We start from the raw sequence: 129,284 nt of genomic DNA on the forward strand, positions 1-129,284 counted from the left end.
GTCTGTAGGGAAACGAGCGTCCGATGAACAGAGTGCATCCGTGGACAGTTGGTCGATTAATTGTTGGGGTAACGCAGAGCGCAAACTGGACTCGGCACTGCACCACTAAAGGTTGTATCCTCCAATTCTTATTTTCAGCGGACTTTTAGAGTGCGGACTGTGTGCTTTCTTCTTTAAAAAAGGAATTTTGTTCCTGATATTGTTACATTTTTTTATGTTCATTTAACTTTTTAATGTACTTTATACTGTCTTGTGTAATAGAATCTTACTGTTACTTTTCCTGAAATTACTGTTGTGTCTTTCATTGTGTGTTTGTTTACTCACCGCCCAGTTTAAAGAAACCAGTGCACTATTATTGGCAAATTTCAAGAGTTCCTAGTCTCTTAATACAACTGGGTGGCGTAGTCGGACATTTTAATGGTGTCTAAGTCAGATTACCTGTAAGTGTTGTGGCAGGAGGCTGGGGGCCAGACCCTGCCGCGACGCCTGGAAGGACCGGGAGGGTGGTCTATATGTCCCCCAGAGCCACGATGGGGCAACCACCCTGGATAGTGAGGGGACTACAGGGACGAAGTGAGGAGGCTCAAACCCATTGGGGCCCGTGGCCACCACCAGGGGGCACCCCAAGCATCGTGAAGCCCGGGAGATCTGCACTTCCGCCACACCTGGGAAGGTAGAGGAAGGACCTTCCAGGGACGCCTGGAGTGCTTCCGGGTGCTCATGTGGCACTTCCGCCACACCTGGAAGTGCCGGTGGAAGGACATCAACGAGCACCTGGAGCACATCCAGGTGACTATAAAAGGGGCCGCCTACCTACAGTTGGGGAGCGAGAGTCAGGTGCTGGAGGAGGACGAAGTTCCAGCGTGAGCAAGAGAGGCGGCCCACGGACATTAAAAGGCCCGTGATTTGGGGTGATTGGTGCGGGAGCACTGTGTGTTGTGCGGGACTCTGTGAGGGACATTGTGTTTCATAATAATACTGGTCTTTGTCTGATGGTGTTCGAGCTAGCTCTCACAGTGTGACCAGACACCTGTCACAGAATATATGATGGTAACAAGAAGAGAGGTGCCGGTGGGTATTTTTCTGTAAAGTAATTGTGGTGGTAGCTGCATATTGATACATTCTAGCTCACATTCAGCATATAAAGTGTTCGTTTACGGCCCACAGTTGAGTTACGGCCCACAGTTGAGTTGGACGCCCCTGCTGCAGTGGCTAAGACTCTGGACTTAAAAGTTCAATTTCTGATCTCTGACCACTGAGCTCCAACTATAAAAAAAAAAAGGAAATAGAAGTTGTACCGTATCCTGATCATGTAAGCCATCTTAGTTAAAGGCGTCGGCCAAATGCAAAATAATAAATAATTGGGGGTTTGGGGGGGTCATGTACTCCACTGTGCTCAGAAAAATTCACTCTAGGATTTCTGTTCTAAGTGTGCCAAACTCCTCTAGCAAGTAAACGTGTCGTCAAGGCCCTGCTGCCACCTTCAAACAATGGGGCTCATTTTCGGAAGTCCCTTGAAGTCGACTAAAGCGGGGATTCGAGATCCTTGATCAGATGTCTGCTCATTGGCACCTGGAGGCTGCTTACACCGAACCGGTGAGTTGATGTTCATCTGGTTTCTGGTCCTCCGGAGTATCCTCCTGACGTTTCTGGTGTCGGTGCTGCTGCTGCCGCCTTCATCCGAGTCACTTGTGTCAGGACCGTTGGGAGTGCAGCCAGCAGCTGCTAGCGGTTTACAAGACTGAAAAGAGAGGAAGGAGAACAGAAATGTAACCAGCATGCCGTGGTGAGAAAGTGTCGTCCTTGCTGTGACCCGAGCTTTTCCCAAGTCTGACTGGACGTCCACTGATTTTCCACCCGTTATGACAGCTGATATTTTATATCAGGACGTTCCGCTCAACAAGCTCAATATTCCTGTTCACCTCATTTCTCCAAAATAACAAATCAAGTTTTGAAGTTCCTCAAAGTCCTACTGTCCACTCGGTCACTTATTCCATGTTTCTGCGGTTCTCAATGTGAAGAAAAACTTCCTAATGTTTGTGCGAAGTTTACCCTTAACAAGTTTCCAACTGTGCCCCCGTGTTCTTAATGACAATTTTATTTTAAAGTAAGAGCTGGGATCCACTGCATTAATAATTAAATAATAGTAAATGCTGGATGTCATGGCCTAGACAATGTCAGATTTCACAACCACAAATTAATACTAGAATCCCTGAAGCCTACGAAAAAACTCGTAATCCCGGCCTGTACCATACATTTACACTGGCTGTTACAGACTCAAATCAAATGTATGTTTTTATTGTATAATAGTAACAATAAGAGCAGCTCACTACTCAAAATGTTAATTCTGGGAAGCAGCCAGGATCGAACCCGCGACCTCTTGATTATGAGTCTGCAGTTCTTACTGCTGTACTACCCAAGCGGTTGTGTCAGCATTGTACTCTAACCCGATTTCTTTTTCTTCTGTCATATTTTTGAATAAAAGCGCACTTGTTCTGTTATGGCAGAATAATAGAAAGTGGCCATGATAACACAAAGGTTTTGTTCTCTGTAGTTAATAAACTACTCGAACCCGCATCTGGCCCAACTACCTCTTCTACTGAAGTCTGTGAGGAATTCCTCCACTTTTTCCGTAACAAAATTAAAGATCTAAATAATTCGACTAACATAAATACATCATCTGTTTATATCTCTCCCTGTTTTCCCGCTCCATCCAGCTCCTTCTCTAAGTTCTCACCAATCACATCGGCATTTGTTAATGACCTGCTTTGTAAGATGAGGCCGACTACTTGTGTACTGGACCCCATCCCCAGCACACTTCTTAAATCCTGCCTTCATGCCATAATCCCGACTGTTACAACAATAATAAACTCATCCCTTGACACTGGCTCTGTGCCGCTCACTTTTAAAATCGCTTCTGTAACCCTCATGTTAAAAAAGTCTGGTCTTGATGGTGATGATCTTAACAATTTCCGGCCTATTTCCCACTTACCTTTTCTGTCAAAAGTTCTTGAGCGTGTTGTAGCTTCCCAGCTCACCAATTACTTAACCTCTAATAATTTGATGGAACCCTTTCAGTCTGGTTTCACGGCACAACGCCGATGTGAAAACTGCTCTTCTTCAGGTAACCAATGATTTTCTTATGGCAGACTCTGGACAAACCAGCATATTAATTCTGTTAGCCATCAGTGCAGCATTTGACACTCAGGTCAGACATGACATTCTACTGTCCAGAATGGAGAACATGCTGGGTGTCTCTGGCACTGCCCTCCAGTGGTTCAAGTCCTATCTGACTGATAGGCAAGAGTTTGTTAGTCTTGGCAACAGCAGATCCAGCTCAGCGCCAGTCACATAAGGAGTCCCTCAAGGCTCTGTCCTCGGCCCTCTTCTCTTCTGTATTTATATGCTTCCCCTTGGCCATATTATCCGTAGCTATGGACTGGGTTATCATTTTTATGCAGATGATACTCAACTCTACTTCAATGTCAAAAGTGCAACTTCATCAGAGCTTTCTCAGCTCACAACCTGCCTTAGTGAAACTAATACCTGGATGGAGCAGAACTCTTTAAAATTAAATTGCAACAAAACTGAACTCCTGCAAATTGGGACTAAAATGCAACTTAATAAAATGAGCTCCTTCCCAGTCTATCTTGGCGGTGATCTCATCAGACCTGCCTCTACTGTAAAAAATCTTGGTGTCATTTTTGATTCCTCCCTCTCTTATTCCGCTCACATAAATCACATTAAGAAACTTTCTTACTTTCACCTCCGTAACATATCCCGTGTTCGCTCCTTCCTCTTCTTCTCTAATGCTGAGAAACTTGTCCATGCTTTTATCACATCCCACATCGATTATTGTAACATGCTGCTGGCAGGTGCCCCTTCTAATCTTATATCACAGCTCCAGTTGATTCAAAACTCGGCTGCAAGAGTCCTTACACGGACCAGCAACAGTGAGCACATCACACCCATCCTGCTTCGTCTTCACTGGCTCCCTGTGTCTTACAGAATCGAATATAAAATCCTACTAATAACATACAAAGTCTTAAACGACCTCGCGCCAAACTACATCAGTGACCTTCTCTATCACTATGTGCCTGTCCGCCCACTAAGGTCCTCTGATTCTGGTAATCTTGTTGTGCCCCTCACTAATCTACACTCCATGGGTGACAGCAGGGCCTTCAGCTGCATAGCGCCCAGACTCTGGAATGACCTACCAAAATTAATCAGGTCAGCTGACTCCATGAATTCTTTTAAAAAACAACTCAAAACTCATCTGTTCAGGAAGGCTTTTAGCTCTACTTGACTTTATTGCCCTTCTCTCAGTTTACTTCTCTGTCAAGATGTTCATGTAACCTGTGTGTGTGTGCGAGAACATCAGTTATGTTGTCTGTTAGGCTTTTTCTCTGAATTCACTGTCGTAATCTTCTTTATTTATCTGGTTTGTACAACGCTATATACTGTATACGCTGCCGTTCTTTCTTAAACTCTGTGAAGTGCCTTGAGCATGGGAAAGGCGCTATATAAATAAAATGTATTATTATTATTATTATTATTATATCTGTACCTTTTGTGAAAGTGCTTATTTGATATTTGGACTTCAGTCTTCACTCATTATACACTTCATGTCAAAATTTTGTTGTTAGTACTAAAACATGAAAAAACTTTGTTTTTTAGGCATTTCTTGTGTCATCTCACACTTACATAGATCTTTGTAGACACGGAACACACAATGAAATGCATGTATGTACCCAATACAACTCCAGGTACCTCACTACCAGATAAACAAGGCTTGAGCTGGGAGAGCTTTTTGCCCGAGTTGAGTTGCGGCGGTGGGGAGGGGATAGCAGGCTGCTTGCTGCTTGTGCTGATCGACACATTTACAAAACAAGAGACACCGACGGAGAGGTGCAAACAAATTTAAGGTGGGCTGGGATTACAAATTTTTTTCTTAGACTTCAGGGATTCTAGTGTTAAAGAGAAGGCAAGTTACATGAGTTTGCACCGATTTTTCAGCACGATTTCACACTTCCAAAGTATCGTGAGCCTGCCACATTGCTGCCCGGCAGTGCAATGGCCCGCATGAAGGCTTTCCAGGTCAAGTTCATTTAAAGTCTCTTCCATTTTTATTTTCCTTCCTCAGTTCTGCTGTAGTACAACAAACATGAGACATCAGACAGATGAGCCTCTCCTTAGTTTCAATGGGCCAAGACCCCAGCATTTCTTCTTTCCTCTGGACCATGCTGTTAGTGTTGTATCTGCAGGTGAGCACTCGTTGTTTGTCAGTATAGAGGATGTAATAATCTTTAATATTATAATCTCCATCCAAATTCAAATGGAACAAACTGTATTAGAGTGGTGGCCCTGAAGCTAAGGAACTGTGCTGGCAATCGGAAACCCGATCCCATAAATGCCAGAAGTTATTCAACTCCTTGGGGCCCTCAAGCAAGGCCTTTAACCTGCAATTGCTCCAGCCTGGGTATGACGTTAATCTGCAAGTAGGCCCCTCCAATGTACAAGGGGAAATTTGGGGAGCTGGTGGCAGGATTGGCCCTCTAGTCCCTGTTAAAAAACCCCATGCTGCTGCATTGCATTCCATTTGAACTTGTGTGGTGCTGAGGTATCACCTGTGGCACAGCTGCTCTCTGAGGTGGGAACAGCAACACGCTGTATCAGTGCATGCAGCCCACCACTCTCTATTGAATTAGATGGCTTTAGGTTATGAAAGAGTTAGACCATTGAAGGCTCATGTCTGTATTTTTTGTACTTCTCTTAATGCATGAAGAGTCGCACCCTTATCTACCAGCCCCCTAGGTCAGCAGTGTGAGAAGTGATTTAGTGGGCATTGCGGGAAGGTCACCTTTAGGGGTGGGTGGTAACGGTGTTTTGGTTTGAAGAATTGCTGTGGTGTGAAATTTTGCATACAAGTTGATAAATATTTTGTATGTCTTTATTTGTAACTTAGACAAAGCAATGTAATATTAGTGTTATATCATTGATAAGAACAGCAATGGTTTGATGGTTTAAGAAGCGAATCCCCAAATCCCCCCCCCCCCCTCCAGTCTCTATGACTGAATATCTTTATAATTTTACGACAGGGTCGGGGTGAAGTGTCTAAAACCAGGGCTCTCTCAATCAATCCCTGCATGGAGGCCAACTACCTCGCTGGCAAGCATCAACTCAACAAGGGGTATTGGGGGCAGGTGTGAAACCATTGTGTCCCACCAGAAGTCTGTTGGTCTAAAGTTGCCTGTTTGGTGTTAAATCAGAAGCCATTAAGTACCATGATGCCTTATTGGCTGTAGGGTTTGGACAGAGAGAGTCTATAAATTTGCTTGCTTTACCCCCCTCCCTCCCTCTCTCTCTCTCTCTCTCTCTCTCTCTCTCACACCATCACCAAGAAAAAGACAACACAATGAAGATCACAGCTCGGCAGCCATATTGAGACAGGCATGCGGCCTGTTCTGAAGAAAGCTGACCAGAAATGATGCCTTAACTAGAGACATTTTAAATAACTACAAGTCTGTGTGGCGCCTGAAACTACACATCACCATTTATCAGGTGGTATGGTTGCCAATATTCACTTGTACTTTGCTTATTGTTATCATTTGTGAATATTATCAATAATACATTATTGAAATTGTAATTTAACTCCTGCTTGTCTTTTATTACACCTAAGTGCCTGAGGTTATAGATGTAGAAGGAAAGGGGGGAGAAGTTACGAGGGCAATCCCAAAAGTAAGTCTCCAAAGCGGTGGGGACGTAGAGAAACTGTTCGTACGGCTGTTGGCCACACTGTTGTGATTGGTGTTTCCTCCACTCCCAAACAAGCATGTGCGGCTTCGCTGGGATGCTCAATCTTGGCCCTTAACCTTTTAACCGCCAACTCCCTAAATATTCCCCATGCCAGGAGAAATCTGAACAATTTTCGTTTTTTTACTTTACATTTATTCAAGCAGTATTTACCTGCTGAAATACCTGCTGAAATGTTTCAAATAAATGGTCAATCAAAGGACGTAGCTTGAACAAGCGGTCACGGTTTGGATCTTTCGTATCTGGCTCAGATAACGGGCAGCAGTCCAGCTGAGATGCTGGGGATACACCCACTCATCGCCATCATCCGATGCGCCGTCATTCACAGTATCATGCAGCGCACGTTGCTGATCATCATTGTCGCTAAAATCTTCTTCAGAACTGCTACAATCATGATCAGAATTATTGTCCAAAATCGCCTGCAAAACCTCACTTGAAGTCAGTTTACGTTTCGCCATATTCACAGCTTTCACTTTCGAATCACATCACGTGATCGGCCAATACAAGCGCAGAGTTGTCGAAATACAACGTAGTAATAATACCCACGCCAAACTGTCAGTTATACTACGCGCCAGGCATTCACATAACCACAGGCAAATGTGCCGGATAATTCCGGCAGTAAGGCGTTAGCAATAAAGCTACGATGCCGGATATATCCGGCAGAGGGTGGTTAAGGGGTTAAAAATGGAGCTCTCGTTGAACGCTTCCGCCAAGTGCGAAGTTCGCACAGGAGATCGTCAGTTTCTGACGAGACAGTCATGAAGGTTGAGGAAAACATGCGTAAAGATCGGCGGTTGGAACTTCATCACCCACCCACCTTATAGTCCGGACGTGGCACCCAGTGACTACCACCTGTTCCCTAAGTTGAAAGAACATTTATCCGGAAGAGGATTCTGCTCCAACGAAGAGGTGAAAGATGAGGTTCAACACTTCCTGAAGGACATGGCGGCGAGCTGGTATGACATGGGTATTCTAAAACTACCACAGCGTCTACAAAAATGCATCGACCGAAATGGCGATTATGTAGAAAAATAAATAAGTCTTTAACCTTTAAAATGATGTAAATATTATAGAAAATAAACGGTTGATTGTATTTCTAAAAAAATAGGAGACTTTACTTTTGGGATTGCCCTCGTATATAGTACAATACCTTATAAAGAGTGCTAAGTCGATGGGATTTGAGGCAAAGGCTACACATTTACAATACAAAAGGCGAAAGCAGAGTCATAGAGAACACTCATAGAGAACAAGACAAGAATAAAGGTGGCAGAAAAGCAATTATTTCTGAAAAAGCATGAGAAAATATTGGTGGTAGGGATAAATGTTAGAATTTCTAGGGATTTTTAAGATGTTTATGGTTTCTAAAAAGATCCGTGAAAATAAATTAATCAAACTCTTTATTACTAAGGAAAACAAAACCGTTTGCCTGATTTTTCCATTTGTACCGAAGGTAGTGTTTGATCTGCGCTAAAAACTCCACCGCCTTGTGCTAAAGAAGACCCCACTTTGACGACGAGATGTTTGCTTTGCTTTTCTTCTTTCTCTGCTCCCTGCTAACAGCATTTTAAAGGAAGTCATCCATTTTTTTCTCCAAGTGAGCCTCTTTCAACCGATTTTGAGCAATCAGCGTTAAAACGAAATTAAGCTAAGTTCAATCCTTCATTTTTGTTTCGTGGTTGTACTCCTTTATTTTACTGCTTAGTACTGTTTTACAAGGTTGAATTTGGAGAGAGCTAGCGCCCCCTACAGGGCTGCTACTGTATTCTGGTTACCTCTCCCCAATCGTCTTTGTCTCGGCTCCAAACGTTTCTGTCAAAGTCTTCACGTATTGTTCACGGCTGAAGAGATTTTACTAAAATGACCCAGCATGCACTGCCCTAGTCACTCCAAAAGTGAATCTTTTTGGGGAAAATGTAAATTAGACAGGTAAATATTTTTAAACTTGTTATCGTTACAAAATTTTAAGAATATATGTAGAAATCTTGACAAATGATGTGACCAGTGTTCTTATTCTGCACCGTGATATCAAGCAGCTTGCGCTGGGGTCGATGATTCTGGTCGATTTTGGCCTTTGTTCGTCTCTTATGTCCGTGCGGTTCATTTCTGCTCGGGCAGGAGTTGCTGTGCACTGACTAAGAACGGCCGAAGTCAACATGACTGAGCATCACAACTAAAACAAGAACCAAAAATCGCAGTCAAGAAACACAAGCAGAGATTCCATAACCGAGAAATGCAAAAATGAATATCACAGCAAAGCGAGGGCTTAGCCGTCAAAACTGGATAACCTGTCACTGATGAGGGCGACCTTTAAACTGTTGCTGTGATCACATTGCAGTGTATTCTGGGAAATGTTGCCAAGGTAACGGCAAATACAAAAGGCTCCAAAATAGCGGCACCCATCGGAAAAACAAAATGTACACAAAATACATGCTTCTAAGAGAAGTCAGCGACACCATTTTGGAAATCCTTGCACATGCAAACGCCGGATTCCATTTCGAGATTACTAGGAATATAATTAGAAAAGACGTAGGAAATTTATGAAAATTGGAGATCACAACAAGCTGGAGTTTTAGAGTGGTTTTCAACCCCTACCAAGGATGCATTTATCAGAGAATGAGAAACATTTATTGGATAAAAAAACGGGTATTTGGTGTATTTTACTTGCGCTGTCTGATAGGATCAGTAGTTAACAGCGATAACTTTAATAAAAGAAAGGTGGTTACCTTGACGGCTGACATTTGAGCGAAGGTGCCATGGTAAGGCCGGCACGTGAAATATCTTTTCCCCTTTGTCTTTCCATCATTTTCACCACCTGCATGGTTAAAAAAAAATAAATAAAATAAGAAACATAAAAGGCCATACACGTCCCTTCAGGTTTTTAAGGGAAACCCTTTTCTGACAAATTTGTAAAAGTATCCATTCTCAAATGCACTTATTCTGGTTTTAGCTTGAATTCAGTGCAATATCGTTTATTAAAGGTGTCACAGGTGGCTTACGCCTTCCCCAGACCATGTGGGGGCGACCGTCCTGGTGGCTATGGGGACCATGGGTACAGAGCTTTGAAGCTCAACCCTGTAGGGGCCCGTGGTCACCGCCAGGGGGCACCCCAATGCCTTGGGAGCCCTGGACCTCAGCACTTCCGCCACACCCGGAAGTGCTGGGGGGAAGAGGATCAGGGACACCCGGAGTGTTTCCGTGTGCACAGCCAGCACTTCCACCACACTGGGGAGTGCCGGCGGAAGATTGTCGGGAGGCACCCTGGAGCACATCCACGTGATTATAAAAGGGGCCGCCTCCCTCCATTCGATGGCTGGAGTCGGGAGTGAAGGATGGACGAAGTCTTGGAGGAGGCAAGGAGGCGGCCTGAAGAAGGAAAGGCATTTGAATTGTTGGCCTGGACTTTTGGGGACTTTGGGGTTTGTGCTGCACCTTGTATATAGTAAGAGTATGGAGAATAAACGTGTGTTGGGTGATGTAAACGTGTCCACCTGTCTGTGTCCGGGTCATCTTCCACAAAGGAAGATGACAGCACAATGCAAAGATCAGAAAAGTCAGAACCAACATTTTTAATAAATATACAAAAACACTACAATAACATCAAATGTAAATGCAGTTTATATGCAACGCTAACATCCAGTATTTGAATGTGCTGTTGATGTGATCATACCGACTACGCTGCTTTTCAAAATCTTTACCAGTATGTCCTCATGTAGAGTTAAGGTAAAGGATCGTGTGAGACCTTCGAGGACACCTTAGTGATAAGTAGGGGCCAAAGCCCCTCGGAGTCGCAGAAGAATTTTGGCAGAATTTGGAAATAGAGCAGCAGTGAAGGAAAGGCATACAGATAGACAGGACCATTTAGGGCAGGGGTCCTCAATCCCAGTCCTGGAGGGCCGCAGTGGCTGCAGGTTTTTGTTCTAACTCGGATTCTTAATTAGAAAGTAATTCTTGCCAATAATTTAACACTTTGAGGGCTGAATATTTTTTCCAGTTTTTTTTGAAAGGCACACAAAGCAATAGTAACACATAAATCAGCTTAAAAGGTCTTTTGCCGCATGCTGTGGCTGCTGTCGGCCCCCGTTGAGTGTCTATGGTGGCAGCGGCAGCGTGGGGGCAGCTCGACAACCAGCAGGAATATGCACAGCAATAGCAGTCGCAGTGTGACGCAATCTGGTTTGTACCTCTTGTCATCGTAAGTGGTGGTCCTCCCAGGTGAACGCTGGCGTAGGTGCTTTAGCTACATGGACATGTTCAGCACCACGATCAGCTGACACTGGCCACTCACTTTCGTTTTCGATCTCCAGATTATTATTTCATCAAAATCCGACAACTCAGAGTCCGATTCAACGACACGATGCACAAAACGTTGTCCACAGAGCATTTCGCTTTGCGCATTCGCTTTGGTATTTCACCAGGTGTTGATGCCATTTGAGGGGTCATTTGCTCTTCGCTACTCCTCCATGCGCAGGAAATCTCAGTCAAATCCACAAAGCTAACTTTAAAGAGAGTCGAGCTAAAATGTAACGGTGAGTTTTGTCACAGCTTACAGCTGATTACCATCCTCTACCCGTGAATTTTGACAGAAGTCGACATCCGCCCTGAAAGAGTTAATTTCATGGCTTGTTATCGCTTTAACTCTGTCATGTCAGGTTCCTCTCATATCCAAGATTTTCTTCCCCGTTCTAAGGATATCATCCAAATGACTTGAAGGCTAAAATGGAGGAGTAATTCTCAGTCCTTCACTTTTTTCTCTTCACTTTCCTTCCAAATATTTAATTACACCCAATAGTGCATGATGGTAGTGAGGCCAGCTATGTTATATGGGTTGGAGACGGTGGCACAGGAGACAGAGCTGGAGGTGGCAGAGTTAAAGATGCTAAGATTTGCATTGGGTGTGACGAGGATGGACAGGATTAGAAATGAGGACATTAGAGGGTCAGCTCAGGTTGGACGGTTGGGAGACAAAGTCAGAGAGGCGAGATTGTGTTGGTTTGGACATGTGCAGAGGAGAGATGAGGGGTATATTGGGAAAAGGATGTTAAAGATAGAGCTGCCAGGGAAGAGGAAAAGAGGAAGGCCTAAGAGAAGGTTTATGGATGTGGTGAGAGAGGACATGCAGGTGTTAGGTGTAACAGAACAAGATGGAGAGGACAGGAAGATATGGAAGAAGATGATCTGCCGTGGCGACCCCTAATGGGAGCAGCTGAAAGAAGAAGAAGAAGAAGAAGAAGTGCATGATGAATACACAGAGGTGTAAATGGTACCAAGCTAAATGCAGAAATGCTGGTCTCTTTTGTCATTTGCATGTTATTGCTAATTAGGAGCATTTAAAAAACCAAGAATACAGCTGTGTAAGACTAAAATAAGCAATAAGGGTTCAAAATCTTAACGAGTAAGACCACTAAAATGAAGCAGAAATGTTACTCGAACAATAAGTGCTTCTTATTAAGCAACTGGGTTGGAACAAAAACTTGTAGCCACTGCCGCCCTCCAGGACTGTGATTGAGGACCCCTGACTTAAGGGGGTGCCTGACTGACTAAGGCCATTTCAATATTAAATATCAAAATCAAAGCGAACTTCATTGTCATCTCAACCATATTCAAGTATACAGATAGACACAATTGTGAAGCTCAGGGTCCACAGTGTAACAACATGAAGTGCAAATAAAAGTTGAATTAAAATAAGAATTAGAATTAAAATTAAAAATTAAAATTAAAACACAAACAAGACAAGACATTATGCAAAGACAAGCAAAGAAGTTGCAGCAATACGACGTGTAGTAAGCATTAAGGACATTGATGCAATGTATGGTATAGTGCAATCTATCTACTGTACATAAATATAGTCAATAAATACATATGTCTCTCTTTAATAAAAACAAATCTTGGTGGAAGGGAGACCAGGGAGACGAGACGAGATCTTCTCAGAAGACACTTTAAAGACCTGCGAGATGAAAGAGATTGGCCCCAGAGCGTCTCGCGGGGACCTTAAACATAAGACTTGGTGCCAAGTGATTGCAATTTGACGCCCTGCGAGAGACACTTTAATGTCCCGTGACAGAAGGCAGTGAGACAACATTTAAAACAAGTTCATGTTCTTCTTCCATCTAACCAAGCAGTTGTTGGAATGCTTTTGGCAGACAGACATCATATGCTCCCAGCTCTTAAAACAACGACAAGCAGAACACATAACTTTGCCAGCAGCAGAAAGCCAGCAGATGATCCAACCGCATCTCCTTAGCGTGCATTCAGCAACCCCCCTCCATTCACAATGCGAGCAGCGTTATACGTCCTGCGAGAAAGAGATTTAACAACGCCTGGGGCCGGAAATAAAGGACAAGTATTGTTTTTACAAAAGTTTTAAAGTAAAAGTGAAAATAATGCATATGTAACAATTCCCATGAAAATAACAATCTCTTTAAATTGTACAGTGCATGCATAAAGTATTCACAGCGCATCACTTTTTCCACATTTTGTTATGTCACAGCCTTATTCCAAAATGGATTAAATTCATTTTTTCCCTCAGAATTCTACACACAACACCCCATAATGACAACGTGAAAAAAGTTTACTTGAGATTTTTGCAAATTTATTAAAAATAAAAAAACTGAGAAAGCACATGTACATAAGTATTCACAGCCTTTGCCATGAAGCTCAAAATTGAGCTCAGGTGTATCCTGTTTCCCCTGATCATCCTTGAGATGTTTCTGCAGCTTAATTGGAGTCCACCTGTGGTAAATTCAGTTGACTGGACATGATTTGGAAAGGCACACACCTGTCTATATAAGGTCCCACAGTTGGCAGTTCATGTCAGAGCACAAACCAAGCATGAAGTCAAAGGAATTGTCTGTAGACCTCCGAGACAGGATTGTCTCGAGGCACAAATCTGGGGAAGGTTACAGAAACATTTCTGCTGCTTTGAAGGTCCCAATCAGCACAGTGGCCTCCATCATCCGTAAGTGGAAGAAGTTCAAAACCACCAGGACTCTTCCTAGAGCTGGCCGGCCATCTAAACTGAGCGATCAGGGGAGAAGGGCCTTAGTCAGGGAGGTGACCAAGAACCCGATGGTCACTCTGTCAGAGCTCCAGAGGTCCTCTGTGGAGAGAGGAGAACCTTCCAGAAGGACAACCATCTCTGCAGCAATACACCAATCAGGCCTGTATGGTAGAGTGGCCAGACGGAAGCCACTCCTTAGTAAAAGGCACATGGCAGCCTGCCTGGAGTTTGCCAAAAGGCACCTGAAGGACTCTCAGACCATGAGAAAGAAAATTCTCTGGTCTGATGAGACAAAGATTGAACTCTTTGGTGTGAATGCCAGGCGTCACGTTTGGAGGAAACCAGGCACCGCTCATCACCAGGCCAATACCATCCCTACAGTGAAGCATGGTGGTGGCAGCATCATGCTGTGGGGATGGTTTTCAGCGGCAGGAACTGGGAGACTAGTCAGGATAAAGGGAAAGATGACTGCAGAAATGTACAGAGACATCCTGGATGAAAACCTGCTCCAGAGCGCTCTTGACCTCAGACTGGGGCGACGGTTCATCTTTCAGCAGGACAACGACCCTAAGCACACAGCCAAGATATCAAAGGAGTGGCTTCAGGACAACTCTGTGAATGTCCTTGAGTGGCCCAGCCAGAGCCCAGACTTGAATCCGATTGAACATCTCTGGAGAGATCTTAAAATGGCTGTGCACCGACGCTTCCCATCCAACCTGATGGAGCTTGAGAGGTGCTGCAAAGAGGAATGGGCGAAACTGGCCAAGGATAGGTGTGCCAAGCTTGTGGCATCATATTCAAAAAGACTTGAGGCTGGAATTGCTGCCAAAGGTGCATCGACAAAGTATTGAGCAAAGGCAGTGAATACTTATGTACATGGGATTTCTCAGTTTTTTTATTTTTAATAAATTTGCAAAAATCTCAAGTAAACTTTTTTCACATTGTCATTATGGGGTGTTGTGTGTAGAATTCTGAGGAAAGAAATGAAAATAATCCATTTTAGAATAAAGCTGTAACATAACAAAATGTGGAAAAAGTGATGTGCTGTGAATACTTTCTGGATGCACTGTATAAGACATTTAGAAATATTTCTGCTTTTGCTACAGATTTAAATGCTTAATTCTCTTTTGTTGATTTCATCATATTTTGCCCTTTCTCTGTGTAGTTTTTACCCTTTGTTATATCTTATTAATGAGAATTAAAAATGAGCAGAGCAGACACCCCGGCAAACAACACTTTATAAGCAAAGGCTGCAAGTACTTTAGCATCAGATTCACTAATTAGTAAATAATGGATTAATTAAACAATTAGAACACCTAGAAAAGTAGAATGAAAATCAAGATGAAAATATTGTTAAAAAGAAAAAAATACATTATTTCCACTGCGGTGGGTTGGCACCCTGCCCAGGATTGGTTCCTGCCTTGTGCCCTGTGTTGGCTGGGATTGGCTCCAGCAGACCCCCGTGACCGTGTGTTCGGATTCAGCGGGTTGGAAAATGGATGGATGGATGGACATTATTCCCATATAACGTCTTGGTACATTTAACCAAATTTAGTTTTCTAATTTCTATATTGTTCCCAAAACACAGAACTTGGGAAATAGAAGTTCACTTAATTAGCCCAGGAGTCCAATTTAAAACAGAAGATGATTGGAACAAAAACCTGCAGCCACAGTGGGCTACCAGGACCGAAGTTGAGAAACACTGATTTGAACCATCTTTCAAGTATACGGGGTGGCCACCCCAAACCTTTTCCGAGGTATCTGTGTAATTATTTCACACTTTGTTACTGTTAGATCAAGACATAGCGCGCCATTCCAGCTGGCGTTGTTCCCCTGCCTTACCGGCCATTTCTGAAGTCTCTGGGGATTTCCCAGTTTCTAGTGGTTTATGCTCTGCTCCCCACACAACCCGGAACTGCTGCCCAAGGTCGGCTTGGCTACTCACAGGGGATGTCTAGTTCCACGCCGACATAAATCTCCTTGCTGTTTATGCTCTCCAGCTGTCCTATGAAGCGCACCACTCCTTTCCGTCCTCTTCCCAGCACCACACGCTCGCCCAGCTTTAGCAAAGGCTTCTTTCTTTAAATAAATTAATAAAAAAAGAGAAAATCTGCGAAGGAGTGCCACAATTTCAAAATAAATGGACATTTCACTTGAAAAAAGAAAACCACACAATACACCTAAACCAAAGAGAAAATCCATTGATATTTCTTGATGGTTTCGTTACAGCGCCCTCTAGGGGGTAACTAGGGCTGCTTCTGTCTCTTTGCCAGGCTGTTGGATCCTTAAACACCAGAAAAGGCCATTCAGCTCGTCGTCTGTCAGGCCCTGCTTGCCTAATGTACTTAGAACATCGTCACTTTGATGCCAAAGTGGCGCTTTTTGGAGGTGTTAGTGCCACCCTGTCCACATCTCAGGCCCTGTACTGACCAGTGTAGGCTGTTAAAGTTATAAAGATAATTTAAAGATGAAGATTTTGTGTTTTCTCCACTCACCAATGTATACTGCTCAAAAAAAATTAAAAGAACACTTATTAATGAGAGTATAGCATCAAGTCAATGAAACTTCTGGGCTATTAATGTGGTCAGTTAAGTAGCAGAGGGGCTTGTTCATCAGTTTCAGCTGCTTTGGTGCACTAGAGGGGCAACAATGAGACGACCCCCCCCCAAACAGGAATGAATGGTTTAACAGCTGGAGGCCTCATCCTCATCTGTTTTGTCACTCAGTTTGCATTTGGCTACGGTCAGGGTCACTACTGGTAGCATGAGGCCATACCTGGACCCTACAGAGCTGGCACAGGTAGTCCAACTTCTCCGGGATGGCACATCAATACGTGCCATTGCCAGAAGGTTTGCTGTGTCTCCCAGCACATTCTCAAGGGCATGGAGGAGATTCCAGGAGACAGGCAGTTACTCTAGGAGAGCTGGACAGGGCCCCTCGTAGAAGGTCTTTAACCCATCAGCAGGACCCACCGGTATGTGCTTCTTTGGGCAAGGAGGAACAGGATGAGCACTTGCAGAGCCTACAAAATGACCTCCAGCAGGCAGGCCACTGGTATGAATGTCTCTGACCAAACAATCAGAAACAGACTTCATGAGGGTGGCCTGAGGACCCGACGTCCTCTAGTGGGCCCTGTGTTCACTGCCCGTCCGGCACCGTGGAGCTCGATTGGCATTTGCCATAGGATACCAGAATTGACAGGTCCACCACTGGCGCCCTGTGCTTTCCACATATGAGAGCAGGTTGATGGTGGGTCAGTGATGGTCTGGGGAGGTATATCCATGGAGCGATGCACAGACCTCTACAGGCTAAACAATGGCACCTTGACTGCCATTAGGTTTCGTGATTTAATCCTTGGACCCACTGTCAGACCCTATGCTGGTGCAGTGGCTCCTGGGTTCCTCCTGGTGCACGACAATGCCCAGGCTTATGTGGCGAGAGGATGAAGGAATTGATACCATTGACTGGCCCCCACACTTACTCGCCTGACCTCAATCCAATAGAACACCTCTTAGTGGGACATTATGTTTTGGTCCATCCGACAACGCCAGGTGGTACCTCAGCCTGTCCAGGAGCTCAGTGATGCTCTGGTCCAGATCTGGGAGGAGATCTCCCAGGACACCATCCGTCGTCTCATTAGGAACATGCCCCCTGATGTTGTCAGGCATGCATACAAGCACGTGGGGGCCATACAAACTACGATTTGGAGTTGCTGCAATGAAATTTTAGCCAAATGGACTCGCCTGCCTGACGCATCATTTTTTTCCCTTTGATTTTCAGGGTGTCTTTGAATTCAGCCCTCTGTAGGTTGATCATTTTCATTTCCATCACACGATGTGCCATCCTTTTGTTCCTAACACATTACCTAGTCCATAGTAGTAGAGATATCCGTTGAGATCTGATGTGTTTTCAAAATGTTCCTTTCATTTTTTTTGAGCAGTTTATTTGTTATACAGAATTTCTACTCTATTTGAGGTGACCTTTTGTGGATAACGTGACTTCATCAGGCTGTGACCCTTAGACACTCACTGGGGTGGTTTGCAGTCGAGTGTGAGGTGGCTGGAATAAAGATCAGCATCTTCAAGTCCGAGGTCATGGTTTCCAGCCAGAAAAGGGTAGAGTGCCTTCTCCGGGTTGGGGATGAGGAGCCACCTCAGGTGGAAGAATCCTGTTCATGAGTGAGGGGAGTGGGAGATCAACAGGAGGATAAGGGCAGCATTGGCAGTCATGTATACGTTGTATCGGTCAGTCGTGGTGAAGAGAGAGCTGAGCCACAAGACAAAGCTCTTAATTTACTGGTTGATCTACCTTTCTGCCCTCACGTGTTCTAATGATCTCGGGGGAGTAACCAAAAGAACTCGATCACAGATACAAATGGCGGAAATGAGATTCATTTGCAGGGCTCAGCCTTAGAGATGGTGTGAGGAGTGTAGACTTTCAGGAGGAGCTCAATGTACAGTGAAGCACCTGCTCATTTGCATCAAAAGGGGGCAGTTGAGGTGGCTCAGGTTCCTGGTTAGACGCCTCCTTGGGGAGATGTTTCCGGCATGTCCAACCAGGAGGGGATCCTTGGAGAAGGCCCAGGACATGCAGAAATTTCCTTTGTCTCAACTGGAAACTTTGGGCTTCATGGTCCACTTCTCTATGTTAGGACACAGGACATGAGGCGCTGGGAGGGCCAGTGATGTGCCCCAGGAGGAGGCATTCAGTTCTTCACAAATGGAGGAAGTGGTGATCATGAGATTGAACAATGATTTAGTGTAGTGGCAGCATGCGGTACAGTGAGGTCCATGGCTGACCGGCATCTTTTTAAATAAATGATCACCGCACTTGCGTCTTGCTAGGAGGAGGCATGGTAGTATGGCGAGAGCGGTTCCCAGGTAGCAATGCGGGAGTAGATGGCTCCACACTAAGAGCACAGGTGTGGGATCATCCGAGACCCTAATTGGCACAGGGGGGCTGCTGATTGACACAGCTGTGCCACGTCCCCATTTTGAAAGGGGAAGCACGAGTGTGAGGATGAGGAGAAAGGATCGAAAAGAAAAGATAGAATGGAGGTTACTGAGAGAAGAAGGCAGGCGTGAACGAGTGAGCAAAACAGAGCAGGCTTGTGAAAGAGAAGGCAGGCCGCTGGGAGGAGAGCCCCTGGGAAGGAGTGTGTGGCCAACACTCGGGGGGCAGTTGGAAGTGGTCACTTCAGCTCAGCTGTTACAAGGAGCGGGAGTGACCGGGAGTTTGCGTGGCCCGCTGTGGAAGACCAGGAAGGCAGCATTGGTTGAGGAGTCCTGGAAGGAGAGCCCTAGTGTGAGCACCATGGCCGTTGGGGACCCGAGTGTCAGTCCGGTGAGGGAGCCTGTCTGTAGCCATGGGATGGCTGGCAACCGGCCCTGCAGAAGGTCAGCTGAGACTGTCAGTAGGCGACTCCCCTGCTGCAAGGCCCATATGGAAGAAGAAAGAAGAAGGCACTGGGCTTTCAGAAAGGACTCTTCCTGCCAGTGGATTTTAACTTCATTTTAAAGAAGATTTGTTTATTGTGATTTTAACCTCCACCTTTTCACCTGTTTTATGGATTATTTATTTATGAATTTTGAAGCACTGCATTTTCTTTTTTGGACACTAATTTGTTTTTGCAACCTTCCCCTTGCTTTATGTGGTGTCCACATTTGCTCAGCTCATCCCGGTCACAACTATCGATGGTGTCGGGTTCAAGAGGCTCCCAAATGAGAAGAGGGAACCTGGAGCATCACACTGCGACATTGTGAACAAACTGTGATAGTGAGGCTGGACTGAAGTCCATGGAAGAAGCTTCTGATTTACCAGTCGGTCTGCAGTTGATTTTCCTCTCCATGTGGTCACAAGACATACGCAAGTACAAATGGCTGACATTAGGTTTCTGTGTAGAGTTTCAAGGTTCACTCTCTGTGATGGAGTGAGGAGCTCAGCAACAGAGAAGGACTGATGCTACTCTGGGAACAGCTGATGAGGTCTGGATGTGTAGTCGGCATTTCCCTTTGGTGTCTCCTACTGAAGGTACTCAAGATATGGTGCACTGGACACACTGGAAGATTAGACTGGGAGTGTCTGGGAATTCTCTAGGAGGGGATCAATGAAGTTCCTGGAATTCGGTCACTAGTTGTCAAGGCAGCTTAGGGCATTGCTACCTCAACCATCCTCAGGAGAAACATGGTGGATGGGATGATGTTTAATTAAGTATGTCAATGTCAACACATGAATCAGGACAAGATTAATGGGCATCACAGGTAAATTAATGGAATTCATTGTTAAGGAGAAGATTGAGCAGCACAGGGCAAGAGCGGGCAACTGCACAGTCAGCATGGGGTCAGAAGAGGGAGGCCATGTTTTACTAACATGTGGGAATTTCTATGAGGAGGCAACAAAAGGATACGATCAGAGTGGAGCACATGATGTTATTGATCTGGACTTTCAGAAAGCGTTTCAGGGTGATGTGTGCAGATGGCGGAGTGGTGGCTCTGAGGCTAGGGATCTGCACTGGCAATCGGAAGGTTGCCGATTCGAATCCCGTAAATGCCAATAGGGACTCTGCTCTGTTGGGCCCTTGAGCAAGGCGCTTAACCTGCAATTGCTGAGCGCTTTGAGTAGTGAGAAAAGCGCTATATATATGCAAAGAAAAAGGAGTATGGATGCAAAATCGGCTCAGACACAGGAAGCAGAGGGCGATAGTGAGAGGAACCTCATCAGAATTGGGTGATGTTAACAGTGGTGACCAGCAGGGGCCGCTGCTATTTTAAAATATATAGAAATGATTTAGATAGGAATATAAGTAACAAGCTGGTTAAGTTTGAAGACAATATAATAATATCAGATCCATTGAATCATCACAGAGGGACTTGGACAACACACAGGATCAGGCAGATTTGTGGCAGATGACATTTAATGTCAGTAAATGTAAAGAATTACACATAGGAAGTAAAAATGTGAGGTTAGAATACACAATGGGAGGTCTGAAAATCGAGAGTCCACCTCATGAGAAGGATTTTGGAGTCGTAGTGGACTCTAAGCTATCGACTTCCAGACAGTGTCAGAAGCCATTAAGAAGGCTAACAGAGTGTCAGGATATATAGCGCCTTGATTTATGGAGTACAAGTCACAGGAGGTTCTGCTCAAGCTTTATAACACACTGGTGAGGCCTCATCTGGAGTCCTGAGTGCAGTTTTGGTCTCCAGGCTACAAAAAGGACATAGCAGCACAAGAGAAGGTCCAGAGAAGAGCGACTAGGCTGATTCAGGGGCTACAGGGGACGAGTTAGGGGGGAAAGATTAAAAGAGCTGAGCCTTTACAGTTTAAACAAAAGAAGATGAAGAGGAGACCTGACTGAAGTGTTTAAAATTAGGAAGGGAATTAGTCCAGTGGATCGAGACTGTGACTTTAAAATGAGTTCATCAAGGACATGGGGACACAGTTGGAAACTTGTGAAGGGGAAATTTCACACAAACATTAGGAAGTTTTTCTTCATATAGAGAAACACAGACTCATGGAATAAGTGACCAACTAGTGTGGCAGACTGTAAGACTTCAGGGGCTTTCAAAATTCAACTTGATATCATTTTGCAGGAATTAAGTATGTGGGACTGGCGAGTTTTGTTGGCCTGAACTGCCTGCTCTCGTCCCGATTATCCTAATGTTCTAAACGCTCATCCCACTCATTTGTTGAAAGACTGGAATCAACCCTAAGACAAAATGCTGTTCTGTCACAGGTCACATTCACAATCAGCCAGTCCTAGGCTGTTGTTTATTCCACTACAATGTGGAGTCCCCCATTTATAAGAAGTAAGACATGTTAAGAAACTGGAGTTCCTAGAGAAGCCAACCCACACATGGAGAGAATGTGCCATCTCCTCACAGCGCTTAGACTCCCAATTTGAACCCCGGTCTCTGAACAGGAGTGTGGCATGAGTAGTAAGCACTAAAGGGGTCTACTGGCTGATAAAGCTTACAGAAAGTCTGCAGACCCCTTCACTTTCTTCACATTTTGTTTTGCTGTCTTGTGCTAAACTCATTTGAATTATTTTTTTTCCTCCATCAAATGACAATCAGTACCTCAGAATAACAAAGAGAAGAAAACAGGATTTAGCAAATTTGTGTAAATTTATTAAAACGAACAAACTGAAATATCCCAGTGACATAAGCAGTCAGACCCTTTACTTGACACTTCGCTGAAGCTCCACTGGCAGCCATTCCAGCCTGCAGTCTTCTTCGGTTTGACGTGATAAGCTTCACTCACCTGGATTTGGAGATTTTCCACCATCCTTCTCTGCAGATCCTCTCAAGCTCCGTCAGGCTGGATGGAGACTTTCGGTGGGCAGTCGTTTTCAGGTCTCTCCGGGGATGTTTGAGTAAGTAATATGATCGTTATAATTTGTTCCTAACCCTCACCTATTCGGTTTCTCTTCTTGGTACTCAAATGTGGCACTTGATGCCACTGCCCACCTGCCAAGTTGTTTTGCCTGCCAAAGGTAAAGTCATCCCTGATGGAGGATCACAGGAATCATCAGAGGTCCTTTCATCGGATTGGCTGGCCCAGCTGTGGAATGGCCAATAGGGGGAGGTTGCTTGATGCCCAATGTCTCCAGGACTCTGAACAAATCCAAATCATACTATAGGATATCATGTACTGTTAAATTCTGCTCCGTACTTGTACTATTTCTATTATATTGTATTGAGGATTACTTGTGTTCTGTTCTGTGTATTGTATTGTATTGACCCCCTTCTTTTGACACCCACTGCACGCCCAACCTACCTGGAAAGGGGTCTCTCTTTGAACTGCCTTTCCCAAGGTTTCTTCCATTTTTTTTCCTTCTAGGGTTTTTTTTGGGGGGGAGTTTTTCCTCATCTTCTTAGAGAGTCAAGGCTGGGGGGGCTGTCAAGAGGCAGGGCCTGTTAAAGCCCATTGCGGCACTTGTTGTGTGATTTGGGGCCATACAAAAATAAATTGTATTGTATTGTATTGTATTGTATGTTTGATTGGGTTCAAGTCTGGACTCTGGGTGGGCCACTCAAAGACATTGACAGAGCTGTCCCTTAGTCACTCCTGCCTTGTCCTACTTGTTGAAGTTGAGCATTTGGCCCAGTCTGAGGTCTAGAGATCTCCGGTGCAGGTTTTCATTAAGGATGTCTCTGAACTTTGAACTTTGCTCAATTCAGCTTTTTCCGGACCTCATCTACACTCTCAGTCCCTGCTGTGGACTCATGTTGTACCCGCCATGCTTCACTGTCGACTGGTATTACACAGGTGATGAGCGCTGCCCAGTTTCCTCCAGACAGGACACTAATCCTGGGTTCATCAGAACAGAAAGTCTTATCTTCCCAGTTTGTGAGTCCTTAACTCTTTGAAGGCTGAATATTTTTTTCCAAAAAATGCAGTTTTCTGAAAAGCACTCAAAGCAAGAGTCTCACACATAAATCAACATAAAATATCAGTTGCTGGGTGCGGTAGTCTCCAGTTCACAGTCTTGTGGCGCAATCCACTCACGGGCAGCATGACGGCTGGCAGCCAGGCTGTCTTTGCATAATGGGGGGGTCGCAGTGCAGTGCAATCTGGTTTGTACCTCATCTCATTATGAGTGCCGGACTTCATCAACACAAAACGTGTATTTAGCTGGAGATTAATCAGCTGATGCCGGTACCTCGCTTTCGTTTTCGATATCGATCTCCAGATCACTTGTATGAAAATTGGAGTCCGACAAGTCACAGTCCAATTCAGTGATAATGTGCAAAACATCATCCATGGAGTATTTTGTTTTGTGCATTCTGTTCAATCTCTTGCTAGATGTCATTCTTGTCGTTGTTTGCACTTTACTACTCCCGCAAGTGCAGAGAATCTCGGTCAAACCAACGAAGCTAACGTTCCTTCTAGCAAAGACAGTCAAACTAAAACATTGTGTCAAATTTTGTCACCATTTGCAGTTGCTTACTGCTCTCAACCCCTCCTTGCTGACAAAAGTCGACATCCGCCCTGAAAGAGTTAAAATACCTCATTTGCCAACTCCAAGTAGGCTTCTATGACTCTTTTACTGAGGAGAGGCTTCTATCAGGCCACTCTGTCATGAAGCCCAGATCAATGGAGTGTTACAGTGGGAGTCGTCCTTCTGGAAGTTCACACAGGTTCTCTGGAGCTCAAAGTGGCCATCAGGCTCTTGGTCAGACCTCTAATCAAGGCCTTTCTCCCACAATTGCTCAGTTTGGATGGTCAGCTCCAGGAAGAGTTGTGGTTGTTCCATTTAAGAATTATTGAGGTCACTGTACACTCTTCAGTGCTGCCAGGTATTTTTTGTAGCCTTCCCCAGATGTGTGGCTCATCATAATCCCATCTCTCAACTCTGTCGGCAGCTCCTTCAACCTCATGACTTGGTGTTTGCCCAACTGTGGGGACCCCTTATAGTCAGCAGTGTGCCTTTCCTAATCAGTCCAATCAATCGACTTGACCACAAGGGGGACTCCAAACGAGGTGTAGAAACATCTCCATCATGCACAATAGAGTGGGACACAACTGAGTCAAAATTCAGTTCTCATCGCTAAGGGTATGAAGACTTGTTCTGATGTCATATTTCAGTTTAGATTTTTAATACATTTACACACATTTCAAAAATGCTGTTTTTTCTTTAATATTCTGAGGTATTGAGCGTTGCTTGATGAAGAAAAATTGAATGTGAAAAAGATGGAGGAGTCTGAATATTTCCTGAAGGCGCTGTGAATAAATCAAACTTGAATGAATGCTAACTTTTCACCTGGCATGTGCCAATGCCTCTCCTCGTAACCCAAAGAACTACAAAATGCAAACGTTGTGAAGAAAGTGAAATCCCTTGTGACACTGAAGACGATCTGGGGGCCCTGATGGAGACTCGTTGGAAGTGTTGCTAGAATGGAGCTTACCTTTCTGCATATTGCCCACCGATGTCCTTCAGCGGACCCTCTGCCCTGCCAGGAGCCTCTACGCCAGCCTGCTCTGCTTCACTCCCAAGGCCCATTTCTTCTGCCACCTCTTCTGTAGTGAAGTCCTCCGCACCACTCGGGCCCTTCGGCAAACAAAGCAAGTTAGAAAAGGCTGGCGTGGCGTAACATTCTGGGGCGTAGTTAGTTGCTTAGAAAGTTGGCACATTTTCATTTCTTTTTAACTTTATCAAAGAGACGGGTATCACGTTGCAACATTTTTCAAAACAAAAGTGATAAGAAAATGTAAGATGTTGTAATGGAAGGCTGGGATGGACTGGCTTCCTACAATGAGGATGGCTGGTGGTCCCTTTCCTGGCCATGACAGGAAGTGCAGGGAAAATGCATTTACTCAATCAAAGCACTAGGTGGCAGTGTCTCCTTACTGGATCACCCATGTACACACCCCTGTGGGGCAACCTGGGAACTGTAATGCTGGGTGCCATGGTTGCCGCCAGAGCGAGTTGCCAAGACTAGATGTTCATATCTAGAGGGGCTTCAACCTGACCCAGAAGTGCTTCCCCTGTGCAATGTCATGGCACCAGAAGGATTCCCAGCTTGAGGAGCCATCTCACCTCACTCATGGAGTTGGAGTCGGCAGAGGAGGAGGAGGAGGGCAAAGCTGATCTGGGTGGTAACTTTAATTCTTTTAGGGTTGATTATTTTTTTAATTTTCTCCCAGGGCTGAATATTTTTCCCATAAACACAGTCTTTTGAAATGCATACAAAGCAATACAGTAGTTTCTCAGATAGATCAACATGAAATGTCCATTGCTGTGTGCAGTGCACTGTCACAACATGTTAGCCGTCTCTGGCAGCAGCGGCGGATGGGCAGCGGCGGCGGTCGCAGTGCGACACAACAACAAGCACCTGAACTAGTGACACCAGTCTAACACATACTGCATAAGGGCAGCTTGGCGGCGACAATACAATGCAATCTTGCCTCTTGTCATTGTAAGTGGTGGTCCTCCCAGGCAAACGTTACCATAGGTGTATCTCCTACACAAACATGTTCAGCACCACGATCAGGTGATGCTTGATCACTAGATGAAAATCGGAGTCCGACAACTCAGAGTCCAATTTGAAATAATAAAACATACGCAAAACATCATCCACTGAGTTTTTGCTTTGTGCATTCGCTTTGCTCTCTTGCCACGCGTCGATGCCTTTTTTGCCGTTGTTTGCTCGTCGCCACTCACACTCACGCAGGGATTCGATGTCAAGTCAATGAGTCTAAAATTCCTCCAAGCAAAGAGAGTCTACCCTTACCATAACGCAGAGTGTTTTTGGATGTTTACTGCTGATTATTGCCCATACCCACCTTGTCGACATCTGCCCTAAAAGAGTTAAAATGAGTTTAATACCAACATGGGGCAAAGGTGGAAGCTTGTTTAATGGAAATTTCACACAAATGTTAGGAAGTTGCAGTCAATTCTTGTTATCCGCCAGAGTTACGCTCCTGAAAACCCCTGTGGACACAGAAAATGTGGGTACTGAAGCATTGATCCTATGGGAAAAATGGGGTTAGGTTCCTGTAGGATGCCAGCTTTGGGGTGAGATGGGGTCGGGCAGATGTGTTGGCCCTCCTTCTGCAGGTTCATCTATGGAAACCTTGTTATGACTTTCTTTTCCTCTATAGTCAGTGGAGGTGATTGCTGGGAGGAGAGTGGGAGGGAATTGTGCTCACTCGATTCTGTTTGTTCCTTTTTGGTTTCTATCTGAAATCACTTCCTGGACTTTTGGTATTCTTTTGGGATCAAAGGAGACCTTTTCATTCCCTTTTGTAACATTGCATATCTACTGGAACGTTTAAAAAAGTGTAAACAGTTCCTTTGTCATCTTTGTGTATCATTGCTGTTTGAATGCAGCTGTCTGATTTAAACGTATGACGCTCATTTTGGATTATTGTTTTACTGCCACTTTTGTTTTTCCACCTCAAGACATGGCTGTGTTCCTCACTGACTTCTAGTTTCTGACTGGTCATAAACCACAAGATGCCAGAAATTTAATCCATGCAGGGTTTCCATATAAACAAACTATTATTTATCTCCATGAGGTTTGTCCTACATGATACTTTGTATTGTTACAGGCAGCCTCCTGCGCCAGCAGGCCACCTAAATACAAGTGTGGGTTTACTTACTTTGTCTCATAGCTCTCTACTCCATCTTGCAAGGGAAGCTAAGGAAAGTGAGCCCACCATTACGGTGTGCTATTTGACTTGAGCTCATCATGCAAGCTCAGCAATTGTCATGAACCGAGAGACGAAAGGCGCAGCTGACTTGTACATTAATGGAAGGGGTGACTACTTACAGTTAACAAAAGCAGCTTCATTCTTGCTTGGTGACCTTATTGCAATATGAGGACAGTAAATTGCTCAGATTACATTAGGAGATCCGGACATTGCTGCAAGTTGACTTTCATATTGGTAAAAACAGGTTATGTTTCATGCATGTGCACCAACCCCATACCGAAAATGGATGCAGTGCCTTGCCGTTTGGTTAACGGCTTCCCGCACTTAAGGCATGATGGAGTGAAGCTTGGCTGAGATATTCCTAACTTGTCGGCCTGCTCTCTGAGAAGTGACAACAGGCAGCCTAAACTGACAAAAAAAAAGTTCTTCACTGTAAATACGTAGCATCGGTCCTCTTAAAAATGAAACTAAAATACAGTCCGTCCATCATATTCATCTCTTTTGCGATGTCACAGGTTTCTCACGTTATAATAATGGCACAGTGTTATCCTTATATTTTTTTGCTTGTGTCCATCTGTGCTCGACATGAACAACGGTTGCCACAACAATAGTGAGAAATCAGAGTTCCTGGCAGAGTTTTGGTCTTAGGCTTATCCTCAAGTTTTCAGTATGACCAGTTATTGACTGTGGTATCTGACCTCCAAATCTGAGACCATGGTCCTCAGCCGGAAAAGGGTGGAGTGCCCTCTCAGGGTTGGTAGCGAGATCCTGCCCCAAGTGGAGGAGTTCAAGTATCTCGGGGTCTTGTTCACGAGTGAGGGAAGAATGGAGCGTGAGATCGACAGGCGGATCGGTGCGGCGTCCGCAGTGATGCAGGCTCTGCATTGGTCTGTCGTGGTGAAAAAGGAGCTGAGCCGCAAGGCGAAGCTCTCAATTTACCAGTCGATCTATGTTCCTACCCTCACCTATGGTCATGAGCTATGGGTAGTGACCGAAAGAACAAGATCATGAATACAAGCGGCTGAAATGAGTTTCCTCCGCAGGGTGTCTGGGCTTTCCCTTAAAGATAGGGTGAGAAGCTCAGTCATCCGGGAGGGGCTCAGAGTAGAGCCGCTGCTCCTCCGCATTGAGAGCAGTCAGATGAGGTGGCTCGGGCATCTGATCAGGATGCCTCCTGGATGCCTCCCTGGTGAGGTGTTCCAGGCACGTCTAACCGGGAGGAGGCCCCGGGGAAGACCCAGGACACGCTGGAGGGACTATGTCTCTCGGCTGGCCTGGGAACGCCTTGGGACTCTCCCGGAAGAGCTAGAAGAAGTGGCCGGGGAGAGGGAAGTCTGGGCATCTCTGCTCAAGCTGCTGCCCCCGCGACCCGACCTCGGATAAGCGAAAGAGGATGGATGGATGGATGGATGGATGGTATCTGACTGTTTATTCGGTGCATACTTTGTTACTGACTGAAACTGCATTATGACACTACTATTTTACACCTCCTTTTTCCTTCTCATCAACATAAGCCTCCTATTAAAATGAAAAGGCACATACAGCCTAGAGGCGATCAACAGAAATGGTCTCGCTGGCCTACATACTCACACCAATCCACAGAAGCAGAAACATCAACATCACCCCAGACCAACCAGCACAGGCAAGATGCCTTAGAACAACAAACCACAGATTGACATTATCCGAAGATCAGCAGCAGCAAGTCTCACACCTAGACAGTGAATGGAAAACGAATTACACACCCAACCTTTCTGAAGAGCAGCGGCAAACTGCCAGACAACAAGAAATATTACGATGGAAAAACTACAGGGATTCCATAAAACTGACAACTCGAAACAAGATAACTGTCATCAAGTCACAGCAGCAAACGTTTAATAACGTCAGAGTTTATTTGCCAGGCCCTGTTTTTATCCATGGCTGGTTGTACACTATATTTTTCAGAGTTACAACGAAAACCTGGGTTAAACGCACAGGTACTTGCAGGTTACATACACGGGAATATTTTCTCTGACAATAATGTTTATGCAATACAAATTGCGTTTTCGACAATTATTATAGACGTCGGTATGCTACATTACCTGACGGACACACTTCACACATACTGACTTACTGTACATGTGCCCCGAATTTCCCTTTTTATCCAATAAGTTCTGTTAACCTGTTCATGTTACATTTTCTATTGTAAATAGTCACGCTGATGTAAGTGACTATAAAACAACATCCCATACTAATCATCTGACTATTCTAATACCGAGTCCTCTCACAAGTCACGTCTTAGTAATCTGCTTTGTTAGTGTAACGAGTGATGTTCTTCTCTCCCTCATCATTATTTCATTAACACTTTTAATGTGAATTAACACTGTTAGTGAATTATTATTCATGCAAATTGCCCTTTAGCTGGTTTGGCTGCATTTCCCTACTCAATGAAGAGTGTGCAGATTTCCCAGTTTCTTCAAAATGTTGCGTACGCATGGGTCAGAATTGCTGTAAATATACTCGCGTTCTTCTGTCAAGTTTTTTTTTTTTATAAATCCCAATGTTTGCGTGGGAAGTTGCGGACGCACATATCAAGCCTCTTTTGGTGCGTTTGCAAGCTTTATAAATGAGGAACCCTGGCTGAGATGTGCCAGTAATTATGCAAATCTCTGCACATTGTTGACGTGTGAAAATAAACTGGGGAGCACCTCAAGAGTGCACAGATAAGCTGCAAACGGCACACAGACGGTAGGGAATCCATTCCCGGGCTCCCGATATACCAGAAATGAATCTGCTGGAATTCCCGGCTGAACGGGAACAGCCAAGCTCGCATATATAGTGTGTAAAAGTGTAAAAATCGATCAAGAAATAACAGAGGTATACTTGAAAATAATGAAGGTGGCGCCATTGCTGCAGCTTGCACTTCATCAGACAACAGCTTTGAACAGCAACTTGAAATTGCAATGCGTCAGTCTGTTGCATCCACAAGTGCGGGCGTTGTTTAGAACAAGTGTATCAGTATCTGATGATTGTGCCACCTACTTCAGTGAAGGCAGAGCGTGCTTTCTTAGCAGCTGGCATACTCTACATGAAGGTGCGCTCTCGCCTGGATGACCACACGCTTGACACGTTGTGCTTTCTACGCTCTTATTACGGCAACTAACTAGATACATGTACTTATATGACAGCATGAACTGCTTGGAGTTAAGGTTAGTCTTTTATTGGTGTCAACATATTGCAGTAGTTTTATTAAAAATAAGTGTTGCTCACTCTAAAACCGTTCACATGTGAGATGCCCGTGCACTGTGTCATTCCTGGGAGCCCAGGATTCCCAGTAATGACATGCGCGATTCCCAAATTCCTGGGAATGGATAAACCCGTCTGGAAATGGGTTCCCTAATTGGAACGGTCAGACGGAAGTGCCCCCCATTCACAGATCCATTTTTAAAAATCCTTTAGACCTTTATGGATGTTTTGGTGGGGCATAGCATTGGCGCATGGCAATACCCAACCCCACCCAGATAGCCAGTCCACCACAGGGCACACTCCTACACATGGCCAGACTCTCACACACTCAGTCAATTCCACCTTGAGATCTGAGTGGAAATTCAATGTATCCTCCCATCTCAAACAAACCTTCACGATGTGTTGCCAGATTCGGTTTTCATTTTAAACCCCATACCCTATCAGGCCCCCCTTTTGAGAGACCAACAGACATTTTATAAGAAGAAGAATAAAATTTACAGCTTATGCATGCTACCTCTTCCAGCTTTAAATTCTTTCCAGAGACACTTTCATCAGTCAAAGGAGGTCTTGGCGCTCCCATCTGGCACATCCTCAGACCTGCGCAAAAGAAGACAAGAAGACAAGGAGCCTATGAGAAATCTCGTGACACCCGAGGGTGATGGTTGTGTTTTGATTTTGCCCTTCGTCTCCACAAAACAAAACCCACAAAGAGAAACCCCTTCACAACAGCCAACCAAGTGAACAACACTCTCCAGGGGGTAGGCGTATCGCTATCCAAGTCTACCATAAAGAGAAGACTGCATGAAAGTAAATACAGAGGGTGCACTGCAAGGTGCAAGCCACTCATAAGCCACAAGAATAGAAAGGCTAGATTGGACTTTGCTAAAGAACATCTAAAAAAGCCAGCACAGTTCTGGAAAAACATTCTTTGGACAGATGAAACCAAGATCAACCTCTACCAGAATGATGGTAAGAAAAAAGTATGGAGAAGGCGTGGAACAGCTCATTATCCAAAGCAGACCACATCATCTGTAAAACACGGTGGAGGCAGTGTGATGGCTTGGGCGTGCATGGCTGCCAGTGGCACTGGGACACAAGTGTTTATTGATGATGTGACACAGGACAGAAGCAGCCGAATGAATTCTGAGGTGTTCAGAGACATACTGTCTGCTCAAATCCACCTAAATGACGTCAAATTGATTCATGATACAGATGGACAATGACCCAAAACATACAGCCAAAGCAACCCAGGAGTTTATTAAAGCAAAGAAGTGGAAAATTCTTGAATGGCCAAGTCAGTCACCCTGATCTTAAACCCAATTGAGCAGACATTTCACTTGTTGAAGACTAAACTTCAGACAGAAAGGCCCACAAACAAACAGCAACTGAAAGCCGCTGCAGTAAAGGCCTGGCAGAGCATTAAAAAGGAGGAAACCCAACATCTGGTGATGTCCATGAGTTCAAGACTTCAGGCTGTCATTGCCAGCAAAGGGTTTTCAACCAAGTATTAGAAATGAACATTTTATTTCCAGTTCTTTAATTTGTCCAATTACTTTTGAGCCCCTGAAATGAAGGGATTGTGTTAATAAAATGACTTTAGTTGCCTCACATTTTTATGCAATCGTTTTGTTCACCTCACTGAATTAAAGCTGAAAGTCTGCACTTCAACTGCATCGGAGTTGTTTCATTTAAAATTTATTGTGGTAATGTACAGAACCAAAATTAGAAAAAAGTTGTCTCTGTCCAAATATTTATGGACCTAACTGTATGCCTCCCCAGACCATCACTGACCCACCACCACACTGGTCATGCTGAACGATGTTCCAGGCAGCATAACATTCTCCACGACTTCTCCAGACCTTTTCACGTCTGTCACATGTGCTCAGGGTAAACCTGCTCTCATCTGTGAAAAGCACAGGGCGCCAGTGGTGGACCTGCCAATTTTGGTATTCTATGGTAAATTACAATCAAGCCCCACGGTGCCGGGCGGGCAGTGAGCACAGGGCCCACTAGAGGACGTCGGACCCTCAAGCCCCCCTCATGAAGTCCGTTTCTGATTGTTTGGTCAGAGACATTCACACCAGTGGCCTGCTGGAGGTCATTTTGTAGGGCTCTGGCAGTGCTCATCCTGTGCCTTCTTGCCCAAAGGAGCAGATACCAGTGGGTCCTGCTGGTGGGTTAAGGACCTTCTCTGGCCCTGTCCAGCTCTCCTAGAGTAACTGCCTGTCTCCTGGAATCTCCTCAATGCCCGTGAGGCTGTGCTGGGAGACATAGTAAACCTTCTGGCAATGGCACATATTGATGTGCCTGCCCTCCTGGAGAAGTTGGACTAACTGTGCCACCTCTGTAGGGTTCAGGTATGGCTTCATGCTACCAGTAGTGACACTAACCGCAGCCAAATGCCAAACAAGTGACAACACAGTCAGAAAAGATGAGGAGGGTAAAATGTCAGTGGCCTCCACCTGTTAAACCATTCATTCCTGTTTTGGGGGTCCTCTCATTGTTGCCCCTCAAGTGCACCAAAGCAGCTGAAACTGATTAACCATTTATGCCTCGTGTTCCATTATTGGAACGACAGTCACGTTGGAGTAACGTATCCATTCATTTTCCAACCCGCTGAATCCGAACACAGGGTCACGGGGGTCTACTGGAGCCAATCCCAGCCAACACAGGGCACAAGGCAGGAACCAATCCCAGGCAGGGTGCCAACCCACCGCAGGGGAGTAACATATGTTATGTATAATGTAAGAAGTGGAGTTGCCTAGTGTTCCAATTTTGGAACGCCACATAACTCAACAATGGAATGTAATACAATTTTTTTTCTCTTCAAATTCTTGTTCCTTATATTTTTCTATGCAACATATGTGAATTTCATGCACAAACTCAAAAATTTCAACCTTCGGCATAAATGGGTTAACAAGCCCCTCTGCTACTTACAGTAAGTGACCAGATCAATAGCCCAGAAGTTTCATTGACATGATGCTATACTCGGATTAAAAAGTGTGCCTTTAATTTTTTTGAGCAGTTTATACTTGTGTCCTGCCATGCTGAAGGCACACGGCTGAACACTAGTTGGCGGAGTTAGACTCTGTGCTTCACATGTTGTGCCAGTCAGAGGAGAAAAACATAAAATTCCGGGAGTCTCTGCCCTCCGGGATCTCCACTCCTCTTGCTAAACATCTTCTTCCGTAGGCGAACACACAGTATTTGGCCCTCACACTTTTCATCTTTTTCATGCCTCCAAACCGATGTTAGCTGATATTTCGTGCCATGAAGTGGCTGCCATCTGATTGTCTTTGTACAGTTGTGATGAGGTATCATATAAATGTGAATATTTTTTAACATCTTAGACAAGTCTTTTCTTGATCTGCTCCACAAGACGATGAATGAAAAGGCGTTTCAGGAAATACGTAGTTAGCAAACTGGCCAGTCAGAGTTGTAGGGGTCTGCGTGGGGTCCACATGGACGTGACACACAGTCACATTTTTGAGGAGGTGTGTGTATAAGGCTACACCATAGATATGCTGTAGGTGATGTGGACTACGAAGGAAACCAGCCTTTACTTTCCTGGAGGGAGGTTAATCACAAAAAGACATGAAATGAAAACTAATCTGAAAAAGAAAGTTTAAATAAACAGGACTGACTTACATCTAATAAAAGAACTGATCCTAACAACACTGAGATACTCAAACACTGAGTCTCTCCTCATATCAATAGAAAAACGCAAACAACGCCCTGTTCTCGAAATTCAGCATTTCCACATGAATGCTGTGGCACCCTTGAACTTCAGAGATGGTCTTATAAGCACCTAAACAACGTATGGTGGTGGGCTGAAGAGGAAAATGAGTAGTGATGGGTAGATGAAGCCCCATGATGTTTCTTAAGCTTCTTCCGGATGGTGCTGGAAAAAGATCTGCAGCTTTGAAAATAGTGACATCTGGTGGACTTCTGAAGTTATAGCAGCTGTGAGCTCAACGCAGCCCAAGTACTCCTGCTGACCAGATAGTTACAATCAGACATGGGCACTAAAAATGCTAAAAGCCCAAGAACAGCCTGTGTGCACATTAACAGTGTAGTCATTAGTCCTAAAGATGTCGGTTATTGCCATTATGAATATTGTACTTGTCTCACCTGCACTGAGCGCCAGTGGTCTCTCGCTCTTTTCGCCGTCCTGTTTGGTAGCTCACTATCCTTAGAAAGACCACTTGCTATTGCTGCCACACGAGTTGGAACTTATTTTGAGACTTTGGCAGGCTTGCCATTTTCTAGGCTCCCCTCAAGCTGGCTCTGAAGCTACTTGTTGTCATGCTGGTGGTGACCCATCCCAACAATAGAAACGTAAGCAACACAAAAATCGATCGCCGCTTTGAGTTGGTGAGCAGGGGTGCAATGAACACAATACTTGATAAGCCACCATTGATTCATGTGTGACAACTTAATTACATCAGGGAGTCAACGTGAAAGATTCTTATTTTTCCCATCGGTGTTTGGGGAATAATTGCCTTAAGGAGCAAAGAGTATCATGACAGGGTTAAGGGGATGTGCTTATGAAACTGGGCACACATAAGGAGTGTTTAGGGAATATGTCTACAGTGGACTAGAGCATTAGTGATACATTGTAAGTTGCAGTACAGAAAGGCAGTAGAGCACAGTTATTTATTTTATTGTCTGATAACAAGTTCCACACTTCTGGACTCCACAACCAATTCAATATCTACTCTGTTTGAGATGCGGCCTTTATTTTCACACCCTACTCTCACATTATGTGGGAATCAGTCAGACCACCCCTGGTACCTCAGAGACATGAAAAGCTGCAGACGTCATCGGCAACTTGGTTGTGAAGCTCAATTCTTCTACTTGATCTTCCCCCAGTTCTGTGTAAGGTTAATGTGCTTGATGAACCTTCTCCAAACAGCTTGATCCTGCACCTCCTTGCCAGACGGACCCTTTTCCTTTAGATCTTCTTCTTCTTCACCTCCGCTAATGCCTCCTTCACTTTCTCTTCCCCCTGTACTGCCATTCCCATCACCCCTTTGCCCACATAATCATCGTCCCTCTTCATCACATTTCTATACAACTTTAATCTAATTTATTGCACTTTCTTAGATATCTTCTCCCACTTTTGTTGTATCTCTGATTGTCTCATTTCTTATTCTGTCCTTTTTTGTAACTCCACACATCTATCTCAGCATCTATTTCTGCCACATCCAAATTCTCCTGCCCAGGTCTCAGCTCCATACATCACTGCTGGTCTTGCAAACCTCACCTTTAACCTTCACCTTAATTTTTTGATCACACAATACTCCTGATACTTTCTTCCAACTGTTCCATCCACCCTGCACTCTATGGGTTATCTCTGCATCTAGTTCTTCATCCTGGGCTACCACTGATCCTCGATTTTCAAACTTCTCCACTCTTTTCTGTAGTTCTCCCTGCAGACTAACTTCTAAATCCTGATCATCATCAAACCTCAGACTTTCTGTCTTCTTCTTCCTATTTATCTTCAACCCTCTATCTTCTCCATTCTTCCAACTTCCTCTCTATTTCCTCTTTTCTGGTGCTACACAACACAAAGTCATCAGCAAAAAGCCTGCATTAGGGAGATTGGTATTTAATCTCATGAGTCAACACATCCATAACCAACACATCCATAACCAGAGGTAAGGACTTGAAGAAGACCCCTTGTGCAGACCTCCTCTGAGTGGCATCTTGTCTGTTACCCCAACAACTGCTTTTAACCCGAGTCCTCACTCCCTCATAGATGTCCTGGTCAATCCTCACACACTTCCCTGCTCCCCCTTTCTCTCTCCTGCACCTCCAGACCTCTTGACATGACACTCTGTGCTTCATTAAAGTAATACATGATTCAAAGCCTCGGTGTCAAAAGGGGGAACTGCAGGGAACGCCAACCTACGAGTTATGGTGGGTCTTTACAGCGTCTCTTGCAGCCTCACCATGTTCTGTTATGTATCAGCTGAAGATGTATAACAAAACTTTGACTGCAAAAGACGAGAAAGTAACAAGAAGTCTGTCTGAAGAAGACTGGAGCCCCCCACATCTTGTCAAACTTTTATGTACTGTACCTTCCTGCTCGGCAGTCTGGCAGTCCCTTCTCCTCTGCTGGCTCTGAGATCTCGATGGACACTTGAAGCTGGCGCCGGCAACTTCTGAAATACTGGCAACTGCTGCTGGATGTGCTGGCTTCTCAAGCTACAAGCAAGCAGATTAATAAGACAAAGTCCCATCAAATGGACGCATTGTCTGTAGTTAGCAATAGGAGCATTGCGGCCTTTGAGGTTTGAAACACAAGCACAATCAGAAAACAGGAACTTACTTGTAAAATGTGACAATACTAATGTCTGAACTAAAACAACATACATGAATGGTCAGGTTCAAGTACACATAGGCTGGAACATTTCTATCACATCCTACTTGGTTCAACTTTACATCTTCTGATGCACTTGAACACATCATCAGTGATGTTACATGAGATCATCAGGCCTTCTCACATCAGACACTCTTGGCCAGGCGACTCTACTGAGGCTGATCAGACACAATGACTCTCACGCTCCACAACTCGCTTCTCCACATCCATCTAGATGAGTGTCGTGCCACCTCTAAAATGCTTTTGACGGCCCTGCTGTTGTTCGCCCTCACCATACCCAGTAGACTCTGCTAAGGGAATTGCCTACAAAGCCCCATCAGCCCACTTCTACTGGCTCACCCTTGGACCCCTGGCTGTGACACTGCACCTCAAAGTCCTCACACTTAACCCATTTTATTTTCCCTTTATTTGCCTCCTCCATTCTGTCTTTCCAGCATGAACACCATTTGAACAGCGGGACAATATCAGACCTCAAGGGGGTCATGAAGACAAGTCTCTGAAAATCTCAATTGCCTCTCTAGGTCAACCATCTGCTGCCATTGTTAGGCGAACACAAGAATCCCAGCTGCTGCCCTCTTCTGGAGTTGTGGTGGCTCTCCTTGCCTAACAAATCTCTTAAAGACCCTGGAAGGTTGGAGGTGCCCGATATTACGAGTGGCACAGAAGATGGTTCTCACTAACTCCATGTACACCTGGTCATGGAGGCTCTGCGGCAGCTGCTAAGGATATTCTCCGTTGCTCCTTTCCTTTGGCACAGTTGGCATGCTGGTGTTTCATCCCAACTTCTCATGCAGAGGTTGGGTGGGCTAAGCAGATCATCATAGATAGTTCACATCACGAAGGTAATATGTTGGGGTGTTGTTTTCCAGATCTTTAGTGATGAAATTATTCCTGGAGTCTCATACAATTTTTTCCCTATCATTGACAGTTAGGACAGTCCATTTGTGTAACGAATGTTATGGTTGACATCTTCTTCCCTCAGTATCTCATGTGTGCTACTGAAAGACGATCAGAACGCAGCTGTCAGAAAAGGATGGACGAGTCCATCCCTCATTGTTCTTTCAAGACACTTCCGTGCAGAAGGTGGCCCACATCATCAAATGCAACATGAAGTGCCTCATGCAGAGACTGACCTGTCAGAATTGAAGATGCCACTCGTGTGTGGTGCCCATATGTAGTGATGAGCCCTCTGAGGTATTAAAACCTCCTAATTCTCAATTATGCCTGTTTGATCTGATTAAGCGTATGTCTACGCTACTAACGATCTCCGGCTGTATAGGCGTCTTCACGTCACTTACAGAGGTATCTTCATCCATAATAAAACCAGCAGAAGTGCATTTGACGCAGACGGTCACCTACACTGGGCAGACACACATTGGTGGAAACAGGAAGAGTAAGTGTCCTCCATGCTCAATTTGCAGCTTGTGTTTACACATGAAGAACAACAATATCCTGCATTTTTCGTCTCACAATTCTCCACACATTCTCTATTAGGGACAGGTGAGGACAGCAGGCAGGGAGGCCAGGCCAGTACCAGGACCTTCTTCTTCGATAGTCTTGCCTTTGTAATTTGTGCAGAATGTGGTTTTGCATCGTCTTCATGACAAATGCCTGAACGTCCCTGGAGAAGACATTGCCTTGATGGCAGCTCATGTTGTTCTAAAATCTCATTGTACTTTTCTACATTAATGATGCCTTCATGGAATTATAAATGACCTTTGCCAAGGGCACTGACGCAACCCCATACCAGGACAGACCCTGCAGGCTTTTGGACTTGTTGCTGATAACAGTCTGGATGGTCCTTATTGTCTTTGGTCCAGAGCACACGGCGTCCATTTCTTCCAAAAAAGATCTGGAATACGGATTCGTCTGACCACGGTATGATGGTCCACCCCTGATGCCTCCAAGCCCAGAGAAGTTGACGCCACTCCTCAACATCGTTAACATAAGACTTCTTTGTTGCACAGTCAAGTTTGAAATGACATTTGTGAACGCAACTGCATGTTGCAGTTCTTGGCAAAGGTTTGACATAATGATCAGGCCTCACCCGTGTGGTCCTATCAGCCATTGATGAGTGACGCTTCTTGATGCAGTGCCTGCCATCTGAGGGATTGGAGATCATGGTGGTTCAACTTAGGCTTGTGCCATTGGCCTTTACACCCTGAGATTCCTTAAATTGTTTTAATGATATTCTGCACTGTAGAGGGAGAAACATGAAACAGGTCCATCATTTTCTCATGCATTTATGATCAAAGTGTAGCACATGATATTATTGATCTGGATTTTCAGAAAGCATTTGATAAGGTGCCACATGAGAGGTTGGGCATCAAACTTAAAGAAGTGGCAGTTCAGGGTGATGTTTTAGATGAGTGCAGAACTGGCTCAGACACAGGAAGCAGAGGGTGATGGTGAGAGGAACCTTATCAGAATTGGCCGATGTTAAGAGTGGTGACCAGCAGGGGGCAGTGCTAGGGCCGCTGCTATTTTTAATAAATATATAAATGATTTGGATAGGAATATAAGGAACAAGCTGGTTAAGTTTGCAGATGATACCAAGATAGGTGGATTAGCAGATTATTTGGATTCTGTTACATCATTACAGAAGGACTTGGACAGTATACAGGTTTGGGCAGATTGTGGCAGATGAAATTTAATGTCAGTAAACGTAAAGTATAAAACATAGAAAGTGAAAATGTGAGATTTGATTACACAATTGGAGGTCTGAAAATCGAGAGTACACCTGATGAGAAGAATTTAGGAGTCGTAGTGAACTCGACTCAATCAACTTCCTAACAGTGTTCAGAGGGCATTAAGAAGGCTAACAAAATGTCTGGTTATATAGCGCCTTGATGTGTGGAGTACAAGTCACAGGAGGTTCTGCTCAAGCTTTGTAACACACTGGTGAGGCCTCATCTGGAGTTCTGTGTGCAGTTTTGGTCTTCAGGCTACAAAAGGGACATAGCAGCACAAGAAAAGGTCCAGAGAAGAGCAACTAGGCTGATCCCAGGGCTACAGGGGATGAGTTATGAGGAAAGACTAAAAGAGCTGAGCCTTTACAGTATAAACAAAAGAAATTGAAGAGAAGATCTGACTGAAGTGTTTAAAATTAGGAAGGGAATTAGTCCAGTGGATCAAGATGGTGACTTTAAAATGAGCTCATCAAGAACACGGGGACACAGTTGGAAACTTGTTAAGGGGAAATTTCACACAAACATTAGGAAGTTTTTCTTTACACAAAGAATGATAGACACCTGGAATAAGAGACCAAGAAGTTTGGCAGATAGTAAGACTTTAGGGACTTTCAAAACTCGACTTGATGTTTTTTTAGAAGAATTAAGTGGACAGGACTGGTGAGCTTTGTTGAATGGTCTGTTTTAATGTCTACAGAGAGTTTTTTGGACTTCTTGATTGGTTTTTCTCCTGACACACAGTGTGAATTGTTGGCCTTTCCACACACAGCCACATGTGTTTCTTTTTAAACGGCGTCCAATCGATTCAGTTTACCTCAGGTGAGTTCCAATCAGGTTCTAGAAACATCTCAAGGAGAACTAAAGCAAACAGGGTGGACTTGAGCAGAACTTTGAGTGACACAGCAAAGGGTCTAAGTACTTCTAGGAATGACAGAGTTCAGTTTGTGATTTTTAATACATTTGCGGACCTTTCTAAACACAGGTCTTCACTTTGTCATCATGGGTCGCTGAGTGCAGATTGATGGATATACACGGAAAATGTGAACATTTAAAATGAAATGTACAACATAATAAAGTGTCCAGAAAGTGAAGGGGTCTCAATCCTTTATGAGCTTCCAGTAAATTACAAACATTTTGAGCACTGACTTTCCACCTGGAATGTAAAACATAAAAGTAAAAACTTGTGGGCAAGTGAGGCCAAACCGTATGGCCTGTGTGCAGGCAGTGAACTCACAGCATGGGCATCCAAAGGGGCATCAAGTCTGCCCACCTGCTCAAGAGTCCTTTTTGAAAATGTCCACAATGAAGCAGCCATAACGAAGACTCACCGGTTTACTTGAAGGGGAACATCTGGCCAAGGAGTCCACCAAGCGCTGCTCACCAGCAAGGGGTGGAAGTGTGATGGAGCCGGGGCTGCGCCTCTCGCCTTGTGCTGATCCAGATGAGGAAGACCACAGGTCCTGAAGAAGAGCGAGTAAGAGGAGAAGGCAGTTAGAGGCGAGCAAACATGGGGATTTCTCTTAAAGGACACTCGTAAACCACCGAGCAGGCAGTGTGACAAGGACACTGGGGGTTGGCAGGTGACAATGCCAAACGCTTAACCTGTCCATCAATTGGGAAACATGTAAGGAGCTATATAAAAAATTATATCTTGTCACACTCGTGCACATGGGGGGCAGTGGCACGGTCTGGGTAATGCTGAAAGCTGGTAAGCAGGGCTAGTCATGTGCACTAATGCCTTTCTCCTTTCTTGCAGGAATAAAGAAGATCAATTGCACTTCCCCTTCTGGCCACAGACCACATCCCTGGATGACTTCACTTCCTCTCCTTGTACTGACGACCCGCCTCTTCCTTCCTCTCAGCTCCGTAAAACCCACCAGCCCTCCTTTGCAGCAGTCTGTTGTATGACTCAGTCTGAAGAGACTACTCACTGTTCTAACGACCAGCAATCCTCACAATATAGGAGGTGAATGCCCCCCAAACCTTTATCATTTGTGTCTTCACAATCTCCAGGACCTTCAGAATTAAGTAGAAAATCCTGACCTGGTTGTGATCTTGATGTTTGTATTGTCACTGCCCTCTTTGACATCTCAAACACACCAGGCGTTCAGGAACAAACATTACAAGAGGGAAGGAAGGAAGATTTAAAAAAAGTACTTGATGTGGCTGACAAAATTCAAAACAACTTTGGTGTGTTACCATCTTTCATTTTTATACTTTGTCACAAAAACTACAATGAGACATTAAGAAGGTTTGGAGCAGCCACTCGTATAATATGTCCTGGCTGCAACTGGATTTAACAATTGATATACACAACTGAACTGCCAGTACAGAGACAAGATGGCCGCTTTAAAGGCCAGAATAGGAAGTGACGTCATCAAAGGCTGGACCAGAAGTGACTTCCTCAGAGGCGGGACCAGGAAGTGACATAATCAAAGGCTGGCCCGGAAGTGACGTCATCATAGGCGGGACCAGGAAGTTACTTCCTCAGAGGCGGGACCGGAAGTGGTGTCATCATAAGCCAGGGGGTGAGGAGATCGGAAGTGATGTTATCGAATATGCCAGAACCGGAAGTGATGTCATCATAGGCGGGGACCTGAAATGTGTCATCATCATAGGCTGGACTGGAGGTGACATCATCATGGGTGTAAACGGAAAGTGATGTCATCGAAGGAGCCGGAACTAGAAGTGATGTCATCACAGGCACCAAGAACCCTGCGGGATTTCCCAAGAATGGTCTACATGGGATTGAGAAAGACAGTTGGCACACTCTGTCACCCCCTGGTCGGTTGTGGAATTACCATTATTCAGGCCCTTTAGTTGACTCCTACTTGCATGTGTGTGACAACTTTTATTTATTGTTTTCCAATTATATTCCTGGCAACAGTGATATGGAATCTGGGCTTTTTCACATGCAAGGGCTTTAACTATTCGGTCAGAAATGGAGTATCTGGCTTAATTAAGATGCATATCATTTGGTTACACTTTGCCGCAACGCCATTTTGTTTTCCCTGTTAGCCCCACTACGCTACAGCCTTTTGTATTTGCCATTTCCTTGGTAACAGTTCCCAGAATTAATTTCTGCCTGCTCGTTGCAGACGTCATCAAAGTGACGGCTGTACGGTTGCCCTTGGCAACGCCGGAGTATCCGGGTTTGATGGATGTTAGAACTGTTATTGTAACTCATCTCTGTTACTGATTCTCTGCTCTTGTGTGTCTGACTGCGACTTTTGGATCTCAACTGACGCTCAGTCGATTTGACTCTCGGTGTTCACCTGTCGATGATTCTCCTGGTCGTTTCTCATTTCTCTTTTACTGTTTCTTGGCAGATATTCAAAGTGTATTGGTGTGAGTACTCATCATATAGAATGGAGGCAGGAGAAAAGTGACTGTGGGGGATCACGGAGGTCTTCTGTTCTGGAGAGAAGTGAGCTTTTAAAACATTAGGACAATCAGCCCAACACCAGGTGTGTCCACTGAATTCTTCTAAAATGACATCAAGTCGAGTTTTGAAAGTCCCTGAAGTCCTCCTGTCTACCACACTACTTGGTCACTTATTCCATGAGTCTGTGTTTTCTCAGTTTGAAGAAAAACCTCCTAATGTTTGTGTGAAATTTCCTCTTCACAAGTTTCCAACTGTGTCCCCGTGTTCTTGATGAACTCATTTTAAAGTCGATCCACTGGACTAATTCCCTTCATCATTTTAAACACTTCAGTCAGGTCTCCTCTTCATCTTCTTTTGCTTAAACTGTAAAGGCTCAGCTCTTTTAATCTTTCCTCATAACTCATCCCCTGTAGCCCTGAATCAGCCTAGTCGCTCTTCTCTGGACTTTCTCTTGTGCTGCTATGTCCTTTTTGTAGCCTGGAGACCAAAACTACACACAGGACTCCAGATGAGGCCTCACCAGTGTGTTATAAAGCTTGAGCAGAACCTCCTGTGACTTGTACTCCACACACATCAAGGCGCTATATAACCTGACATTCTGTTAGCCTTCTTAATGGCTTCTGAACACTGTAGGGAAGCCGATAACTTAGACTCCACTACGACTCCTAAATCCTCCTCATGAGGTGGACTCTTGATTTTCAGACCTCCCATTGTGCATTCAAACCTCCCATTTTTACTTGCTATGTGTAATACTTTACATTTACTGACATTAAATGTCATTTGCCACAAATCTGCCTGATCCTGTATGCTGTCCAAGTCCCTCTGTGATGATTCAATGGATTCCAGATTATCTGCCAATCCACCTATCTTGGTATCATCTGTAGTGGCGTAGCTGGGCGGGGGGGTGCAAGGGGGGACATCTGTCCCCGGGCGCAGCATCCAGGGGGCGCCAAATTTCCCTTCCCCATTGCATTTTGGCATACAGGAGGGGGCGCGAAATCTTCAGTTGTCCCCGGGCGCTGAAAACCTTAGCTATGCCTCTGATCATCTGCAATCTTAACCAGCTTGTTTTTTGTATTCCTATCTAAATAATTTCTATATATTAAAAATAGCAGCGACCACAGCACTGCCCCCTGCTGGTCACCACTCGTAACATCGGCCAATTCTGATGAGTGTCTGAGTCAATTCTGCCCCCATCTACACACCACACCCTGAACTGCTACTTCTTTTAGGTTGATGCCCACCCTCTCACGTGGCACCTTATCAAATGCTTTCTGAAAGTCAAGATCAATAACATCATCTGCTCCACTCTGATCGTGTCCTTTTGTTTCCTCATAGAATTCCAGCATGTCAGTAAAACACGACCTCCCTCTTCTGAGCCCATGCTGACTGGTCAGTTAAACTCCTGTCCTTGCCATGTGCTGCTCAATCTTAACCTTATTAATTCCTTCCATTAATTATCCTGCGATGCACGTTAAGCTTACAGGCCTATAGTTGCTTGGATCTGCCCTGTCACCCTTTTTATAGACAGTAATGCGATGATATTTGCCATTTTGCAATCCTTCAGAATCTCTGCACAGTGACTTTCTAAAAATATGTGCCAATTGTAAAGTCGGTACTTGCTAACCTCCTTGAGAGCTCAACAGGAGTCATCAGCCGGCTGTTTGTGCCAGCAGTATTCCAATCCGACTTTACCACACTCTGTAGGGGCCCAGCAGCCAAGACAACACTGGAGTGGTCTCCGAGTGTCCTTGAGTGGCCCAGAACTTAAACATCCGTGGAGGGCCCTGAAGATGGCGGATCACAGACGCAGAGGATCTGTGAGGAAGAATGAGATAAACTGCCCGACTTCAGGTGTGCAAAGCTTGCAGAGACTTCACCAAGAAGACAGAACGCTCCAATTGCTGCTAAAGGGGCTTCAACACAGCATGTAATTAAGGGTCTCAATGCTTCTATGAATGACAGACTTCAGTTTTTGATTTTTATTAAATCTGCAAACCGTTCTGTAGACATTATGGGTTATCGAGTGTAGACTGATAGGCAAAAATAGCAAATGCGTCCATTTAAAATGAACTTGACCACCAGAAAGTGAAAGGGTCCCAATACGTCCTGAATTCTGAGTATGAATGATTTTCTCTTTGATTCGTCGCCTTTTCCAGCACAATACCAGGCAAAAAAAACGAGACACCATCTGTGCACTTAGTAAAGCAAAACCTCCAACATAAAAGGAGAAGAGCTGCCGGCCCCTCAAGAGTGTGCAGTGCCCTGTGTTCCCAGCCAGCGGCCAGCAGAGGGTGCTGTGGTATCACTTTTGTGGAGCACTGCCTGGCTGCCATCGCCTTTCTGCCCATCAGACCCCCCGACGCTACCCTCCGGTCCTGGTAAGCTCTTTATATTTCTTCCTTAGGGTTGTCTCATTTGAGAATGGGGCTACAGTTTCAGGTGGAATGTACCCCCTGGGAAATCTGCACGGTGAGTTGGAAGTGGAAAGACAGAGGGTGTAATTTAATTAAAGAAAGCATGATTCTAAAAAAACGCAACCATTCCTTCCATGTCGACTGCTGTTGCAGCTCCTTTAATTCTGGCTGCAGAACTGATGATGAGTGGCAGGATGGCGCAGTGTGTGACCCCACTCTTTCACTGCCCCAGAGAGCCCCCTGATCTGATTGACTACTCAGTTACACTTTGCTCGTCCAGTTAACCCACTTTCTCTGAATGTCCCAAAGATGTGCCGGTTAAATAAATGGGTCACTCTAACTGGTTCTGTTCGGTGGGAAGCCCCCCGGCCTCAGATGGTGACTCTCTTACCTTTAATTGGCATTACCCGGTTTACAAAACTGATGGAAGGGTTAAAGGATGAGATGGTGGTGTGGTGGCACCGCTTCAGGCCTCCTCTTTGATTTTTCGGTGACATCTGTCTTTCGGTTCTGCTTGTTCTTCAGGTGGGTTTTCTCCCATGTCTAAAGACCACGTGGGTTAAGTTAACTGGCACGGGTGTGAATGAGCATGCCATGTAATAATACACTGGCATCCAGGCATTTGGTTCCTGCCTTGTTCTCGGTGCTTTTTGGCTTCTGCAAAGATTAAAAAAGAAACAAAGGACCCACTCTGTCGACAAGCAAAAACCGTGGATAAAGTCATCCGAAAAAGTAAGACCACCATATGGAATGGTTTTAACATGTGTGGACATATCAAGATTTGATCTTCATTGAAGTCAGTGGTCCTCTAGATTAATGTCTGATTTACGTTCTGCGTACTTACTAGTAGTTACTGCGGGCGAACAAACTAAACTCCAAATTGAATTATAAATTGATAAGTCTCAGTAATCTTATAAAGGTGCCCACTGTGAAGCTTAGACACCCGATTGATGATCTGGGGGTCGGTGGTATCCCAGGAAGCACTAAGCACCACAAGGAAATGACACACAACCAACGATTGAGGGGTTTGGAGGCCCCCAGTGAAGCAACGGGTGCCAATGTGGCGCTAAGCACACAGTCAATGGCCTTTGTCCCCCAGATAACACCTGCACTGCAGTTCAAAAACATTCAGCGGCCGCACAGTTAAAATGGCTGCACCAATGCCAGGACCACCAGCAGGAGAGACGGGCCGAGTGTAAGCAGCAGGTGTCGCATCCAATTCAGTCCCCCTTGTCACCCAATGGCAAAAATGTCAATGAAACCTCAAAATTAGTAACTTTACATGATCAGGGCTTGCACAGAAATCGATACTCGACCTCGGCCTTCTCTAAGGCTTCCTTCTGCCACACCTGCCACCAGGGCCGTCTTAACAGCATTACAGGCCCCCGGGAAAAGCAGTGCACTGGGGGTCCTACATACACAACCACTCAGCAAGTCACAACATACATAGATTAGCATGGGACCCCTATGCATGTGAGGCCCCCGGGTAACTGCCCAGCGTACCCATGCGTTAAGATGGCCCTGCCTGCCACATAGATCTAATTAGTGCCACCATGTTCTTATGGCAGACTTCTGCACTTTGACATCAAAGACATGCCTGAGCTGCCAGCAGTAACAGCAGACAGAAACTGTCAAAATGGATGACTGATCACCTTAATCCCCGCACCCAAATTATGATTTATGAAATGCGATGTATGAAAATAAGTCGCATCCCAAAAATATGAATTATGAAATGTATACCCTCACCCCCGAATTATGAATTGGGATACTTATTCCCCCCGTCCTGATAAATAACATCATTGTAAAAGATTCAAAACTAATAATAGGAGCCTCATTTAAAAATTACATTTCTCTTGCTTGTAATACATAGCCAAGTGAGTGTGTACCTTTATATTCCTTATGACCTTTGTACATTTTCATATGAACGATGGGCACCATTCAGATTATTTTAATAAGTGCTCAAAGGCACACCCTGCTCGTTACCAAGAATGCCAGGGGATCTTCTATGACCACAGAGAGTCAGGCCCTCAGTTTTACGCCTCATCCAAAGGATGGCACCATTTTCACAGCACAGTGTCCTCGTCACTGCACTTTGACATTGGGATCCACACTCAGACCACAGGGTTAGCGCCCCCTGCTGGCCTCCCCAGCACTTCTTCCAGCAGCGACCCAAGCTTTTCCAGGTTGGTCTCCCATCCAAGTACTGAACAGGCCTAGCTTCACGTGGACGACCTCTTCCAAAGTTTACGACTTGCTTGATTTGGAGTACACAGGGCCGGATTTTCCTATAGGCTAACTAGGCTTCAGCCTAGGGCCTCAAGATCAAGAGGGGCCTACATTCAAATTGTTAGCAAAATTAAAATTACACTATTCTAAAAACAGTGAACACTAAAACACTGAACCGAAAATAAGGAGAAATTCTACGCATATGACTAATAAACAAACATAAAAATGTATTGGTTAATCACGGTAATGATGTATTTTATTATCTCTCATGTAATTTACAAACTTAAAAATGGAAGGTGAAAGGGCCTCATAAGTGGAATAGCCTAGGGCCTCTTTTCATATAAATCCGGCCCTGGGATTACATTCCTGTTTTAAGCAGTTCCATTTTGCCTTTGTGATCCACAGAGCTTCATTGTGATTGGTACACGTTTTTATGAAAAATAAATCTATTTTTTTTTAATAAAGATTCGGTGCTTGCCTTTACTACTAGCCAGGGTCAGTCAGTCAGTCATTTTCCAACCCGCTATATCCTAACACAGGGTCACGGGGGTCTGCTGGAGCCAATCCCAGCCAGAACAGGGCGCAAGGCAGGAAAAAATCCCGGGCAGGGCGCCAGCCCACCGCAACTAGCCAGGGTTTGATGGTGATATCTCCCTCTAGTGGGCATTACTGGAAGTGCTTGGAAACTCTTTAGTGCTTGGGACTCCTACTCCCCGGCAGCATACATTGGTTAAAAAAGAAAAAAACACTTCATGGATTGCACTTATTTTTTTGCCTAACAGTAGAACACAATACATTTGAAAAATAACTGTCAAGGAATAAAATGGCACATGGAAAAAAATGTGAGGAAATGTGGAAAAGTGAAAGTCAAGGTGAAAAAGTAAAGACAGCAGGCATGGCACAACAAAAACAGAAAAGACTCCATGTAGTATGGCACTGTGAGGGTTAATCAAAGGAGAAAACGACAAATAGCTTCCCACCCTGAGGCGGCGTCTGAGCAGCACGGAGACGTGAGTGTCTTTTTTTTTTTTAAGAGAACCCCCCCCAACCCCTGAGGTGTGAGACCTCCAAAGCCCTCATTTCCACTTTTCTTCAGATGCCTCTGCTTGTGGGCCTTTACATCAATCTCTACAGACGTCATTTCATTTGAACGCAATTTCTGCCTGGAGCAACATCCTTCACGTCAAAGAAGATGGGCTCGGGTCAACTGTGGGACTGAGAGCTGACGCATATGAGAAACTAAAAAAAATAAAAAGAAAGCCGAGAGCTGACCTCCTGATTTAAACATGTGACGTGTGGCGCATTCTGACATGATGGTCACGAAGGACAACAAACAGGCACATGGGGGCCTAATGCTCACTTGCTCACTCTCTTTCTTTCTTTCTTTCTTTCTTTCTTTCTTTCTTTCTTTCTTTCTTTCTTTCTTTCTTTCTTTCTTTCTTGCGTGAGTACCTTTCACATCTATCTATCTATCTACAGTATATGGTACCTTTCACATCTATCTATCTATCTATCTATCTATCTATCTATCTATCTATCTATCTATATGGTACCTTTCACATCTGTCTATCTATCTATCTATCTGGTACATTTCACATCTATCTATCTAGTACCTTTCACATCTGTCTATCCATCTATCTATCTATATGGTACCATTCACATCTGTCTATCTATCTATATGGTACCTTTCACATCTGTCTATCTATCAATCTATCTACTGTATCGATCTATATGGTACCATTCACATCTGTCTGTCTATCTATCTATCTATATAGTACCTCTCACATCTATCTATCTATTTATATAGTACCTTTCATATCTATCTATCTATCTATCTAGTACATTTCACATCTATCTATCTATCTATCTAGTACTGTCCACATCTGTCTGTCTATCTATCCCAGGTACATTTATTTGATTAATGGGTTAAAGTATGATTGAAAATATTTCTGTATGTCTTAAATGTGTGCCATTGCTGGCTGAAAGGCAAGTGGCCTATCTATCCATTATCTACACCAGATGTTTTTGTGTAGTGGACTGTTTTTAATATGTAACTGTCAGAGGACCCTAATTTGCATGTGTATGTGTGTGTGTGTGTGTGTGTGTGTGTGTGTGTGTGTGCATGTGCGCGTGAGTGTATTGTTATACACGTGTGTATCTAGATCACCTAGCTGGCTCTGGTAAGTCGACACACACCACTTCAGCAGTTTATGAGGCAGCAGGGGGCGCTGTCGCTAACAGTATCTCCGTTGCAGGAGGCTTAGCCCCGCCCCCAAGAGGGATACATCGGTCCCGCCCTTCCTTCCTCCCATAAAGGCAGAAGAATAAAGCCAACAGACGTCAGAGAAGACAGAGAGATGGAGTTCTTGACACCCAAAACCAGCGTTGAAATTACAAGATGCGAGCTAATTTTTACCAATTAAAAGGGGGTCCTACTGGCTTGGGGTCCCAAGTATTGCACCCGTTTCCAGCAAGTCTGTCAAAGTATATATCTCGGATAAACTGGCATCCCACCCAAGGTGAGTTCTTGCTAGGGTAGGCTTCAGCTCTTCATTATTTTTTATCACGTAATTGTCTTACCAATTAGCCACCAGTACCCTGTCATGCAGAAAGTGCCCACTGGGGATGAGGTGACTATCTTAAGACATGTTATTTGGTTGCTATGGAAACTGGGTGATGTGCTAAGCAAGCAGTGAAATGCCAAATAGGAGGCCTTCACCTTTAACTCTTTCATCACCAAGAAACAGCAATCTGTAAAGACTGATCAGAGGGTCCCGACTGCCACCCATTTTAAAACTCAGTCCACATGGCACTGCTGGAAGGACCAGCTGTCAGAGTTTATTTGAGATTTAAAAGATCTGGGATTATTACAACATTAGAAAAACTACAAGAATTAAAACACAAGAGCATCTATCCTGTACACCTAGACGGTCCAAAATAACATGAGGTTGAGATTTGATATTTGATACACAGTCTCATGGTGCCAGATGTGGTTCTTAAACAAGAAGACACGTCTGTGGACGACCTTTTAAAAAGTGTGTAGTGAATGGCCGTGAAATCCTGCACTGCAATGACTAAACCCACAGGGCTTCATCTTAAAACACCCAATCCCAATTCTTCCAATCCGTGCATTTTAAACCACTGTTGGGGTTTCAGGGAGAGAGCAAAAAATACTGAATAAAAGACTTGATGCCAAGGTTTCAGGACAGGTCAGGTTAGGGGAGTATGCACTGGTACAACGTGTTGCCGCATCCCACCACATGACGAAACAACATGATGAAATGACCCTCTATCTGTCGCAACCAGGTGTTACGTGGGAGTTCCCTTGGCCTGGTCCAGCCACTCAAGTCCTCAACAATGAGCCAGATCAGCCTCGGGGAATCTTGATGCCAAGAAAAAATAAAAAGCTAAAATTGCTGTTATCCATTCTGCAGCTCCGTGGCACAAGGTAATTGAAGCGTAAATAATTAATTTGCACATTGTAATGAGTGCTGTGACAGTTGAGACAGACGCACACACACATAGACCACCACAGATACTGCTTCTTGTCTTTTACGATATTTTGCTGTCATTTTAACTATTACATCACCATATGGCATAACAACAGCAATTGGAGTGTAGATAAGCACGGTGGATAAACGACATGTTAAAACACAGTGGTGGTTTTGTCACGTATGTCTACATTTCCAATTAGCCAGTAATGTTCAATCACTTTAATTACTCGTTTAGATGGGCAGTCAGAAGGTTGCGCAGCTTCGTCCGCACTTTCATTGGTGTCGTTAGGCAGGTGTGCTGAGTACTGAGTTCTGCGTCTCCTGTGGCTCTTTGATATCCGCTCTCTTAACGCCAGTCCTTTTGATGAAGTGCGACATGTCGTTTACTTCAAATGCATATTTTGCAGTTCTTTTTTTCACAATTCTTTCAAGCCTATGTTGATTCCTACTACACTATCGTCATACCGTTGAACAGCAAAGAGCACACACAGCATCTGTGACATCATATCATTCACAATTAACGATCCTCCATTGATGCTGTTGATCGCCAATGTAAAATCTGATGTTACAGAAACACTTTTTCCCTTGCCTCGGGTTATGTTTATTTTTAAAACGTGTAATGTGCCAGGCGGCACGGTGGCGCAGTGGTAGCGCTGCTGCCTCGCAGTTAGGAGACCTGGGTTCGCTTCCCGGGTCTTCCCTGCGTGGAGTTTGCATGTTCTCCCCGTGTCTGCGTGGGTTTCCTCCGGGCGCTCCGGTTTCCTCCCACAGTCCAAAGACATGCAGGTTAGGTGGATTGGCGATTCTAAATTGGCCCTAGTGTGTGCTTGGTGTGTGGGTGTGTTTGTGTGTGTCCTGCGGTGGGTTGGCACCCTGACCAGGATTGGTTACCTGCCTTGTGCCCTGTGTTGGCTGGGATTGGCTCCAGCAGACCCCCGTGACCCTGTGTTCGGATTCAGCGGGTTGGAAAATGGATGGATGTAATGTGCCTCTGCACATGCGACACACAGGAGACGTTTCAATGGTTCATCATCATCAGAAGCTTGCTTGTCTATCAGGTTAACGAGAGCACCTCTGATCCCTCACTCAGAATATGGAACCAATGTAGGAAGCATTTTAAGATGGAGAATCTTTTATCGGTGGCACCACTGCATGAGAACCACCTTTTTCAAACCTCGCAAACATATGCAGTTTTTAATGTCTGGAAAACATTTAGGATTAAATCACTTTGAGATCTGTACATAGACAACGTCTTTGCATCCTGCAAATAATTACATTCTAAATTTAATTTTCCAGCAACACATTTCTTTCACTATCTTCAAATTAGAATCTTTGTTAAACAGAACACCCCCCTCTATGCTGGAAAATATATTGATCAGTTTCAAGGACTTAGACAGCATCTCTGTAATATATAAAACTATTCCCTCCCTTTCAAAGATCCAAGAGGACAATGGGAAAAGGATCTCTCACTCAACATCTCAGAAAAGGTAGCAATGCAGAGAATTCACTCGAACTCCATATGCACAAAGCATACAATTATTCAACTCAAAATTATATATCGAGCACATCTGTCTCGTTTAAAATTGTCCAAGATGTTTCCAGGTAAGAGATCCAACCTGCGAATGCTACAATCGAGCTCCAGCCTCACTGGGCCACATGTTTTGGGCCTGCACCAAATTAACTTCATTCTGGACCAAAAATCTTTAAATGCCTTCCAGACAGCCTTGGTGTCACAATCCCTCCTAATCCACTAACAGCTGTGTTTGGTGGGCTCACAGAGGGGCTTAAGGTGGAGAAGGACAAACAGACTGTGATTGCCTTTACTGCACTATTGGCACGTAGACTTGTCTCGCTCAACTGGAAGAATCCTAACTCTCCCCTTTTAAGTCAGTGGGTAACTGATGTTTTATATTATTTGAAATTGGAAAAAATCAAATTCTCACTTAGAGGATCTGTGCAGAATTTTTTCCAAACCTGGCAGGATCAAATCAATAACATTTTAGAACAAGCTTTTAAAGCACTGAGGAAGAAGATTCTCTCCCCATTCTCTTTTTTTTTTCTTTTTCTTCTCCATTTATCTATATTCACTTATTAATTTATCTATTTACATATTTTTACTAGGTTTAAGTTTTATTCTGCTGCCCATGCTCTCTTTCTCAGGGGTGAGGGTTGATTTATTCTCAATCCTATTCTTGTAAAATTGATGTATTTGTATGGAATGTTGTGTGATTTCAATAAAATCAATAAAATTATAAAAAAAAATAAAATAAATAAAAATCTCCGCCCCTACTTTGAGCTCCGCCTTCACGAGACGTTGGATTGGTTTAGAAGTGTGTGCTACGCTGAGCTTAAACATTGTTATTTAACACGTTTAAAAAAAAAGAATAAAAAAGACAAAAGACAGCCGATCTTGTGGATGTTTATTTAAATAAAGATTGTGTGAAGAGGGTTAGAGACTGCTTCTGGAAATCAGGGTCAGCGTACTGCTGCACGGAAGAGACGTTCAGTTGGTAAAAGAAGGCAATTGTGAACAAAAAAAAGGGTGTCATGGAGGAATTGGAAAGCGTTAATCGTGTTAGCTGATTTTGGAGATGTCACTGGTATGTTAAAAAATTCCCTTTCTTAATGTGAAACGTTTCTGAGTAGTCATGGCTGTTATTTATGTAAAAGACTAGGGGGCTTCACCCCCTGCTCACTTTGCTCGCCCATCCCAGCCTGCATTCGCGTCTCTGCCGCTTGCTTTGTGAAGAGGGGGGGCTGAACGCACCCCAAGGAGACCTCCGACACCCCGTCTTACACGGTGAAACAATGGGAAACACATAGAGTTGTTTATTTTACCTCTTCTTTGCTCGATCAGCTGCTGGCTTGCTGCTGCTGCTGCCGTGTCATGTGATCTACATTTCACACAGTGCACTTCTGTCATATCACCTATGTCCATATATTCGATCTCTCGTTTCACTTTTACCTTTTCGTTAATATCGCATTGAATTTTGATTCCCTGTTTGGAGTTACAGCGTGACAACGCAATGTATAAACTCCCAGTGAGTGAATATCGTTTCTTTCTCTCTACAAGAAATGTGTCGGACATAGCCATGCAGGACTTTTCCAAATCTCTTTGCATAAGTTCTTGTCTCATGGGGCTTGTAAGAGCCATTTTCCTTGTTCTATAAGATTCATGAATGTTTATTAGATGACAATGCATAAACTATGGAAGGTTCCTATAACCCCCGTGAATAGAATCGTTTTGGTATGTTCTTGCCATTTCTAATAGCTTGGAGTAAACATTATTCTTCAGTTAGTGTCAGCCTTGCCTTCTATAAGGTGTGGAGGCATACGGTTTTTAACCGTGACCGCACGTTATCGTGCCTAGGCACTTGCCTATGTGCCAACCGGCTTACGAGCCTTTAAGAAGAAAAGAACAAATTAAGAACCTTTAAGTAGGAAAGACGAAATTAAGAACCTTTAAGTAAGAAAGAAGAAATTAAGAACCTTTAAGTAGGAAAGAAGAAATTAAGAACTTTTAAGTATAAAAATACTAAAGTCTTTCAAGAAAAGCTAAGTTTATAGAAGATCCATTTTTTTTTCCTTTTTTTGCCTTTTATTCTACGTGTGTAACTATTTTTTCTTTTATTCTTGTGTGGACTATTTACTTTTACCTTTCACTAAATACCTTTAAAACGAACTCTTGGACTCTGAGAATTCTTTTGACACGCGTCTTACCCGTGCCTGATGACACCTTATATATTTTAGCAGCTACAGGGCTTCAGGCCCCGGGTGTGGTTACATCGCTTGGCATGAAGACTCATCTCGCGGAACATGAAAGTGTCTCTGAGGCAATCACGTCTAGTCTCCTTCCAAGATTTTTTTTTATAATAGAGAGACTACATAAGTTAAGTTAATGTACGATATTGCACAAATGTGTTTATTTTTAGTAACTAGCGCATGTTCGAAATAATGAAGGAGTGTTTGTGTATACAAAATTATTACAGTATGAGCGAATATATGAGTTTTCTTGTGTTTTCTCTGTTTATTTTAGGTTATCAACCTACTCCTAATTCTACTCCTGTTCCTGTTGTTACTAGTGCTGTTGCAAGCTGTTTATCAAATAACGAAAAGGAAGAGTACTTCCATGTGTCCTCTTTAATCAGCTAAAGGCCTTTCTCAAGTTTGGGCAGACATCGATGCACTAAACCTAAATAACTTGACAGTGTGACACTCGGTGAGCCATCTAATTGTTCCCACCCAGTTTTAGTCACAATTCACTCCTGGTTGTCCCCAGACGTCTGTCTTACACGTCTGGCTTCAGTGAGACTATTCAATAGATGAAGTAAACCAGCACAGTTTCCTACACCTTTAGGCCCGTCTCATGGTTATAGATCACTAATGGCCGCCCTCTTGCCCCAGCCCACCCCATCCCACACCCATCTGTCCCTCTGGCCATAACCAACCTCAGTGGTGGAGAACACAATGGAGGAAGAGGAGCTGGAAGAAGGTGCAGTCTGAGAGCTGGGGGAAACGTGGCTCCGTAAAGCAGGCGGCGTCTTCTTCAACAACTTGATTAATCGCCTCTGGGCCTCGACCGTCTTCTGTAAACTGACAAGAGAAAGCAGCACATCAACGTGAAGGATAGCCGACTGATTGACAAGCCTGTGAAAAATGCACCTGCTTAATTAGCGCCCTAATTATTCACATATTTATATTGCAGTACAATATCAGCAGACTTTAATCACCCAATTATCAGCCTGAAAGGAAGATTAATTCCATCAGAGGCTGCTGTGCTTTGAGGAGGTTTGGGGACGAATTAGAAAAAGATGACGTCTTGTACTTCTGCAGTTTTTCTACTCATCGTTTCTTGACCCCTCCATTATTACCCCATTTTTTCGGGTTCAAGGTGGGGAGAGGTGGGAACAGACCCTGGACCTGGACAGGAGGTCAGTCCATCACAGAGCACACTTGCACTCCTTGTGTTTGTGCTGTTTTGTCATGGCAGAGGCTGAGAGAGTAACTTACTTTGTACTTCCAAAATGAGTTATGGGGTGGGCCTACTGTTGGACCCTAAATTAACACACACACACACACACACATACAGACGCTGTCCACTTCAGCAGTTTATGAATGAGGCCTACAATGGCTGCCCCTCCTCAGTACTTCACACAGGAACTCACTAACGTCAGCATGAACATCACACAGGTATTCCCATTTACAGTATTTGGACGCGATTTTCAGAATTTTGGCTCTGTGCACCACCACAGTGGATTTGAAATGAAGTGATCATTATGTGATTGAAGTGTAGACTTTCAGCTTTAATTTAAGGGGTTTAACAAAAAGTCGTTTAGGAATGACAGCCATTTTTACACATGGTCCCCACTATACTAACATAATCATAAATCTAATGATCAGTTTCAAATTCTTTCTAGTCAATCATGGCCTGAAGTCTGAACCCATGGCCATCTCCAAGTGCTGCATTTCCACCCCAGTGATGCTTTGCCAGGCCTTTACTGCAGTGGTCTTCAGGTGCTGCTTGTTCGTTGAACTTTCTGCCATCAGTTTTGTCCTCAGCAAGTGAAATGCGTGTCCAGTTGGGTTGAGGTCAGTTGATTGACTTGGCCATTGAAGAATATTCCACTTCTTTGCTTTGAGAAGCACTTGGTTTGCTCTAACACTATGTTTTAGCTTGTTGTCCATCTGTACTGTGACTTGTCGCCCTATCAGTTTTGCAGTACTTGTGTGAATCTGAGCAGACAGCATAGCCCCCCCTGGACACTTCAGAATCCATCTGCTACTTCTGTCAGCAGTCACATCATCAATGAACACTAGTGACTGACATCCATTGGCAGCCATGTATGATCAGGCTGTAACACGGCCTTCCCATGTTTCACAGATGATGTGGTATTCATCAGATCATGAACCGTTTCTTCTCTTCTCCATATTCTTCTCTTTCCATCATTACTGTACATATTGATCTTAATTTAATTTGTCCAACGAAAATTGTTCCAGAACAAAAAAATATTTTCTGGCAAAGTCTAATCTGTCCTTCCTATGCTTGAGGCTTACCAGTGGTTTGCACTTTGTGGTAAACTCTGTCTTTACTTTCATGAAGTCTTCTCTTGACTGTCGATTTTGGCAAAGACAGGTCGACCTCTCAGAGAGTGGTCTTGGTTTGGCTTAATATCGCGAAGAGTGCCTTCATCACCAAGGAAATATTTTTTTTGATTTTATTGAAATCACAGAACATTCCATACAAATAAATCCATTTTTACAAAAATAGGATCGAAAACAAATCAACCTCCAACCAAGGCAAGATTTCTTCAGTCATCCTGCGCAGTTGTCTTCTGTGGTTTTCCAGACCTTCAGATGTTACTGAGCTCATCAGTGTGTTCCTTCTCTTTAAGAATGGACCAAATGGTTGATATGGCCACTCCTGGTGTTTCTGTTGTCTCTTTGAAAGGTTTATTTTTTCTCTGCCTAATGACGGCCTGTTTTTCTTTGCATGGACAGCTCTTTGGACCACATCTTGAGAGTCCACAGTGACATTCCAAATACAAACTGCACACCTGGAATCAACTCCAGACCTTCTACCTGCTTAATACTTAATGAAATAATGAGGGACCTGCTCACACCTGACTATGGAACAGCTTGTCACTCAAATATCCAAATGCTCTTGAGACCCTGGAAATGGGGCGGCTATGCAGAAAAATGGCTGTCATTCCTAAATGGCTCATATGATATTTTTGGTAAACCCATTAAATTAAAGATGAAAGTCTACACTTTAATCACATATGATTATTTTATTTCAAATCCATTGTGGTGCTGTACAGAGCAAAAATGATCAAAATTGTGTCACTGTCCAAAGACTTATGGACCTGACTGAACAACATAGACCTAAGACTACATTGGTACTTGAGAATAACCAGGACACATGAAGGTTGACGCATCTTTACTGTGCACCCCAGATATAATGTAGACCTAAGACTGACACACCTTGAGAATAACCAAGACACATGGAGGCCAATACACCTTGGATAAAGCCACTTTCCAACCAACAATGAGTGACTCTCAATGTGCTGTCCACCATTTTGGGACTTGCCTCTCAACCTGTTAACCTTCTGAGAAAGAGAACTGGCAATCTCCCCACCCTAGGTACCCTGTTATCACACTCTCTGTATCTTCATGGGACTCGAGGTGAAGCAAATTGAGTGGGCTTTGCTCATTTCTATTGACCTGCAGGTACGACTTCCTGGTAGCATTGCTTGTTGGAACCTTTAACAGATCAGCTGTAACAATCCCCTAAACTCAAAGGAGATAAGCTGCACTGTCAATTTGAGCTTAAATTAAATTCTTGTTATAACACTGGACCTGGTTGTTCTGCAGTTCTCCTCCCTAAGCTTGTGGTTAAATAAAGACAGAAAACAAAAGAAAATAATTTCACTATGATACACGAAAAAAAAATAAACTGCTCAAAATAATTAAAGGAACACTATGAAAACACATCAGATCTCAATGGGGAAAAACATCCTGCTATGGACTAGGGTAATGTGTTAGGAACGAAAGCATGGCACATCGTTTAATGGAAATGAAAATGATCAACGGACAGAGGGCTGAATTCAAAGACGCCTCAAAAATCAAAGGGAAAAAATGATGCGGCAGGCAGGCAGGCGAGTCCTTTTGGCTAAAATTTCATTGCAGCAACTCCAAATCGTACTCAGTAGTTTGTATGGCCCCCACGTGCTTGTATGCATGCCTGACAACGTATGGGGGATGCTCCTAATGAGACGACGGATGGTGTCCTGGGAGATCTCCTCTCAGATCTGGACCAGGGCATCACTGAGCTCCTGGACAGTCCGAGGCGTTGGATGGGCCGAAACATAATGTCCCACCCAAGAGGTGTTCTATTGGATTGAGGTCAGGCGAGCAGAGCGTGGGGGTCAGTCAATGGTATCAATTCCTCCACATGAGGCCGGGCATTAGTCGTGCACCAGGAGGAACCCAGGACCCGCTGCACCATCATAGGGTCTGACAGTGGGTCCAAGGATTTCATCCTGATACCTAATGGGAGTCAAGGTGCCGTTACCTAGCCTGTAGAGGTCCTCCATGGATATGCCTCCCCAGACCATCACTGGCCCACCACCAAACCGGTCATGCTGAATGATGTTACAGACAGCATATCGTTCTCCACGGCTTCTCTAGACCCTTTCATGTCTGTCACATGTACACGGGGTGAACCTGCTCTCATTTGTGAAAAGCACAGGGCGCCAGTGGTGTACCTGCCAATTCTGGTATTCTGCCAATCGAGCTCCAAGGTGCCAGGTGGGCAGAGAGCAAAGGGCCATTAGAGGATGTCGGGCCCTCAGACCACCCTCTTGAAGTTTGTTTCTGATTGTTTCGTCAGAGACATTCACACCAGTGGCCTGCAGGAGGTCATGCTGTAGGGCTCTGGCAGTGCTCATCCTTTTCATCCTTGCCCAAAGGAGAAGATACCGATCCTGCTGATGGGTTAAGGACCTTCACTGGCCCTGTCCAGCTCTCCTAGAGTAACTGCCTGTCTCCTAGTATCTCCTCCATGCCCTTGAAACTGTGCTGGGAGACACAGCACACCTTCTGGCAATGGCACATATTGATGTGCCATCCTGGAGAAGTTGGACTACCTGTGCCACCTCTGTAGGGTCCAGGTATGGCCTCATGCTACCAGTAGTGACACTGACCTTAGCCAAATGCAAAACGAGTGACAAAACAGTGAGAAAAGATGAGGAGGGAAAAATGTCAGTGTCCTCCACCTGTTAAACCATTCATTCCTGTTTTGAGGGTCCTCTCATTGTTGCCCCTCTAGTGCACCAAAGCAGCTGAAACTGACTAACAAGCCCCTCTGCTCCTTAACTGACCAGATTAATAGCCCAGAAGTTTCATTGACATGATGCTATACTCGGATTAAAAAGTGTTCCTTTAATTTTTTTGAGAAGTATATATAGGTTTTACCTGCACATTTACATACCTTTTTCTTTACCCAAAGCACCGACTAAATAAAGCCACATTTAATTGTCCCTCAATCATTTTCCCCACACATAAATACCCATAAACCCACTCAATCCCACTTTTAACTATTAAAGATGCCTCGTACAGATACTCCACTTATACATACGTAAATATACATAAAAAACTCCTGATACAAACTTACAGCACAAAAGACTCTCCCAATCAGATGATCCACATATACAGCATATTCATAAATATACACACGTGCTCTGCTGCCTTCAGGTTAGGAGATGAAGGGGCTCTCAGATCAGCATGGGCAGAACTGTCCAAGTCCAACAGGAAAGCTAAAAGTCAGTACGCACAGAAAATAAACAACAACGTCTGTGACTCGAAAGATCCTGGATGCATGTGGAAGGACATCCGGGCCTTAACGGATAATAAAATCTCACACAGGCCTACAGCACTGATCCTTGCCTCCCTGACATGCTCAATAACTTCTGCACACATTCTGAGACTCAAAACAACACTCAGGCATATAAGTCCATACCCTACCCTGAGGAATAAGCATTCCGTCTGGACCCTGCCGATGTGAGGCGCATGCTTTCCAGAGTGAATCCACAGAAAGCTGCAGGACCAGACAACATTCCTGGGAGTGTGCTTAGAGACTGTGCTGACCAACCGATTTGATGTTCTCACAGACATCTCTTCGAGCCGGGCTGTGGTCCACTATCATTCCACCGCCAAAGAAGTCAACGGTGATGTGCCTTAATGACTACTGCCCTGTAGCACTGACTCCCATCGTGATGAAGTGCGTCAAGCAGTTGGTCAAATGACACATCAACCACTCTGGACCCACTCCTGTTTACTTTCCATCCAAATTGCTCCATTGATGATGCCATCTCCTATACTTTGCACCCTATACTGTCTCACCTGAACACCAGAATGTTGTTTGTTGATTTCAGCTCAGCATTCAACACGATCATTCCTCAGCAGTTGGAGAGAAAACTCTCTCTGCTGGGTCTTGGCATTCCTCTGTGTAACTGGATTTTGGACTTTTTGATAGAGAGGCACAGTCAGTGCGCATTGACAGCAGAACATCTAATAGCATCAGGATAAACATAAGTGCTCCCCAAGGCTGTGTGCTGAGTCCACTATTGTTCACTCTGCTCACCCATGACTGCAATGCCAAGTCTGAGTCCAACGTCATTGTCAAGTTGATACAACCAAAGTGGAACTCATCAGTAAGAGAAGAGGTTGAACATCTGATGAGGTGGTATGGTGAAAATAATATATCTCTAAATGTTCATAAGACAGAAGAAATGACTGATCAATTTCAGAAGAACATCTGTTGACTATTCACCACTGCTTATCAATGGCTCTGCTGTGGAGAGAGTCAGTAGCAACAAGTTTCTTTGGGGTATAAATTTCTGATGACCTCTCTTGGACAATCAACGCCATCTCTGTTGTGAAGAAGGAACAATGATGCCTTCCTTTTTCTGCAGAGAAGGAAGCAAATCGGTTTGCCACAACCCATTCTTACCACCTTTTACAGAGGAACTATGGAGAATGTCCTGACAAACAGTATCACTGTGTTGTTACAGAACAGCAAAGTCCATGAGCGCAAGACTCTGCGGTGTGTAGTGAGGACCACTGAGAGGATCATATAGGTCTCCTTCTCCTCAGTCCAAGACATCTTTCAGACACATTGTCTGCATAGAGCCATTGTGGAAGACACATCTCACCTTTAACATGCATTGTTTGGCCTCCAGCAGTCAGGTAGAAGATACCACAGCGCACATCTCCTTATCTGCCCTCAGAGCCCTCGCAGCTGTCCTTCTCAGTTCCCGGTACACACCAGAGCTGCCATTGAGCTGTGCGCTGCGACTCCTCTCGATGATATCCAGGATGCTCTGCAAAATGAAACACCTCCTTCTGGGAACACCGGTAACACCAACACAACCCTCAACGACCTTCAGGGTCTTGTCATGGAAGGTCTTCCATATTATATTAGGATCGGCAGTCGCACCCAAATCCACAAGTTCCTCACACAAACTGAGTGCAAACTCATTAGAAACAGCCTGATCTTGGAGTCTGGCCAAGTCCAGCCTCATTTTCCTAGTAGGTGGTAGCCTACTGGACCTAAGCTGGATCTTCAGAGTAGCAACAAGCAGTTGTGGTATACCGGGTCCGAGGCTTCAAAAGAAAAGGGGCCAGGTTTTAAATTCATAAAGCCGTGTTACTCTCGCTGGGCACGATTACACGGCCGCGGGGAGTTAATTGGAGAAGTTGGAGTGAGTTGCACCTGCACGTGTGGGTGTGATCGTTCTCAATTGCTTCATTGGCTTCCTGCGGCATGTGATTAAGGCACTGCGCCCATGGAGGTGTGTGTGTGTGTGTATATATATATATATATATATATATATATATATATATATATATACAGGCCAGCACAAAGGAAAGGGGGGATGAATCAAGAAATCGGGATGGATAGAGGAAAAAGAGGTTAAAGGACGTGTAAAGGCAGGTTTGGAAAGAGGATCTGGCCACCTGACGGTTTTGAAGCAGAACAAGCTGGGGCCCCACAAAGGAGCGTTTGACTGTGGCACTCTAGGGGCTAGTCCACCCCACTGAATGTTCGAGGGATCTGAGGAGCGACTACATGAGCGCGAAGGAAGAAGGGAGGAGAGCTGACCTCGGACGGTCTGGCCATGAAGTCCTTAAGGCAGCCAAGATGGAGGTCGGCTGAAAGGAGGTTGTTGCTGTTGAGTCTTCGTTGGCTACGGGAGTTATGGGTGAGCCGGGGAGAATGAGAGAAGGAGGTGTGCTGAGATTGTGAAGAGTGAGACTGCATTTTTAACCTCGGATTTTAAAGAATTTATATATTGTTTTTATCCCCACTTTGCACTGTTTTTATGGATTATTTATTGAAACTGTGATGCACTGCACTTTTTGTTTGGACATTGTGTTGATTTTTGTGTAATAAAAGCACTTTGGCACTTTTTGCACTATTCCGTGGCTTCATTAGCAAATTGTCCTCATTTGTCAGCTCATCTCGGCGACATTATCGATGGTGTCGGGTTCAAGAGCTCCCAGAAGTCGGATGGGAGCCTGGAGCGAACCCACATCGTCACAGTAGTCTGTGGTCAGAATTCGCAAACTGGGCACTTCTGTAGACCCTGCAGTTTTGCAAGAGCCACCAGCGTCTGCCAAGAGGATGTGATCAACCTCCTTCACCACATCACCAGTATTGGAGTCCAACAATGCGCCTCAGGGTGTTGGAACCAGGATCCAGCGATTCACAACCCCTGACCTTTTGCAAGGTCAAGGAACATGGAGTCACTTTCACCACGGTCACCTGACCCATGGGGACTGAGACAATCCTCATAGTCAGCCCTGTCAGTGCCAGTGGTTGCACTGAAGTCACCCATGCACCAGAGGAGCATCACCTTGTGGGCACTACTGAGCGAAGTTGTGAGTAAAATGTCCCCCTCACCGAAATATCACTCACTGCGGTCAGTGCATACACCGAGACAACAGACAAGGCACCCAGAGAGTGCCACAATCCGAGTCTCATAATACACTTGTTGAAAGGAGTGACATCGGACACCATTGGAAGATGCCAATCCGGTACAGCAACAGCTACTCCCAGAGTATGACAGCCATCAGAGCGACCAGACCAATAAAAGGCATATCCACCTACAGAGATCTGGCCAGTCCCCGGTCTGTGCACCTCAGACAGTGCCGCCACTGAAATGCAGAGTTTACACAGCTCCTCCGACAGCAGAGGAAAATGATCATCATGCCAGAGAAACAAGACATTGCACGCGTCTACCTGGATGGGCCGACGCCTCAGCAGCACACAACAGGCCTGACCCCATTGGCTCTCCGACTGTTTCAACTCTTCCAGGGATCTTGGTGTGCTTCACTACACTACATCACTACCAGTAAGTCACAACTCGTTCAAAAGACTTTCAGCTTTAATTCAGTGGAGTGAACAAAACGATTGCATAAAAATGTGAGGCAACTAAAGCATTTTTTTTTAACACAATCCCTTCATTTCAGGGGCTCAAAAGTTAAAGAACTGGAAATAAAATGTTCATTTCTAATACTTGGTTGAAAACCCTTTGCTGGCAATGACAGCCTGAAGTCTTGAACTCCTGGACATCACCAGATGCTGGGTTTCCTCCTTTTTAATGCTCTGCCAGGCCTTTACTGCAGCGGCTTTCAGTTGCTGTTTGTTTGTGGGCCTTTCTGTCTGAAGTTTAGTCTTCAACAAGTGAAATGCCTGCTCAGTTGGGTTAAGATCAGGGGACTGACTTGGCCATTCAAGAATTTTCCACTTCTTTGCTTTAATAAACTCCTGGGTTGCTTTGGCTGTATGTTTTGGGTCATTGTCCATCTGTATCATGAAACGCCACCCAATCAATTTGACGTCATTTAGGTGGATTTGAGCAGACAGTATGTCTCTGAACACCTCAGAATTCATTCGGCTGCTTCTGTCCTGTGTCACATCATCAATAAACACTAGTGTCCCAGTACCACTGGCAGCCATGCACGCCCAAGCCATCACACTGCCTCCACCGTGTTTTACAGATGATGTGCTATGCTTTGGATAATGAGCTGTTCCACGCCTTCTCCATACTTGTTTCTTGCCATCATTCTGGTAGAGGTTGATCTTGGTTTCATCTGTCCAAAGAATGTTTTTCCAGAACTGTGCTGGCTTTTTTAGATGTTCTTTAGCAAAGTCCAATCTAGCCTTTCTATTCTTGAGGCTTATGAGTGGCTTGCACCTTGCAGTGCACCCTCTGTATTTACTTTCATGCCATCTTCTCTTTATGGTAGACTTGGATATCGATACGCCTACACCCTGGAGAGTGATGTTCACTTGGTTGGCTGTTGTGAAGGGGTTTCTCTTCACCATGGAAATGATTCTGCGATCATCCACCACTGTTGTCTTCCGTGGACGTCCAGGTCTTTTTGTGTTGCTGAGTTCACCAGTGCTTGCTTTGTCTCTCAGGATGTACCAAACTGTAGATTTTGCCAGTCGTAATATTGTAGCAATTTCTAAAATGGGTTTTTTCTGTTTTCGCAGCTTAAGGATGGCTTCTTTCACCTGCATGGAGAGCTCCTTTGACCGCATGTTGTCTCTTCACAGCAAAATCTTCCACATGCAAGCACCACACCTCAAATCAACTCCAGGCCTTTTATCTGCTTAATTGATAATGACATAACGACAGACTTGGCCACACCTGCCCATGAAATAGCCTTTGAGTCAATTGTCCAATTATTTTTGAGCCCCTGAAATGAAGGGATTGTGTTAACAAAATGCTTTAGTTGCCTCACATTTTTATGCAATCGTTTTGTTCACCCCACTGAATTAAAGCTGAAAGTCTGCACTTCAACTGCATCTGAGTTGTCTCATTTAAAATTCATTGTGGTAATGTACAGAACCAAAATGAGAAAAAAGTGGTCTCTGTCCAAATATATGGACCTAACTGTATTTATATTGTACTAGCTGCTGGACAAAAAAATAACCCGAAGACTCCCTGGCAGTTTTACTATATTGGTGAACTTACAGAGGCATCTGCTAAGTGGGCCCCGACAGGTCGTATCTTGTCTGAGATGGACGTGTAGTCAAGTGCAGCACAAATTGAGCGGAACAGGCTAGAACTGGTCTCAGGCAAACGTATGTTAGATCGTTATGTGAATGCACATCATGTGTGTATCACAAAGCTGAGTTTGTCTGCTTGGGTTGAATGAGAAGTGAGGTGCCTGCAAGCGTCGAAAAAATGTAAAAGTGCATGCATGCGCCAACTCACCACATGCAAGTCACGCTTGTATAAGCTTCTGTATCTTCAGTAGACTTCACACCAACTCCCATGGCTGTGGTTGAGCGTGAGCAGAGTGGACCGCTCCACACACACACACACACACACACACACACACACATGCAAGCGCTGAAAAAATGAAAAGTGCATGCATGCGCCATCTAGAGGCTGTGGTTGAGTGTGACCAGAAAAAGACTGCTCAACACAGACCCACACACACAGGGCTTTGGTTTATATATGTTGTCACAGATGGCCGGGATTCTTACCCGACCGAGACACCTCTTCGCTGGAAGGATTGGGGGACCAAGCTTGGTCACAGCGTTACCTCCCCTGGGACGCTAGATGGCAGCCCCCATGGGTTGCAGGTTGCAGCGGTGCCCCGGACTCCTGCAGGGCTTCATGGGAAATGGAGTTGGATACAGCCCTGTTGGGATCCGGGGGCACTGCCAGGGGGGCACTGCAGCTGTTCCTGAACTCGTGTGGGTGGTTCTTCTGCCACACCTGGAAGTGCAGTCAGAAGTAGGGCAACGAACACCTGAAGCACTTCCGGGTGCCTTATATAAGGGACCAGCAGACAGTACTCAGGGAGCCAGAGTTGGGTGGAGGGAGACGAAACTTGCCGAGGAGGAGTGGAGGAGAAAAGAGAGAAAGAGAAGGAAAAGAGGCATATTGTGCTTGTGCACTGGGACTGTGTTGTGGGCTCGTGGGAACGGGGAAGACGTTCTCCATGAGCGAAGAAAAATAAAAGCACTCGTGTTTTTTATGAATGTGCCTCCCGTGTCTATCTGGCAAGCCCCCTAGTGGTTCTGTCACAATGTCTAATTAGTTCCTTCCATCCATCCATTATCCAACCCGATATATCCTAACTACTGGGTCACGGGGGTCTGCTGGAGCCAATCCCAGCCAACACAGGGCACAAGGCAGGAAACAAACCCCGGGCAGGGCACACACACACACCCACGCCAAGCATACACTAGGGACAATTTAGAATCGCCAATACACCTAACCTGCATGTCTTTGGACTATGGGAGGAAACCCATGTAGACACGGGGAGAACATGGAAACTCCACGCAGGGAGGACCTGTGAAACGTACCCGGGTCGTCTAATTAGTTTCCATATGTATATCATTTACTTTTAAATAATTTACGCTTACATTTACATTTATTTGCTAAACAAAAGCTTTTTTCCAAAGCAACTTACAAAAGAGCTTGACATAATCAAGTAACATCTGTCTGGAGAATGTTTGGGACAAGTGTGACGGGACAAGGTAAGAAAACTTCACATCACAAGTGAAGAGTTCGGAACAAAATGAAATCGTGTTACACTTCCTAGGTTAAAAAAAACAAAAGGCAAAAATTCACCAAACAAACGCTTCTTGAACACATTGAGGGGCTCAGAATTTCATATGGAGGTGGGCAGCTTGTTCCACCAGCCAGAAGCTACATGTGAAAAGAGTGTGGAATGAGATCTGATACCACGCAGAGGAGGAATCACCAGACGTCTTTCAATGACAGACCTGAGTGGCTGAGAAGGAGCAGAAGACCTCAACAAGTGTCTCCATATGCAGTGCCCTCCATAATGTTTGGGACAAAGAGGCATTTTTCCTTGATTTTCCCCCTCTGCTAAACAGCTGAAAATTACAAATCCAGCAATTCAGATGTGATTAAAGTGCACGAAGCGTGCTTTCATTGAAGGGGATTTGCAGACATTTCAGTCACCGCATGTAGAAATGGCAACACTTGATGTACCTGATCAGAGTGATGGCGAGTGTGGGGACAAAGAGGAACTGCCCGAGATCCAAAGCAGATCACCTCATCTGTTAAACGTGGAGATGGGGGTGTTATGGCTTAGGCATGTATGGCTGCCACAGGTCACATTGATGACCGAACTGCTGACGGCACAATGAATTCTGAGGTGTGTACAAACATCTGATCTGCTCAAGTTCAGTAAAGGCCTCCAAACTTCATCCTACACCAAGATAATGAGCCAAACAGACTGCTGAGGCCACACAAGAGCTTCTCAAAGCTAAAAAATGGAAAATTCTTGAATGGCCAAGCCAGTCACTTGATTTATATCTAACTAAGCAGGACTTCCATATATTGAAGGGAAAACTTAAGGGGACAAGCCCCCTGAAACAAGCAGGAGCTGAAGATGGCTACATTAGAGGATCAGAGAAGATCCTCGGCACCTAATGAGGCCTGTGAATTACATTGCATGTGAGGGATAAATGACAATGGCTTTAATAGACCTGCCATCGCTGTGTCCAAAACATTATGGCGCCCTGAAATGAGGGGTTTTGCTGGTTATGTAGAAAAAAAAGTTGTCATTTCTACATGGTGTGATCAAAATGTATGCAGACCCCCTTGAAAGAAAGTCTGCAGTGTGCAGTTTAATAATGTCTGAAATTGTCTGATTTATAATTTTTAACTCTGGAACATCCTGCCTTGTGCCCTGTGTTGGCTGGGATTGGCTCCAGCAGAAACCCCATGACAGCAGGTTGGAAGATGGATGGATGGATGGATGGATGAACTCTGGAACAGAGGGGGAAATCAAGGAAAAAATGGGTCTTCATCCCAAACAATATGGAGGGCACTGTTTATAAGTGCTGACCCATTGATTACTCTGCTGGCAAACATCAAGGATTTGAACTTAATACGTGCAGCTACAGTGAGCCAGTGGAGTAATCTGAAGAGAGGAGTGACACATACCTGCCTTGGCTGGTTGAACACCAGATGTGCCGCTGCATTTTGAATCATCTTGCAGCGACCTGCAGACAGTTGCAGTAGTCTAGACATGACACGACCAAAGCCTGGAACAGGAGTTGTGCTGCATATTCGGCCTGCTTCAGTTTACTCCCAGTCGTTGCCATTTTGTGTTATGGTAGCCATTTATGTTGAGATCGGTTTCTTCATGAGTTTTCCTGTGCCATTTCCTGTGATCTGACACTCTTTTTGTTTGAATTTTTTTTTTGTCTTGAGTCATAGAGTTTTATTTTGACTCATAGAGTTTTATTTTGACTTCCATTTATGGCGATTCCCTTTTGTTTTGATAGCTAATCATTTTTTTTGGACTGTTTTGTTCATTTTGAGCTCTGGTCACTTGAGCAGTCTTGTTAGGGGCGTGTCATCTGGGGTCATGACCTCTGATTACAATGCAACTGGTTAAAAGGTCCCCTATGAAATCACTTCCTCATCCAAGCCGCATCCAAACCATAATATCAAACTCCTTTTGCTGACGTTTATCCAGTAATCTACTTTGCTGCTCTTGTTTTTTTTTGACCACGACTTTTGCTGTCTCTTAGGCCAGTGGCCAAACTAAACTACTAAACTACTAAATTACTAAACATTATCTGTCCGGAACTGTGATTTCTATACTGTAGTCCTATATAATATACCGTATTACGTCATCAAGTTGTTTTAGCTGTCAGTACACAACGTTGCAGCGGAAAATTTGGTCAAAACTGCCTTTTGCCGATTTCTGTTTCGATACCGCTACATTTTGGTTAGCATATACATTATTGCAATTTATTTCATCTCATATCCATCCATCCATTTTCCAACCCGCTGAATCCGAACACAGGGTCACGGGGGGTCTGCTGGAGCCAATCCCAGCCAACACAGGGCACAAGGCAGGAACCAATCCTGGGCAGGGTGCCAGCCCACCGCAGGGCACACACCACACACACCAAACACACACTAGGGACAATTTAGGATCGCCAATCCACCTAACCTGCATGTCTTTGGATTGTGGGAGGAAACCAACGCAGACACGGGAAGAACATGCAAACTCCACACAGGGAGGACCCAGGAAGCAAACCCGGGTCTCCTAACTGTGAGGCAGGAGCGCTACCACTGAGCCACCGTGCCGCCCGTTTAGATTATGTATTATGCATTTTATTATTCTAAAGTTATAAAGCACAGGATAGGAATTTTTCATATTAGGACGGAACATTTATAGCTTATCATTAAGTTAATGGAACATTTCAATCATGTGAGGTTTTCGTTATAACCTCAGTTATAATTTACTCCATTGTAAATGAGCAGTTTGATTATCGAGTTGAAAATAATTGTTTCATACCTGAAATCACTTACTTTTGTCAGCAGGATTGAGAGACGATTTGACACATCAACAACATCTGCGTTCTATGCCGATTTGTCGGTTCTTCGCCCGAGGAACTTTGGTGAAGTTCCATTGGGAGCTATGGAAGAGCTGCATAGATATTTGCTCAGATTTGATGATGGCGTCACTGCTGAACAACTATGAACAGAACTGCAAAACTTTGGACAGCAGTGGTCAACACTTAAACAATCAGTAGCAGATGCTTATACTGTGGAGGATGACAATGACAGTGATCGTGAACAAGATGGGACAACTGTGTCAACTTGCAAGTCTTGTAAAGGCTGTCCTCTCTGCTGCTACAAGGTGCTACTCCGTTCAAACCTCTGATGCCCACAAGAGCACTGGGCTTGCCTACAAGCACCTGCTAATGCTGCCTGTGTTACAAGTGCAGTTTGAAAGATCATTCTGCGTTGAAGAGAATCAAAACCCGCCTGAGACGCACAATATCATAAGAACATCTTGAGGCGGTCATGTTGATGTCAGTAGAGAAAAGTATCTTAGCCAAACTTGACACTAACAGTATTGTTGATGATGTGGCTGCTAAAATCAGCAAACTGCGTAAGCTACTAGCCAACTAGGGTACTGGCACTTGGACATGACATTGACATTTGACATGTACTCCATGTGTGGAGACTGGCCCGAACACACAGTATGACACCGCAGGTTTGCACCCAAACACACATTTATTCATTCTGTACAATATTTACAGTGTCCCGCACAACCCAGTACCCCATACCAAACACCCTCAGTCCAGGCCTCTCTCAATGCCTTTCTCTCTCTTCCTGACCACCTCCACTCCTCTCCTCTCCTCCCGAGCTCTGTCCTCTTCCACCCGAATCCAGCCATCGAATGGAGGGAGACGGCCCCTTTTATCTTCACCCAGACATGCTCCAGGTGCCTCCCAATGATTTCCTGCAGGCACTCCCTGGTGTGGCGGAAGTACAGGCCGTGCACCCGGAAGCACTCTGGGTGTCCCTGGTCTTTGTCCCCCCCAGCACTTCCGGGTGTGACCAGGGCTCTCCTATAGGGTTGAGCTTCTAAGCACTGTTCCCGTGTTCCCCAAAGCCACCAGGGCGGTCGCCTCCTCGTGGTCTGGAGGAGGCGTAATCCATCATCCGGTCCTTCTGGGCGTCCCAGCCGCTTGCCACATCGCGTTACTAAATTTTTATTTGTCATTAAATTTTATTTCTAAGCATATCGTCAAATTTTAAGTTGTGTCTAAACCACAGTGTACAGATTAAGTTTGGCAACAGATTAGACAGAGTTCATATCATAGGCTCATAGCAAGTAGCGAGCCGTGAACTCATCACAAATTTTAAGAAAATTACAATGAATAATGGGCCGAGTGGGTCGACCTCATCACCTCACTCGTTGAAGGATGGATGGGATGGTTTTGAGACCCAGTCCTCTCCTGTCTTAGGCCCTGTCCACGCGGACATCTGACTTGAGTATTTTTCTGCCGTCTGTAGCGTCAGGTGAGCACGGATTGAACGCTGAGTGTTTTTCTGCTCATTGCAGCGAATCAGTCCGTCCACACGGGCTTTCAACACGTGTGTTTGGTTGGATGCGCATTCAGATGGCATATAAAAAAATGTTGCGTGCGGCTTTTTCTTGGCATCAATTTCTGCCAAAATCCCAATGAACCTGAAGAAAATGTCTGTATTGTGTTTACATGTCGTTCATTTAACGTTCTGGAGGACCTGATATGTCCCACGATATGCTCATGTTCCACAGTGCCTGTGATATGAAGTTCGTGGAGAAATGCAGTTTTAAAGTAAATAATCAATTTCTGGAGGGTGCAGGTTCCGATCATGTGTCGGTGTGAGCGAGCGCATTTTGCCCCGGGAGGGTGACTGGGGTGCTTGGCTGATTGTGCACTCGTATGCAGATGCAAACGGATCAGTCAAGTGCATCATTCACACCTCGGAGTAGACAGAGTGCCACACCTTGGGGGAGATGATGACCAATGGAGAGCAAATCTCACAAACCGTGAGAATGCCGAAGCAAGTCAGTCAGCAGATGAGCAAGAGGAGAGCAGTCGTTAGTCCCATGGAGGAGCAATGGATTGGTGCTCTAGGGGCTGATCGACCCTGCTGATTATTCTAAGAGAAGCGGGTGCGATGGCGGTGGAGTCCTCCTTAGGGTTCCTAGGTACACCAGGGGAGGAGAAGGAAGACAGGAGGACAACCAACCTTGAGTGGTCTGGCAGACACCGAAAGAGGCAGCCAAGATGGGGGTCAGTGTAGAGGAGTCTCTGCCGGCTAAGTGTGTGAGCCGGTGAGATGGAGAGAGGGTCGAGCTGGGCTTGGGACATAATAGTGGAGGAACATCAAGGACCCAATGACTGTGTTTTATTATGGTTTTATCCTGGGATTATTTATTTGATTTTTAACTCACAGACATCACTGTTTTTACTGGACTATTAATTTATTATGGAAGATATGTTTGTACTGCACTGCTTGCACTTTTGTTAGATCTTAAATGTACATTTATTTATTTGGCCTACGCTTTTATCCAAGGGTAGGTGAAGTGACTTGCTCAGGGCCACACAGTGTCACTGGTGGGATTTGAACCCACAACCTCAGGGTTTGAAGTCCAAAGCCTTTACCAAAGCGCCACACTGTCTGAATAAAAACACTTTTTTGCACCAACCTCTTGCTGAATGTCTGTCCTAATCGCAGTACGTGACTAATGATGGTTACGGGTGCAAGAGGATCCTGCAAGGACCAGGGAGCTTCAAGCCACTCATGACCGTCACAATGCCATAGAAAGTATCTCCTCAATGTCTGCAATGGTGGAATGTGGTTTTCTTTCATGAAGGCTCACCAATCATTTAAATAAGGCAGGATCCAATCAGGGAAGGGCCATGTGATAAGCACAAACCAATCAGAGTGCACTCACAGTCTGCATTATCATCCACACTGCAATGCTGAGTCTGTGTTTTCAGAAATGGACGGCGCTGAAGAACGCCTTCAAAAAAGTCTCTGTCTGACCTGAAGTCTTCGGGCCCGGCCAGTACTTGGATGGAAGACCATCTAGGAAAAGCCTGGATTACCCTGTGGCCTGTGTATGGATCCTAATGCCCCAGTGCAGTGATGGGGACACTGTGCTGTAAAAATGGTGCTGTCCTTCAGATAGAGATGTAAAACCGAGGTCCTGACTCTCTTTGGTCATAAAAGATCCCTGGGTATCCTTCGAAAACAGTAGGGTTTACTCCAATGCCTTGGCTAAATTGCCCACCGTGGCCCCCTAATCATCCCCTGTGTCTAATTGTCTCTTTCTCTCTGCCCCCACTTCACCACCTAACAGCTAATTTGTGTGGTGAGTGTACTGGCACAAGATGGCTGCCGTCGCATCATCCCGGTGGGTGCTGTGCATTGGTGGTGGATGAAGTGGCTCCCCACTCACTGAAGCACTACTGAAGTCGTGAGGAAAGCGTTCTATCAGGGGTCGGCAACCTACGACACACGCGTGCCACGATTTTCAATGGCACTCTGATTGAATTGAAATATAGTAAAAAAAATATATATATTTTAATTACAGCGAACGTGTTTGTGCCCTCACTTACGTTTTGCATATGCGACTCACATGGAAATGGAAATCATGTGTTGTGGTGGATGGCCGGGGATCGTGCCCTGTCGGGAAGCCTGGAAGAGCAGGGGACAGAGAAAAGGGCAAGCCATTCCCTGGGACATGAAGGAACAGACATCCTGGGTTGCATCGGTACCACGGCCATGGGATTTTGGAACTCAAGCCTGTTGGGGTCCGTGGCCACCACCAGGGGGCGTCTGGACAATTCCGTAGCCAGGGTCTGCAGCACTTCTGCCAGAAACTTGATTGAGGAAGCACCTGGAGCTCTTCCGAGTGCAATATAAAGGAGGCCGCCTCGCACCACTTGGGGAGCCGGAGTCGGGTGGAAGAGGACGGAGCTTACAGGACAGGAGTGGAGGCGGTGAAGAAAAGACATAGAATTAAGGACTGAGTTATTGGGAGTCTTTGAGCACAGTGTTTGTGCTGTGCGCACAAAGGAAAATAAAAATGTGTATTTTGGACATCTGGCTGTTTCGGTGTCTGTCTGTGTCCGGGGATTCTTTCACAGTGTTCAGTGCCGGCCGTGATACGTTAAAACCAACTACTTGTTATTAGATTTTAATTACAGCGCATGCATTTGCGCTTCGCGTCCCCCATCCACGTTTTGCACATGTGACTCACAGCAAAAGGAAATCATGCGTTCAGTGCAGACCGTGGTACGTTAAAACAAACCTCCTGTTATTATTGAGTAATATACGGCCTAAAATGACTCATAAAAGAGCAAAACTTGATGTTCGCTCTTTTCAAGACTCTTGGACGAATGAATATGGATTTGTGTACGACAAAAGGATCGTGCTGTGTGTGCGTTATGTCGTGTCGTACGTCAAGTGTACAAAGACTTCATTATCAAACTAAACATCAGCCCACGTTTAAAAACTCTGATGAGAAAAGTGAAGCCGTTTCTGGCTTTAAGAAACAAATTACATATTTTAGTCAAATAATTGGAACCAAAAATAAAGCCAGTGAAGGCACTTATAAAAGAATTTGACAAAACATTCTTTTCACATATGGAAAATATGTGTATTTTAAAATATTGAATGACCAATAATATAAGATCCGGTTATAATGGGCTTCAAGAGTAACCAGACCAATTTTGATACTATATATAACAAAACTGGTAGAATTATGTCGAATATGTGGAATATCATTGTGACATAGGGTCGGCACAACAGCACTATAAGGTTGCTGTACCTTTTGCTATATAAAATGGAATTTTATATAAGGAATTATTATTATTATTATGGGTGGCGCAGTGGGTACCGCTGTTGCCTCACAGTTAGGAGACCTGGGTTCGCTTCCCGGGTCCTCCCTGCGTGGAGTTTACATGTTCTCTCTGTGTCTGCGTGGGTTTCCTCCCACAGTCCAAAGACATGCAGGTTAGGTGGATTGGCGATTCTAAATTGTCCCTAATGTGTGCTTGGTGTGTGTGTGTGTTTTGGACATCTGGCTGTCTCGGTGTCTGTCTGTGTCCGGGGCTTCTTTCACAGTGTTCAGTGCTGGCCGTGGTACGTTAAAACCAACTACTTGTTATTAGATTTTAATTACAGCGCATGCATTTGTGCTCCGCGTCCCCCATCCACGTTTTGCACATGTGACTCACAGCAAAAGGAAATGATGCGTTCAGTGCAGACCGTGGTACGTTAAAACAAACCTCCTGTTATTATTGAGTAATATACGGCCTAAAATGACTCATAAAAGAGCAAAACTTGATGTTCGCTCTTTTCAAGACTCTTGGACGAATGAATATGGATTTGTGTACGACAAAAGGATCGTGCTGTGTGTGCGTTATGCCGTGTCGTACGTCAAGGGTACAAAGACTTCATTATCAAACTAAACATCAGCCCACGTTTAAAAACTCTATGAGAAAAGTGAAGCCGTTTCTGGCTTTAAGAAATAAATTACTTATTTTAGTCAAATAATTGGAACCAAAAATAAAGCCACTTAAGGCACTTATAAAAGAATTTGAAAAAACATTCTTTTCACATATGGAAAATATGTGTATTTTAAAATATTGAATGACCAATAATATAAGATCCGGTTATAATGGGCTTCATGAGTACTTGATACTATAAGAAAACTGGTAGAATTATGTCGAATATGTGGAATAACATTGTGACATAGGGTCAGCACGACAGCGCTATAACGTTGCTGTACCTTTTGCTATATAAAATGGAATTTTATATAAGGAATTATTATTATTATTATGGGTGGCGCAGTGGGTACCGCTGTTGCCTCACAGTTAGGAGACCTGGGTTCGCTTCCCGGGTCCTCCCTGCGTGGAGTTTGCATGTTCTCCCCGTGTCTGCGTGGGTTTCCTCCCACAGCCCAAAGACATGCAGGTTAGGTGGATTGGCGATTCTAAATTGTGTGTGCTTGGTGTGTGTGTGTATGTGTGTGCCCTGCGGTGGGCTGGCGCCCTGCCCAGGGTTCGTTTCCTGCCTTGTGCCCTGTGTTGGCAGGGATTGGCTCCAGCAGACCCCCGTGACCCTGTGTTAGGATATAGCGGGTTGGAAAATCAATGGATATTATTTTCAGCAGTTAAAAATTGCAGGGTAGTGTGGATGAAATGCACAAACGTGGACTAACGTCTGTATTTTTAAACGTGTGTGGATGTTGCGTCTAATGATTCCTGCAGATAAGAACACTGACTTGTAAGCACAAAGTTCCTAATTTTGTTTCTTTTGAGTAATTGGAAATCTAAATCCAGAGCCTGACGGAAACGGCTCAAACTTTGGAAATACTGCTTAGTGGCAGTTGGCCTTCTTAGTTACCCGCTTCTGACACAACTCTGTGAGAGAAACATCGTTTCAGAACTAATTTTAACAATGTGGTTGATGCTTGGACTCCTAAAACCAACCAACTAACCAAGATGGTTGTGTATTTAGGCACCACAGTGGATAAGACCCCCTGGATCAATTCTGTTGTAATTGTGCTGGCTTTATACTCATTGAATGGATGGGATGTGATGGCTGGGGTACGACCTCAAGCCTGGCATTTCTGTGCAGTAATCCTCAGTTAAACAAGCAGTAAAACGGTCAAAGCGTAGGAGAGCAGGCCTACCAAATGACACCGTTCAACCTTCAGGCCTGAAAGCTTCCTGCGTCGTCCTTTTTTTTCTTCTTGACTAAATTATTTCAAATATTTTAAAAAGTTAATGTTCAGCAGAGAGGCTCTCATCAGTCCAAAGTTGCCAAAGAGATGACAAACACACAATCACTGGAGCAGTAAATTCCCAGGGTCTGGGAGTCCTGATGATTCAGAAACTGAAGCTTCCCTTTTCAAGGTCAGAACTTATCATGTGAAGAGAGGCCCTTCTGTATCATCCTGACTGCATCTGGGTGGGTTTTCCAGGAGACCATACATACAGTTCAGAGTAACACGTGAATGTTGCTCCTGAATCTAAAGTTTAATTAAAGATGGCATAGGCAGAACTCTTAACTCTTCAAGATAAAGAAATGTCAGTTTCATTTCGACGTACGTATCAGACCTTGGGTTCCTGGTGGGTCACTCTCTGTGTGGGAAAACTTTCTTGTTTTGTATCCTAAGGATGTGAATGTTAATTTAATTAGCATCTTTAAACTGTAATTGTGTGAGTGGGAGTGGGACCTGCTGTGGGTTGTGATGAGCTCTGAGCTCTGCTTTGTTCTTGATGCTGTCACAGCCCTTTAAAGGCTGGTAAAATGGATAGATGAATGGTTTGGAGTTACCATCCCAAAGCAGCCCTCCATTGCTATCCCACTTTCCTTACCCTTAAGCTCTGGTGGTGTTATTGCACCCCACTTTGGTGTGTAACAGTGGCTATGGAATATGAGCAGATTAGAGCAGCCGAGGAAAGATTGTTAATGGAAGCCAACATGTGATAGTCAGTCAGTCATCTTCCAACCCGCTATATCCTAACATAGGGTCATGGGGGTCTGCTGGAGCCAATCCCAGCCAACACAGGGCACAAGGCAGGAACAAATCCCGGTCAGGGCGCCACACACCCACACACCAGGCACATACTAGGGACAATTTTTAGGACCTAACCGGCATGTCTTTGGACTGTGGGAGAAAACCCACGCAGACACGGGGAGAACATGCAAACTCCACACATGGAGGACCCGAGAAGTGAACTCAGGTCTCCTAACTGTGAGACAGCAGCGTCACCGTGCCGCCTAAATTGAATCATATTTAAAAAATATACAAATATATTGTGAGCAGTAGGGGATACCACCAAGTCCCCCAACCCTCAGTGCCGCCCACATGTGAAAGTGATCTGAGTAACTCTTCACATTTATCTAGCGCTTTTCTCACTACTCAAAGCCCTTCATTAAGTGAGGGGCCACCTCAACCACCACCAACGTACAGCATCCACCCAGATGATGAGATGGCAGTCATTTTTGTGCCAGTACACTCACCACACATTAGCTAGTAGTTGGTGAAGTGGTGACAGAGAGATGATTAAGAGGCCAGAATGACCTGGGGCCATGGTGGGCAATTTAGCTAGGACATCGGGATAGACCCTACTCTTTATGAAGGATGCCCAGGAATCTTTTAATGACCACAGGGAATCAGAACCTCAGTTTTACATCTCATCTGAATGACAGCGTCATTTTCACAGCACAGTGTCCCTGTCACTGCACATTGGGCATTGGGATCCACACACAGATGGATGTTGGTGGTCTCACCAACACCTCTTCCAGCAGCAACCCAAACTTTTTTTCTTTTTTTTTGGTTCTTTATTTCGCCTTATACAATTTCTTGTATTAGGAATTTGTTAGTTTTCGCATACCCCTTGGGGTCAGAGCACAGGGTCAGCCATTGTACAGCGCCCCTGGAGCAATTGAAGGTTAAGGGCCTTGCTCAAGGGCCCTGCAGGATCTCTTTTTGGCAGTGACGGGGATTCGAACCGGCAACCTTCAGGATACCAACGCAGTCCTTAGCCTCAGAGCCACCACTCCGCCCCTGTCCTCCTGGATCAGCAACCTTTTTCCCCCTGAGAGCTACTTTTACAAAATGAAAATGGCCGAGAGCTACTCCTGTTTTCTAACGTTTATTCTCATCACTTATTTCAACCCAAACAAACTGAATAAGCTCGTTTTGCCTGAACATTTACAAAATGTTGGTATCCACAACTCACATTTTGCAATAAAACATCACAAAAAAATATTTAGTTCACCTGCAAGTGCATTTTGTATGTCTGTGTGCATTGTCTAGTGTATCTCACACTACTGAATTAAAACATGAATGCTGTCAAAACAAAACAATGCAATTCCAAATACACAGATGTGACTTCTTCATTTGTCATTTTGTCCCATGTCACTGTGTCACTTTATTCACAGGTCCAGTTGCATGTGTGATGTGTTTTTTAGTTCGTCAGATGACTGGCACTGCATGAAGTCAACAAGAGAGGTGTATGGTGGGGTGTAGCCACTTAGGTTCACTCTTATGGAGTCATTTAAATGTTCGTCTGTCAGTCGCGTTCTGAACTTTGATTTCATGACATTCACGTCAGACTCACAGAGGTATGGAGACCCAAACAAAGCAGACATTTTCAGAGCTGCTTGGTGAAGATTCTTATAGTTATCTGGCTCTACTAAGCTCCAGAAATGTTGAGAATGCTGTTGGGACTTTAACTGCACATTATTTTGAAGGTTTAGTAATATATAACATATAAAATCTAACACCTGTCTGTCTGTATGTCTGTTTGCTTTCCACGAGAGAACTACTTAACAGGTTTGGATCTGTTTTTTTTGTATAATTTGCTTGAACATTCCAGTTGATTTTGTGACTTCTCTTATTTCTCTTTGTATCATATTTTGCTTGTGGTATCGATTTATTAGTGCGAATCCGAGATCCACGCAGCTTCAGGGCGTGGTCCTTAACTCCGCTCAGCTAGCAAACGAGAGAACAATTGAATTCAACTTTGTTTGAGATTTAAAATAAAGTGTTACTTAGGTCTTCATGAGTTTGAGTTCGGATATTCTCTTAAGTGTATGCCACATTGAAAAGATAGATTGCAATTCAGATTGTGGATAGTGATATAAAGTATCTGTCTGTCTATTATATAGTGCCTTTCCGATCTATCTATCTATCTATCTATCTATCTATCTATCTATCTATCTATCTATCTATCATATAGTACCTTTCCTATCTATCTATCTATTATATAGTGCCTTTCTGATCTATCTATCTATCATATAGTGCCTTTCCTATCTATCTATCTATCATATAGTGCCTTTCCTATCTATCTATCTATCTATCTATCATATAGTGCCTTTCCTATCTATCTATCATATAGTACCTTTCCTATCTATCTATTATATAGTGCCTTTCCTATCTATCTATCTATTATATAGTGCCTTTCCTCTCTATCTATTTATTATATAGTGCCTTTCCTATCTATCTATCTATCTATCTATCTATCTATCTATCTATCTATCTATCATATAGTACCTTTCCTATCTATCATAGGAAGTATCTATCTATCTATCTATCTATCTATAGTACCTTTCCTATCTATCTATCTATCTATCTATCTATCTATCTATCTATCATACAGTGCCTTTCCTATCTATCTATCTATCTATCTATTTATTATATAGTGCCTTTCCTATCTATCTATCTATCTATCTATCTATCATACAGTGCCTTTCCTATCTATCTATCTATCTATCTATCTATCTATCTATCTATCTATCTATCTATCTATCTATCTATCTATCATATAGTGCCTTTCCTATCTATCTATCTATCATATAGTACCTTTCCTATCTATCTATCTATCTATCTATCTATCTATCTATCATACAGTGCCTTTCCTATCTATCTATCTATTATATAGTGCCTTTCCTATCTATCTATCTATCATATAGTACCTTTCCTATCTATCTATCTATCTATCTATCTATCTATCTATCTATCTATCTATCTATCTATCTATCATACAGTGCCTTTCCTATCTATCTATCTATCATACAGTGCCTTTCCTATCTATCTATCTATCTATCTATCTATTATATAGTGCCTTTCCTATCTATCTATCTATCTATCTATCATATAGTACCTTTCCTATCTATCTATCAATCATACAGTGCCTTTCCTATCTATCTATCTATTTATTATATAGTGCCTTTCCTATCTATCTATCATACAGTGCCTTTCCTATCTATCTATCAATTATATAGTGCCTTTCCTATCTATCTATCTATCAATCATACAGTGCCTTTCTTATCTATCTATCTATCTATCTGATTTTTTGGGCAGATCCCCCACCCCTAATCTGACTAATCAAGTTTTCATATTTATGTAGGATTCATTAACCCTTTAGCGAGCTACTTGGAAAGGGGTTGTGAGCTACCGGTAGCCCACGAGCGACATGTTGGAGACCCCTGTCCTAGGAGGTCTCCCATCCAAGTGCTGGCCGGGCCTGAGCATGCTTAGCTTCAGGCGGATGACCCCTTCTGAAGTGCAGATGGTGTGGCTGCTTTTGGTTCTCTTTACAGGATCAATGACATAATGGATTTCTTTTCCATGCTACGTTGGGTTCATTCTTCTCTCCAGTGAGACTGCCTGTAAGTGAGTGTCTTCTTCCAGAAGTGTGCAAACATACAGGTTTAGGTCATAAATGGCATCATTTCAATGTTTGACTATGCCACTCGGACCACTCAGTGCATCCCTCACTTTTCCGAGCTCGACTGCTGTCAGTGTGTGTTTTTGGGGGTGAAATGACAGTACAGAGAAGATTTCTGTCTTATTAAAGTTATATTTAAACCACGCCTGGCCTTTGCAGTGGCTTATTGTGAATGATGATCTACGAGGGGGAGTCAAGATGAAGTTAGAAAATGGGACGAACCTTAACACAACTGATCATGTCATTTCTCAATGTCATCTCCACCCTTCTCAATGCACTTGTGCGACCGGCCTGGTAGTGCCAGGACTCCAGGAGAATAAAAGGTTTTGTCTTATCCTTGCCAACCACTTGTGCACTGCTTTCTTCACGTGATCGTCATCTGTCTTGAATCGACGACCACCAAAAAGGTGGAAATCACAGGGTGCCAAACCTGGTGAATAAGGAGGATGTGGCAATACCTGAAACTTCAGTTTTGCCAGACGAGCCTTGGTGTTCTTGGCACTGTGCGTGTCGTTGTCTTGCAGCAAAAGGACTCCCTGAGACAGACAGCAGTCCCCGCCGCTTGGATCGAATAGCAGGCTTCACTTTGGTCTCCAGCGAGTCACAGTAAGTTGCACTAGTGACTGGAGTACCCCTCGCTCAGCATGTAGTGTTGGACATTATGTCGCAAGGACAAGACCAAACCTTTTATTCTGCTGGAATCCTGGCACTGCCAGGCAGGTGGCGCAAGTACATTGAGAAGGGTGGAGACGACATTGAGAAGTGACGTGATCGGTTTATTTTCTGATAAATCCCATTTTCTAACTTTAGCTTGACTCCCCCTCATACATGGTAGATAAATGGTGGGCTCACTGAGGGTCTTTGAGATCTTAACACAGGAGAACCATCAAGGTAGTGCACCTAAGTAAATGTTCACAAAGCCCCTCCAGACAGCCAAGGGTCTTGAACATTGTAGAAATTGCAATTAGCCAATTGTAACCCTTCCGATTTTTCTACGTGATCGAGCAGCTCCTTGTCATTCTCATTCCCTGACACCGTTCCCTGAGCTGCACGTTTGTCTTTTTTTGGTTGTCGGTGAACTACCATAGCAACGTGGACAGTGCTCCACAAGACAAAATGAAGTCTGTCAAATAAGTAACTTATCTGCTTGCCGGCTGAACATTCCAGTGTTTATGCATAACCCAGCGAGAAATGTACACACTAGCAGAGCTGAAGAGTATTGGGAAAGTCCGAATTAAAAATAATATGAATTGAATGAGACGGTTATTCTGTTTCTTTCAGGTTTGACTCTGCTTCTCAAGCTTGTTCATTTTTGTTCATTTTAGGGTTAGGGTTAGTCTTTAATTCACGTGCTGTGTATTGTAAGTGCCCAGGAGGAAGGAAGGACGGCCATTCCGGCCAGGATGAGGGAGGATTTCTTGACTGGCAGGGAAGCCATAATTAGAAGGATGGCTAGACTGCGGATAAGGCCTTATAATTTCTGGTGAGAGCTGGAGGCCAGGAGCAGTGGTGATGGCCATGTCCCTCACTGGTAGTCCCAGTTTGGACACCTGCAGGGCTGCATAGGAATTAGAGTTCAGAATATAGGGGTCCTTGGGTGACGGTGGAGGGCGCTGTCGGGGAGGTCCTCCCTCTTTTCCGTATGACCCAGAAGTGCTTCCAACAAGCCGTTTTGTAACACTGGAAGAACTCTCAGGTCCGATTTGAAAGGAGCCCACCGCCATACCTTGAGGTGTCAGAGTTGGGAGGGCAGGAGGAGATAAGAGGAGACTTCGGTTTTCTGATTGGTTTTGGTGGCATTTATTGTACTATTGCAGCTGGTTGGATTAAAAATCAATTTATTGAACCCGGAGTTGTGTTGGGTCTTTTGTGTCTGAGGGTTGGGGGACTTGGTGGTATCCACTACTGCTCACAATATATTTGTATATTTTTTATAATATGATTCAATTTAGGCGGCACGGTGGCGCAGTGGGTAGCGCTGCTGTCTCACAGTTAGGAGATCCGGGTTCGCTTCCCAGGTCCTCCCTGCGTGGAGTTTGCATGTTCTCCCCGTGTCTGCGTGGGTTTCCTCCCACAGTCCAAAGACATGCAGGTTAGGTGCATTGGTGATTCTAAATTGTCCTTAGTGTGTGCTTGGTGTGTGTGTGTGCGTTGGCACCCTGCCTGGGGTTTGTTTCCTGCCTTGTGCCCTGTGTTGGGGGCTCTGCAGCACACACACACCCACACACACACACACCAAGCACAGACTAGGGACAATTTAGGATCGCCAATGCACCTAACCTGCATGTCTTTGAACTGTGGGAGAAAACCGGAGCACCCGGAGAACATGCAAACTCCGCGCAGGAAGGACCCGGGAAGCGAACCCAAGTCTCCTTACTGCGAGGCAGAAGCACTACCACTGCGCCACCGTGCCGCCCAAATCTAATTCATTGAGTCTGAATTTATTAAGAAAGAGTCCAGAGACAAAGTCTGGATTAAGAAGAGATCTGAGTTATGAGAAAGAATTACTATTTTTGATCCAAGATCAGTGGAAAGAAAAAGCAGTAACCATCACGGCCAAATAGGAATTAAGTTTGATAGCCTATATTCACAGAAGAAATGATCATCTTCACCATTTAAAGGGGAAAGCCAGTCCAACAAATGTCTTTACACAACGACGGCCACTAATCACACGGCACTCCGAGTTAATATTGTCAAAGGGACAGGCTTACTTATTACACACAATTCACATACAAGTCCATACAGAAGGACATTGCCTATAAGATACCAATACACCAACATAAATTCACATTCCTTGTTTTCTTTTGCATACACAGATTTACACCTTTAGTGACAGAATATGTTTTAATATGAGTTTTCGACTCATTTTTTTAACATACAAATAAAACATTTTTTTTCTTAATCCACAATGCAAGAAGAATTTCGTCCAGTATAGCAGATCAATCAATTTATCACCTACTTCTGTTTGGACACCTCTAGCTCTGGAGAAGTAGCCACAAGATAGGCTTACTTATTAGACACAGTTCAAGTACAAGTTCATGTTGATATAATTATGAGTTATTTCTATTAGTATTTTTTATTAGTTTTGGGATATTTTTATATGTATTTTTATATACTCTCATGTGCATGCGCATAGAGGACAGATTAAATCAGGGTTCTTAAACTCCGGTCCTGGAGGGCCGCAGTGGCTGCAGGTTTTCATTCTAACCCTTTCCTTAATTAGTGACCTGTTCTTGCTGCTCATTAACTTCTTTTGAGTTAATTTTAATGGACTTGCTCTTGAAGACTCAGACCCCTTAATTGTTTCTTTTTCCTTAATTAGCTGCCAAACAATAATGAGATACAAAACAACTGGTGTCCAACATACAGTATCTGAAAATAAATAAAGATGAAGGCCTTAGGGATGTTGATCTGCTCATTTTAATGGAGGTCTTAGAAAAGAGAAAATCAACAATTTCAGAAATGTCTGCTATTCCACAATGAGAGCAGCAACAAGCCACAGAATTAAAGAACGAGTTTAATTAACGACAAGAATCGGCTCCTAATTAAGCAACTGGTTGGAGTGAAATGGGTTGGAGTTGGAGGCCCTGACTTAGTCGGTCTTCTGTTGGCTCACTCACTTCACATGTCATTTCTGTTTGAGTTCCGTTTAAGGAAAGAAGTAAAGCAAATCAGAGGAATGATGACGAACGTCAGGGAAACAAATCTTAAAAAACAAGTCAATTAAAATTAATTCAAAAGAAGTTAATTAGCAGCAAAAACAGGTCACTAATTAAGAAATGGGATGGAATAAAAAACCTGCAGCCACTGTGGCTCTCCAGGACTGGAGTTTGAGATCTCCAGCTTGAAGGTTCTAGTAATAGTAATAACGTACTGCTCCAGGGGTTGGCGCTGTGTAGTAGTGTCTCTTCTCCTCCTCCTCTCTCTGCAGACAGGAAGATTGATGGCTTTTCCACCACTGACATCACTTACTGTGTCAATCTGCCTGGACCCTGACAAAAGTCCCCAAAGCTGGAAGATCCGGCATCTTAGGAGTTTATAGCAGAACTGAACTATCTGTAAAGAAGACTCTGTAATATTATATCAAGAAGTAAGCCCGCGATTCGCTAGCGAATCGGAAATCCAAGAGTGGCAATCAGTTTCTGCGTGATGAAATATCCATCCATCCATCCATCCATTTTCCAACCCGCTGAATCCAAACACAGGGTCACAGGGGTCTGCTGGAGCCAATCCCAGCCAACACAGGGCACAAGGCAGGAACCAATCCTGGGCAGGGTGCCAACCCACCGCAGGACACACACAAAAACACCCACACACCAAGCACACACTAGGGCCAATTTAGAATTGCCAATCCACCTAACCTGCATGTCTTTGGACTGTGTGAGGAAACCGGAGCGCCCGGAGGAAACCCACGCAGACACGGGGAGAACATGCAAACTCCACGCAGGGTGGACCCGGGAAGCGAACCCGGGTCTCCTAACTGCGAGGCAACAGCGCTACCACTGCGCCACCGTGCTGCCCTGATGATGAAATATCATGGAGGGTATATGCGGTGGTGTGGGCGGTCGCGTCCGGGCGGCTGTACAACCTGGCATGCACGCTTTACCTCAGGTTTAGTTCACAGGTCATAGGCATGTTAAAGTTTCCGTTTAATTGAATAACCCTATTTGAACTAAAGCGGTTTCTTTGTGTGGGCGCCTTCGTTCATTAAGTCTAGTTTACAGGATGTGTTGTTTGGGCGCCACCCACTGACTCTGGGAATCCGTCGCATTCTGGGAAGCCGCTGCGTTTGACCCTACAGGTTGTGTTGTTTGGGCGCCATCTACTGCCTCTGGGAAGCCGCCATGTTTGACTCTGGGGCGGGCGCCACGGCGCAGTATGCATGCGCTTCAGTGGCAGTATGTATGCGCCTCGGTGCGTCCGCCATGCATAAATTAACTGTGGTTTAGTAAGATAGATTATACGCGGTTACCAAGGTGGTACCTCAACTGTTTATTGTGGTCTGTCTTTTCTTTTACAGTTCATTTCTTATTATTTTCCGTGAGGAAACTGTTTATATTGTATATTTGGCCCTCTGGGTCATTTTCACTAAGGTTAGTAAAATGTAATTTTACTAGGGGGCTTAACCCCCTGCTCACTTCGCTCGCCAACCCCCAGGCAGGCGCTACACGCTAGCCACTTCGCGGCTCTGCCACTTGCGTATGGGGAAGCAGATGTACAATTTAAACAGATTGTTATTTTCATGGGAATTGTTACATATGGATAATAGAATTAACTATTTTACATTAGTAATTAATCAAAGCAAAAAATAGTATAATGTAATAAATTGAAAGAAAATTGTTTCATGTTGCGTTAGAGGTATTCATTCTGTTTGGCTTTGAAATTAACATAGAAATACTTTTTATACTTTTTAAAAAAAATATTTGGAATTAACTTTTCGTTAATATCGCATTGAAATTTGATTCCGTGTTTGGACTTACATTGTGACAACGCAACGTATGACTGCCCATGAGTGAATATCGTTTCTTTCTCTCTAATAAATAAACTGACTTTTTCGAAAGTTTGTCCTTGTGATTTGTAACTTGTCATAGCAAAAGCTGTGCTAACATGAAACTGTAAACGTTTTAATATGAGTGGCATATCAAGATCTCCTTTGGTGTCTAATGTTATCCGCGGTACTCCATTACCTTTCTTGTCGCCTGTTAAAATTTTACATGTCAGAATTGTTCGACCAGTTTTGAATACAACTAATCTTGTCCTATTGCTTAGCCCATCACTCAGACATAAATTACGCAATAACATTACGATACATCCTTCTTTCAATAGTAATTCGGCCGGTGGAAGACAAGACGGTGTAGATATTCTGCGTGATATTGTAAGTTGATGTTTTCATCTTCCGCACCATCACCACCAACTGTTTCAGCATAGTCTATTGATACGCATTTAACCAATTTGCCGTGTAACCAATCGACAATTTTCGTGTTAATTCAGTGCTAGGAATGCCCTTGTACTCATTTCTTCTGTTGATAACTCTTCGGGATGAAATTCTTCAATAAGATTTGGACATAATGATAAGTCTTCTTTTATTTAGAACTTAAAGTGAAGAACTGAGAGTGCAGGAACTGTGTCTGACAAAAGCATTCACACGAATGAGAGGCGAGAGGACCAGGGGCGTGGGCCGTTAACCGGAAATGGTTGAGAAGAGGGAGGGACCCCCTCTACCAACTTGAACAAATCTCATGGCAATAGTCTCGTCTCATCTCATCTTTTATAATAGAGAGATGTTATTATAAGATGGCATAGAGGGCTGTATGACTCTTCTGTCTTAGCAGCTGTTGCGTATAAATATAGTGATATTTTATCCTGGAGTTACCTCTGGTTAGATCAAACCAAACCTTTCTTGTGTTCTCGGTAGTGTAATTTTGAAATAATCAAGTAGAGAGGTCCATTTCAGTTTCTGACTTTGGCTTCAGTTCAAAAATTATTCTTTTTTGGTTTCTACCCCTAAACTTGACAATCAGTTGATTTTTATCTTCTCTTTTATGACCCTTGCTTGTTTGACTATGTGTTTCATCTCTCGGTCTTTTCTCCTCTCACATACTACAAGTACTCATAACACATTGTAACAGATTGCATGCATTGGCTGGCACCCTGGCTTGGATGGCACAGGGTCTTTTACCCGGCTGAAAGGCCAGCGCCACTGAAGGACTTCAGACAAATTAAGGAGACAACAACTTCGGAGTACTTTCTCCTCCTTCACATTTGATGGCAGCATCCCTGAGGTTGGATGCATAGCTGGATTACCCACAGGACATACTGGGGACTGAAGTCCCGGAGTGCAACCCTTTTGGGTTCCGTGGGTGCCACAAGGGGTTGCTGCTGCCTGGGTTTGGGATAGGGAATTTATTATCCCTATTTTAGGAGACCCTCGTCTGACCCAGAAGTGCTACCATCAGACCATATTTGAGCACCAGAAGTACTCTCTGGTCTACTCTGCCTCATCCGGGCAAGTTGGTATCAGGAGTGGAGGACGGAGGAGAAAAGAGAGACAGAGTGAAGGAAGAAGAGTTGCTGGTGCCTTTGTTTTACAAATATAAAATAAGCCTTGTTGAAAAAAAAAACCCTGTGTGCTTAAAAATTCTTTTTTTTTTGTTTTTTATTTTGCCTTATACACTTTGTATTAGGAATTTGTTACTTTTCGCATACCCCCTTGGGGTCAGAGTGCAGTGCCAGCCATTGTACAGCGCCCCTGGAGCAAATGAAGGTTAAGGGCCTTGCTCAAAGGCTCAGCAGAGTAGGGTCTCTTTTTTGGCAGTGACGGGGATTCGAACCTGCAACCTTCTGGATAGCAGCGCAGATCCTTAGCCTCAGAGCCACCGCTCCGCCCCCTGTGGACTTGTGACTTGTGTCACTGTGGTTGTGTCTGGGGTTTGTGATGCTGCAACACCTCCTATAAGTCACAATATAAGGACATCACCTTTTAGATACTAATGCACCAATGGAAGATCACATTTTCCATTTCCTTTTGAGAAATTGAAAGGGAAAATTTCTTGAAGGAAAACAAAAAAAGTTTTACCAGGATGGCTAAAAGGTGATGGCAAACGTGTGAACACATCAACTTTTAGCCATGCTGGTAAAACTTTTCTTTTCCTTCAAGAAATTTTATACCAGAGTAGACCATTTATTGCCCACTCCCTTTTTTGGAAGCCTCTTGCTGTAGAGATAAAGTATCCAGAGGCTTTTCAAAAGCAGCAGGCCTGTCATCACGAGGCGCAAAACTTAAAGCTGGTGACATTTGAACGTGCAGCAGAGTCTTATTGTCATTTCTGTAGGTTTCCATAAAATAAAACGGCTTGAGGATGAAGTAGGCCATTCAAGGCTGTGCACTGAAATGGTTTGTGTCCTACCTGAAAGGCAGATCTATGTCTATGAACACAGATGGGAATTTCTCTCAGCCAGCTCCTCTCACACAAGGCATCCCTCAAGGTTCTATCCTGGCTCCTCTTGAGGGCCATCTTTTACAAACATGATGTCGCGTATCATTGTTATGCTGATGATACACAGCTGTCCCTCAAAGTTACTTCTGACATCACTTCATCTGTAAAAAAGCTGTTGAAATGCTTTGAGGATATTAAATATTGGATGGCACACAATTTCATGCAATTAAATGAAAATAAAACAGAAGTCATTATTTTTGGTCCTACCACATCTGCAGTTGAAATTGGCACTCAGTTAGGACCTTTGGCAGCAATGATTCATAATGATGTCAGGAACCGAGGTATCATCTTCTTCTTCTTCTTTCGGCTGCTCCCGTTAGGGGTCACCACAGTGGATCATCTTCTTCCATATCTTTCTGTCCTCTGCATCTTACTCTGTCACACCCATCACCTGCATGTCCTCTCTCACCACATCCATAAACCTTCTCTTAGGCCTTCCTCTTCTCCTCTTGCCTGGCAGCTCTATCCTTAACATCCTTCTCCCAATATACCCCTCATCTCTCCTCTGCACATGTCCAAACCAACACAATCTCGCCTCTCTGACTTTGTCTCCCAACCATCCAACCTGAGCTGACCCTCTAATGTCCTCATTTCTTATTCTATCCATCCTCGTCACACTCAGTGCAAATCTTAGCATCTTTAACTCTGCCACCTCCAGCTCTGTCTCCTGTTTTCTGGTCAGCGCCACCGTCTCACTGTAGCGGCGTTTGTCAAGGGTTTCTAAAAAGTTCAAAATGATTCAAATGCAGCTACCAGAAAGGCATTACAGCACAAGTAGGACTGGCTGTACATTAAAAAATTCCACAGTCCCAAGTGTCTTCATTTTGAAGATGTTAGTGAAATTCAAAAGCAAACAATTCTTACAAAAAATAAGGAAAAAGATTAGTAATACACACAAAAAAAAGTGGGACAAAGGGAAACTTTGATATTCTGCTTGAAGATTAAGGATCTCGGTTACACGTCTTAAGGTTTCTCTGTTAACTCATTCATTGAATTTTATGTACATCTTCTTCTTCTTTCAGCTGCTCCCTTTTGGGGTTGCCTGTCCTTTGCATCCTGCCCTGTCACACCCACCACATCCATAAACCTTCTCTTAGACCTTCCTCTTATCTGGCAGCTCTACCCTTGGTATCCTTCTCCCAATATACCCCTCATCTCTCCTCTGCACATGTTAAAACCAACACAATCTCGCCTCTCTGATTTTGTCTCCCAACCGTCCAACCTGAGTTGACCCTCTAATGTCCTCATTTCTAATCCTGTCCATCCTCATCACACCCAATGCAAATCTTAGCATCTTTAACTCTGCCACCTCCAGCTGTGTCTCCTGCTTTCTGGTCAGTGCCACCGTCTCCACAGTGCCTACATACATACAGTGCATCCGGAAAGTATTCACAGTGCGTCACTTTTTCCACATGTTGTTATGTTACAGCCTTATTCCAAAATGGATTAAATTCATTGTTTTCCTCAGAATTCTACACACAACACCCCATAATGACAACATGAAAAAAGTTTACTTGAGGTTTTTGCAAATTTATTAAAAATAAAAAAACTGAGAAATCCCATGTCCATAAGTATTCACAGCCTTTGCTCAATACTTTGTCGATGCACCTTTGTCAGCAATTACAGCCTCAAGTCTTTTTGAATATGATGCCACAAGCTTGGCACTCCTATCCTTGGCCAGTTTCGCCCATTCCTCTTTGCAGCACCTCTCAAGCTCCATCAGGTTGGATGGGAAGCGTCGGTGCACAGCCATTTTAAGATCTCTTCAGAGATGTTCAATCAGATTCAAGTCTGGGCTCTGGCTGGGCCACTCAAGGACATTCACAGAGTTGTCCTGAAGTCACTCCTTTGATATCTTGGCTGTGTGCTTAGGGTCATTGTCCTGCTGAAAGATGAACCGTCGCCCCAGTCTGAGGTCAAGAGCGCTCTGGAGCAGGTTTTCATCCAGGATGTCTCTGTACATTGCTGCAGTCATCTTTCCATTTATCCTGACTAGTCTCCCAGTCCCTGCTGCTGAAACAGGATGCACCTGAGCTCAATTTTGAGCTTCATGGCAAAGGCTGTGAATACTTATGTACATGTGCTTTCTCAATTTTTTTATTTTTAATAAATTTGCAAAAATCTCAAGTAAACTTTTTTCATGTTGTCATTATGGGGTGTTGTGTGTAGAATTCTGATGAAAAAAAATGAATTGAATCCATTTTGGAATAAGGCTGTAACATAACAAAATGTGGAAAAAGTGATGCGCTGTGAATACTTTCCGGATGCACTGTAGCTGGTCTCACTGCCATCCTGTAGACCTTCCTTTTCACTCTTACTGATACTTATCTGTCACAAATCACTCCTGACACTCTCCTCCACCCATTCTACCCTGCCTGCACTCTCTTCTTCACTTCTCTTCCACAATCCCATTACTCTGTACTGTTGATCCCAAGTATTTAAACTCGTCCACCATCACCAACTCTACTCCCTGCATCCTCACCATTCCATTGACCTCCCTCTCATTCACACACATGTATTCTGTCTTGGTGGTCCTACTGATCTTCATTCCTCTCCTCTCTACAGCATATCTCCACATCTACAGGGTCTCCTAAACCTGCTCCCTACTATCGCCACACATCACAATGTCATCAGCAAACATCACAGTCCACGTGGACTCCTGTCTGATCTCGTCTGTCAACCAATCTTTGAGTCATCACTAAGTTTTGAAAAACAAATCTCCATGGTAGAAAAGTCCAGTTTTTACCAACTGAGGCAAATTTCTAAACTAAAATCCTTTCTATCACAGAAGGACTTAGAAACCGTCATTAATGCCTTTATTACATCTCACCTTGATTATTGTAATTCCTTATATGTGGGTCTGCCCAAGTCTGCTCTGTCGCACCTTCCACTGGTTCAGAACGCTGCAGCGAGATTTTTGATTGGGTTGAGAAAAAGGGATCACATGTCCCCCATTTTAGCGTCTCCATCTCCATTGGCTACTGGTGAGGTGTCACATTGATTTTAAAATCTTGTTGTTTGCTTTTAAAGCCTTGCGTGGTCTCACTCCAAAATACATCAGTGACCTTCTTCAACCCTATGTGGCACCAAGAGCATTGAGGTCATCTGGACAACTACTCCTTGTAGTGCCAAGATCTCCAAGTCCAGAGGAGACTGAGCTTTCTCAGTTGTTGCTCCTAGGCTTTGGAATGACTTGCCTTTTCACATCAGGTCTTCATCCTCGATCGAGGTTTTTAAAAGTCAGCCCAAGATCTACTTGTTTTCTTCTGTCTTTCACTGTGTATGATGGGATTGTGGTGGATGTTATAATTGGTAGTTGTATTAATCTGCTTCTGCATGATTGTTTGCATTGTGATTATTTTAATGCTTCTTTGTAGAGCACTTTGGTGCAACCTCTGTTGTTTTAAAAGGGCTTTTATAAATAAACTAGTCATTTAGCCCGTTACAATAACGGCACTAGAACAGTAGTGCATAAACATTAGTAGGAATAGTCTATAAATGGCAAGGGACTTTGACCTCATTCTTTTTGTTGGTCGTATTTTTCTTTCTTTCAGCCTTTCTTTTGTTGATGTTTACTTGCTGAGCTGACTGTTCTTCGTGGGCTGCCGCCGTGTATTGTGTGTCTTTAATTTTCTGTGACAGTAATACTGTCTTGTACGGCTCTATTCAATAAGGGCGCGCACAAAAAGGCGAGCTTCAAAAGGGCGACCTCAATTGAGCGCGGCGAATAAAGGCGTTCGTAGATAATTTAGTTCAAATGGCTCTGGAATATGTGAAGAGCAACAAAAGTGCAGATCTTTATTTACGTGCGCCATTATTCGCTGTGCCCAATTGAGGTCGCCCTTTTGAGGCTCGCCTTTTTGTGCGCGACCTTATTGAAGGATACCGTCTTGTTCGTCCGCTGGCTTGTATGTTCGTAATATACCTTTAATTTTCTCTGCGGTAATACAGGCGTGCATGTCAGTAATATGCCTTTAATCTCCTCTGACAGTAATACTGGCTTGTATGTGGCTGTAATATGCGTCACTGTATTGTGTACCTTTAATTTCCTCTCTAAGTAATACTGGTTTGTATTTCCGTAAAACGCCTCTAACTTTCTCTGACAGTAATATCGCGCATCGCACCGTGCCCCGCGCATGCGCACTTCACCAGAAGACACCCACACGGACACCTGGACGCACACAGGGATTTTATATATATAGATAATCTAAATCCCTGCACGTTTGTCCACAGCACATGTCTGAGATAACCACCCCCCCCCTCCCAAGTTTGCTCATTTTTGTGCCCACATGCTTGTCTTGTTGCCGATTGTTTGTCAGTGCCCCCCCTCCCCTCCACCCACCAATCAATAGAATGGGGATGCCATGGACCCCATTATCTTAACCCATGATCCCAGAACTGTGGCTCCTTCAAGTGCCCACCTAACCCTCGACTCAGGGTCTTCCCTATAAACTACTTCTGTCATTCACCAGCTGTGGTTTATGAAAGTGCCCACTGCAATGAAGAAAATGGTGTACCCTACCTGGTATTATATTGTGTCAGGCAGTTGCGAAAATAACCAAAGGGCCACATAAAGGGTCGGAAGGCTGGCACTGAGCTGCCACCACTGTGATTTCAGTGCCAACACTTGGTCATATTGTCTGGCCTAATGACGAATTGAACTTGAGAGTGAAGCAGATTGTTCCAGAATGATGTCGGTCACGGACCACATCTTAATACATAATTTGCCAGCCTCCTCACTCACTCACTCACTCACTCACGTCCGTCCGAAGCCAAATGCGGAGTCGCCTTATGCGTAGCTCCCCGAAAAACGTTACAAGACTGACATCGCAGCAGGCGGCGGATTTACGGCCGCAAAAATTCAAAGAAAACGGCAACTTCGATTAAAGCTCTAGAGGCCTGAAAGGCGATTTCGACTACAGCTTGAGGCCTAATTACGCATTCTGATTCAATTACACATTCATTCAGTACACCTATATCAGGTTTGTGGTGCTTACACTTATTACTATTCCACTCGTGCCCGTTTCATCTTACGTTGTCGAAACGGGCTCTTTGTCTAGTATGTTATATTCAAATAACATGGAGACTGTAACATGAGTGGCTTCTTTTCATTGAGGTTGGGAACCCACAATCCCTCGTCCTCCGAGCGACAGCGGGTGACACTGATAAAGCAGCTTGAGGGCATCTTTGTTTTTTTGTGTTTTAATTTTCCTCCAATTTTTATTCTAATGAAGCCAGGCCCCTTGTGTCATTACAAGAGAAAACCCCGCCCCCTTCCAGGTGATGGGAAAACAAACCACGCCCCCTTGTAAGGTTGATGCCACAAGCCTGAATACCTGGGAATGAAACACCATGAGGATGAGATGAGAGATACTGGACCTCCTCACCTCCGAGTACAAAGCTCTCACTCTACACACAGATGGCATCGGGTTAAGTTTAGGGATCGTCATCCATAGATTGAGCATGTAACTATTTACAAGATCATTTAAAATAAAAAAAGAAGTGAACAAGTTTTGTGACTTACCGCTGGTTATCCCGAAGGAGCTCCGCAATATTGGAGCACAGGCAGACGGCTCCCTTTCTGGCGCTGTTGATGACGAGTAGAACTGCTTTGGATGCAATTTCTTTATCTTCTTCCAAAGACATGAGATCAGAACTGCACTCTGTGTCAGGGACACACAAAAAGGGGCACAGATGACTCCACGGGTGTGAGCAACATTGAGACCTGGGCATGTGGACTTAATAATAATAATAATAATAATTCTTTGCATTTATATAGCGCTTTTCTCACTACTCAAAGCGCTCAGCAATTGCAGGTTAAGGGCCTTGCTGAAGGGCCCAACAGAGCAGAGTCCCTATTGGCATTTACGGGATTCGAACCGGCAACCTTCCGATTACCAGTGCAGATCCTTAGCCCCAGAGCCAGCACTCCGCCTCTGCCACGGGCATCTGGATGGCTCAACATACTGACAAGAATCGCCAACAATCGTTGGGTCTCCGAATCTCTCAGAAGATCCATCATACAGCCAAAGTCCCACAGAGGGACATCAGACCTACAGCGTGTGGACCTGTCCATTACACCAAACAGCCGGGACTTACTGGAGTCACACACGAGGTAAAGATCTCACCAGACACTGGTGAAATTCAGTCTTGATTATTCATTTATCCCAAAATTCACCACACCTGCTAATGCAATTCAGGGTCAGAGGACATGAGACCAGCAGCATTAGATGAAACGCAGGAACCCACCTTGGATGGGAAGCCAGTCAAACACCAGGCACACCAACACACCTGTTACTGGAAACCAGCTTTGGTGAATTTTAGCATCGTTAGCAGGTTTGGTGAATTAGCGAAGATAAATTGGCCGTACTGTGCGGTGCGCGTTTTCACCTGGCAATGGACTGGCACACTGCGCCCCATGCTTGCTGGGTTAAACTCCAGCTTCCCGGAAACCCTGCTCAGGATAACAGGAGTAAGAAAATGGATGAATAATATAATATAATATAATAATATAATATAATATAGTACTGTATAAGGGGCGGTATGGTGGCACAGAGGTAGCACTGCTGCCTTGTAGTAAGATTCATGTCCTGAGTGCTCTCTGTGTGGAGATTGAATGTTCTCCCCGTGTCTGTGTGGGTTTCCTCCTACAGTCCAAAGACATGCAGGTTAAGCGAATAGGTGATGCTGAATTATCCTTCATGTGTGTTTGGTGTGTGTGTGTGTGTTCACCCTTTGATAAACTGGTGCCCTGTCCAGGGTTTGTTCTTGCCTTGCGCCCTATGCTAACTGGGATAGGCCCCAGCAGACCCCCGCAACCCTGTTCAGGATTAAGCGGGTAAGAAAATGACTGACAACATAATATAATCCAACCATCCATTTTCTAACCTCACTTATAGCGCTCATAGGGTTGGTATTGTCACATGCACACACAGGGAATAATATACAGTATAATATAATATATATTATTATAATACAATAAAAGGGTCTGACAATTCCATAATGTAATATAATATCACAGCAATCCTCGCCAAGTAAAGACATTCCAGCAGAAGAAATGAGATAAGAGGAGATAAGCGGGTTAAGAAAATGTATGAATATTATATCATATTATATTATAATTCATTCATATATCTTCTAACCCCACTTGTCAAGGGCAGATTTGTGATTAATATAATATAATATAATATAATTTAATGCTGTGTTTCCGCTCGGACACAAATGTAAAGTAAATCCTTACCCGAGTGACCAGAGGATGAGCAGATCGGCTCCAAATCCCAAGTCTTCGGGACGTTGACGTTGTCTCCGCTGCCAGAGTTCATCTTATTATTTCTCTTCTTTTTCTTCTTCTTCTTCTAAACCTCCTACTAGATCTCCGCTCTTTTAACTTTCTATCCGGTGTCTGTTATTCCTGCTGTATTTTAAAATTGAAACAAGTTGAAAAGAAGAACCGAAAAGTTCCGGCACGCCGCTACGGGCACTCCTCGCGCTGTTGTTTCGGAGCCTGTCGGCTCTCTGCCGAGACGCTTCAGAGCCGATCGGCACTGCATGTTTTGTTGAGTGTCGTTCGCTAGAGGGCGCTGGTAATATTAATGATTTCTTTTCTCTTTGGTGTCTCCATGCGCCTTGTTTCTTCAACATTAGCAGCAGAACAACATTTTACGGACAGTTGGTCTAAAGAGCTCTGCCGCTTTTTAGTTAGACTGATGTGGATGTGCATTGATGTTGCATTTTCTTTATATAGCGCCTTTACACAATCACAGTTCAAGGAGCAGACTAGAAAACATGGATTTTTAGTAAGTTGTCTGCCTGCCTGTTTCTTTGAGCACTCTGATTTTTCAGCCCTTTTTCTAGTATTCATAAATGAATATTTCATGAAGTGCAGATGAAAGCCCATGTGAAGTCCAAGGCGGGGTGGGCGGTTGATGTTTAGTGGGCTGTAGGTTTCCATGGCCGGTTGTGAGTATTAGACTTGGACGACCTCTGTGTGTACAAAGCGCAGACTTTACCGAGGGTGCGCCCCTTAGCTTTCCAAAACGGCGCTCCTAATGGCTTGACCAGTAATTGCATCTCCGAATGGTTTTGCTGCGTGCGCCCTGCGCCACCCACTGCAAAATGCCGCGCATGTCGCCCGTACGTAAATCCGGCACGTCTTCCACGCAAAACATACTTTCTACTTATTTATTTTTATATTATATTTTTGTCAGCTGTTCTGATTAGACATGTAAGTGCGAATTTCCTTGTAGATAGATTGATAGGTTGATAGAGCTTAATTTGTCCCAAGAGGGAAATCTGGCATTTCACAAAAGCTTAAGAAATATTAAACTACCTCAAACACACATCAGTATTACTGAAAAGAAAGAACACGTGCCTTGGATAAATGTAGAAAAAGAGCAGTCCCAGCAAGACGCTATAAAGACGTACTGTGATGGGTATAAAGGAGGCCAGACGGGTTTCTTGGCTCACATCTGCTGAAGTCCTCAGTCCTGCTGGTGTGTCACAGAGAGAGGATGTGCAGCGTTGTTCGTAATGGCCGTCATGTTTTGCCTTCATTTTCTCCTTCTCTACTACTCCAGCAGGTGTGGAGTGTGTCCCATTTTATGTGCGCATGACACCAAGCCTGCCTTGATATGATGATTACATTTTGCCACCCATTACTTTTATTCTTTTCCAACCACAGCAGATGGCCTTGTATGCATCAGGTCTGAAGATTTCTAAATCTCTTTACATTCAGATTTTTGACATTGAAAAGGTTCTGCTCTTTTATAAATCCTGGTCTCCGGTGAGGCTGACTGACTGATCCATTTTCAGGCCCGACTGCACTGCTGGCAGCTTCCAGCCCAAGGTTGTGATGCCAGTCCATGACAAGAGCTTTCCACAGGTTCACTCCTAACATCTTCAAACTCCCGCAATGCCATTTGGGGCACCAGAGCAGGGTGGCACTGTGGTTAGTGACTGTGTTTGAACCCTAAGCCAAGGCGTGGTCCGATTGGAGGTTCCACATTCTCCACGTGTCTATTGGGAGGTTCTTCCTCCTAAACTTGCCCCTGGAGGACCACCCGGGCCCTCATGACCCTGAACCTGAATTAAACGAGTTTGGCAATGTGATGCGATGTTGTAGTCAGAGTGCACTTTCCACATTCTCCTTGTGTGACATGGGCTTGCAAGTGTCCTGATAAAAACCAAAGATCAGGCCTTGAATGACCTCTTGAGCACGGCCATCAGCAGTGTGTCCGTTTGCGGAGAGTATTTTGACCTCATAGTTGAGAGGTTTACTTTACCTCGGCAATGACATTCATGTCTCTGGTGACTCCTCCTATGAAGTCAGTAGATGGAGTCGGAGAACGGGGGTGGGGTCATGAGGTCGCCGGAAAGGAGTGTGTGGCGCTCCTGAAATCTGCAAAAGGACGAAAGTCCAAGTCTTTAAAGCCCTAGTGCTTCCTGTCTTGCTATATGGTTGTGAGACATGGACGCTATCCAGTGACCTGAGATGAAGACTGAACTCCTTCAGTACTGTGTCTCTTTGGAGAATCCTTGGGTACCATTGGTCTGACTTTGTGACTCAAGGCGCTACGTGCCAGATACAGCAAAGCAGCCCCAAATCATAAGTGAGCCTCCTCCATGTTCCATAGTAGCTATGGTGTTCTTTTCTTTAAAAGCTGATGTGACTTGACAAAAAGCTCCAGTTTTGTCTCAACTGTCCAAAGGATATTCTCCCAGAAGTACTGTGGCTTGGCAATATGCATTTGAGCAAATACTTATTATGTGGGGTCCTCCTGGGTCTTCTTCCACTGAGCCCGTCACTCAAAAGTGACACATGGTGTGATCAGACACTGATGGATCTTGACCTTGGAGTTCATTCGGCATGTATCTCTTTGAAAAACTGACCCCCTCTCACCCCAGGGTGAGCCCAGAAGGTGGTCCTCTGACACGCATGCATGACATACTGTATAACAAAACACCAAGGTCTTTGTGCGTGTCCTGTCCCATAGAGTAATACAGTTAAGGTTTCTAAAAAGTTCAAAATGGTTCAAATGCAGCTACCAGAAAGGCATTGCAGCACAAGTAGGACTGGCTGTACATCAAAAAAAAAATCCATAGTCCCAAGTGTCTTCATTTTGAAGATGTTAATGAAATTCAAAAGCAAACAATTCTTACAAAAACTAAGGAAAAAGATTAGTAATACACTTTGATATTCTGCTTGAAGATAAAGGATCTCGGGTTACACGTCTTAAGGTTTCTCCATTAACTCATTCATTGAATTGTATGTACATCATCTTCTTTCAGCTGCTCCCGTTTGGGGTTGCCTGTCCTCTGCATCCTGCCCAGTCACACCCACCACATCCATAAACCTTCTCTTAGACGTTCCTCTTATCTGGCAGCTCTATCCTTAGCATCTCTCCTCTGCACATGTCCAAACCAACACAATCTCGCCTCTCTGACTTTGTCTCCCAACCGTCCAACCTGAGCTGACCCTCTAATGTCCTCATTTCTAATCCTGTCCATCCTCGTCACACTCAATGCAAATCTTAGCATCTTTAACTCTGCCACCTCCAGCTCTGTCTCCTGCTTTCTGATCAGTGCCACCGTCTCCAACCCATATAACATAGCTGGTCTCACTACCGTCCTGCAGACCTTCCCTTTCACTTTTGCTGATACCCGTCTGCCACAAATCACTCCTGACACCCATTCCACCCTGCCTGCACTCTCTTCTTCACTTCTCTTCCACAGTCCCCATTACTCTGTACTGTTGATCCTAAGTATTTAAACTCATCCACCTTAGCCAACTCTACTCCCAGCATCCTCACCATTCCACTGACCTCCCTCTCATTTAGACACATGTATTCTGTCTTGTTCCTGCTGACCTTCATTCCTCTCCCCTCTAGAGCAGATCTCCACCTCTCCAGGGTCTCCTCAACCTGCTCCCTACTCTCATGACAGATCACAATGTCATCGGCAAACATCACAGTCCACGGGGACTCCCGTTGAATGCATCCATCACTCCCACTGCAGACCTCACCATTGTCACACTTCCCTCTTGCGTACTTCTCTGCCACTCCCGACTTCCTCATACAATGCGACAACTCCTCTCAAGGCACCCTGCCATATGCTTTCTCCAGGTCCACAAAGACACAATGTAACTCCTTCTGGCCTTCGCTATACGTCTCCATCAACATCCTCAGAGCAAACATCACATCTGTGGTGCTCTTTCCTGGCATGAAACCACACTGCTGCTCACTAATCATCATCTCACTTCTTAACTGAGCTTCCACTACTCTTTCCCATAACTTCATGCTGTGGCTCATCAATTTTATTCCCCTGTAGTTACTACAGTCCTGCACATCCCCCTTATTCTTAAAAAGCGGTACCAGTACACTTCTTCACTCCTCAGCCATCCTCTCACTTTCCAAGATTCCATTAAACAATCTGGTTAAAAACTCCACTGCCATCTCTCCTAAACACCTCCATGCTTCCACAGGTATGTCATCTTCATAGCTGTCCTTGCTAATCCGTTGCACTTCCTGACTCACTATCTCCACATCCACCACCCTTCTCTTTCTCTTCATTCATCACCTTCTCAAAGTACTCTTTCCATCTTTTCAACACACTCTCCTCACTTGCGAGTACGTTTCCATCTTTAGCTTTTATCACCCTAACCGTCTGCCCATCTTTGCAACCTCAGTCCCTTTGTTTAGCCAATTGCTACAGGTCTTCTCCGTCCTTAGTATCCAACCTCTCGTACAACTCCTCACACGCCTTTTCTTTAGACTTCGGTCAGAAAACCATGCCCTTAATGCCTGTCTGACAAACAGTTCACGTTTCTTTCTAGAGGTCTAACTTCAAATCATTGGGCTGCTCTGTTGTCACACAGAGGTAATGTTAGGAGCATTCCATTACCTTCAACACCATCCAACCTCTGCTCCTTAGGGACAAGCTGACAGAGATGGGAGTAGAGTCATACCTGGTGGCATGGATCGTGGACTATCTTACAAACAGACCTCAGTATGTGCGTCTCGGGAATTGCAGATCTGACATTGTGGTCAGCAACACAGGAGCGCCGCAGGGGACTGTACTTTCTCCGGTCCTGTTCAGCCTATATACATCGGACTTCCAATATAACTCAGAGTCCTGCCACGTGCAAAAGTTTGCTGACGACACTGCTATCGTGGGCTGCATCAGGAGTGGGCAGGAGGAGGAGTATAGAAACCTCATCAAAGACTTTGTTAAATGGTGCGACTTAAACCACCTACAACTGAACACCAGCAAAACCAAGGAACTGGTGGTGGATTTTAGGAGACCCAGGCCCCTCATGGACCCCGTGATCATCAGAGGTGACTGTGTGCAGAGGGTACAGACCTATAATTACCTGGGAGTGCAGCTGGATGATAAATTGGACTGGACTGCCAATACTGATTCTCTGTGCAAGAAAGGACAGAGCCGCCTGTACTTCCTTAGAAGACTGGCATCCTTCAACATCTGCAGTAAGATGCTGCAGATGTTCTATCAGATGGTTGTGGCGAGTGCCCTCTTCTACGCAGTGGTGTGCTGGGGAGGCAGCATTAAGAAGAAGGATGCCTCACGCCTGGACAAACTGGTGAGGAAGGCAGGCTCTATTGTTGGCATAGAGCTGGACGGTCTGACATCCGTAGCAGAGCAACGGGCACTCAGCAGGCTCCTATCAATTATGGAGAATCCACTACATCCATTAAACAGTGTCATCTCCAGACAGAGGAGCAGTTTCAGCGACAGACTGCTGTCACTGTCCTGCTCCACTGACAGACTGAGAAGATCATTCCTCCCCCAAACTATGCGACTCTTCAATTCCACCAGAGGGGGTAAACGTTGAACATTATTCAAGTTATTGTCTGTTTTTTTTTTTCTGCATTTTTTATTACTCTTTAATTTAATATTTTTGCTGCTGGAATATGTGAATTTCCCCCTGGGATTAATAAAGTATCTATCTATCTCTATCTATCTATCTATCCTTTAACTTAAATGGGATCTTCCATTATTAATGTTAAGCTTCATTATATTCAAATTCAAAACTGGGGAAACTAAAGTAAATTTACCATTAACTTTAACTTAAAGGATTTGACTCTTTAAGAAAAAGAAATATAAAACCAATCAAGAGGCGAGAAGGCTGCCTCAAAACTAATGACAGAATCTGAGAGGCAGGCATTTATGGGAATGCATTTGAGAGAAGGGGCGCCGGAGAAGAGACTTTCAGACACACGTGAATATCGAGGTAAAGTGAATGAAGGAACACGTAGGGCAAGAGAGAGCAAACATTTTAAAATTATTCTATTACCTGTAGCATGGTGAGTTACCCATATAACATCCATCCAGCCATCCATTTTCCAACCCGCTGAATCCAAACACAGGGTCACGGGGGTCTGCTGGAGCCAATCCCAGCCAACACAGGGCACAAGGCAGGAACCAATCCCGGGCAGGGTGCCAACCCACCGCAGGACACACACAAACACACCCACACACCAAGCACACACTAGGGCCAATTTAGAATCGCCAATCCACCTAACCTGCATGTCTCTGGACTATGGGAGGAAACCGGAGCGCCCGGAGGAAACCCACGCAGACACGGGGAGAACATGCAAACTCCACGCAGGGAGGACCCGGGAAGCAAACCCAGGTCTCCCAACTGCGAGGCAGCAGCGCTACCCACCGCGCCGCCCCCCCATATAACATTTTGTTCCTAATTTGGTAGTTTAAATAATTTATGCATTTATATATATTCACATTCATGCACTTGTTTATGTAGACTATCAGTACAGTGGGCTCAAAAAGTATTCCAACCCCTTTACTTTCTGCACACTTTATTATGTTATACACGTTTATGAATGAGAAATTTCAGTTTTCGATTTTTAATAAATTTGCAAACCTTTCTAAAAAAACACTCCACTTTGTCATTGGGTTATTGAGTGTAGATTGATGGGCAAAAACATAGAATTCACTTTAAATACATTAATTTGCTAACACAGTAAAGTGTGCACAAAGTGAAGGGATCTGAATCCACGGTTTATCACATTTAATACAAAAGTAATGGTGATTGGGTACAAAATAGCTGGGGAGAATATATCCACACTAGACGTTTCCAGTGTTTTCACCATAATGAGAATCAACACCTTTGAAACCAAGTGTTCATCAGGCCATATCAGGTTCTAGCAGGCAAATTACAGTACATTTACTCTTTTGGCTGATGCCCTTATGCAAGTATATTTGCAACATTTAGGATACCATTGATTACATTTCTTTTGGTTTTCCGATTGGAGGACACGCATCAGGTGACTTGCTAAGCATTACACAATGTCAGTAGCGGGATTTGAACCCCCACAAGCTCACGATTTGAAGTCCGAAGCCTTAACCTCTACACCATACTACCTGCCAATACAGTATCTTATATATTAAATGTCTACGCATGGAAGTGTGTGTGTCTGTCCGGCCCGGAAGTGAGAGGTGGAGTCGGGGTAAGGGCTCCACCTCCAAGGATACTCAAGCGAGGTGAGCACGCCGGCAAAACAAAACCTTACAGAGCTGATCTTAGGCAACAAGATGTGTTGCTTCAAAATGACAGCTTAGACTTTTAGACACTTTTTTTTTTGAAGCCCTTTATCCTTATCGGTACCACTTCTGTGAGGGGTTTTCAAGGCTTCGTAACTGAAATCCTTACAACTTTTAATTTGAAGTTTGCCAATAAAATAGATTTTACAAGAGTCAATTTGAACAGGCTGACCTTCATTTGTATGAGTTTCAGCAAGTGATCAGTATGTGGAGAATGCTGCACTACAAATTAGAGATGAATGCTCCATGTGGAGCAAGGTCATCAGTGGAGCCCCTCAGGGGCCTGTCTTTGGACTGTTACTTTTACCGATTTATATTAGTAACATTGATTCTGGTATAGTTAGTAAAAAGTATAGTTGTGAAATTTGCAGATGACACTAAAATAGCAGGAATGCAAAAATTAAATTTCTTAACTTAAGTAACACTAATCTTTTTACACAGAATATATCTTTTATGAATATATAACAAAACAACATACCTCATTGTCCCTGGATTTTTTTTTTTTCTCACAGTAAACAGTGAAGACAGACACACACACAACTCCAGAATTATCGGCAGCCTTCATGAAACTGAGTTAGAATTTAATAAAAAGGAGAGCCATGTGGGCAATCTCATGGGCTTGGACAAACAAAGTCTTCTCATTTAATTTTAACACAAAGTGTGGAAACAGATTTAAAAAATATTGGTAATCCCAGAATTAGTATTTAGTGAAGCCTCCCCTGGCATAAGCAGTAGCACTAAGTCTCTTTGTTTAATGTTTAACCAGACTGGAATCTTGCAACACTCCTCCTTTCTTTAATTTCCTTGTGAACTGAAATTTGTGACAGATGGGTACCAGCAAGCATGAAAGGGAAGGTCTATAGGATGGTGTTGAGACCAGCTATGTTTTATGGTTTGGAGACGGTGGCACGGACCAAAAAACAGGAGACAGAATTAAAGATGCTAAGATTTGCATTGTGTGTGACGAGGATGGACAGGATTAGAAATGAGGACATTAGAGGGTCAGCTCAGGTTGGGAGACAAAGTCAGAGAGGTGAGATTGCGTTGGTTTGTACATGTGCAGAGGAGAGATGCTTGGTATATTGGGAGAAGGATGTTAAAGATAGAGCTGTCAGGAAAGAGGAAGGACTAAGAAAGTTTATGGATGTGGTGAGAGGGGACATGCAGGCAGTGGGAGTAACAGAGCAAGATGCAGACAGGAAAATATGGAAAAAGATGATCCGCTGTGGCAACCCCTAATAGGAGCAGCTGAAAGAAGAACTGCCTCTCTTCAGTTCACACCATGGGTTTTTAATCAATCAAGAAGGCCATTACAAAGCTTTTATTTTATATTCTTGCAACCACAGGTGCCGATTTAAGTGTGTTTGAGAGGTCATTACTTTGATGCAACGTCCATCTACAGCCCAAGTTTTAACCTTTTGGAAAAGGAAGCCAGTTTTTGGGCTAAAACAATCCTGGTATGAGCTGGAATTGAATCTTCTATTTATCTTGATAAAAGTTGCTGGACCACCTGCAACAAAACAGTCCCAAATCGTCAACAAGCCACCACCATATTTCTCAGTAGGTATAGGCTAATTTTTTGTAAATGCTGTTCCATTTTCTGGCACCAAACAGGACAATGGCATGTGTGACCAAAACATTTGATGCGTGTCTCATTTGCCCATAGCACACAACTCCATTTGTAGTTTCAACGATGCTTGTTTTGTGGCTTCTTCTTAACAAGGGCCTTGCTTGCTTGGAACCTCTCCAAAAAGCTTCTTGCTGTGGAGGTGGAATCTAACTGATTTGATGATGATTTTCAATTATCATCATCACAAGATTCAACTAAAGTATGCTGTTCAAAAGTTGTGATCTTTGTGGGGTTTTTTTCTCCCATCCTTCTCACATCTTATGTTCCTGGCAAATTTTCAAGTGTTTCGTATTTCTGAAACTTTGTTTAGGCCCAGATTGTGCTTACTATAAAGGTATTTTCAGCTGCCTCTGATTTTTATTTTTTATAAAACCACTGCTTAACTTGTATAGGTCAAGTTGAAAACTCTTTGGATTTAGCCATGTTGATGGATGAAAAGGGGATTTTACATAGCTGTAACCTAATATTTATAACCTGAGGAAAACAGGAAATGCTTAGAGACAGCAAAGGAGTTGATGGATGACAGGTGCAATAAAATTAAAGATTTGTTTTCTTTCCACCATGTAAGCACATTTGGTTTTATTCAAGGTATTTGTTACAGGTGCTTATAATATTGTCCCATATTTTCTTGAGAGATTACACTATTCTCAAAAATAAAACAATATTCTTGAAGGAATGGTTTTTAATAGATAAATGGAAAGTAAACATTTTTAGGAATATCTGCCTTAAACACTACTTTTTGGTTGGTTTGTTTTTACCCATTTTCATTAATAGAGAGAGAGGTTGGGAGCTTGCGCTGATGCAGCACGTCTCCGCACTCACCACATGACGAAACACCCAGATTGGTCAATCCTGCCACCAACCCCCAAAGTTGCCAATAATTAAAGACTACATATTTACGAGATAAACTATTTTGAAAATGTCATACTACCTTCATACTAACTTGCATTTAAGGAACTATACTTGTTAAATTTCCTTTGTTACACTCTTCAACAGCTTTAAAACATCATCCTTGAATTATACTCTGTATATGAAGATTCACATAAATTGAAAATCCTGAAATAAAGATTAAACAGCACCATTCTAAGGATCTACCTGTATACTACTGGCTAAATATATACAACTAGATAAACTGGATTTTAAATAAAATGACTGAACTTAAAAAGCCATATGGTAAAATGCTTTTGCTTTTTATTGTATATACTGTGAACTAGAACAAGTAGTGCCATCTTCTGCTTTCATAATAATTACTTCTTTGACATTTTCTATTCCTGGAACAGTCACAAAGTGGACATACAATATGTTAGTGCAGTTTTCATTTGAAACAAAAGATATTTTTGGCCTACTGATTAAAATTGGCTAAGATAATCAAATAATGCAAATTTTAAACAGACTGGAGAGTGGAAAAAAGCAAATTCTGTACATGCCTTTATCGTTTAATAAAACAGTATGGGTTTCATAAGAAGATTCATAAAGATAAAATAATATACAAATAGGATGTGTCATTTAAATGAACCAAATTCATGTATTTCAAGGATACCATTTGAGAACACCAAGATAATAAATCTCCAAACGAATAGCAGGGGGGAAAAAGGCCGAGGCTGATATATGAACATTACGGAGTAAAATGTCTAAACCTGTTATGAATTATAGGAAAATTTCATACACTTCCTTAATGTAACTTGTTTTCTTCAAGCCTAGCCAATGAAAGTCTTCATTCCCATTTATGTTTATATCCTGGTGAATATATTTTGATGTTACTGTCCTAAACAGTCCTGAAAGTTTTTTGTTGTTTTTTTTTTACCTTTTGCTTCTAAATAAATATATGCAAACCATTATCTGCACCATGTCTCCTGTTATGACAATTCAGAGGAAATGCGTGTCTCTGGGCTTTCTGAAGCAGGAGGCAGTGTGGAGTTTACTGTGTGAGCTGAAACTGGTTCATGATGCAATGGCTTGGACCCCAGTGTTGCATCCAAGATAAGGGAAGGGGGCTGCTCCACTGAAGTTACATTAAGAGGAGGTTCAGATGATGAAATTATTTCAGATGGAACAGTTGGTACATTATTGGTTAAAGGCAACTGCGTAGGGAAAGCAGATGGCATTGACAGAGGAGCTATTCCAGAAAGATTCCAAGGTTGATGTAAAGGAGGGAAACCTAAAAGAAAAGAAAAATTGAGAATGTGCATACTCATCTTATCTTATGTTGTCAGTCTGAATACAATCCACAGGAAACAAACCTTTTAGCAAACATTAAAAGTAGCAACTGTTATGCATGGATGTCACAATGCCTTGAAAAACCTGTGTGCTGCCATTTTCTTGTCATTATTCAGTCAGTCATCACACTGCTCCGTCAAAGAATACACTAAAACAGTTTTAACCTATAAAATAGTTGCTATGTTACTCATATTACCTTTATATAAAGTCTTTATGGCATCACAATACTAAAAAATCATAAAATGTTAACACAATGTGAATGTAACTCATATCAAAACATTCTCAAATAGTTCATTAGCAGAAATATGGTCAATTACGCTTCAGTAGTGATGAGTAAGTTTCCATGATATTCTAAGATAAACCAAATTCATAGCTGTCAAACAAAAATACATGATTAAACAATTGCGAAGGACAGGTAGCCTTGCACAACAATACTCTCTTTTGCCAGGATTAACTGAATTACTATATTGTGGTGACAGCATTACATTTTTGACAAAATTGTAAAAATATTAAAAACAGCCAAGATACTGCTTTGACACTAAAATCACTCTTACTGTACCAAAAATACAAAGTGCTGAAAAGGTTTTGAGAATACGTGAATGTTCTATGTTGCCAAATATTATCTTTGGTATACAAATACAGTGATCCCCCCCGTTATATCGCGGTTCAGCTATCGCGCCACCGCTACGTTGCGGATTTATTAATACTATTATTTTTACTAGGGGGCTCTGCACCCTGCTCGCTTTGCTCGCCCACCCCCAGGTTTGGTTTACCGGATTAACAATTTAAAGAGATTGCTGTTTTCATGGGAATTGTTATATATGCATTATTTTCATTTTTATTTTAAAACTTTTGTAAAAACAGTATTTGTCCTTTATTTCCTGCCCCGGGCATGGTTAAATCTTTCTCGTGGCACTTATACACTGCTCATGTTGTGAAGGGGGGGGGTCTGAACGCACGCTAAAGAGATGCAATCGGTTCAGCTGGTGTCTTGCTGCTGCTGCTGGCAAGCTATGTGTTGTGCTTGTCGCGCTTTGCGTCAATCACTTAAAAGCCTGTACAACAGCTATGCTTTTGCCACTTTGTGTCTCTGCCACTCGCTTTGTGAAGGGGGGGAGCTGAACACACGCTAAGCAGAAGTGGACAGATCAGCTACTGGCTGCTTCTACCAAGATGCCTGTCCTGCTTGTCCCTCTGTGCGTTCTGAAGTGGTGGTGGGGGGGGGGGGGGGGGGGGTGGGGTGAGGGCTGAATGCACGCTAAGAAGTAGTGCTCGGATCTTCAGCTGGGTTTCTGCAGCTGCTGCTGGCAAGCTGCGTGTTCTGCTTCTCGCTAAAAGCATTCCAACAACTGCTAGGTTAGATGTCAGTGAACATGTTTTAAATTGTTTGTAAGTAGGATGTGTCATCATAGTGTTTGTCCGAGATGATCCGGTCTTGATCACTTCCCTCAAACTCCCCCCCCATACCCCCACCCCCTTCCCTGGTGGGCTACACTCCTGCCACTTCGCGTTGTGAAGGGGGGGGGGGGGGGGGGGAGCTGTATGCACACTAAGGAGAAGTGGACTTTGTGCTGCTTCTGCCAAGATGCTTGTTCTGCTTGTCGCTCTGCGTGTCAATCATTTAAAAGCCTGTACAGTGGCTGTCCTTCTGTCTTCCTGCCTTGTCTTGCGTGACTTTAAATTGTTTTATATTAGAGAGATGTGACTCATATCCTTAGCCCGACATCCACACATCATGCGTTTACAAAGTGTGTTTTAATAAGCATGTGGGAGGGGTATTTTAAGGCTTATAAGCTATAAAAAAAAACGTGGTCTTTTGATATCGCGGATTTTCACCTATCGTGGGTGGGTCTGGAACGTATAAGCGGGGGATCACTGTATATGTGAATTATGCTTGCAGCACTTGTTGTTTTAGAAACAAATCAACATTAATAAACAAAAATGCAAAGGTCATGGTGCCTAATTCCTAATGGCAACAGAACAATATGCTTTTATAGATTTATTCTTGCCTAGTCAACCTGTACAACAGCCATTTCCCCTTCATACGCACATGGGATGAAGAATCCCATTTTGGCAGGAGTCACTTGAAGATGACCCAAGATCTGGGAAACCTTCAAAATGCCGCCACCATAAATTGGAGTGATGATGTGTCGACAGTAGTCACTATAAGGATTAGTTAATGGTTATACATGGATTAGCCATAAAATTAAAACTACCTGCCTAATGTTTTGTAGGTTCCCCTCGTACCACCGAAACTGCTCTGAACCATCTGAAGGCATGGACTTGACAAGACCTCTGAAGGTGTCTTGTGGTATATGGCACCAAGACATTAGCAGCAGATCCTTTAAGTCCTGTAAGTTGCGAGATGGGGCCTCCATGTAGAGGACTTGTTTTTCTAGCACATCCCAGAGGCGCTCAATCAGATTGAGATCTGAGGAATTTGGAGGCCAATTCAACACCTTTAACTCACTGTCACAGTCCTCACACCATTGCTGAACAATTTCTGCAGTGTGGTGGGAGTGTATTATCCTGCTGAAGGATGTGACTGCCATCTGAAAATAGCACTGCTATGAAGGGGTGTACGTGGTCAGCAACATGTTTTGGTAGGTTGTAGGAGTCAAAGTAACATTCACATCCTACTGCCATTTCTTCCGCAGGTAAACGAATCATGCGCACTCGGCCATCCACATGATTTAAAAGAAAATGCGATTCATCAGATCAAGCCACTATCTTCCATTGCTCCATGGTCCAATTCTGCCACTCACGTACCTATTGTAAGTGTGTTTGGCAGTGGATAGGGGCCAGCAGCTATGCAGCTCCATACTTAGCAAGTTACGATGTGCTGCATATTCTGACACCCTTCTCTCATGGCATTGAGTTTTTCAGAAATTTCTGCTATAGTAACTCTTCTGTGGGATTGGACCAGATGGGCTAGTTTTTGTTCCCGACGCGCATCAATGAGCCTTGAGTGCCCAAGACCCTGTTACTGGTTCACTGGTTATGCTTCCTTGGCCTGCTTTTGGTAGATACTAACCACTGAAATCCAGGAACATCCTACAAGACCTGCTGTTTTGAAGATTCTCTGCCTTAGTCCTCTAGCCACTGCACTTTGGCCCTTGTCAAAGTCACTCAGATCCTTAGGCTTGCCCTGCTTTCCAGCTTCCAACACATCACCTTCAAGACCCGAGTGTTCAGTTGCTGCCTAATATATACTACCCCTTAACAAGTGCCACTGTAACGAGATAAGCAATTTTACTCATTTCAACCAGTCAGTGGCTGATCAGTGCATTAATCCGTTTTGTACCCTAGAATGTTCACTCTTGAATAAAGCATTTCTGCATCCAATATTTTAAGTAGAATCTTGAATTAATTCAGACAGTCAGGGAAATGTTTCAAGGAAACCTGCTGACCATTCGAAGATTCTACTTCAGTGTCCGTTTACACAATACGTGTCCAAGGCATTTTACATTATAAAAGCACACAATATATAGAAAATTTTAACGTAAGATTACATAAAACAGAACAAGGTATAAATTTCTAGGGATATGCAAATGAACTTTGTTTAAATGCTCAAGTACTTAACATTTTCTTTCAAGCAGTTAAGTGGCAAAAACTCAAAAACAAGCTATCGTTTAACTTGCGAGGTGACCTTTGAATGAATTATGTTTGGTAGACTTTATTGTTCCAGAGGAAAATATGTTTTCAGCAGGAAAGTAAAAAACATAAGGCACTTTTACACAGATACAGGAAATAATAAGCAAATGATTACCTTTTAACAGTGAACATAATAATTATATAGCAGCATCCCTACAAGTAATGGAACTTAAAATGCTTACAGTTCTAAAAATAAGAGTTCTTAAATCTGTTGCTCTTTACATTCAGGAACCTAAATATGCAGCGTGATGGTGTGGTGTTGCGGACAGCTCCCATCAGGAAGGCCACTTTTAAATAAATAATCACTGCACTCGTGGCTTAGCGAGGGGGCGTGGTGGTTGTGTGGCTGAAGCAGTTCCCGGGGTGATTCATGATGTGGGCGTTTCTCACCTACAGTGGGTACGGAAAGTATTCAGGCCCCCTTAAATTTTTCACTCTTTGTTATATTGCAGCCATTTGCTAAAATCATTTAAATTAATTTTTTCCCTCATTAATGTACACACTGCACCCCATATTGACGGACAAAAAAAAGAATTTTTGAAATTGTTGCAGATTTATTATAAAAGAAAAACTGAAATATCACATGGTCCTAAGTAGGGCAGGCAGCTGGACAGTGAGTCCAAGTAGTGGTGAATGGCCGACACTTGGTGGGGCAGAAGGAAGCGGTCGCTCCAGCTGAGCGAACAAGAATCTGGAGTGACCGAGGATGAAGGACGGCTGGCCGCATAAGGCCGAGATGGCAGCGGGAGTCGTGGAGTCTTGGGAAGGTGTACCTCAGCGTGAGCGACTTGGCCATTGAAGAACCCAAGTCTCGGCCCGGTAAGGAAGCCGTTCGGGGCCAGGGAATGGAAGGCAACCGGACAGTAGTAAGGTCAGCTGCAGGAAGGGCAACTTTCCTGTTGAGAGGCCCGTATGGGAGAAGCTGGGGAGCCGTCAGACAAAGGAAGACACCCGGCTTTGGATTTTAAAGGGTCTGCTTCCAGCATTATTTTAACCTCGTGTTAAAGGATTTTTGTTTTTTCTATTAGAATTTTTTAACCTCCACTTCAGCAACTTGATTAGGTGTTGTCTCCAAGATCTACAGCATGTTCCTGGCTTTGCCAAGCGTTTTTGACCGTTTTGAGTAATATTGTTGTGCTTACTGCTCACCTCTGCTTGTGTTCCATTACATCACATGTGGAGTTCCATTGTGTGCTGCAAAATTTTGAGTGAAACAGAAAAGCTTTGAGATGTCTATACATGTGTATTAGTGTACAGTGGGATTACATTAAAAAATTGTTTTTACATTTGTTAAACCAAACAAGATAATTACCTTTTATCTTAAAGGGCAGGCTTAAAAATGATTATTCCATGTATATGGATTTATTACATTAATTCCTTTCATAAGAAGCATTAACATTATTTATTTAAGCAAATTAAATTGCTGTAATAGCTGAAAATGTTAGCATTTATAATTATATTTTTATAGGTCTCATACATACCAGGTAACGCTGTAGCAGGGTTGATGGAGGGCACCGTGCTCATTGAAGGATTTACTTGTGAAGCCAAGAGAGGAATGGCTGGTACACCTTATAAATTAATATAGAAAAAGAATAAATGAGAAACCAATTAGATGTTAGGTTAGCTTAGGTAGATAATGAAGCAATACCAACAATGTAAAAAAAAAATATAACTATAGTTTCAACACAAAAACTAATTTTTTTGTCCAACATATTAAGATGACACTTTCATTTTAAAATTAAATAAATGCCATTTATTATCCAATCCGTGCCTTCCCAACATCAAACAAAGGCAATGTGAGGTTTCACTGTTGGTGGCATAAAACTAGCACGTAAATTTTATTTTTAATAATTGTATGGCATTTATTAGATATTAATCAGCAACTATCCAACACACAAGCCCTTGAGGCTGTCAGCTTTAATGAGGCATTGTTTAGGAGTTGGGTAGTTCCTAAATGAAACAATTGCATTGTGTAGTGAACTGCATACACTATATACAGAGATTCTATATACGGAGAACTGACTGTAAAAAAGCACTTGCAATATACTTAAAAATAGTTAATTTGCTTTACTACACTGCAAGTCTTTCAGGTATTTACTACACTGAAAGTCTTTCAGATATGTACGTACGAGAGTCCTACAAAAAAATTAAAGTATTGGGTACTTTTAGGTCTTATTTTTTTGCAGGTTCAGGTGTGGTGCAAAATTTTGGTAATGCAGGTAAGGTTCAGGTAATAATAAAAAAAAAAAAAAAAAAAAAAAAACATTTTAGAATACAACACCACCATATTGCTGTTTTCTATAATGCACAGTTTTTCTCCCTTGTCTTGGACAGCGCAGGGGAACAAGTTTAGGCAGAGCTATACACAGCTTTTGGTCCTAAGGGGAAGAAAGGGAAAGAAACTCACCCCCTGCCTATTCTTCAATAAAAAAAAGAATCGTTTGCTCCAGGTGCCTTGAGCATGGGAGCAAAATAGCCACTGAGATTAATGCAAAAGCAGCCATAAGAAAGTATCAAATTAATGATAATTACTCTTGTGTTAAGTCTGGTATATATCCTGAATACTTACGGATGCCGTTCAGGTCACTGTTCTGAAAACAGCAGGTTTGTTCAGATTGTAGGGTCAATAAACTTTAACTTATGGGGCGTAGATCAGGTGTGGTTTAATAGATGCAGGCACGGGTTGTAAGCTATTCATGAAAACTGGATCCATACAGAACTCTAAACTGTACTAAACTGTATCCACCTTAATAATGGGTAAGTGTCTGTGTGTCTTTCTGTGTATTCATCTGGTTGCTATGTTTCTGTCATTCCAAAAGATGGCACAACACAAATATTTTTTGTCATAATACACATTGCATTTGTCATTCCAATAGATTGTGCAGCACAAACATTAACACTGCTTTTACAAATCCCATTCCAAATGGCACATACATAAAGACTGTATGATGCACTGCAAACATTAACACTGAGGTGTACACTGATTACTTAGATTTCAACCTGTTTTAAACAGGTAGCCAAGCTAGTGAATGATACCATTCTGTAGCAGTGCCTCATAAGGTATTTGATAATTTTTTTGAAAGACTTGACACTCTGCATTTCTGAAAGTATTTATACTTTTGTTTCCTTGTTCTTTGTTTTTTTTTTGTTGCCCCATTCATCCGTCCATTCATCTTCCAAACCAACTTATCCAGTGCAGGGTTGTGGGTAAGTTGGAGCCTATTCCAGCAAGCACTGGGCGCAAGGCAGAAACAATCCCTTTACAGAACCACCCCCTCTGAAAAAACTTCATTTTTTTTACATTTATTTTCGAAAATCGAATGTTTGAATAGAGATTTAATAATTGTATAAAACTTCATATTATTGGCATTCTCTGTTGGATTTGGTCACAATAAAAAAAGTCGCATTTCTCTAACGGGCAAAAAAAGGATATCAAGCATTTTATGATGAAACATTTTAAATTAACAGATGTAACCGGAAAATGTATTAGCGTCTCCCTTAAGAGCTCAAACTCCAAACTTTTTCATCATAACACATATATGCATTTCACTCCCTGCATAAGAAGAAAATTATTAGCACTCTTCTGTGTTTATGCAGATACACACTAACTTTTTTCCTGTGGCTGAGCACTCATTCATCTGGGAAGAATGTTTTTGAGTACCACTGACACCGGTTTCTTAAAACATGATTGAATGATTTTTCCACAGGAATGGAAACCCTGACATTATAAGAGATCTAAGCTGCAAGTTATTTTCTGCTTTGTAATTATTTTCTTCATATATTTATTCTTTTGGAGTTTGTGAATTTATTCCAATTTTCATTTTTCTATTAATCCAAGACAGCATTGTCTACAACTTTACCTTTATTTTTATTGATATTTAAAAAATAACAGATCCATAATAATAAAATGTTATACTTTAATGCTCAGTGGGACCCTCACCCCCCTCCAAAATATTTCCTCCATTCCAGTTGTTACAGAAAATATAGGCTACTTAATTACAAAACTGGTATTAGTCAACAAACAATCACACATGCAAGATGTTCTGCTTCAAAATGACAGTTGAACTCCCACTAGACTTTGACAATCTACTTCAAGGTCATCTTTCAGAGCTGCTTATTTATAGGTGGTATATTTCACTATATGAAAATAAATTCAATCTTGCATATCATAAAAAAAAGGATCAGCAGAATTCCAAACCGAACACATTACTTAGTTCAACCGACACCGATTTATACAAAACTCAATAAGTAGAGTTTCTTGGGGCTTAGGAGGATACCAATTTGAAAGTAACTGCTTCTGCTCATGGTAACATACCACATATTGAAGTGGTGGAGGAGAGAAAAAAAAAGCCCCTTTCTGTGTGGACAAAAACAAATTAGGTACCAATATCTTATTTTCAGGTTTCTTAAAAACACACCTGTTGTGGATTGGGGTAATCCTCCTACTACAGGTAACGAGACAGGGGTTAAATTTGGTAAAGTCAGATTTATATTTGGCAAAGTGTGCATGTTAGGTAATCCACTTGGCAAGGACATCAAACCTGTGTTGATAAAAAAAAAAAAAAAAAGAGGAGAAAGTAGTGAATGAGTTCTACTAATGCATGTCTCATTATGCTTCATCTTGACTTAAAAAGAAGTAGATTCAAAATTTTAGGTTAATTTATATTTGTTTAGATAGTACAATGTTAGAATTTTGGAATTGTACATGATTTTCATACCAGGCAACGTCGTAGCAGGGTTGATAGAGGGCACTGTGCTTACTGAAGGATGTACTTGTGAAGCCAAGAGAGGAACAGTTGGTACACCTTATAAATAAATAAAAACACAAAAACAAAAGAGAAACCAATCAAATGTCAGAATAGCATAAAGCATAGATAAACAACAATAATGCATGCAAACCTAATACAACAATAAATTGAAAAACGTAACGAGACAACTAAGGCCTGATTTATACTTCTGCGACGCATGTTGCAGCGGACGCTCCTGCTATGCAAGCGTTGTACTGTTTATACTTGCGTGCGTACTTTACATAAATCTGGAGGAATCCACCAGGTGGCACTGCGAGATATTATCACGGGGAGAACAGGTTCCGCTTCGCTGTGTTGTGAATTGCCTGGAACACCCATTAAATTCCGATGACACCATACCGCAATATCTTTGAAAAGAATGTTTAATGATTAAATCCATCAGTCCAGGGATTTGTCCATTTCAGCTAGCATTGGGCACAAGGCTGAAACAATCCCTGGACGAGGCATCAGCTCATCGCAAGGTGAATACAAGCACACACATGCACGTTGGTGTCATTTTAGTGTAACCAAATCTGCATATCTTTGGAAGGAAACCGAAGCACACTGTGGAAACCCAGCAGGAAAACATGTAAACTCCAGGCAGGGAATATCAGCGACGTGACTCCCTGAAAGACAGCAGCGCTAACGCTCTGCCACCGTGTCACCCCCATGTGTGTAATTATTAACAGTATTCATTATTTAAACGAAAATACCGATTTATCTGTAACATGTAACATACATACTTTAATGCATTTCATCATGAAAGTGATATCAAGTATAAATCTAAGGATTCTAAATGTGCGCAGAGTTGGAATATCATACATTTAATGTGATCGATGTGGTGATCTATAGCTGGCGATCCGCTGCTGTCAGGACCGGATGAAAGCCCTAGAAAAAAAGACGGCACAGAAGACGGTATGTGAGACTTTTAAAATGTATCGTGTCATTACAATCGGGAATATGCGACGCTCGAATATAAAAGCACCACAAATACATCTGTATGTCGGCATTTTGCTTCACCACATCGAAGCATTCATCAAACATCGAAGCGCGCACACTGATCTTGTAGGATCCACAAAGCTTTCTGTCACATGTAGATAGTAAACAGAGACTCTGACGTCACATTCCAACTTTTAGCATACTGCGGCAATTTTTTGCTGGTACTGCAACTTGTGCACGCGTCGCGTTAATTTCTGAGGACCTGCTTGGCGGACGCTTCAAATGAACGATGAGAACGCGTGGCAGCCATAATGCAGGCACGTACACGTTCTGAGCGTGAATTATAAACAAGCCCTAAAACATGCAACTTAGAGATAGAATGCAAAGCAGAACAACACTGCTCTTAAATGAGAAAATGTGGTCTATACATTCAAGACACAAATAATCCAGTAAGTGCTTTTTCTGCATCTTAATTTAAGTTTAAATCAGATCTCTAGTCAGTCTGCAACAGCATCCTTATTTCAAAAGACTACATTGCTAAACTTCAAAATAAAAAAAATTCAGAAACACAGCTCATGCAATTACCTGTGTTGAGTACGTTACTAACAGAAGGGGGAGCAGAACTAATGGAAAGGTTTGATAGATCCTGTTCAATTCCTGCAGATGCGGAAGACACAGCAGGTGTTGAACCAACAGCAGAAAGCTGAACCTAAAATAATGAATATTTTGTTGATAAATTGCAAAGGTCATATGCAGTGAGCAAAGTCATTTATAATTATAATTAACACTACACTTTTGCGTCACGCATTTCTGCTTTTCTACAAGGCATGCATTATAATGAAGTCAAACCAACTACCCCTTACCCCAGATATCATGCTCTTGCCTTTTGTTGACGCAAAACAAATTAGGTTAGGTAAAATAAATAAAAAATTAAGGGGGAAAAAATAACATCCAAATAGTTATCTAAAGAGTAACTACATCTAAAAGTACAGGTCAAGCAATTGCCCTTCAACAATAATAAACAGAATGTTTCAATTAAGAGTTTCCATGATATTCAGGTTTTTCAATAAACTAGCATGCAACATCAGATGATACATGTCAAATATGAGATAATTAAAAGTTCTAAATGCTAAATAAAATGCATTACTCAAAACCAACTGAATTTGTAATTGCCATTGTCTTGAACATGACAATCTTTTGGACAATTCCCTTCTACAGTATATTCTTTTAGAAACTGGAATAGCGGAAGTCCACAAAGAATGCACACAAGCAATTATTATTGTTTTACATGATTAATTTGGAAATAAATGCAGATTTCTTTGCTTTCATAATTCCCGTTTTGTGTAAAAATCCGACTATATACCTGCCCAGTTAGCGCAGTTTAACACATTCATGGTGGTCTTTCTTTAAATGCAACAGCTTTTTAAAACTAGCAATTTATGTCCACAACTACAAACTTAGATGCCACATGACCAAAATTCCAAAACAGGACAAGTACAAAGAATTGTCAGAATCAGATTTTTAATGACATGCATTTTTCTTTCCTTTTTGCCATTTTTTGCTTTCTAATAAAATCATCCCTGTAGAACAAATCATATGCGGAGCTCTCCTAAATTGAAAATCAGAAGGGAAACCGAAAGCTACAAAAGAAAGATATGATGAAAGTCATCTTTCTGTCCTCCTACAATAAACAATGACAAATGGTAACTCATTTGGCCCAATGTGTATGACATTTCTGCATCCAAAATATCCTCTGTGGCAGTGTTTCACACTTTCTGGCCTCTGCTTGTAATGACTTTCCCCCATAGTGTGACAAAACAAAATGTTGAAGAGATGGTGGCAGGAGGGGTGCACGACTCCCCTTGGGTGTAGCGTGAACGATGAGAATGGAATATAATTGTGAAGCCTTGGAATGATAAGTTTATATTATGGTGTGTACAGCATGCATGAGAAGTGGAATTTGTGACCTACTCGGCTTTTTACTTGAGCTGGTGACCCAAAAATGGACACTCGTAACCTAGTGATGGAGACCTGTGGTTAGGAAAACAATGTTCTATGGTTCAGCTTTGAAAAACTGATAGCCTTGTACTTCCAAGATTCATAATTAAACTTGATGAAATAACAAACAAAAACAAGAAGCTCAAATCCAGACTCTAATTTTCCTCCTGAATAGTAATCCACACATTCAAAAAGCCATCTCCATCATAGTTAAAATGTTATTTTGTAATGCAAAATAATAATCATAATGGCTATATCTTTAAAAAAAAATAATTATGGCCATCATATTTGTACAAGTAAGTGCTTTATTTTAGCAACAGTGAAAAAGAAAAAAAAATCCTAATATTTCAAACAACACACACCGACACAAATACTGCATTTTGCTAGGAACCTCTAAAATAATTACGACAACATATGTGAAACTGTACAGTGGCTGGATGATATCCATATTTTATTTATATTGTGCCTTCCCTAAGTTGCATCCTCCTTCGGGTCATGGTCAGTTTCTGCTATGACAAACACAGGTTGAGATTTGTAAATAAGAATTCCAAGCTTATGTTTAAAAAATATATATTTTTTTTATAGTGGTATACTAAATACAGCGATTGTCAGCCTTCTTTATACATCTCAAAATCACATAATGATGCGGCAGAAACAACTTAATTTTAGTCAAATATTATTCAAGTGTTTCTATGCTAGCATCAAAATATTAAGCCATAAAACCAACCTCAGTAAATCCATCTTTCAGGGGGCTAATGGGTGCCGTAGGTACCTGGCCTGGAAGAGTAATCTTCTTGCCTTCTTCAAATGGTCGAGTTGGTATTCTATGTAAATAACCATAACCAATTCCACATCCTAAGCTGCAAAATATAAAAAGTAGTATTACTCGAGTATTTTCTCCAAATTGATGTAATTACTGTTATGCTGTATACTCCAATTAATTCTTACCTTCCATCTCCACCCCATGAACTATTTGGTGTAATGACAACTTCCCGACAATTGTCAGTGTCTGTATTGTATACATATAGTTTCAGACCTTTTCCCTCATGAGACTCTATTAGGGAGAAGAGATCTTCAGACTGAAAGAGAGCCACAAAACACTGTACTATTTTGATAACCTTCTTATAACATGCAGTAAATAAATGTATGCTGATGATAAAGTTCACTAAAATATGCCATATAACCTTTTAAATTACTAAAAACCTGCTAAACCATCAAACAAAATTAACACTATTATAGACTACATCTAAATTAATTTCTGTTCTCTTAACAGTTAGTTCAGGAATAGAAACAATGCATATTTCTAGAATAATAAAGTGAAGAAATGGTGTCAATAACAGAAGAGAGAAAAAATTCAGTTTATCTACTTACTGATGCAATTGGAATAAAGCAGATTTTTTTGTTTAAAATAAAATTTCGCAACATCATTTTACATTTTTGCAAATCTGTCTGATGGTCCAATGTAATGATAAGCCGTTAGTTTATTACATATGACCTACCAAATCCATGCAACTACTATACTTTGCATGACAGAATCATATAGTTCATAGAGATGACATATAACAATGTAAATATACAGCACCTTCTTGCTGTCCCTTCACAATTGAAGGGAGTACAGGCTTTGGGATATGTCAAAAATAGCTGCTTAAAGTATTTTAAAGAAACAGCTTCAGATTGGACAGTATGCAGAAAATGTTCAGACCCCTTTATGCACACCTTGTGTTGCAGATTTTATTTTAAATGGATATATTTGCAGTTTTTGCTACACCAATCTACAATAATCCATGACAAAATAATATTTTTTCAGAAAGGTTTGCAACTTTAAAAACCCAAAACTGAAATCTCTCATTTATACATTACCGGTCAAAAGTTTTAGAACACCTCAGTTTTAATCAGTTGAAATGCAATGAATGATCTAAAATGGGGAAATGGTAAGCAGTAAACTGCCAGAGGTTTAAAATTAATGTTTAGGTTAGCAAAAAATGAAAAAAGGAAATCTCAGAATTATTAAAATTGGGCCTTCTTCAGGGAACAACTAATAGGTAACAATCTACTGTACAGATGTTCTGTAACTATTACATTTAAATTAAGCCTTGCAAGTTGAAACAATTTGCACAGATGTCTCAACTTCTGGTGATTACTTAAAAACCCTCTGGGAGGGAGGGATGGATGGAAAGATACACACACACACTTCGATATGTACACAGACCAGAATGTCTATAAAGCAAGAAAATTAAAAAGAGAAAAGTTCTGACTTAAACACCATAGAAACGGTGTAGAGAGATCGAAGACGGCAGTTTACAGATATTTACAGTCCAATTAATAGAGCCCGAGAAAATCTGTCAGAAAAAAAAAATGGGATAAACTGCCCAGATCTAGATGTGCAAAGCTTGCAGACTTGCCCAAGAGGACTCAAAGCTGGAACTTAAGGGTCTGAATACTTATATGAATGGGAGATGTCAGTTTTTGACTGAGTAAATTTGCAAGTCTTTCTGAAAACATTTTGTCATTTAAGTTATACTGAATGTAGACCGAAGCAAAACTGACAAATATACCCATTTAAAAATTAAACCTACAACACAATAAATTGTGCAGCAAATGGAAGGGTCTGAACACTTTGTGAATCCGTTGTATATAAAGCTCTTAATAGTCCTAGTTGTCCAAAACAACTCCCTTGTTGACCTTCTATAAATCTATCCACTTAATGACTATGCACTACCTCATATTTCAAAAATCAGTTGAGAGATGCAAAAATGCCTGTAAAATGATTCAAGCATCAGATAATGGCGGTAACCAAGTGAAACTGGGCTTACACCCTTCCGAATGGACCTAAATGGTTTTGAAAGAATAATGATACGCATGAACTAAAGGACTGATGGAAACATTTTATATACAGGTATCTTGTGTTCTCATGATGGTGCATAGTAATTATACAAAATGTAAACAACTATCCACCTAATGACACTTCTATGGCTGAAAAGAGCTGGTTAATACAATCTAAACCATAATAACGCTGGAACAATTTGTCAGATTCCTAGTTATGCTATTGATTGGATCGTACGACAACTGGATCATACGACAACCTGTCTTGCTCTTCATTTACATGGAAATGTAGACAGACAGATATTTATCAGATATGGCAAGTCCAAGTTGCCACTTGAAACCTCCGAATTCTGAAAATTTAGCCCTATTTCATGTACTGATAACAACATAGAAGTGGTAAAAACTGTCAACCACACCCAGAATCTTGATGCATTTTTAATTTTTTATATAGATACAATATTTGGTGCAGAAGGAATTAGGCCTCAAATCACATTTTATTTACAACCAAATTTTTATTCTTTACAAAAATGTGTTTTGAGGTGTGTAGTAATAAATAAAAAAACATAACTAGACATAAAAAGCTGCAATAGCAGTTATTCTGCTCAAAGAGATTCTACTATAGAACATGGTTTAAACTTGTAAAACATATTTTAGGAAGGTCTGTAGTTTTTTTTGTTTTTATAACCAATAGCTAAAAACAATGAAATAATCATTTTAAATTTTTTTCACAAATCCTTCAAAATCAACTAACTCTCACCACCTTGCAGCGCTTGCTATATAAAAAAAAAATACTATTTACATGTACACAAGACATCTAATTTAAATCAAGTGCAACAATGTGACATTTACAGATGAACCACAGTGTTTACCTCACCTCGTTCATGACAGTGTCTGCACCAATAATGTAATCCGTGTGGGGTCGCAGACCTGCAAGTGCTGCAGGGGAATTTGGCTCCACTTCCTATTGTGAAACAACATACAATTATAGCAAATACAGAAGTACCTAAATTTTACAAGTATAAGACACTAAAGCATGTATGCTGCAATACTGTAAAGTAAATGTAATCCTTATAGTTGCATATGCAGCAACATTACATTTTCTGATTCTTAAGCAGTCTATAGTTAATATCTCTAAGCAAAAACAGCAGACTTAACAGATGGTGCAATTAGCCTATGATGTGGATCATTTCCTCACAGATGATGAGATGTTTATGGATAAAACCAATGTCTCGTTTTGCATTTTGAATATCTTTTATAATGAAAATGGCAGAACTATGGGGAAAAAAAAAAATCAGAATAATTTTATTTAATTTCAACATTTTGGCAAAGGTTTACTCCCAGAAAAACATACTTACTAGTACATGCCAAACATTTTCATTGGCCCCTTCAAAACTGCAAAAGCGGATGCTCACACCTAGCAAACCTTGTCCACCCCACATATTGCTTGGTGTTACTGTTGTCTCTCGGAGTTCTAGTCTTTTACTGCTGTACACCAACATTTTGACTGGTTTCTCAACATTTGCTTTCAGCAAGTCTTTCAAAGTGTCATTGTCTTTATTCTGTTGAGGAAAAAAAAAGATGCAATAAAAAGTTAAAAGGAATATTCAATGCATAATGTAAGGAGTGGCACTTCAGATATTTTCATATTTTGGAATATTTGCATATACATCATGCAATACCATGGGGACAGACATGATCAAGTAGGGAAATGCAGCTAATCCAGCTAAATGATGACTCGCACATATAATTCATATCCTTGAGCAATTATTATGTGTGTTGATGTGACAAATGTATATTCATCTCTTTTGAGGTTTAATGATGTACAGAATCTATTGGAGTTCCTTTTTAAGCCGGCCAATGCTATATATTTCCACTGAAGATCTTTTTTTGTTTAATGTTAGTTTATTCTTGCTGCTTGCTGTCACTTCTCAGGTAACTGGCTGACAGGTCAGGAACATCTCAGCCAACTTTCACTCTGTCCTGCTTTCTGTGCTGGAAGCCATTAACTGACCAATGAGACATCACATTTAGTTTTCATGGTGTGGATGTACATACATAAAACATTTTTGCCAACATAAAAAGGTCTTCAGCAGCAATTTACTGTCTTCCTAATGTAAATGGAGAAAAAAATTAAATATAGGCGGTGACAAGTTAAAGTTGTCATTTATTTATTTTTATCTTTTTGTTAGAGTTGTTCATTGAAAGATGTAAAACCCAGCCCATCAGCAATAACTTAAATATATACTGTAAATCCTCACTATCCACAGATTACATTCCTGTGGATTCACTTATCCACTATTATAAAAGTGTAATCCATTTTGCAACACCTGTTGTCTAATCGTGCCTATTCTTGAATTGGGTCCTTGCTGTGGGCTGTGGGGTGGGGCAGGGATGAACATCAAGGGGTTGTAAATGTGGCCATGTGCTGTAAAAAACAAAATCAGAGTGGTCTATTTTGCAAATGACATTAAGCAATAACAGGTCTGTGATTGCATTTAGATATGTGGGGGTGCATGTGGACTACACTGAATGGATCGATGTTCATTTACCTGACGCCGAGAGGCTTGGCTAAGCCGTTGAAGTCACATGGTATGGTATGGGTAATAAACTCAAACCGATTACCTTCCTGCCCTTTGTACATATAGATCATCACTAGTATGGATTGGATAGTTTTGTGAGGTCTTTGGATCAGCTCTGCTGTGGTTGCTTGCGGCCTCCAGTGGAGTGCCTAGAAAATGATCAAGAACTAGAGGAAGTAAAGGTTTCCATAAGTGATCATTACCGAGCCTTGTGGGGCTAAAGTGGAAGGCTGGCGTGTCTGCCAAAAACCCTGCCTCTCCCTGCCAGTCCTCCACCCTAAGCCAGCATACTGCCAGAATCGAACTTTTTTCTCCATGCCAAAAATTCACTCATTTGTTAGCTTTGTCCTGTAGTGTTCATCTACCAAGAGTCAATTCAAGAAAAAGGCTAGTCATCACAAAAACACTATGGGTAATGGTTAATAATCTACAGATTGCCTAACCTCTGTGTTTATGCCTTTACCATAAGAAAAACACTAAATAAGGATGGTGTATGTGGAAGGATACAAATGGAAGAAATTTTTGATATCCAAAAATAATTCTCCAGCATGTCTTACGTATTTCTTTAAGCACCATATTGAGCCTTGTTCTGGGTACAGATAACATGAAAGAAGAATGCTGTAAAAGAAATTTTTACATTTCGAAACAAATGGTACAAAGTAAAACAAAAACAAACAAAAACACTCAGTTCCAAAGTGTTCACTTATAGCAATGGCATGGAGCAAGATGAAAACTATGTTGGGGACGGAAGTCTCTAATGTTGTGCCTAGAAAAGATATTTTTTGATTCCTTGATTTCTTCCTTTGAAATAAACAGACACAGTTTATGAGCCTGTTAAAACAGCCTACTTCATTGCTTACAATTAATTGGTGAATTCTGAACTTCTGGTGCTCACTGGGATTTTTGAAACCAAGTCACAAATAAAAATCAACAAATGCAGTAAAAGCAGATGGTATGTATTTGAATGGCACAAGAACTTGGGTGCAAACTCCAATTAAGAGTGATAATAGTAGTTAAGATCTGTCCTATTCAATGGCTTATTTAGGCATAATCAACGAAAACATTTGATCACTTGTGTAAGGCATGTTGAAAACACCACAAGAACACCGTTTGTTTAGGGATTCTGAAAATATGGATTTGCAATTAAGAAGTTTATTACAAGAGGTAACTTTAAAGAAGGGGTGGAAGTTGTTTAAAAAAACAACCATTAAATTATTTTTCTTTCAGTGTTATTTGCCAGCTAAATGTTCCTAAATGTTGATGAAAATAGGCTGATTTTCAAAATAAAGTGAATGTTTATCAGATGTGACAAAAAGCAATTGTGTGTCAGCCTCTGCTTTCTAAGGTTTAAGGAGATTGCAGATTTTTTTTCTTCTGCAAACTTCCAACAAGACAGGCTTTACCAGAGTGAGAGAAGACGAATATTAGCCCTTACATTAAAGAAAGTGGAGTAATAAATAGAACAAAGGGAACTGGAGGAGTCATCCTGTGCAATTTGGCAAATGCTATGAATGAATTTTAATGAATTCAGACCTTTTTATTTTGTCATTTAATTAAGATGGACATTGCTCCATTCAGTTTGGAATCGAGTGAGCTTGTGTTAAGTACAGCATCAAGTATTTTCAAGTAGAAAAAAAAACAAAAACAAATTACTTAGTAAACAATAGAAATATTTTACTGTTAAACCAAAATGTCTATTTTACTTGTAAACTTGTTAAGCATGATTGCCTCAAATTTTCTTGATAAACACCTTATGAACATTTGAAATTTCACAGCTTTTTTTAAGCGTTTGCACTGTGTTTATTATTTGTGTATGTGTCATACAGCGTAGCTTTTGGTAAAAAGCAAGTACTGAATGATTAAAATTGTAATCTGTATTTAATTACACCAAAAATTAAGAATGTCTAGCTAGTACACTGAAAAAAATAAATTAAAAACCACACCTGTATAAATATAGTAGAAGTATATTTTAACAACACTATAAGTGCATGCACATTAACATTTGAGCAGCACTTTAATTAGAGGGCTGATAAGAAACTACAAATGCCATTGAATAATAATAATAATAATAATAAAAAAAATTATATTTAAGTCTATAATGGAATACCTCAAGAGGCACAAGATGGGTTTGCCATGGCCCTTACAGTCCCTCCACCCTTAACCCCAAAAACATCATTAATTATCAAGTGGATAGAACAGCGCATGCAAGATGGCCTAAGCATTTTGCAGAATTAAAAAAGTTTTTTGCATGGATAAATGGCTGAAAACACCCCAAGTAAGAACTTAGACTCTTGGCTGGTGGCAAAAAAACATTTACAAGCTGTGATACTTGCCAAAGCAGGTTACCAAGTACAGATCATGTCGGGTGCCCAAACTTTAGCTGAGCTTTAGCTTCAAGCCCTTTTCATTTTTTGGTATTTTGTACCTTAAGTGATAGAAATAAATCTTGCTCAAAATATTAAAGAAATGTGTCATTATTAACTTTATGCCTTTTGGTGATTAGTTCATCTCCAGCTCACTAAATTCACATTAACAGACATTTTAAGCACTGCATCTTGTTTAACTTTGTATTCTAACACTCAAACCGGACAGACAGATTAAAAAAATTGTGGCTTTTAATGTTGAAAGAGAAGGGGTAAAGGAGGTTGCAAAAGTGAAATTAAGCTAAATTAACAAAATCTCAGTCTGATAGTCATTACAGAATACTCAAATACTAAAATTAGTCAAAAAGCACATCATGAAAATGTGCAGAGTGGCAGCTTATAACAATGATTTATCTAGACATGTCCCTTGGCTTCACCATCTGAACTGAATTTGCAATACATTTAACACAAAACGCCTAAGCTGCATTTAAAAAATAATGCTTTTGCAGGATTTAATGGAACTGACACTAGTATTATGACAGGGCCGCTTTGTACATTAACTCACTTTGAATTTTAAAATATCATGCAAATTAGATTAGAATAGATAAAGTTTATTAATCCCAAGGGGAAATTTACATGCATACAGCCAGCAAGAAACATAAAAACAGGGGTACAGACTCACAGGACAAAAACAACAAATCAATCAATCGATATCTAAATACAAACAAACAAACAAAATGAATATTGTTCAGATATAATAATAATAATAATAATTCATTATTTCAACTTAATGAGTGTCCTGAGAGAAAGCATTGAAATGACCTATAGCAGTGGGCAAAAAAGACCCCCCAGAGGTGCTTCTTAGAACTCCATGGTGCTAAGCCTGTGTCTAAAGGTGCTCCAAGACAGCGCCTCCTGCAGGGGATGGGGGGTATTTTTCATAGTGGCATTCAATTTTTCCACTTTTCCATTTCTCTTTTCTACAACAGCTTCAAGTGTGTCCAGGTACAGTCTGCTCTGGCCCTTCTTATACAAGGCCACTGTGTTGTCAAACCAGACCAGTTTGTTGTTTATATGGCCCCCTAGGTACTTGTAGCTCTGCACCACTGCCACCTCCTCCCCCTGATGGTGACAATTTTTAAAGACTACTTGGCATGCCTAAAGTACACTATCAGCTCTTTTGTCTTACTGATGAGGAGTTGCAGGTTGTTGTCCCTACATCATAAGAAAAAGTGCTTCACAACCTTCCTGTACTCTGACTTGTACTCAGTATTAATGCATATATAGTAGAACCCCGCGAAGCTGCAGTTCAGGGTTCGCGGACTCAGTCGTTCACGGATTTTTCCTTAGAACCTAACTATTAATTGTTAGCGGGAAGCGCAAATATCCTCCGTAACTTTTTATGGCTTTTTTCGTGGCGATACTGTGCTGTAGAGAGAACAGGAAGCAACCGCTGAGGGAAACGTGGTTTGGGATGGTGAAAGTAGCCAATCCGAGAGCGTTATTTATTTCTCCTTGCTGCTGACTGACTGCTGCCCTGTGACGTGTCTCCAGCTAAGTGGGTTTACCACTGCTGAGGGACACGCGGTTTGGGATGGTGAAAGTAGACAATCCAAGAGTGTTATTCATTTCTCCTTGTTGCTGATTGACTGCTGCCCTGTGACACGTCTCCAGCCGAGTGTCCTCGTGTTTTCCATTTTGTTATTGTATTCATTTTGTTATTCTTAAAACACAAAAGATATTTCTGAAACGCCCTGCACCTTCTAAGGCTTCTAGCACTGAGCCCAAGCACTAGAAGAAGTTTAAAACACTCTGGAACTAAAAAGTTATGCTGCCGTAGCGCACCACTATGGCATTAATGAAAGCACCGCACGCTACATAAAGAAGAACGAAGCATTGATCTGGAGTACCGTATCTAAGTTTCTGTGATAGTAACAAAAAGGTAACGACCATAAGGAATAAAAATATCGTCAGGATGAAATCTGCCTTGGCATTGTGGATTACCGACTGCAGGAAGAACAACATCCCCTTGGACGGTAACATTATCCGGGAGAAAGCACGGAAATTGTAGCAGCAGTTCGCTACAGAAGACAATGAGTCAACTTCACATCACAATGTTCCTGAAACCTATAAATAAAAGCCAGCATGAAACCCCACCAGAAGACGACCCTTCCAAAGATACGACGACTCCTGAAGCGCCCGAAAAAGAGGCACCACCCGAGGAGTTTGAAAACCTCTGCATCGTACTGCACAGCTACTTCATCATCATCATCATCAATATCATTCATCATTGGTGAGTACCCGTACATTTTACTGTATTTTAATTAAATGAAATTATGTATTTATTCTACTTATAATAAAGAAAATGACAGCGCATACCAAAGAAAACACTCTTGCATGAATTATAGTACGTATAGTGGTAACATTGGTATTTTACATTCTAGCACCGCGGGAGACATAGCAGTACAGTACTGTACAATATACAGGTTTACCTTTACATTCTGTTTTTAGGTAATAAATTAAGGTAATTTTTTAGGTAATGTGTTAAGCTGAGTTTGCCAAGAAATTAAAGTGCTTTGGGGCATACTGTATTTAGGGTTTAAACTATAAAAGTAGGCATTTAAAAGGCATTTTTTAACCACATCCAAAAGTCGCGTTTTTTCACAATTTCCGGGTGCTCTAGGAACGAAACCCCCACGAATTTTGGGGGATGTACTGTATATTATATATATACACATATACTGTACATACATACATGCTTAGGGACCGGCCAAAGGGTCCAAACGAGTGTGAAAATACAAAAGACAGGGAA

At 42.9% G+C, this 129,284-nt stretch overlaps 3 protein-coding genes across 3 annotated transcripts in view; all 3 read right to left on the bottom strand.

Moving 5' to 3' along the window:
- Positions 1–1,306: 1,306 nt before the first annotated feature.
- On the bottom strand, positions 1,307–33,899 carry LOC127528894 (CAP-Gly domain-containing linker protein 3-like). The gene is made up of 6 exons (XM_051930470.1): positions 33,839–33,899; positions 30,705–30,787; positions 24,721–24,863; positions 15,756–15,889; positions 9,537–9,625; positions 1,307–1,741 (listed from the first exon to the last, which is right to left on the bottom strand). Exons 1-6 carry the CDS (start codon positions 33,897–33,899, stop codon positions 1,484–1,486), a joined length of 768 nt encoding a protein of 255 aa, XP_051786430.1. The 3' UTR covers positions 1,307–1,483.
- Positions 33,900–35,623: 1,724 nt separating this feature from the next.
- Positions 35,624–96,490, bottom strand: LOC127528921 (uncharacterized). Its single transcript, XM_051930703.1, has 5 exons — positions 96,146–96,490; positions 94,430–94,568; positions 55,236–55,380; positions 40,594–40,725; positions 35,624–36,400 (listed from the first exon to the last, which is right to left on the bottom strand). The coding sequence occupies exons 1-5, from the start codon at positions 96,225–96,227 to the stop codon at positions 36,161–36,163; spliced, it is 738 nt and encodes a 245-aa protein (XP_051786663.1). The 5' UTR covers positions 96,228–96,490; the 3' UTR covers positions 35,624–36,160.
- Positions 96,491–106,286: 9,796 nt separating this feature from the next.
- gorasp2 (golgi reassembly stacking protein 2) overlaps positions 106,287–129,284 on the bottom strand; it is a 42,297-nt gene continuing 19,299 nt past the window's right edge. The window contains exons 3-11 of the mRNA XM_051930667.1: positions 122,886–123,089; positions 122,405–122,491; positions 119,656–119,786; positions 119,435–119,567; positions 117,295–117,418; positions 115,702–115,788; positions 115,402–115,524; positions 112,465–112,551; positions 106,287–107,270 (exon numbers count right to left, since the gene is read on the bottom strand). Coding sequence (XP_051786627.1) covers positions 106,969–107,270; positions 112,465–112,551; positions 115,402–115,524; positions 115,702–115,788; positions 117,295–117,418; positions 119,435–119,567; positions 119,656–119,786; positions 122,405–122,491; positions 122,886–123,089 — 1,278 coding nt within the window. The 3' untranslated portion in view covers positions 106,287–106,968. The remainder of the gene's footprint in view (positions 107,271–112,464; positions 112,552–115,401; positions 115,525–115,701; positions 115,789–117,294; positions 117,419–119,434; positions 119,568–119,655; positions 119,787–122,404; positions 122,492–122,885; positions 123,090–129,284) is intronic.

The sequence above is a fragment of the Erpetoichthys calabaricus genome, chromosome 8 (genome assembly GCF_900747795.2).
Source record: "Erpetoichthys calabaricus chromosome 8, fErpCal1.3, whole genome shotgun sequence".
Taxonomy (NCBI): domain Eukaryota; kingdom Metazoa; phylum Chordata; class Cladistia; order Polypteriformes; family Polypteridae; genus Erpetoichthys; species Erpetoichthys calabaricus.

Bases quoted from the DNA above. Each gene is read 5' to 3' on its own strand.
- LOC127528894 (XM_051930470.1), bottom strand. From the start codon at position 33,899: ATGAGGAGAGACTCAGTGTTTGAGTATCTCAGTGTTGTTAGGATCAGT. The intron at 15,890-24,720 runs GTAAGCTCCATT...ATTTATTTAAAG, and splicing joins GGTGGGCAATATGCAGAAAG to AAAGAAGCCTTTGCTAAAGC. The intron at 1,742-9,536 runs GTAACCACCTTT...CTCTCTTTTCAG, and splicing joins CTCAAATGTCAGCCGTCAAG to TCTTGTAAACCGCTAGCAGC.
- LOC127528921 (XM_051930703.1), bottom strand. From the start codon at position 96,227: ATGAACTCTGGCAGCGGAGACAACGTCAACGTCCCGAAGACTTGGGAT. The intron at 55,381-94,429 runs GTAAGTCACAAA...TTCTCTTGTCAG, and splicing joins CTCCTTCGGGATAACCAGCG to TTTACAGAAGACGGTCGAGG. The intron at 40,726-55,235 runs GTTGGTTATGGC...GCTCTTCTTCAG, and splicing joins TTGTGTTCTCCACCACTGAG to GACCTGTGGTCTTCCTCATC.